Source organism: Ceratotherium simum, chromosome 16 (genome assembly GCF_057802395.1).
Source record: "Ceratotherium simum simum isolate JZ-2026a chromosome 16, ASM5780239v1, whole genome shotgun sequence".
NCBI lineage: Eukaryota > Metazoa > Chordata > Mammalia > Perissodactyla > Rhinocerotidae > Ceratotherium > Ceratotherium simum.
In genome coordinates, this window is record NC_141915.1 from 28,404,067 (window position 1) to 28,548,245 (window position 144,179).

Genomic DNA, 144,179 nt, shown 5'->3' on the forward strand with positions numbered 1-144,179 from the left:
GGGTAGATTGTCCATGCAACATGAAAAATATAGAAAAAAGAGAGCTGCAAAGTAAAGATTACTCTAAGGTCAGAAAAAAATAACACACAGAAATGTTCACCTTACATTTTACCTATAGCTTTAATAATAATCTATTTCACCACTTGGACTTGCACTGGCTTTCTATTGTCTAAAAAATCCCCAAAACAACAACAACAAAGATCAATATTTTTTTCTTTACTTCTAGTACATTCTCAATCATAATCACTAATTTCTACTTCAGTCTTTTGCAGATTTTTCAAAGTCACCTTATCTTATTATCTCATTCCTCACTCTAAGCCTGATTTCAAGCTAAATCCTCTTCTGGAAATGATCTGTCAATTGCATTGATCTCACTAGACTGCCCCAATCCATTACAGAATAGTGGTTAAGGGCTTGAAGCTCTGGAATCCAACAGAACCAGTTCCACCTCTGCTGGGCCGCCTGAGGGTTAGACGACCTTGGGGAAGTTGCTCTCTGCCTCAATTTCTTCATCTGTTCCTGAAGATATTCACAGTACTTATCTCATAGGTGCAAAGGTTAAGAGAGATAATATTTGTAAACAGGATAGGTCTGCCAAATAAATGAGTCATTACTGTTAAAGATTAGGCAGGCATGCAGTCAGAGGCATCTCTGCTAACTCTTGTCTAAAGAAACTAAATGCAGTGGTGTTCCTGAGCAGGTGAACTGGAGAAGTGCATTTACAGAACACCGTGAGAGACTGGCACACGGTAGACACTGGAGGTCTAAGATAAATAAGACACATCCCCTGCCCTCAAGAGGCCTAAGACTAGAGGAGGCAGCAGACATATAATGTGGTAGGTGATGGAATAAAGGTAGAACAGAGGCCATATTCACCAGGACTGACCGATTGGGGCCACCACAATTCTCCATGTGGCAACAGTTGTTTTGTGCAAGGGCATTTAGAAGGAGCTTGTGGACTCTTCCCCCAGTGCCACAAAGAGGAGCTTCTTTGTAAAGCAGGTTCCTTTCCCAACAATGGCATACAGACATGGCATCTGCTAGCACAGTGGTAGGGATGGTGCCTGCAGTGGTGAATCTTGCAATGGGTAAAATCTGCTAAACTGGGGCCAGCCCGGTGGCGTCGCGGTTAGGTGTGCACGCTCCGCTGCGGTGGCCCAGGGCTCAGATCCCAGGCGCACACCAACGCACCATTTGTCAAGCCATGCTGTGGCGGCGTCCCATATAAAGTGGAGGAAGATGGGCACGGATGTTAGCCCAGGGCCAGTCTTCCTCAGCAAAAACAGGAGGATTGGCAATGGATGTTAGCTCAGGGCTAATCTCCCTCACATACACACAAAAAAAATCTGCTAAACTCACTATAGATTGTATCAAGTGTCTCCTTAGCCTCATTCCAAACTGCGATGGACACATGGATGGTGACAGCCCTGGGCTGGCTAGGAGAGACAAGACCAGGAACACAGCTAAGCAGGAGGGTCTGATGGATGCTAAATAAACAAGGTAGCTGTGTAATGAAGAACTAACCTTACCCAAGCGAGGTCTGGCCTTTGCCCTCAGCTATGGAGAGGGGAATCTCTGGGCCCCTAGAATGTCCTGCCCGACAGGAGTGTTTTTGTTTGCCTAGGGGTTTGGTCACTGGACAGTCTAACAATGCGATTTATGACGGAGGCTTTGGGACATACCATATGAGTTCTGATCTCCAGAAGGGGCTGGAGACCAAAGGTCAGCCATGTGGGCAGTGTGTGATCAAGCCCAATAAAAACTCTGGACACCAAAGGCTGGGGAAGCTCCCCTTGCTGGCAATCCTATGAGCATATTTTCACACATCGTGATCAGGACTCCATGACTCCATGTGAAGAGGTCAGGACTCCATGACTCCATGCGGAGAGGACAATCAGAAGCTCCATGTTTGAAACTCTCCTAGACTCTGCCCTTGCATCTCTTCCCTTGACTCATTTTAATTTTTTTTTATTGAGGTATAATTGACATATAACATTATATTAGTTTCAGGTGTACAACATAATGATTCGATATTTGTATACACTGTGAAATGATCACCACAATAAGTCTAGTTACCATTCATCACCATACAAAGTTACAAAAAAATTTTTTTTTTCTTGTGATGAGAACTTTTAAGATTTAATCCTTTGGCAACTTTCAGATATGCACTACAATATTATTGACTATAGTCACCGTGCTGTACATTACATCTCCATAGCTTATTTATTTTATATCTGGAAGTTTGTACCTCTTGCCCCCTTCATCCATTTCACCCCCCACCCACTCCTCTGGCAACCACCATTGCATTTTCTATATCTATGAGTTTTGTTTGTTCATTTGTTTTGTTTTTAGATTCCACATATAAGTGAAATCATATGGTACTTGTCTTTCCCTGTCTTTCCCTGTCTGACTATTTCCCTTGGCATAATACCATCAAGGTCCATCCATGTTGTCACAAATGGCAAGATTTCATTCTTTTTTATGGCTGAGTAATATTCCATTGTGTATATATACCATATCTTCTTTATCCAACTTAATTTGTATTATTTTGCTATAATAAAACTGTAATCATAAGTACAGCACTTCCTGAGTTCTGTGAGTTGTTCTTGCTAATTATAGATGTTGAGAGTGGTCATGGGAGCCTCTGAATTTGTAGCCAGCTAGTCTGAAGTGAGGGTGGTCCTGGGAACTCACAAACTTGCAGCTGTTGTGTAAAGTGAGGACAGTCTTATGGGGAATGTTCACTCAAAATGTACAGTTAGCTAAACTCATTGCAGTAGCTAAACACTGAGAAATTTCCAGGACAGGAAGGACCACATGGGAACTGAAAGTCCTTATAGGTGAGTATCGGACCCTGCCTAATTCTTGAGGCTGTGCTGTGGCCCTCTCCCCACACCTCTAATCACTGGGTACCCACCTGAGGTTCAGCACCTCTTTCCTGCAGCACCGCGTCTCAGAGACCAATCTTGCCCTTAAATTGCAGGGGTTTAAGGGGCACTGACCCAACACTCTGGGACTCAACACCATCACACTGGCTGGGAATGGGAGAAGCATGACATAGGAGTTAAAGGCAAAGCCTTCAGCAACAGACAGACCTGGTGTAACAGTCAAGGTCTCACTAGAAAGAAGACAATTAAAGGACTTATTATAAAGGGGTTTCCTACAAAAGAGTGGGTGCCAGGCAACCACGGGGGATTGGGTAGTAGCCTGGAATGCAGCCCTAGTCTCAAAGACACAAGGGGAGGAAATGGAAGGAGAGGATTCTGTAGAGGCAGCCGCTTTGTGGCAGACAAAAGCAACCTCTCCTTTCTTCTCTCTTATCTGTCGGGCTGTCCAGTAACAGACCCAACTGGAGCTAGGGAGCAAGGGAGGCTGTTGATGCAGCCCATGGGGTGGAGAAAAGCAAAAAGCAGATCTGGAGGGGTAGATGGAAAATATTCAGCATCTGTGTTCAGATCCTTGCTCTGTACCTACTAGCCGTGTGATCTTCAATAAGTCACATAAGCTCTGTTTATTTTTGATAAAACAGAGGGCTTTAGTAAGTAGGGACCAGAGGAGGTAACGCACATGAAGTGCTTGGCGTAGCGCCTAGTTCATAGTAAGGGCTCGCTGTCTGACAGATAATAGTACTACGTAGGATTGCTGCTCTGCCTCTGCCTTTACGCCCAGCTCTAATAACTGGCTCTGACTTGCTTCTGAGACCCAGTTGCCCCCAATATCCCATTCTGATAGTTGGATCCAGGTTACGTTCATTGTGCCAGAGGCTCTGTCTTATTTGCCTAATCCTGGGGCCTCCTAGCAATGACACCTTGCTGCGTGCTTGTAGGTAACCATGGAAACCTGCTGCCTTTATCAGGTGACTAAAGGCAAGTTGGTAACAGCCTGATGACGATGATGGGGAAAGAGGCTGAGAACAAAGACTTTTAGGAACCAGCTTAAAAAAACAAAATCCATGCTCCAGACTAGGGGTTGAATATTTTGATCCCTCAAGAGAGTTAGCACCCAGCTCTACATTGGGGACCCCCTCCCTTAAGCCACAGTGCATATAGGACAGAGAGTCCTCACAGCACCAGGCAGGGTTGGAGCTCCCCACACCACTCTGCCTGCTGACTTCCAATGAGCTCTGCATACCTTGCAAGCTCTGCAGGAGCCTTTCTGATTGAAAAGCTCTCCACAGCTCCACCTCCTCTGAGGCCTTGGTTCAGGAAACCAGAACAAGAAACAGAACGGAACGGGTCTACAATTTTAGAAAAAAGGAGTCTATTAGTTTATTCCAGGGCTGCTGTAACAAAAGTAACACAAAACGACTGGCTTCAACAACAGAAATTTATTGTCTCTCTGTTCTGGAAGCTAGAAGTTCGAGACCAAGGTGTTGGCGGCATTGGTTCTCTCTGAGGGCTGTGAGGAAGATTCAGTTCCATGCCTCTCCCCTAGCTTCTGGTGGTTTGCTGGCTATCTTTGGTATTCCTTGGCTTGTAGAAGCGTCACCCTGATCTCTGCCTTCATCGTCACATGATATTCTCCCTGCTTATGTGTCTCTGTGTCAAATTATCCCTTTTATAAGGACACCAGGCGTACTGGATTAGGGCCCACCTTAATGACCTTATCTTAACTAATTACATCTGCAAGGACCCTATTTCCAAATAAGATCACATTCTGTGGTACTGGGGCTTAAGATTTCAAGATGAATATTGTGGAGACACAATTCAACCCATAACGGGGGGAATAGATGGGGAAAGGCCTCCCCATGAAACCTGTCGTGGTTCTTAAATATTGACCTTTCTTAAATTTCTCACCACTGGCTACATTCCTCTCAGCAAGCCCCTGATATTCTGGATTGTACCTTTTGCCCTCCAACACCTAGTCTTGCCTGTCTACATGCTCCCCTTCAGCAATCTAGTTCCGTCTCCAGCTCTCACTGCTGTGTAAACATCTCTGTATCCATAATCTGCCAATATTTGTTCTGTCTGCCTGAGCAGACTTCCTCAAAGTTGAGTGTGTTCCTTTTAGAGCCAGCTTCACCTCAGGGGATGCTGCTAATCCAAGTCCCTGCTTCTTTAGCTGTGCCACAACCTCTGCAGGTAGTGGGGCCAAACCCAGCTGCATCCTAAGGGAAGCCAGCGATGTTTCAAGTTCCTGGAAGTGGGGACATTTAGATCCAGACAGGCAATTTAGAGCCAGGTGAAAGAAGGCACAGGTAAGCAGAGTCACAGTGCAACTCAGTAGATCTAAGGGTGTTTACTACTGCCCTTTGCGTAGATGGCCCAGACCCACAAGGCTGGATTATGGCCATATGAAGGTCTGAAGATGAGTCCTGCTCCAGAGTAAAGCAGGAACAGTCTGGCAGTGGATAGGGGCATGAACTTTGCTCATTAAGCCTCAATTTCTGTGTCCGTAAAATGTGAGCTATAAACCAAATTTATCTCATGGGATTTTTGTGGGTATTAAATGAATAATGAATATGTGTCCTTAACCCAGTGCCTGGTTCAAAACATGTAAGTAAGCACCTAATGCATGTTAGCTATGGTGACCATGATGGCCACTTATAGACAACATTGTACTGCTTCCACAAAGTTCCATGATGTTGATGACTAAGTTGTTTCTGGGTATGACAGATTAGAACTGCTGCTCCTTTCTCCTTGAAATTACGCACCCACACAAAATTACACAAACTCTGGGGGCCGGCCCCGTGGCTTAGCTGTTAAGTGCGCGCGCTCTGCTACTGGCGGCCTGGGTTCGGATCCCGGGCGCGCACCGACGCACCACTTCTCCAGCCATGCTGAGGCCGCGTCCCACATACAGCAACTAGAAGGATGTGCAACTATGACATACAACTATCTACTGGGGCTTTGGGGAGAAAAAAAAAGGAGGAGGATTGGCAATAGATGTTAGCTCAGAGCCGGTCTTCCTCAGCAAAAAGAGGAGGATTAGCATGGATGTTAGCTCAGGGCTGATCTTCCTCACAAAAACAAAACAAAACAAAAAAATTACACAAGCTCTTGGGAAAATGCTGGCTATTCTTTGGGGTATTTCTACACAATAGTATAGCTGGGTTATGACCAGTGATTCAGGACAGGAGCTATCACTTTGCAATCTACTCAAATATTTTAAGTAGCTTTCCTGGCATGAGCAGGGTAAGGGTACACATATCTTTTCCTTCCTCCCCAGGGAGAGGAGGAATTCTGTGGGTTCCTGAGATTTCAACACTGGGCTATAACTGGGTCCTCTGAGTGCTAACAATTATCCTACACACTTCCTAACTTAGCTCAAAAATACCCACATTCTTTTGAGCAGGGTCAGGAGCACCTGATCATTTTGAAAAGATAATTTCCTTAGATGAGAAGTGAACCACACAAGTAGTCATTATGTGCATCTTCTCCTGCCCCTCCTCAGAAGCCAGAGTGTGATTTAATGTATTTTAGGAACTAAAGTTCAAAGTGTGAATTTCCTGTGTAGAGAAAAATAATCTGTCAGAAAGCACTTAGGAAAAGGCACAGCAGATAGGTTAAATATGTTCAAAGATCTGCCCTTGGCCCCCTTTTCTGTTTTCCTTGACAATGTCATTCAAACTCCAGCTTGGGATGGAGGTCGCTCCCCTGCCTGTGGCTGCGGCCTGACACAGTCTTTGGAGGGCTTGGTTCTCTGTCCCTAGTGCCCACTGGAAGATCCACTTACAGCGTAATAAAAGCAGAGGGAAGGGATCATCTCTACTCTCTTCCAGCCAACCCTACCCTCTTACTGCCTGCCCTGTGACCCCTTTTTTCTTGAATGCTACTACTGTGCGGCCGGTCATCTAGGTTTGAAACCACTGATTCAGTGATTCTTAGCCTTTTTTGAAGTCTCAGACACCTTTGAGATTGGATGAAAGTTATCAACTCTCTCCCCAGAAAAAGAAACATATGGCTATTCACACAAATATTGACTCAAAATTTCAGGGGGTCTTCAGGCTCCCCTATTTAAGCAATCTTGATTCCTCTCTTTTATTTCCTAATAATACCTACTCAAAAACCTTTAGCGGCTCCCCACTGTTGATAAAATATGTCCATATTCCTTAGCCTGGCACTTAGGGCATATACCATGATCTGACTGCAGCCCATCTTTCTAAAATAAATGGGTAAATACATGTAAAGAACAGTACTTGGCACACAGTGAGCACTATGAAAGTGTTAGCTATTATTATTATTAAAGTCCTTCATTTCAGTCCACCCAATGTCTCACTTGTCCCTTTACCCTTCATGTCCTGTGTTTCACTCTCTCTTTTTATTCTTTCCCTGCCAGTCTTGTACTCCCCATGTCCCTAAGTCCTCCAGCCGTCTCAGATCACAGTTCCTGTAACGTGAGCCCCTGTCCTGTAGGAAATTCAGCCTCTTCCTCAATATATCTGAATCCACCCAGGGCTATTTTACCTTCTCCCAGTTGAGGTTTATCACCTCCCGCCTTGAAATCCTGTCCTGGCTTTTTCTCCGTAGGCTCTGGCTGTTGCGCTCCCCACACCTCATCACCATAAGCATGGATACAGCCCCTCTTCTCCATGTCCCCACTAATACCATGTTAATCGCATATAATCTGGCAGCCAGTCTAATCAAAATTCTTTCCTTTTTTTTTCTTTGTGAGGAAGACCCGCCCTGAGCTAACATCTATTGCCAATCCTCGTCCCTTTTTTTTTTTTCCTTTTTCTCCCCAAAGCCCCAGTAGATAGTTGTATGTCATAGTTGCACATCCTTCTAGTTGCTGTATGTGGGACGCGGCCTCAGCATGGCCGTAGAAGGGTGCGTCAGTGCGCGCCCGGGATCCAAACCCCGGGCGGCCAGCAGCGGAGCGCGTGCACTTAACCGCTAAGCCATGGGGCCGGCCCCTCAAAATTCTTTAATAGTTGCCCATCATACCTAGAAGAAAATCTAAATCCCTCTCTTAGCCAACAAAGCCATACCTGGTTTTCTACTCAGGGGCAGATTTAGGTTTTGTGAAGCCTGAAATTTATACAATTTATTTGGGGGAGAGTAGCTTCTTTTTTTGTTTGTTTATTGCGGTAACATTGGTTTATAACATTGTATAAATTTCAGGTATACGTCATTATACTTCTATTTCTGCGTGGATTACATCAGGTTCTCATGTTCACCACCCAAATACTAATTACAATCCACCACCACACATATGTGCGAGAGCAGCTTTAAGAAAATATATACACCGCTCATCAAGCCATGCTGAGGCAGCATCCCACATAGAAGAGCTACAACTCCACAACTATGATACACAACTATGTACTGAGGCTTTGGGGAGAAAAAAAGAAAAAAAAGAGGAAGATTGGCAACAGATGCAAGCGCAGGGCCAATCTTCCTCAAAAAAAGAAAAAATATAAAATCACAAATAAAATGAGGGGCCAGCCCTGTAGCCTACTGGTTAAGTTCAGCACACTCCTCTTTGGCGGCCTGGGTTCAGTTTCCTGGCGCCAACCTACAGCAGTCAGTGGCAGCCGTGTTGTGGCCACAACTCACATACAAAATAGAGGAAGCACAGATGTTAGCTCAGGGAGAATCTTCCTCAGCAAAAAGAGGAAGATTGGCAACAGATGTTAGCTCAGAGTGAATCTTCCTCAGCAAAAAAAATAAAAATAAAAAAATAAATTGAAAGCACCTGATCAATATGTGCACTCACTCACAATTACTGAAAAATAGTATGCATTTTATCGTGACCCTTATAAAAAACTTATTGGTTTTTTTTTGTGAGGAAGATCAGCCCTGAGCTAACATCCATGCCAATCCTCCTCTTTTTGCTGAGGAAGACCGGCCCTGAGCTAACATCTATTGCCAATCTTCCTCCTTTTTTTCCCTTTTTCTCCCCAAAGCCCCAGTAGATAGTTGTATGTTGTAGTTGCACATCCTGCTAGTTGCTGTATGTGGGACGCCACCTCAGCATGGCCAGACAAGCAGTGTGTCGGCGTACACCCAGGATCCGAACCCAGGCCGCCAGTAGCGGAGCGCGCACTTAACCACTAAGCCATGGGGCCGGCCCCAAAAACTTATTGTTTTAACTATGCTTCATTTTTATAAATTAATTAATGAAAAATAATACATAATTGAATTGTTCTTATATGGTAATAAGTAAATAACTTATGCTAGATCTATTATACCATTTTAATCTGGACTTAAATGTCTTCGTTAATCCATTTCACATAATGCATTCAAAAAGTTATGTTTTTCTTTCAAAAAAGTGAAAATGAAAATGAATATATATTTAGAATCTAAGAAGAAACCACAATAAATTTCAAGCTTACTAAAGTTTACAAATATTACAAATATCACTAAGTTCAGAAAAATAACAGAATATAATATTTTTATGAATTAACTGCTTAATACAACTATAATACTTTCTCCTACATTTTTTGGCTACCAATTCCTTGCCCCTTCCTATGACAACAAATTTTAATATCATCTTATAGTTCATTTTCTAAGGAGAGGATAGAAAGATAATTCAGGGGCCAGCCTGGTGGCATAGTGGTTAAGTTTACATGCTCCACTTTGGTGGCCTGGGGTTCACAGGCTTGGATCCCAGGGGCGGACCTATGCACCACTCATCAAGCCATGCTGTGGCAGGCGTCCCACATATCAAATAGAGGAAGATGGGCACAGATGTTAGCTCAGGGCCAATCTTCCTCACCAAAAAAAAAAAAAAAAAAAAAAGATAATGCATCATTCCTCCAGTATGGTTGCTCAAAATTTGTGTTTTGTGATCATTTAGAAGAGGTTCTTTGGCTTCACAATTCATTATTATGTAAAATTTTAGGACTGTTGTCAAATTTGGCCAAACATCTATCAAGTTTCTATTATAAACAGGCTATAAGATTTCAGGGCAGGCCGGCCCCGTGGCTTGGTGGTTAAGTGAGCGCGCTCCACTGCTGGCGACCCGGGTTCGGATCCCGGGCTCGCACCGACGCGCTGCTTCTCTGGCCATGCTGAGGCCGCGTCCCACATGCAGCAACTGGAAGGATGTGCAGCTATGACACACAACTGTCTACTGGGGCTTTGGGGGGAAAAATAAATAAATAAAATCTTTAAAAAAAAAAAAAAAGATTTCAGGGCATTTCATGTTTTCTTGTTAAAAATTAATCTTGGGCTGGCCTGGTGGTGCAAGCGGTTAAGTGCATGCGCTCCACTTCGGCGGCCCAGGGTTTGCGGGTTCGGATCCTGGGCGCGTACCGACGCACCGCTTGTCAAGCCATGCTGTGGTGGCGTCCCATATAAAATGGAGGAAGATGGGCACAGATGTTAGCCCAGGGCCAGTCTTCCTCAGCAAAAAAAAGAGGAGGATTGGCAGATGTTAGCTTGGGGCTGATCTTCCTCACACACACACAAAAATTAATCTTAAGTATTCTTTGAGTTGACAACCATTTAAAAAGTTTGTTGTTGAAGTCCTTGTTTTAGTGGTAAATTCTGAGTGTTATGTTACTTTCGCTGACATCAATATTTCATGTCAAACCAGCAAGAACTCAAAGTCTTTTTCTGATGGGTTCCTACGATGCCCTCATCTTCATTAACCAGTTTATCAAACAATCTAGGAGTTTATTTACTTCTACTCAAGTTTTGTTTCTTCCTCTTAACACATTAGTACTTTCAATAAGATCTAAAATTTTTGTTGTTGTTTAATTCATTTCTCAATATCAGAGTATTTACTATTGAATTAATCATTATCACTTTTGTTTCATATTCTACTAATTTTTAATCTGAATTTTTTTTTGGTCTCCTACTAATTAAATGTAAAGATTTCAAAAGAAGATGCCCTTCATATCCAAATCAGAAGTCTGTAACTTCTCACTTGTTTATTGAAATGTTGCAAAATGTTATTCCATTGACTTCTCCGTAAATTGACCTCTGATTACGGTGTGTGCTTCTCAGCCTCCCCCTCACTGTGCTTCAGCCACTCTGCCATTTGATTCTTAGAACAAACCAAGCTTTTTTTTTTTTTTTTTTAAAGATTTTATTTATTTTATTTTTCCCCCCAAAGCCCCAGTGGATAGTTGTATGTCGTAGCTGCACATCCTTCTAGTTGCTGCATGCGGGACTCGGCCTCAGGATGAACGGAGAAGTGGTGCCTCGATGCGCACCTGGGATCCGAACCCGGGCCACCAGCATCGCAGCGCGCGCACTTAACCACCAAGCCACAGGGCCGGCCCATATTCTGCCCTCTCTGAGGCTTGAACTCAAGACCTTCAGATTATGAGACTGATGCACTGCCAACTGCGCTAAGAGGGCAGCTTTAGAACAAACCAAGCTTGTTCCAGCCTCAGGGCCTTTGCACCAGCTGAGCTCTCTCTGGAATGTTCTTTCCTTTGATCTCACTTGCCTGTCTCCTGCTTTTCATTCAGACCTCAGCATAAAGTCATACGCTGAGAGAGATCTGCTATGGGCACCCTGCATTAAGTAGCCATCAGCACTCTATCATATCAACTTTAAAGCTTTACAAAGCAATTACTGCCATCTAATCATTTGTTTATTTATTATTTGATTCCCCCACTAGATTGCAAGCCCAGGAGAGCAGAAACCGGTTCAGTCTTATTCACAATAGAAATTTGTTGAATAATCAATAACTTTTACTTATGTTTTTGGGATAATGGAGGTGTTTAATAGGTACTTGCTGAAGGTGGTTGTCTTCTCCTTCCATGGGGAATTTAGTTACTGGCTGTTTTTCATGACCCACAACCCGTTGCCCTATTGCTGACTGCTCTCTTGTCATAGAATCTTATTAGCTCCTTTCCTCTTTAAGTTCTAAGCCCCCAGAACGCCTGTCCTTGGGCCTGCCTAAAGGAAATAAATATCATTTTACACTGGAATAATCTCTCTATCTCAAGGAAGATACCAGTTTATTGGATTCTGCAGGGGAATTTAGCTTCCTCTTGAATTCTACTGTCCCTCTATGCTCTAGGCCTTGCTTTTCATAACCAAAAGGCCCCTCAACCATTTTTTCTGAAACAAAGAGGAAATCTGTAGCATCTCTCATGATGTGGAAACTGTTGCCATCAATTTTTTTTTTAATACTGGTAGTAATTTTCCCTTCCCATGACACTCTCATTTCTGCACATCCAAGTTTTTCCCATCTCTCAAGGCCCAAGTATATGGGCCAGTATGAGGATTACCTTTTCCACAAGGTCTTTCCCAACTTTCTCAGTCAGAAATAAATCTTCTCCTGAACTTCAGTTGTATTTTTTCTGTATTTGTCTTATAATTTTATCTTAGTCCATTCAGGCTGTTATAACAAAAATATCATAGACTGGATGGCTTAAAAAACAGAAATTTATTTCTCACAATTCTGGAGGCCAAGAAGTCCAAGATCAAGGCACCAGCAGATTCTGTATCTAGTAAGAGCCTGCTTCCCAGTTCATAGACAGTTGTCTTCTTGCTGTGTCCTCACATGACAGAAGGGGCAAGAGAGCTCCCTGGGGTTCCTTTTATAAGGTGCTGATCCCATTCATGAGGGCTCCACCCTTATGACCTAATTATCTCCCAAAGCCCCCACTCCCTAATACCAACACTTTGGAGGTTAGGATTTCAACATATGAATTTTAGGGGAACACAAACATTCAATTCATAACAGGCATTTACTGCTCTCCATATTGTTTTATATTTCTATATATACATGTCTTTTTTCCCCTATAAAATGTTAAATTACTTGAGGATAAGATCTGTGTTTGGTCCATTTCTATTGCACAGTGCTTTGCAAAGAATGAGTGTTGGCTTTAGGGTTAATTCTGGCCATATATAAGACCTCAAGGACTTGCCTAAATAACACTATGGCCTTCTTAGCTGACATAGTTTCTACTTATTGGAGAAATGAAACTGGGATGATCTCTGAAAACGGTTTCACTGGTGAACAGGCCAAGCGGTTTGAATCTCTCCACTGTTTACTCAACATCCCTCAGAATTGAGGTCAGCTATAGAAATTTCCTAGTGAACACATGTGTTTTAAATGACACTAAAATTTGTTAACAAAGAGGCCTCACTTCCTCGTCAAATTAGTAGTGGAGTTGGGAACATCAGAAAATGGATATAGGATGAGAATATTATTAAATATTAAGCAAAACATCAATGTGTTGGAAAATAGACTATCCACATGGATTATTAGAAGAGGAATTGGAGAGTGAGAACCCAGTATTTTTTCCTGTGCTCAGACTGGGAAACACAGAATAAATAATAATAATGAGGAAGAGAAGGAAAGGAAGAAGAAGAAATATTGATTTAGCAATTTGTTTGTGCTGGGTACTTCAGGTCCATTATCTCATTAATCCACTGAGGAAGGTAATATTATCTTCATTACACAGGTCATTAAATAGAGGTCACTCAAGACATAAGTCATGAAGCTGGGATTCAAACCCGGTCCTGTCTATTTACAGAGCTCAAGATTTTTTGACTATGTAAACATTATGTCTATACAACAATAAAGATTTAGAGGGCCGGCCCTGTGGCTTAGAAGTTAAGTGTGAGTGCTCTGCTACTGGCAGCCCAGGTTCGGATCCCAGGCACGCACCGACACACCGCTTCTCCGGCCATGCTGAGGCCGCATCCCACATACAGCAACTAGAAGGATGTGCAGCTATGACATACAACTATCTACTGAGGCTTTGGGGGAAAAAATAAATAAATAAATAAAATTATAAAAAAAAGATTTAGAAAGCAAGCAAGCAGAATCTTATAAATGGTAGATATTTTATGGTAGTCTTTGTACTTTTTGTTGATCTGTTTAGAAATTTTTGCTTGAATCAACTCTAAGTTTGGTTAAATACACATAAAACCATAATATGTGCAGTTTTCAATGAATTTTCCCAGATAATCAACCACAAAATTTGGCCGATGGCATGTCTCAGGATTCTCTATCCTCCTCCAACTCATCCCCATTCCAGAACTCCTAGGAATGGCTGAAATTTAGAACAGAAATTCCTACCGTGTAGTTATTGTAATGGATTCTGTGGTATGCTGCCTGCCTAGATTCCCCCTTTCAGGACTGAGGCACCGGTTCCCCACCTGCTGGGAGAGTTGGCTGACAGCTCTCAGATGAGGGTCTCTCCAAGAATTGCCCTCCCTTAACTGGAGAAAGCTGCCTTGCCCAAGGTCATGGCCTTTTCCTTGGTGGCAGTCACTTCTAATGACTGGCCAATGATGAGGGGCAGGGTGGGAAAGAGAGCCCAAGTGTTAGGTGCTCAATGAGCAAACTGTGCTAGGGAGGAGTGGGCTCTAGCTTCCAAAGAAGCTAAAGATGCCAGGACAGGTCAAACCCTGTCCCCTCAGCAGCCCCACCAGCAGCTGCAGGCATTCCAGTCCTCTTGCTTAGCCTTCCCCGCAGAAGACATTGTGTGCTTAGGGATGTGGGAGTCACCACCAAGGCTAAGAGGGAGGAAGAGGACCTCACTCACTTCACAGCGTTAGGGGAGGTTGGCTGGAGTTGTTTGCCTTCACCTCTAGCTGGAAAAACAGCATTGCAGGCAGGTATTGTACAACTGCGGCTGTGTGCCAGGAATAGTACTATTTAGCCATTATGATGCAAAACAGCACAGTTTTACAGGATGTTTTAGGTTTTGTTTTTATTGCGGCTATCTTACTAAGTGCCAGACACTGTGCCAACAATTATGCATGCATTATCTCATTTAACTTGTATAACAGCCCTTTGACACCAGGGTTGTATTAATCGATTAAAAAACTGAAGTTTAAACAAATTAAGGAGGTGCCCCTGGGACTCGCTGCTAGTAAAGAACACATAGCAAGCGGAAGCCAGGTGAATTCCTCTATCAGGAATTTCAGAGTTTTGATTACTGCTCTCTGCTGACTCTCCATGAAGTTGTAGCCCACCATAATCTTTGCCCAAAGAGCTCGTGTAACAAGCTTAAAAAGATCCAGCTACAATCTCCTATCAGCAGTGCCTAGCGTAGCGTTTCATACATAGAAACTGAATTGAATTAAAAGGTGCTGACAGATCTCTTTAGTAATAGATGTCAGTGTGATAGACCACAAGAATACTGAAAATGGCAGAGTCGACTTTTTATTCACATCGTGGAAAAGAACTGAAGTCCCATCCTCATTAGTCAGAGCCTTCTATTTCCTATTACAAAGCAGAACTCACAAAATCAGGATCCCAAGGTGATGTGTTTTTCTCTAACCAAAAGTACAAATGAGTCAAATGCCGTCATTGCTGTTTGAGACGAGTGGTTAGGTGGGCCTGTCTGCCTGTGTGAACAGCCTCCTTCTGAGCAGTTCCCCTGCTGGGAAGGGGGAAGAGAGCCTCAGCTGCCTGCTTTGGCTTCCCACTCTATCCCCAGCTGCTGACACAGTTCCTGGCATATAAGAGGCTCTGGTTGAAGGTCAAATCTGTTTTGACGGTCAATGCACTGTTCTGAGGGAAGTCTCAGGGTACTGTGACTGGGAAAGAGAATGAACCTTTATTGAATACCCACTGAGCATCAGTACTGTGCTCAGCGCTGGGGGTACAAAGGTGAATTGAGGACAGCTACAAAATTTGCAGGGCCCAGTGCAAAATGAAAATGAGGGGCACCTCACCTTGTCCAAAATTTATTAAGAATTTCAAGATGGTGACAGCAGCATATCAAACCAAATGTAGGGCTCTTCTGAGTATGGGGTCTTGTGTGACTGCATAGGTTGCATGCCCAGGAAGCTGGCCCTGGGTATATTAGAAAGTTTCTGTTATCAAAGGGCGCTCAGCTCAGTGGGCAAGACAAAGGCATACACAATGATGATTTGGTGTAATAAATAGTGTGCATTGAGGAGGGGGGCAGGAGGTGTTATGAGAGCAAAGACCCATTTAGATCTCATGCAAGTACTATAATCTCCTTTTTTTAAACCTAAAATATTTTACTATATTACCTGTTTAACAGCTTTATTGAGATATAATTCACATACCCTACAATTCGATTCACCCATTTAAATTATACAATTCAATAGTTTCTAGTATATTGATAAAGATGTGCAACCATCAACACAATCAATTTTAGAACGTTTTCATCACTCCAAAAAGAAACACCATACCCATTAACAGTCACTCCCCATTTTCCTCCATCGCTCCCAGCCCTAGGCAACCACTAATCTGCTTTCTGTTGTTATGGATTTGCCTATTCCTAGGAGTGGAATTGCTGGGTTATATGGTAACTCTATTTTACTGAATTTCTTAAATAACAGCTTTATTGTGATATAATTCATATACCATAAAATTTACCCTCTTAAAATGTACAATTCAGTGGTTTTTAGTGTATTCACAGAGTTGTGCAACCACTATTATCTAATTCTAGGACATTTTCATTACCCCACAAAGAAATCTCATACCCCTTAGCAGTCATTCCCCATTTCCCCCTCCCTCCAGGCCCTGGCAACCACTAATCTGCTTTTTGTCTATAGATTTGTCTATTCTGGAAATTTCATATAAATGGAATCCTATAATATGTGGCTTTGGTGTCTGGCTTCTTCCACTTAGCATAATGTTTTCAAGGTTCATCCACGCTGTAGCATGTAGATAATCTCCTTTTTATAGTTGAGGAAACCAAGACTCTGGGAAGCTAAATGATTTACTCAAGGCACACAGGTGATAAGTAGCAGCATTAGGGTGACAAACCATTCCAGTTTGCCCAGGACTGTCCCTATTTTAGCACTGAACATCCCTTAGTCCCGAAATCTCTTCGTCCTGGGCAAACCAGGACAGTTGGTCACCCTAGATGGGATTCAGCCTAGCCTGCCTGCAATACAACTGAAATGGCTGCGTGTGATAAAGAGGTGTAGTATTCTTCAGGTAAAACTAAACCAGCATATCCCAGAATTGTGTAGAAAATTTGGACATTATCTCAATATCCCTCAAATCAATCTCTGTGCTCCTCTCATTTATTTAAGTCTCCACTTTAATAATCTCCAGCTTGTCCCACCCCAGCCCCACTACTATTTTTTTACAGCATTACACAATTTACTTACTATGTTTATTGTTTCTGTCTGTTTGCCTCCAGTGGAATATGAGTTCCATGGGAACAGAGATCTCTGTTTTGCTCATTTAAATATCCCACTTACCTAAAATAGTGCCCGGCTTGTAGTAGGCGCTCAAAAAATTTTTAGTGAATAATCCTTATGTGACACCTAGACCTTGTGTCAGGATGTCTAGCTAGCAGATCTTAATATCCACCTGAAGGTGATTATGAATATCGGTCACAATAAGACTCTTAAAATTCCAAGGAATAGTATGAAATGTAAGACTCTTTTTTCTTTTTTTATTTGAAAAGTTTTAAACTTCCAAACAAGTTGAAAGAATAGTTCAATAAACATCTTAAATCCTTTACATAGATTTACCAATTATGAATATTTTGCCACATTTGCCTCTACACACACACACACCCCACACACCTTGTTAAAAAGTAGGATGCAAGGGCTGGCCCAGTGGCGTAGTGGTTAAGTTTGTGCATTCTATTTTGGCAGCCCAGGGTTCTCAGGTTCGGACCCCGGGCACAAACCTATGCACCGCTCATCAAGACATGCTGTGGTGGCACCCCATGTACAAAATAGAGGAAGATGGGTGCAGATGTTAGCTCAGGGCTAATCTTCCTCAGCAAACAAAAAAGTAGGATGCAGCTGTCGTGACACTTAACCCTAAATATCTCAATATGGATCTCCTAGAAAAAGAATATTCTACTAAATAACCACAATACCATTACTATTACCCATGAAAATTAACATTAATTCAATAATAAAATTTAATATTCTATTTATATTCAAATTTATCCAATGGTCTTTAAAATGTCTTTTATAGCAGGCCTTTCCCCCCTCTAATCTAGAATCTAATCAAAGTTTACACATTGCATTTGGTTGTTATCTTCTTAGTCTCTCTTAGTCTAGAAAAATCTCCACCTTTTGGTGTTTCCTATGACACTGAACTTTTTTTTTTTTTGTGAGGAAGATCAGCCCTGAGTTAACATCCATGCTAATCCTCCTCTTTTTGCTGAGGAAGACCGGCTCTGAGCTAACATCTATTGCCAACCCTCCTCCTTTTTTTTCCCCAATGCCCCAGTAGATAGTTGTATGTGATAGTTGCACATCCTTCTAGTTGCTGTATGTGGGACACCGCCTCAGCATGGCCAGACAAGCAGTGTGTCGGTGCGCGCCCAGGATCCAAACCCGGGCCGCCAGTAGCGGAGTGAGCCCACTTAATGGCTAAGCCATGGGGCTGGCCCGACATTGAACTTTTTAAGGAATCCAAGCTGGTTGTTTTTCAGATTTTTCCAAATTCTCAATTTGCCTGATTGTTTCCTTATGTTTAGTTTCAGGTTAAATATTGCAGAAAGAATTCTGAATAGGTGGTGTTGTGTACCTCTTAGCACATGAAATCAGAAGCTGCCCATCGTCTTCCCAATGGTGACACCAAGTTTGATCACTTGCTTAAGATATGTCTAACAGATCTCTCCATGGTAAAGATGCATTTTCCCTTTGCAATTATTAATTGATCTGTGGGATTCTACTTTTGTTTTGTTGGTTTTTTTGTGTGTGTGTGTGAGGAAGATCAGCCCTGAACAAACATCCATGCTAATCCTCCTCTTTTTGCTGAGGAAGACCGGCTCTGAGCTAACATCTATTGCCAATCCTCCTCCTTTTTTTCCCCAAAGCCCCAGTAGATAGTTGTATGTCATAGTTGCACATCCTTCTAGTTGCTGTATGTGGGACACCGCCTCAGCATGGCCAGACAAGCAGTGTGTCGGTGCGCGCCCAGGATCCGAACCCGGGCCGCCAGTAGCGGAGTGAGCCCACTTAATGGCTAAGCCATGGGGCTGGCCCGACATTGAACTTTTTAAGGAATCCAAGCTGGTTGTTTTTCAGATTTTTCCAAATTCTCAATTTGCCTGATTGTTTCCTTATGTTTAGTTTCAGGTTAAATATTGCAGAAAGAATTCTGAATAGGTGGTGTTGTGTACCTCTTAGCACATGAAATCAGAAGCTGCCCATCGTCTTCCCAATGGTGACACCAAGTTTGATCACTTGCTTAAGATATGTCTAACAGATCTCTCCATGGTAAAGATGCATTTTCCCTTTGCAATTATTAATTGATCTGTGGGATTCTACTTTTGTTTTGTTGGTTTTTTTGTGTGTGTGTGTGAGGAAGATCAGCCCTGAACAAACATCCATGGAAATCCCCCTCTTTGCTGAGGAAGACCGGCTCTGAGCTAACATCTATTGCCAATCCTCCTCCTTTTTTTCCCCAAAGCCCCAGTAGATAGTTGTATGTCATAGTTGCACATCCTTCTAGTTGCTGTATGTGGGACACCGCCTCAGCATGGCCAGACAAGCAGTGTGTCGGTGCGCGCCCAGGATCCGAACCCGGGCCGCCAGTAGCGGAGTGAGCCCACTTAATGGCTAAGCCATGGGGCTGGCCCGACATTGAACTTTTTAAGGAATCCAAGCTGGTTGTTTTTCAGATTTTTCCAAATTCTCAATTTGCCTGATTGTTTCCTTATGTTTAGTTTCAGGTTAAATATTCCAGAAAGAATTCTGAATAGGTGGTGTTGTGTACCTCTTAGCACATGAAATCAGAAGCTGCCCATCGTCTTCCCAATGGTGACACCAAGTTTGATCACTTGCTTAAGATATGTCTAACAGATCTCTCCATGGTAAAGATGCATTTTCCCTTTGCAATTATTAATTGATCTGTGGGATTCTACTTTTGTTTTGTTGGTTTTTTTGTGTGTGTGTGTGAGGAAGATCAGCCCTGAACAAACATCCATGCTAATCCTCCTCTTTTTGCTGAGGAAGACCGGCTCTGAGCTAACATCTATTGCCAATCCTCCTCCTTTTTTTCCCCAAAGCCCCAGTAGATAGTTGTATGTCATAGTTGCACATCCTTCTAGTTGCTGTATGTGGGTCGCGGCCTCAGCATCGCCGGAGAAGCGGTGCGTTGGTGCGCGCCTGGGATCTGAACCCGGGCCGTCAGTAGCGGAGCGCACGCACTTAACCACTAAGCCACGGGGCGGGCCCTGTGGGATTCTACTTTGAAACCATATGATTATCTCGTTCTCCAACATCCTTTCACTCAATGGCTTTAGATTTTATTTATTTATTTTTTCCCCCCAAAGCCCCAGTAGATAGTTGTATGTCACAGCTGCACCTCCTTCTAGTTGCTGTATGTGGGACGCGGCCTCAGCATGGCCGGAGAAGCAGCGCGCCGGTGCGAGCCCGGGATCCGAACTCGGGTCGCCAGCAGTGGAGCGCGCTCACTTAACCACCAAGCCACGAGGCCGGCCCAGTGGCTTTAGCATCCATTAATGATCCTACCCTGAAGCACTTATTATATTGGCAGTCACAAACTCTAATTCTGTCATTTGTCTACATTTATTAGCTGGCATGCTTGTGAATCACTGAACTCATAGATTTTTTTACATTTTATTTAATGTGTTTTAATCCATTAGCGTCATTAACTTTTTTGATGCTCCAATTGTCCAAAATTTGGCAACTGGGAGCTCTTAAAATCCAAAATTTAAAAGGTCTTTATAATAACCTAGTGTATATGTCACAATATATGATGGTTTTGAGGGCCCTGAAACTCTAAAATGTAAACTACATTCATATAGTTTTAAATATTTTTTGGATAGTTTTTTGACATAAAATGTTTGCTGCCTAAAACAAGTTCAGAAAGAATCTGTTGACAATACTTTGATTTTCTTAGAAGCTATATTGTAGAACATTTTCTTTGAACTTGATGTTGATGTGTTATAACAGAACTTCTTCCTCAGAAAACCAATGAATTGTGATCTTTATATATTATTTGAGTTTGTAACAAAATTTTTTTTTTTTTGGTGAGCAAGATCAGCACTGAGCTAACATCTGCCAATCCTCCTCTTTTTTGCTCAGGAAGACTGGCCCTGAGCTAACATCCATGCCCATCTTCCTCCACTTTATACGGGCTGCCACCACAGCATGGCTTGCCAAGCAGTGTGTTGGTGTGCGCCCGGGATCCGAACCGGCGAACCCCAGGCTGCCGCAGCGGAGCGCGCGCACTTAACCCTTGTGCCACCGGGCCGGCCCCTGTAACAGATTTTAAATGTCTTTAACCGCATTTTTTAAAGCGGCACATGAAGAGTTGGAGAATTAATACAGCTGCATTGAATGCCAGAAATTTCATTTCCTGAGCAATGTTGATGGAGTGTGAGACTAAAAGGAAACTCTCAATAGCCCCAAATAGATAGGATTGGGTTGGGTTGCAAGTAATAGAAAACCAGATAATAATGGCTTCACCTCACGGGGACTGTATTTTCTCTCATGTAACCAGAAACCCAAAGGTGGCCAGTTCAGGGCTGGTGGAGCTGCCCAAGGCATCATCAAGCCTGCCTCTCTCTTTCCACTCCATCCTCCGTCTGTCCCTTTTGTCCGCGTGGTTACAAAATGCTGCTGAAGCTCTAAGTTACTGCATCTGTGTTCTAGGTGAGGAAGAAGAGGGAAGAGATAAGAGGCCAAACTGAATCAGTCCCTATGAGGAAACGTTCTTAGAAGCTCCAAGCAGATACTTGTGCTTATATCTTGTCAGCCAGAATTGGAACACACAGTCCCCTTACCTGCATGTTCCCCTTCTACTTCCTTCTATAGTAGAAGAAAGCAAAGGAGACGGGGGCTACAAATAGCTTTTGGTACCCAACACACAGTATCTCCAGCCATGTAAATAGCTAGGCATCTTTAGTTGATATTTCATAAAAGTTACACCTCAAGAAGTTAACATGGCCATAGTCTGTATGCCTTCCATTCAGAAAGCAAAAATTTTTTGAGCGTCTTGTATGTACTATTACTTTATTGAGACTATAAAGATGAAAGTAATATATTGCTTCCCTTGTTCTCTTAAGAACCTATTTTTAAAGTTCCAAGTAGTAAGTGCTAGAACTCAGGAGACAAACAGGTGTGCTCAGCTCTATGTTGTCTCGTCACAACAGTTTCAAATCCAATCAAAACAGAAATTGAATCACTCCACTGAGATAACCAGTTCAGCCAAATATTCAATGTTCTCCTGTGTACATGGTTCCCTTTGTGAAAAATCATCCTAAATTAAATTCATATTCAGACAGCCTTGCCAAACTAACTTCAGTAGCTAGGTAGAACCAGCATTATTTCCAATGTTTATAGTAACTTTTTTATGTTTACAGGATAGTTATGGTATCTTGTATTAAACTAAATGATAATAGAGAGCTATTTTGGCTATCCAACTTTAAAATCAGAGTGATATCACCCTAATTCCTTGTCCTAATAGGCAAAGCATAAACATGTAGGTTTTCTTACAGAAAAATGTTGCATTAGGCTGTAAACTCTCTCAGATCTTCTAGATCAGGGATTGGCAAACTATGGCCCATGGGCCAAATCTAGACTGCTGCTTGCTGTAAATAAAGTTTATTGGAACACAGCCACATCCGTTTGTTTATGTATTGTCTAAGGCTGCTTTGCAACTACCACCGGCAGAGATAAGTACTTGTAATGGAGACTGTATGGCCCTCAAAGCCTAAAATATTTACTATCTGCCCCTTTACAAAAAAAGTTTTATTTATCATTACTTAGCACATATGAGGTGTTCAGTAAATGCTTCTTGATTTATTGAATGAATACATTCAAGGCTTTCCAGCTGGATATGAAAAATTAACAAACTAACAAATGTAAACACCAAGCATTTTATATATCCCCAATTTATCTAGTATTTGCTGGTTTGATTGTAGTTTTCTGTTGTTGACGGAAGACCACACGCCTCACAAGGATCATGTTAGTACTTTGAGATTCCAGAATGCAAATTGCACTAGATACAAGTTTTCAAAAAGTTCGCCTTTGGGCTAAATATGTCTTATTGACATGTTTTATTTGGCCCACATAATACTGCCGCTATTTGTTTTTAAAGCAGCATTAGCTGCCAACATTTAAAAATAAGGAGACTTCACAAAATAATCTAAATTTCCAGCTTCTTTTGAAAATTTGAAAGATCAGGCAATGTGGGTACACAATTTGGTTAGGGCCATAACCACCTGGGGCTGAGTAGCTATTGTCTCCTTAGATGGTGTAAGTGCTCTCCAATTTACCACAGTCCCCACCACTCCCTACAGTATTACCCCTGGCTGCCCCCAACCAGGTACCTTATCTGCCTGGCCCTTCTGTAGACATTTGTATTTAGGATCCTTACTCAAGAGGAATATCATTTGCTACAAAGGCCCTTAAACACTAGTTGATAGCTATACATTTGCTTCATTTTCCTGGCTTGAAAACAGACTGGTACATCTGAAGACAAAACAGGAAAGAACAACAATGCCATTAAGACCGTTACCTTCATTCCAACTAGAACACAGCTTCATTCTCCCACCCCCTCTTTCCCTTTTCAAATAAGCCTGAGGACTCAGCCCGCTTTCCTTTAGCTATTTAGCTCCTTCCACCCACTCCATCTCCTGGAGTTGTTTACCTTAAACCCTGGAGTCCTGTGTCCCCAGTTCCCTGCTTCCTTGCTGCCCTTGAAAACAAATACCTTGGCCCTTTTTGTTTTCAGAGTTTTACTGCTAATCACTACAGGGAAACAGACAGGAAATAACAATAAGGAGGAAATTACAAAGTTTTAAAATACCCTATAGTTCTTACAGTCATAGTCTCTGATTCCCTTAATGAGGTGGCACCTGGAAATACCCTATTTTTATTCTCTCCTGTTAGATTCTCATAGCTGATGGATTATGTATAAAAGGCCTAAAGAGTGGTGAACATGATGTAATCTATGCAGAAATAGAAGTACAATGATGTACACCTGAAATTTTTACAATGTTATAAACCAATGTTACTGCAATAAACAAAAAATTAAAAAAAAAAAAAAAAAAAGAAAAATAAAAGGCCTAAAGAGTCCACAATACCCAAACGGTGCTGAAGAATCGCCTTGATGGAATAGGAACCATTAGGTGGCAGCACAGGGCATATCTTTTCGAGTCTTTCTACAATAGGCTGGCGGATGTGAGGCACCAAATTGTCTAGGAAGGGATAACTTAGTACCATATCAGGGCAAGCATTTGGGCTGAGACCAGCGAGAGGATAAGAGCCGGCCAAGAGGCTCCCAGTCACACTGTGCTGTCAAGTAGGCAGGTGTGGAATTCTTGTCTCCTTCCGTGCCTTTCCCAGATAAGTTGATTAGAATGACAGGCTGTTAGGGGTGATAAGAATCTTCCAGTCCAACACCTTGATTTTACAGACAAGTAAACCGAGGTCCTGAGAGACTTGACTTGTCCTCCTGTTGGCGCCTTGCCAGGAGTCCAGTCAGATGTCTTTGCAGTTTCAGTAACGCCAGCTTATCCTTCTGGTGTCCTGGTTAAAAAGCATTTACTGAAGTCAGCTTAGTATAGTTAAAGACTAATTTTCCTGGTTTCGAAGGTGAAACTAAGAGGAAGTTCTTTGCCTCTGACAGAGCAGGACTTTACACCAGAAACAGAGACTTACCGGACACAGGTAAACAAAAGTAAGCTCTATTTCTGCCTCCACCTACCTAAGCCACCCTGCAGTAAAGTGAGGGCCCCTAGTCCAGAAGGGGAGTCACGGCCCTCAGCACTCTGGACAGGCCAGCGTGTGCTCCCTTTTACGGGACCAACTAGTATAATTGTGTCTCTTATCAAGAGTGGCCTAGCATGGGGCCAGCCCCGTGGCTTAGCGGTTAAGTGCGCGTGCTCCGCTGCTGGCAGCCCCGGTTCGGATCCCGGGCGCGCACTGACGCACCGCTTCTCCGGCCATGCTGAGGCCGCGTCCCACATACAGCAACTAGAAGGATGTGCAACTATGACATACAACTATCTACTGGGGCTTTGGGGAAAAAAAGGGAGGAGGATTGGCAATAGATGTTAGCTCAGAGTCGGTCTTCCTCGGCAAAAAGAGGAGGATTGGCGTGGATGTTAGCTCAGGGCTGATCTTCCTCACAAAAAAAAGCGTGGCCTAGCATGACAGAGCTGGGCCATGCACACTTGAATAACTCACCAGTCCTCTCAGATTACATTAGTAAAACTACCCATATTCCTAGAATTTAAATACAAATTCAAACAATCATACTATAACAAAATCATGTCCCGGGGCTTTAGTTAGTTTAGAGGACAGTCTAGTGATCAAGGGAGAAAGGCCTCATTGAGAGGTAGCACTTGCCTGAAGGGGTCAGGCCTCAGAAGAGGAATTTTCCCGGGAACCACTACCAATATCAAGTCTCACTTGTTTATGTCAAAGCACCATCCTGGGTGTTATAGGGGCTTGCTACTCCAACTGTGGTCTTCCAACCAGCAGCAAAACCTGGGAGCTGGTTAGAAATGCAGAATCTCGGGCCCAACCCATTCCTGCTGAATCAGCATCTCCCTTTCAGCAAGATCCCCTGTTGATTCCCACGCGCATTAAAGTTTGAGAAGCCCTGCTCTAGGACACCCTAGAGAAAAGGCCCCAACCAACAACAAACAAACAACACCCCCCCCCCCAAAATAGTCCCTACCTCAAGGAGCTTATAGACTGGTTTAGGAGCCCAAACCACACATGAAAAATGTCATGAAAATGATCAGTAAGAAATGTGTCATTAGTGCCATGTGGGCTGCCCAAGGACATATAGAACACACACATTTTGAGAGGTGCACAAGAGTGATTACAGTTAAAATGGATCAGTCTGGACAGTCTTCCCACAGGTGGTAAAATTTTGATAAGCGTGTATTAATGGAGAGGGAAAGGACAGGGAAGGGTACGTCAAATGGACAGATCGGGATAAACCTGGGAGGAGGCAAACTGTAAATTCTAGGCAGTGGCCTACAGATATTTTATTATCTTATGCATGTCCCCAGACTTTCATTGGATCTTTCCAGCACATCATATGTTGCTGTGGTTGCACGTGCATATAACTTCATCATATGTTACATATTTTGGTTTAGTCGGTGGTTCTCATGAGAATTCTTTAAATGTGCTCACCAACATGTAAACTTTTTTTCTTTGGATTCAAACAGGCAGGTCTTCACCCTTTCCTTTCTTGTGCAGTTGGCTGTGATTTCTAGTTCTTCTTTTATAATCGGTTAAAAGGAAATTCCTTACATGTGCACTCTCCTAAATTGCTAGACCCTTTCTAACATGGTGCAAATCTTCTCTGTAAAGCTCTTAATCAGATCTCATCAACGATTAGCCCAAATGTGTTTTCAGTTTCTAGCTAATCATTCTTGAGTGCCAGGAATTAACATGAAAATGGGGAACTTGAGTTGTTCCCCTGTCTTTATGTCTATATTTAGTTTGCAAAGCAAAAGTGATTGCACAGAAGATGAAATCCAGAGTTGCGGTGTTTATTTTCCAAATGAGCTGGTGTGATTAAAACTCTCTCCTCTTCACACATATCCAATAACCCAAAGAGTTGTCCCAGGGATGAAAGAATGGGTATGAAATGGAGAGTGTAAGAGGGCCCACACTAGACGCCTGAGGGAAAGCACATAAGGAGAGCCAGTCCCCCAGCTTCCCAAAGCAGCACAAGTAAACTGGAGACTCCAGAAGAGAAATATGATCATTTGGGGGAGATAATACCCTTTATATAATTCTTTAGAATAGTTCCACCATAAGCTCAGGGACCCTTCCCCTTATCTGAGCCCTGTTGAATATCAGTGAAATCAAGATGGAGCCCTGAGTCTGTCCAGGTGGGTGTCTGCCCCTTGGTTTCAGGGCTGCAAATTTCTTTGCCCAGCAACACTCTGGCAGGGAGGGCCTCAATTGCCCGGAGCAGCTGACTGCTCATCTCTGTCAGAGCCTATCAGCAAACAGCTTGTCACCAGCTGCCAGAGCACCCAGAAAAAATGGTCCCTATATTCACAGAGATAATTTGGGTTGATAGGAATAGCATCAGAGGAAGAGAATGGCGTCACCAAATCAATACTTGAGCTGCGCAAATTAATGTCTTGCTTTGGCTCTGAGTTTATATTCAGGAGGCCATTGCTCCCAGACAGAGACGCTAAATGGAACAGACATTTTGCTCCCAACAACAGCAAATTCCCTTTTCTTAATGAAGAGTCAACTAGAGACTTGATATGTTAAAGAAAATTCATTGAGAACATCCATTAGCAGTGAATTTTATAATGTTTATTGTGACACATCTCTAGGAAATAATATGGATAAGCTGAGAGAGGGCAGCTGCATGCCTGGCATGAATGCTGGTTATAAGAATGAGTCTTTCTGCACCCATGTTCACAGCAGTATCACTCACAGTAGCTAAAACACAGAAGCAACCCAAGTGTCCATTGATGGATGAATGATAAACAAAATGTGGTATAGGCATACAATGGAATATTGTTCAGCCTTCAAACGGAAGGAAATTCCCATACAAGCTACAACATGGATGAACCTTAAAGACGTTATGCTAAGTGAAATAAGCCAGACACAAAAAGACAAATAACGTATGATTTCACTTATATGAAGTACCTAGAGTAATCAAGTTCATAGAGACAGAAAGAAGAGTGGTGGTTGCCAGGGGCTGGGGAGAAGGGGCAATGGAAGGTATTGTTTAATAGATACAGAGTTTCAATTTGAGAAGATGAAAAAGTTCTGAAGATGGATAGTGGTGATGGTTGCACAACAGTGTGAATGTAGTTATTGCTACTGAACTGTACCCTTAAAAATGGTTAAAATGGTAAATTTATGTCATGTACATTTGCCACAATAGGAAGAAAAAAAAGAATGAATCTTTCATCCATTAGGCAGAAAGCATGCCCTTTATTTAAAAGCATCTCAAGATCATTGGCTCGAAAGAGGTTTCTTGGAAATATTCAGTACAGGACAAATGGTTTCACCCCTGATTGAGTTTACTTTTGGACATAAACTCATAATCATAGAGGTTGACAAACTAATTACATATCAATCAGCCATGCAAAACAACATAGATTGCAACATGTGACATAAGGTTTACCAGCTAGGCAGTTTTCCTATCGTGTAGATCCGGGCTTTTCAAACTTGAATATGCATGGGAATCACACAGGCATCTTGTTAAAAATGCAGATTCTGATTCAGGTGGTGCTCGAGATCCTGTTTGTCTAACCAGCTTCCAAGTAATGCTGATTTTGCTGAGCCAGGAACTCCACTTTAAGTAGCAAGAGTGTAGACCTCTCTTCAGTTAAGATTCCTTTCCACACCTTGGAGTAACATCTCATTAAAACTGGGCACAGGTACCCCCAGGTTTGAGTGGAAGGAGAGTCTCTGGGTGATATGAATTATTTCTGGGATCCTCTCACTTTGCTTCTTACTGTCATCAAAAGTCAGGTCTCAGGGATCTACAACTCCTTTTTTCTCCAGCCCAAGCGTGGACAAATCATAAATAAATCCCTTGCCCTTTAGGTATAGGCTAGATCAGTTGCAATTTCCAAAATCATGCTTACAGGAAGGAAGGAAAGAAGGAAGGAGAGAGGGAAGGCAATCAGTCAAAACAGAGAGAGTAACAGAGAGACACGGAGGGAGAATAGAAAATTAGAAAAAAATCAAAAGCAAAAGACTTTCTTTGAAGTCCTCTGTAAGAATCCTTCAATGGCTATCCATTGCTTTCAGGCTCAAAGTTCAGACTCCATATAAGGGCTTATGGAGGCCTGATGAGGTCCCTGTCCACCTTCCCCAGCTCACCTCTTGCCTTTCCCCTCCATGTTTAGCCATAATGAATTCTGCTCTTCCTTGCTTTTATAGCTGCTCTCCCCTTCGTCTGGAACCTCATCCCCTCCTTGTGTCACCTGGCTCAGGCATTGTCTCTTCTGGAAAGACTTCTCTAACCATGTTGCTGCCCTCATTTCCTCCCCTCTATGTTGGGTTGTCCTTCTCTGTCTTCAACTGCACACAGTGCTTACCTCTATCATAGCACTTCACAGTATATTTTGATTGTATTCCTTTGTTTATGTTCCCTAATGGACCGTGAGCTCTTTGAGGGATGGGGAGATGTCTTCTGTCCGTAGCACAATGTCTAGAACTATGAAGTGCTCAAACAATGCTTGTTGAAAGAACGAGCAAACGCAAAAAAAAACTTAACATTGCATAACATTTGAAGAAGACATTGCTTAGTTCCAAAACACCATGAAGTTGCCCTCAGAATGACTTTTCTAAAGGTCAAACACATTGACACCAATTTCTGTGTTCCAGCAAATGTGATTGAACTCCCCTATTCGGATAAACTGTATTTCCCCAGCGTCCTCATTTTATAATTTCTTCTCTAGAAGACCAAATGCAAAGAAATTCACAAGGTGATACCAGTAGTTTTTAATGGAATTTAGCAGAAGGCTAGAATCTCTTTGAATATTAGTATACTATTTGTACTTTTCTTATTGCCAATTTAACCCTAGACTAAGTCTTCAAAATTGCAGTGGCTCCAAATTTGAGGTCTTGAGGCATCTGGCTGTTATTAGTAATCTCCAAATTGGTGTATCTATATGTGTATCTGTAGATTTTTACATAGATACTGCCTGCTTTATGCAAAGTATTGTGCCAGGGGCTGTGGGGATTATCAAACTCCTACTGTTAAAAGCTTTGCCCTTTAATGGTCTGTGCCATTGAATTCCATGGCCTCAGCACCTACCTATCCCCTGGTCAATCTCTAGCCTCCACGTCTCTCATCAACTCTAGACAGATGTTTCTAACAGCCAATGGGGCTTGCCCACCTGAATGTCACGCAGGCATCTTAAACGCAGTGTGTCATTATCTTTCCTCTCAAACCTGTTCTTCTTCTATTACCTGCTGTAGTTAACGGAACCCTCATTTCCCCAGTTGCACAGGCTAGTGATTTCTAAGTCCTTTTTAACTTCTTCCTTTCCCACATCCTCCCATCAATCATCAAGTCTTTTGATTCAATCTCTCAATTCTTCCTTGAACCCATTCTGTTCCCTTTTTCAACTATCAAGGCCTTATGACTTCTCACCTAGATTATTGAAATAACCTTCTTGTTAATTTCTTTGCTTCCAATCACTCCCCGCAATAATTCTTCCTTCTGACTGCTGCCAGAACATCTAAAGTGCAAACTTAATGTTGTCCCTCGTTTAAAGTCCTATCTATAAAGTCCAAAGCGCATAGCAAGATCTATGTATGAAGCTCCGCGCGACTTACCTTTTATCCCACTTACCTTTTCAACCTCCTCTTCTGACACTCTCCCTACATACCTTAAGATCCCTCCATACCAAATTTCTTACCATTTCCTCAGCACACCATGCTGGCTCCTCCTTCAGGGACTTTTCAGATACTCTGGAATTTCAGCCAAGAAAACTCCTGTTCTCTTCAAGATCCACTCAAATGTCACCTCCTTTGTGAAGACCTCACCTCCAAGCACTCAGTGTGTGGAGTGCTATTATAGCACCTCTCATGTTATAGTATAATTACTTTTTATATGCCTCTTTCCCCACCTAGACTGAGCTCCTAGAATGTAGGGACCATGTCTCACTGTGTTTTATCCTGGCCTTTGACACAGATCTTGGTGCATATCAAGCCTGCCCTAACTGTTCAATGAGTGATTGATCAAATAATTGAATGAATAAATAATTGACTGTGATATGTGTCAGAATAAGAACAGTAAGAAAGGTGAAAATAAACTGCTGCTGGAGAGTGTTCAGAGGACTGAGTCATATTTATTTGGGAGACCAAAAAAGACCGTGTAATTGATCACAATCTCTCAACTTAACACTGTATATTTGTCTATGCCTTAATGCAAGATTCCTTCAGATCCGGGGGGACCACTCCTTCTCCAACTTCCTCCCCAAAATGAAACTAGTTTTACCTTCTGTCTCTGGTATCATAGTAGATATTTAGTTCATTTTAGCTTCGCATATAGTAATCTTGTTTCTTATAATAATTTACCTATTTGTAAATGGAGATTCCTTCTCTTTTCTAAAAAGGATATAAGTGTCAGTCTCATAACTGATTATGTGTTCCTACAGTAGCTTCTTGTATAGCAGGTACCCAATAAATGTTTGTTGAATGAAAAGGTAAAGGATTGCTCAGGCCCCACTGGTACTTCTGAGTTGCTTGGCAAGCACTCATACCTCTTGAGAACTAGCTGTAGTACTTAGCTAAAGCACTCTTCCTACCTGGCATGTTTGACTACATTTCTGTTCATTTTCAATTAATTTGAATTATATCTTGTTTCACGCAGATCTTTTGAACTTAGAACACTGAAAGCCTGTGTATCTTCACGGCTCATAGCTCCTAGAGTACTGATCTGCCCCAATGTGGTTAATGTTTAGCCCCTAAACCACTGGCTGAAAGTCCTTAAATCTGAAAGAATAACAAGCACATGCCAATAGATAGCTTGGGTTTATTTAGTGACAGATGCTTTGTGAATATCACCTCAGTTATCCTTTTAGTGTTCCTCTCAGGCACATGTTATCCTCCTTTCCAAAAAGAGAAAAGGGATCACAGAGCAGGAGGCTCCAACCCAAGGGCAGTTCCAGAGAGGTCAGATCAAGGAGCAAAGTCTATTAACCTCCAGAACTTTCCTAAGGGCCTGTTGTGTATAGGGGACCTGCACAGAATTTGGAATCCAAATCTCTGGATTCCCAGGTCTGTGCTTGACTCACCAGGTAATAAGGTACCTGCATTTTCTACAGGCTGAATCATTCCCTTAAAGCAGAATTATCATTTTATTTATTGTCTTTCTATCATGGACAGTTATTGGTTGCTGCCCCCTCTCTCTTCCTAGTAGGTCTCCAATTTCTGAGCCATGTGGAGAGGGCCCAACTTTCCTCCATCCAGCGATGGTCCCCACTGGGCTTAAGCTCGTCAGTGTATCCTATCACAGTGAGCCCGGTCGTTGCTTTCGGAGAGGCCTGTGATCTAAAATGGTCTAATCAGAGTGGACCTCAGGGGTTTGCAGGGAATGTTGGGACTTGAACTCTTCTCAGCCTGGTGAATGGTATGTCTTATTTCTGCTGCAGCCATAGTGGAAAGCTTGAAGCTGCCAGGAGAGAGGAAGGATTGCATCATGTGGTGACAAAAGAATGAATCCCACCCAGAGGAAGCAGAGCCAAGAAATGGATCCCTGTTGTTTGAGTCCTGGATCAAATTGTGCCTGGATCCCCAGTGAGCCAACAAATTTTCTTTATTGCTTAAGCCTGTTTGAGATTGTTTCATTTCACTTGGAACATTAAACTTTCTAATCGATACACCCTAGTTAGGTTATAAACTGTGTGACAGCAGAGACTGTCTATCTTGATCATCATTGTACCCCCTGGCACATAGTAGGCGTTCAATAAATAAGTTTTGAATGGATACATTTCAGCTGGAAGGAACACCTATAAACTCCCCTTTACTCATTTGACAACTAAAGACCCTGGAGTTCTATAGGAAAGTAGTGATGTGGATCTAGAAGCCAGGATCTCACTCCAACACAAGGCTTTTTCTAACCACCAGGAAGTCTCCTAGTAAGTATGTTGGGGTCTTTGAGGAGGCTCCCAAATAGCAGTTGCCCCCTCTACCCTGCTTTGCTGCGAGCTTTGAACTGAATCAGAAGATAGCAGTAAGCTAGATGAGGACTGAAAATAACCTTTATTACTAATAAAGCTGATATTAGAGAATGTGGCTTATATTGTCAGGCAAATAAGCTTCCCAGTACTCAGCCTCAAGATTAGACAGACTTGGCCACTCAGCGATAGGCAGCTGGGCCAAAATGGGCCTCCCCTTCCCACCCTGCGGGAGGAGTGTTGACTCCCAAGAAGAAAGAAAGAGAAGATGGTATGAGGCATAGTTTCTCCTTCCAAATTCACCAGTCATATTAAACCACTCCTCCTTCCTTGGCGGGGCGGGGGTGGGGGGTGGGGGTGGTGGAGAGAAACCAGGAGTGTTATGCTAATTGGGCTCCTTTCACAAGGAAGAAAACAGCAAGAACAGGAAGATGAAGCTTCCCTAACACATGTCCAATGCGATTTGGTCACGTCAAGTGATTCTGCTTTGTTTTCAACCAAAATGGGTTATTTTTCAAAGTGCTGGAATTAGTTTGTTGCCTAAAATATCATTCTCCATGGAACAACTCACACACCACAGTAATATCAAGCTCCTAAAGGAGTCAGAGATCTTCATTTAAAATCATGCAAGACTCAAAGGAAGAAACAAGAATTCATGATAAAATCACAATCAGGGGCACTACATGGCAATAATCCTTGTACTCCCTCACTATGCCCATCAAAGGCATTTCAAGAGCACTGAAATCTCACACACTTCCCACACCGACTGTCAGTTTCTTTCTCGCTGATCTCAGAGCCACACGGTGCCTATTAGTCACCAGGGGAGCAGAGCCAAAGTTTAACTCCTTGGTGGCGCAGGGAAAAATGGCACTTCAAATTGGATTCCAGGAAATCCAGGGAAATACTAGACAGGAAGTCTGTTACCATGTTCCCAATATCCCCAATGTCAAGGCTTGGACTGGGAGCATTTTTCAAAACAAACGGTCAGTCTAGCAATGTGACTGTCTGCCATGGGCTTTCGGTCTTACTCACCAGGGCACTTCTTCCTGCTTCAGTTTATTTTTCTTTTTTAAGGTAAACATTTACCATCCAGGTTTCAAGAGGCTTTCCCAGAAAACCATTGTTGGTAAATTTGAACTTTGGTGGACAAATGAACTACCAGATCAACTGAACAATAATAACCCCTAAACTAGTCAACAGTACATTTAAAATTCAACGGGTTTTACTGAAAACTGTGGTATTGGTCATTTAATGTGACTCTGAGCATAGTGAGAACCAGGAAGCCCTGAATCCAGCACGGATCTCCTCTGGTCTGGCTGCTAAGACAAAGCTCTGCTCTCATCCTGCGCAGCTTGGTGGACTTTTTGCTGGAGGTCACTAAGTAGGCTTTGCTGGCCAGTCCTGGGAGAGAACCCAAGCTAACAATGGAAACCCACGACACAGCAGTTTGAGACAATATGTGTCCATCCTCTCTTCTCAAAGGCAAAGCTATTTTCTCATCTATTACCTGCCCCTATTTTTACCATCAGAAACTCTCCGGTGCCTCTTTAGCTATCGATAATTGGCAGTGAGTTTTGCAATTAACAGCTGCCCAGAATCAATTCCAAGTTGCTGCACAGAAACCACTTTCAAAAAAGCAGATCTGGGGATTGCTCAGCTACTTATCTGTCCTCCAATCCTTTTCTTACCCCACACGTCATCTGCTGGAAGAACATGAAACTTGAACCATGTGCCTAAACGCCCAGTTCTGAGTATGTGGTGGATATTTGAGAAATTCTCTGATTGATTGATGATTGATTGATGTGTACCTAGAGGAAGGGAATGGGCAGTTCCATGAGGGGTTGCTGTGTAATTCATAACGAAGAGTGATTTTCTGCTGATTCCTAACTCCTTCCTAATTTCAGACCAAAGACCCCAGGGAAAGATTTGGGTAAGAAACTTGGCCTCAGAGAAAAGCCACTGAAGTCTGTTTGTTCCCCAGAGGAGAAGCAGTAGGGAATTGCCAACTCAGTCTTTGCTGGTTTATCTCGCTCATCAACAGTACCAACGAGGGCCCCTCTGTGAAACTCAACTTCCCACCTCACCCAGGCCAAGTGGAGACATAACTAACTCAAGGCTTTGGTTAGTCTCTCACAGCTTCTGCTCTTGTGCGGCATGGAGGGAGCCAGTCCTCTCACCGTGACCTCTAAATGACACTTTCCAATGCTGAAGACTGTGGGTCCTCCAATCACTTGAATACTAGGAGGCGCATATTTTTAGAGTCATTCTGTGCTGGGCAGCCTCGAGTGGATGTTTTTTCTGTCTTTCCTCAGCTCCTGATCCGGTGAGTTTGGGACAAGAAATCCTCCAAGGGTAGCAACCTTGGAGGAAGTGCTTGCTAATACACAAGGGAGGGCGAGGGGGACAGCCAGCTGGAGTCCAGAGCTGCTCAAGCTCCTGAAACCCTCAGTGTGCTCAGGCAGAGATTTACGGGCCTGCCTTTTCCTCGTGATTCCACACTGCGCTTCTTTAAATCAGCCTCAGCAGAGCAGCTATCATAGGACCTGGTGTTTACAGCAGACACGGAGATAACAGAACCATGGAGATGCCACCCCTGTTTGTATACTGACCCAGTGGTCAAGGAATCATCCTCTGGGCCTAAAGGCAACCTTTGTTCTGTTTCCTCTGTGCAAAATGCCAGAATGCCTCTGCCTCAAAGAGGTCGACTCTGTTGTCAGCTGTGGGGAAAAAACAGCCAGAGTTGCTATTTACACCCTGAACTGCAAGCTGGGTAAAAATAGCGCTAGCAGCTTGGTCCAGCTTCAAACCCCACTGCAGCAAGAGATTATTTTTGGAAGAGAAGATTTTCCTCCCCACCCACAGATCTGAAAATGGTCACCTCCCGGGAAGAAAAGAGGAGAGACAATCCCACACAAAGGTGAAACATACTTCCTTCTCCATCCCCCTGCCCAGGACAGCACACCAAGACCCAGATTAGTAATGCCCTCCCCTGCAATGTGACTGTCTGCCACAGGTCAGGCCCCAAAACAGACCTGCAGGTGACCTAGTTCAAGGTACAGTGGGAATTAATTAACTTTGACTACAGCAAGAGGAGGCTGCTGTCTGAACCCGGATGCTGCCACCATCCTGTTGACCGTTATTGCCGTTAGACTATTTGTTTGCCTTTCAAAAAAGGAAGAAAAAAGAATTGACCGAAAGAGCACATAAGACCCGAAAACAATAGCTTAGATTATCTACTGCCTGAGGGCTTGGAAATTACCCTCCAGCTCTCTCAGAAGGGGCTATAATATGGCTATAAAATGAACAAATTCCCATACGCCTAGTCTGGTCCCACCTCTGTATTTTGGGCTCCCTGACAGCTGGAGGCTGAAACTCTTCCCTTATGTGTTTGCTAGAGCCTAGGACCTGGTGTTTGGGGTCCCGGGATCTCTTTCAGGTTCAGGAAGTGGCCCATATGGCAATCAGTAGAAGGAAAGTCACTTCTTTCTTTTCTGTGAAAAGATATTTTATAGACACCTGTAGGTGAGGAGATTATGACACTTGTTTAACTCTAAAGACATGTACACATGTGGATAGGTCTAGAATATGTGAGAACAGCAGAGAAAAACACCAGAGCGATAGTGTTGTTAAACTGTTCTATAATCTGAAAGTGCCCAGGCAACCTAGAGCTGAGCCCAATAGGTGCTTAACAAATATTTTTAGGAAGTAAGAGAAAAAAATCTCCCACATCCTGTTTCCACCTGAACCTCCTTCTTCAGAGATCCAGGAACCAAAACGAATCTTTCACTTAGAGGAAACACACCTAGGCATACCCTACCCACTAAAGAAAGGGGAGAAGGCTACACATGTCACTCCCCCAACTTCTCAGCACCTCCTAGCAACACACACACAGACCTTCATCACTCTGACCTCAGTGTGAAGACTAGAGCAGCGACAGAGAGGGGATAACCAGGTCCAGGGAGAAGAAATAGAAAAGAAGGGGACATGCCTCAGCACAAAGCCAGCTTACTGCAGCCTGGCTTTTCCTCTGGCCTCGTACAGACCTAGGTTTCAGTCCTGTCTTTTTTACCTACTAGCTGCGTGACCAAGACACGTTACCTTTTTGGATCTCACTTTTTCCCTCTGAGAAGAGAGGTGATAATACTCACCTGTGGGGGCTGGCGCGGACTAAACATAGCAGCATATAGAGAACATGTGTTCAGTGCCTGGTACAAAGTAAGGGATACTATGACCCCGGCATCCAGGAGCAGTTCTAGTTTTCCTATGGCGTGCCATGGGCCAGATTTTGGGATCTGTCCTGCTTCCAGCTGCCAGATGATGGCAAGTGTACCAAATGGCTAAAATCTTAACTTCCTGAAAAATGCATTGCATTTACAGAAATTACTGAAAACTTTCTGCCCCATTATCAGGCTTTTCTGCACCATGCCCTTCATTCGCTGTGGACCTTCACCTCTCCACTTCCACCTTTCTGTAACACCCACTTCCCCAAGCCTTATCAAGAAGCCAGAAATAGAATCTCCCTACTCAGACGTCTCTGCCCATGGGGAGCTCCGGCCAGCTAAGGGCTGGGTCGCACTGGCTTCTGAGTTGAGGGAGGCCACGAAAATGTAGCCCCAGCGTCCCTTTCCAAGTCGCATCGACTGCTGACATTGTGAGGGGAGAATTGTGCTCTGCTGAGTCATAGCTATCTAAGCCATTTGTTCTCAGGGCCCCGAGACTCCCCAAGGACCCGGGAAGGACGGCTCTATGTCCCTTTGATCAGGACTGCTTCAGGGTTCTATTTCCAAAGTTAAGAAATCCAGATAGCGCTCACTCCGGCCCAGGAACCAAATGAGCTCAGGTCTCTCTCTTGCTGACCTCTTGCAGAGGATTGTAGGCCAGGGTGGCCAGGCTCTCCCCTCCAGCCTAAGCAGCTTCCTCCTGAGTCAGCTTTCTTCACCTCCCTATTAATAGCCACTGCTTTGGCTGGCTCCCCTCACAGTATGATTACAGTTTAATAATACATCTCAAATGAGGAAGCAGCAAACTTCCTGAGCTGGGTTGCTGAGGGCCGGTAGGGCTCATGCTCCATCCCAGAAGGCGGAGTCCGGGGCTTGTTTTCTGCAGAAGGAGCAGCTGGATAGAGGTTGGGGTGACTAAGTCACTGGCCTCCGAGAAAAGTCACTGCTTTGGGATTTCTGACTTGCTGAGCTGCCCTTGGTTTAGGGCAGAAGACAAGCATGCAGGCTAACCTTCATTTTATTGGAGCCTTTATTCCCACAGATATTCCTAGGCAGGGCTGCAAAAGTGTGGCTCTTATCCAATAAGAGTCGTCAGCTACCTTGGATGGAAGTTCTGGTCCAAGCTGGGCTTGGTCCCTAGCGAAATGACCTTTTCTCCAATGTTACAATAACAAGGTGGCCTATTTAGAGAGGCTCAGATTATCTGGATGGGACAGGGTGCCGAGAGCAGACTGAACCCCATGAAAAAGCTTTTTGTCATGCCACCCCACTTCCCCTCCTCTGTCTTTCCCGAGTAAAAGCAGACACGCTAAACAATCTTGAGTGTTAGATTCCTACTGATAAGCAATGTAGTCTGGTCACTCTCTAATTTGTTCCAGTATTCTTGTTCTTTGTGGGCCCTGGATGGGAAGAACACACACGTTTAGGAGCCAGACACCCTGGGTTCAAATTCTGACTCAGCCTCTTAGCTGAGAGGGCTTAGTAAATTTATTCTACTTTTCTGAACCTCTGTCTTCTCATGTATATACAAGGAATAATAATCTATCCCAAAATGGTTTTAATGCAAATAAAATGAAACAACTTTGGAAAATATGCCTAGTGCAGTGCCTGGAATATAGTAGATGATCAACAAACTGTCTTAATTTTCTTTTTTGTGTGTGTGAAGAAGATCAGCCCTGAGCTAACATCCATGCTAATCCTCCTCTTTTTGCTGAGGAAGACTGGCTCTGAGCTAACATCTATTGCCAATCCTCCTCCTCTTTTTCCCCAAAGCCCCAGTAGATAGTTGTATGTCATAGTTGCACATCCTTCTAGTTGCTATATGTGGGACGCGGCCTCAGCATGGCCAGAGAAGCGGTGCATCAGTGCGCGCCAGGGATCTGAGCCTGGGCCGCCAGTAGTGGAGCACTCGCACTTAACCATCAAGCCACAGGGCCGGCCAAGTCTTAATTTTCTTACAATAAATAAGAGGCAGGGAGATGTGAGGATAAACCAAAGTCATCCAAGCCCCTCACACTAGTGGAAAAAAATGATCAGCATCTCTAAATGTGCAGACCCATGACATAAATGTCTCTGATATGAAGGCTCATGCAGACAAGTAGAACTTGGTTTTCCTTCTCTAGGTTCATACCATTTAGAAGTCCCAAAGAGTGGCCCAATCTGGACTGCGATGCCTCTTGCTGAGGCCACAGTGAGGAGTCTCCTGGCTCCATTTCTCTTCCCTAATGACATTTATCAGAGGTCTCGCAGTTCATGAACAAAGGATGGCATCAAGAAGAATGGGTAGGCAAAGGGTAGGGAATGGCATCCATCTGTTCCACCACTGTGTGCTTATCTACATTTCAAGGTTCCCCTTAAAGGTCGACCAGACCTCAGCGTGAACCCTGCTATCAGCAAGGCCAAAGGAGAAACAAAATATCATGCATGCCTTGTTTTTCAACCTGCTGAGAAATAATCTGCCCCCAAAACACCTGCTTATTAGATGGCAAATAATGGTCTCTTTAACCCAGTACCAGCTTGCTTCCCCCAGCTGACTACTTCAAATCTAGGGGGGTGGCAGACTTCGTCCTTGCTACAGCTTGTTTCCTTCTTGCTTGCCAACAACTGGCATATATCTGATGGGAGCCGGCTGGAGCTCCTGGCAGCACAAAGTGGGGCAGGCCCCAGCATGACCTGCCCCACCGTGTTCTGCCCCCAACTGAGCACTGACTGGGGGCTGGTGTGGGTGAGGAGAGAGCCGGGGCGAAATTGACTTAGGCTCATTTCCATAGGAGCAGCCCAGAATTCCCTTCACCTCAGCAGGCAAAGGAGCAGCACGTCCCCTGGCACCTCCTGGGGCGTGGTCCTTATTTCCCCTTTGGACCTCTCCTTGGTATTAACTCTAACCTGATTTCATCTATATGCAAATGTTGAGGAGGATGAGCACACGGTAAATTATTTACATGCCACAAAGCATCCAATTTAAGGATCAGCCACCTGGACACCATTTATTTACATGCCACAAAGCATCCAATTTAAGGATCAGCCACCTGGACACCATTCATTCGTTTGGTCACCCAACAAACAGTTTTTGAACATTTACCTCACACCAGCACTGTTCTAGGTTCTGAATACCCATTGGTGAATAAAACAAAGATGGTCTCTGCCCTAGGCAGAGAGCCAGACAATGAACAGGAAAATTAATAAATATGTAATTACAAATTGTGAGAAATGCTACTGAGAGAATTCTCAGGTATAGTAACAGAGAATAATGGTGTGTAGGGGGTTCTGATTTATATGATAAGGTCAGGGAAGGCCTCTCTGAAGAGGGGACATTTAAGGACTCAGTGGGATTTTGGTGGCAGTTGCCCATGAAGGTCTCCCCTCACTGCTCCACTAAGTTCCCTTCTCTCATAATGAAAGGCTCTGAGAAGAATGAAAGGGTACTTCAGCCAGGTATGCAGTGAAGAACATTCTGGGAGAAGCCAGGGGGCTACACAACTCTTCTTCCAAGTCTCCTGCTGTGGACACATTTACTTCTCTTCCCTTTCTCCACCCCCCAACCATGAACCCATCTGTCCTCTGTCCAGGGACTTTCTGGCACACTTGTTTCCCTACAAGCTCTTCCTTGTTCCTGTCCCCCAGAATGTTCTCATCACTGTGAGGACATTGCCCTCCCTGGCACAACCCAGAGAAGCCCTTCATGGGCTCATTGTCTTTGAAAACAGTTTTCTTCAAGGTCCCCACAGTCCTGCTCCTGAATCTCCAGCGGCCAAATAGCTCTGATCAGCAGTAGATGAAACTCGCCATTCCTGCTGGGCCAGCAGGCTAATCACAGAGTCTTCTTTTCACTGTATAACTCTTTATTTCAGGATTGTTTTCCTAAATTAGCATTAGGTAAGTTGATATCTATGTCACCTACCCCCTGCATTAAGGAGCTGGCCCTCTATAGACTGTTGTGGAACCAGCCCAGACATCAGAGCCAGATAGACCTGGGTTGGAATCCCAGCTCCCTCCTTTTCCAGCTTTGCGACCTTGGGCACGTCAGGAATCTTCTCTGGGCCTCAGTTCCATATATGCAAGATGAGGAGGAGGATAATACCTACTCTTCAGAGCTGGTGTAAGAACCAGCCAAGAGGTACGCAGGATGAATGGAATGTAGAAGGTACACTACAAATGGGAGTCTTTGTTATTACATCAGCTATGAAATAACCTGAGTAGAATTTTGGCAGTGTCTCTTTTAGGAAGGTGATTGATTGTTCTGTTAAGAATGGTGGCCAGGCCTCCATTTCACCAACCATTTGGCCACAGTAGCTCTTTAATCTGAACATTGCTAAGAACCAGGTGCAAGGAGGACACTTCAGGACACAGTAAGGGGCACGGATCCCAGAATCTCAGATTGGAAGGAATCCTGAGAAAATTCCAGCCCAAGTTCTTGCTATCAGGCAGGACTGAATTTAAATTTCAGACAGATGGAAATCTTTTCTAATACATAGTTGAGCAGCCGTCATCACACTGCCCTAGCAGTACTCTACTGTGATCACACACACTTTATTGGAATTATTGAAGTCATTTAATCATTAATTCAAAAAATATTTACAGAGCACCTACTATGTGCCAAGTAATATTCAAGGCACATGGGATATGGAAGCAAGAAGACAGACAAAGTCCTGCCCCTCATGGAGCCCAGCTATATGTAGAGGTTAAAAAAGAAAGAAAGAGAGAGACAGAGAGAAGTGATACGAAGAAAATAAAACAAGGTAACAGGATAGAATGATGGGGGGGTGGTAATGAGATGGGGTGGCCAGAGAAGTCCTCTCTGAGGAGAAGACATCTGAGCAGAAACCTGATGGGTGAGAAAAAGCCAGGCATGGGAGGATCGGGGGAAGAGCATCCAAAGCTGAGGAGACCTTGGTGCAAAGTCCCCGAACAGAAACTAGCTTGATACATTCAAGGCACGGAAAGAATGTCCATGTGGCTGGGGATGGTGAGGCTGTAGGTGCCAGAGTATGTAGGGCCTTGAAGGTTGAATTTTATTCTAATTGCAGGGTTTTAAGCAAAGGACCAGCAGGCTGTGATTTATGCTTTGAGAAGTTCCCTGTGCCTATTCTTGGAAATGTGCTATAAGGGGCATGAATGAAAGTCAGGAGACGAGTTAAAGAGGTTGTTGCAGGAGTCCAGACAAGGGGAGATGGTGGCTTGAACCAGACTGTAACATTGCAGATGGTGAAAACTGGCCAGATTTGAGATATATTTTGGGGTAGAGCTAACAGGACTTACCTGTGGGTTAGATATGGGGGGGCAGTGATAGAAAGAGAGGAATCAAAGATGACTTCTAGATTTTGAGCTAATAATAATAATAAACTGGGAGGATAGTAGTGCTGATAAACTGGGAGGATAGTAGTGCTGTTTAACGAGATGGGATTCTTTGGGAGAAATTACTTATTCCATGTCTTTCTTCTCCTCTAGATCGTAAGTTCCAGAAGGCAGAGCCCCTAACTCTCTTGTTCACTGCATAATGCTCAGTGTCTGCCACAATGCCTGGTTTGCAGAATAATAAGAGCAACCACCAATAATTGAGTGTTTAGTACATGCTCAGCTCCATACTTTATATTCATTCTCATTTAATCCTCACAAGAGAAATGTGAGAAGATACTTTTTTGAATCCTCATTTTACAAACAAGGATTTGGTTCAGGGAGTTTACATGACAGCCTCGAGGTCTCACAGCTATTAAGTGCTAAAGCTTAATGGTGGTATGTCTGGCTCCCACGTAGTCAAATAGTCTGTATGGGTAGATGGGTGGGTGGATGGGTGGATGGGTGGATGGATGGATCTGAGGATGGATGAATGGATGGATGGGTAGAAGGCAACATCGCATGCTGAAAATCATTTGTACCAATGTGTATCTCTGAAAGTGACAAAGATTCAAACTGAAAGGATCTACTCCTGAAAGGAAAAAATAGAAGAGCCAACCATAAATTCCCACTAGGGTTATTCCCAGGCATTCAGAGGAGATAGAATTCACTTGGGGAAAAAATATAGAAAGTTCTAGAAAGCTTTCTTAAAGTAAAAAAAAAAATGGGCCGGCCCCGTGGCTTGGTGGTTGAGTGAGCGCGCTCCACTGCTGGCGACCCGAGTTCGGATCCCGGGCTCCCACCGGCGCGCTGCTTCTCCGGCCATGCTGAGGCCGCGTCCCACATACAGCAACTAGAAGGATGTGCAGCTATGACACACAACTATCTACTGGGGCTTTGGGGGAAAAAATAAATAAATAAAATCTTTAAAAAAAAAAAAAAAAAAGTAAAAAAAAAATGGAAATCTGAAGAAATTATCTTTTCAGGGAGCATTTCCTAATACTGTTTTTCAATGACCTGGGATTACTTTAAGAGTATTAGGATTACATGAAACATTTTTGATGTTTGAAAAATATCTTCTGAGAACCTTGATTAGAACAAAGGCAGAAAGGGCCGGCCCTGTGGCTTGGTGGTTAAGTGCGCGTGCTGCAATGCTGGTGGCCCGGGTTCGGATCCCGGGTGCGCATCGAGGCACCACTTCTCCATTCATCCTGGGGCCGGGTCCCACATACAGCAACTAGAAGGATGTGCAGCTATGACATACAACTATCTGCTGGGGCTTTGGGGGGAAAAAAATAAAATAAATAAAATCTTAAAAAAAAAAAAAAAAGAACAAAGGCAGAAAATATTACTGTGAGTCAGGCAGCCCAGAACCTGGAGCAACTCTGGAGTGTCACGTATTACTTCCACCGCTAAACAAGTACATCAAATCTTAGTCATGGCCCATTAGGATCAGTTTCACAATGTTTCTAGTAGGTGCTCTATTAAACTGCAGCCTTCTCAAGGAGAGTACCCTGCACGTAGTTCATGCTGACACAGTGACTCAGGTCAGGAACCTGGGATAAAGCCCAGATCCCTCCCCGTCTCTCAGTAAAATGACATAAATAGAAAATTTGTTGAGCGCTTACTACGCCAGACACTGTTCTAGGCACGTGGCTCTCATTCGATCTTTATCACAACCCTATGCTGTAACTACTATTACTATCCTCATTTTAAGATGAGGAGACTGATGGGGCCGGCCCCGTGGCTTGGTGGTTAAGTGAGCGCGCTCCACTGCTGGCGACCCGGGTTCGGATCCCGGGTGCGCACCGATGCGCTGCTTCTCCGGCCATGCTGAGGCCGCGTCCCACATACAGCAACTAGAAGGATGTGCAGCTATGACACACAACTATCTACTGGGGCTTTGGGGGGAAAAAATAAATAAATAAAATCTTTAAAAAAAGATGAGGAGACTGAAGCAGATGGCATAAGTAAATTGGCCAAGTCACACTGCCAGGAAATGTATGGAACCAATGAGTCTGGAACCACAGCTTGTGTAGTTAACCACTACGCTACCTCATGGTGAAAAAATCCTCAAAGCCCGTGGATTCTGCCTTCTTAATCATACTCTTACTTGTCTCTTCCTCTCTATCCCCATGGTCACTGCCCTAGGTTAGGCATTTTATCTTTTCTCATCTGCAATATTGCCCCATCCTCCTAAATTATCTCCCTGCCCCCATCTAGCCTCTCTGCCTCTCTCTAATCCTTCCTTCCATAACTGACCAAGTTGGAATTTGATGCCCATCTGATCATGTCATGTGTCTGCTCAAAATCCTTTAATGGCTTCTTGTTGCCTGTGAGTTAAAACCCAAACTCCTGGGCTGGCCCCGTGGCTTAGTGGTTAAGTGTGTATGCTCCGCTGCTGGCGGCCCAGGTTCGGATCCTGGGCGCGCACTGACGCACCGCTTCTCTGGCCATGCTGAAGCCGTGTCCCACATACAGCAACTAGAAGGATGTGCAGCTATGACATACAACTATCTACTGGGGCTCTGGGGGAAAAATAAATAAATAAAAATTATTAAAAAAAAAATAAATAAATAAAACCCAAACTCCTTACAAGGCCCTTCAAGCCCCGGCCCCACCCACTGGTGCAGCCTCATCCTCCTCTCCTGAACCCTCTGTTCCAGTCATTACCAAACATGTGCTCTCTGAGGTTTGAATACTGGTGCTGGGCTATTCCCTCCACACAGAATGCTTCTTCCTTTTCTCGTCTGTGCACCATCACACCCTCCCATATGCACGTGCATGCACCACACACACAAACACACACCTTGTCCATAGGTGATTTCTCTTTATTCTTTGAGACTCAGCTCCTAAGATGCCTCCTCTGTGAAGCCTTTTCTCACTCTCACAATCTGATTTAGGCACCCCCTCCTCCTCTTTGGCATTGCCCTTTCACACCTCTGATGAAATATATCATTTTTGTGATTGTAATTTTCTCTTTAAGATTGTAAGGTCCGTGAGGGCAGGGACCAAGGGACCATAGTTATCTTGCTACTGTTCTATCCCCAGCTTCAGAAATCTTTGTTAAATGAATAAATGAATGACCTGTTGAAATGAATTGATTTTTGAAGTAGATATCAAAATCTGGGAAACATCTTGTCCTCACATTTTCCCATTGTCAGACTTATCCACATGGGGATTTTTGCTGCAGTGGGGCTCTATTTGGTGGTAGAATATACAGTAGTTAAGAATGAAGACTCCAGGGGCCGGCCCCGTGGCTTAGCGGTTAAGTGCACGCGCTCCGCTACTGGTGGCCCGGGTTCGGATCCCAGGCGCGTACCGACGCGCCGCTTCTCCGGCCATGCTGAGGCCGCGTCCCACATACAGCAACTAGCAGGATGTGCAACTATGACGTACAACTATCTACTGGGGCTTTGGGGAAAAAAAAGGAGAAGAATTGGCAATAGATGTTAGCTCAGAGCCAGTCTTCCTCAGCAAAAAGAGGAGGATTAGCATGGATGTTAGCTCAGGGCTGATCTTCCTCACAAAAAAAAAAAAAAAAAAGAATGAAGACCCCAGAGTCACATTACCTGAGTTTAAAACTTGGCTCTACCATCTTGCTAGGTGTGGGCCCTTAGAAAATCACCGTCTCACTAAGCCTCAGTTTTCTTTACCATGAAACTGAGTTAATAATAGGACGTATCTTAGAGGGCTAATGTGAAAGCTAGTGAAAAAAGAACATGTGGAGCATTTGGTGGCTGGCACAGAGCTAGTGCTCAATACGTATGAACTTCTTTTTTTTTTTTTGTGAGGAAGATCAGCCCTGAGCTAACATCCATGCTAATCCTCCTCTTTTTTTTGCTGAGGAAAACCGGCTCTGAGCTAACATCTATTGCCAATCCTCCTCCCTTTTGTTTTTTTTCCCCAAAGCCCCAGTAGATAGTTGTACCCCAGTAGATAGTTGTATGTCATAGTTGCACATCCTTCTAGCTGCTGTATGTGGGACGCGGCCTCAGCATGGCCGGAGAAGCAGTGCGTTGGTGCGCGCCTGGGATCCGAACCCAGGGCCGCCAGTAGTGGAGCGCACGCACTTAACTGCTAGGCCACAGGGCCGGCCCCTCACCATCACTTTTTGAACCAAATGTCTGGATGCTGGTTCTCAAACACGGACACTCAATTTCAGCAGGCTTTGCATTTGTCATAGTATTGGGTCGACCATGGATACAGGGCCTTGAGGAATATGGATCCAGATGGTGGCTGAAACCAGAAGTAGCCTTTTCCTTGTAAGTCATGATTTATCGCCTAGAAACCAGAAGTAAGCATTGCCAACCAGTCAGCAGGTTACCTGATTTCTTCAAAATTCCCACCCCTCTGGCCCCTTGCTCTCACTTGCGTTTGGTAAAAGAGAGGTGATTCGTGTAGGCAGTTTTATTACAAGCAGCAACTTCTCCTTGGAGGGAAGGAGTGGATACTGCCTCTCAGGGTAGGCTGTGGGGTGTTTTGTTCCTTCTGTTGGCTGCACAGAGGTTTGCAAGAAGCGACCCTGGGTACACAGAGCCCCAGTGTGTGCCCCACACACAGCTGGAAGAAATGCCTTCTTTCCAACTCTCATGCATAAGGAGAGGGTGTGGTCTCTATTTCAGATATGAGTTTTCTAGATCTTGATTCAAGCAGTCTCTTTTAGAGGTCACAACAGTCTCACTGGAGCCTTAATCTAAATGGCCAAAATTATAAATTGCAAGATTATCCTGCAAATGTGTGTGCCAATGAAGTGAATGAGGAGTGACAAGGAAAAGAACAAGATGATTCCTCAAAAGGATTCAAAGACTCATGTCAAATCACTTTCTAAAGACCTACCAAACAACATAATTTTGGGTCAAGGGTCAGGTCTTCCTTTGAATGTGCAATCTTTTATAATTATTTTACATGTGGCTATTTTAGCAATGCTATCATTCCAGCCATCTTTCTGCAAGAGCTGGCATTTCTGGTTTATAGGAGATTAGGTTGGAAAATAGGAGTTAACAACAAGCAGTCAGTTTTATAATCTATGCGGACAGCAGAAGTGGACTTTCCCAAATGGATTAATCAGATAATTTGGCCAAAGGGTATATTTCCTACCTAGATGAATGACCAAAGGGAATCATATTGGAAAGATGATGAGATCCCATACCTGTGTCCCTCTTCTTAACACCTGCTCTCTCACTTCTTCATTTTTTCATTCTTATCTTTATGTTTTCTTATGAAGCAAAAGATATTTTTGCTTATTATGTAAAGTCACTCTTTTTTTTTCTTTTTTTTTGTGAGGAAGATCAGCCCTGAGCTAACATCCATGCCAATCCTCCTCTTTTGCTGAGGAAGACTGGCCCTGGGCTAACATCTGTGCCCACGTTCCTCCACTTTATATGGGATGCCACCACAGCATGACCTGACAAGCGGTGCCTTGGTGCGCGCCTGGGATCGAACCCGGGCCGCCAGCAGCAGAGCGCACGCACTTAACCTCTACGCCATGGGCCGGCCCCTAAAGTCACTCTTAAATTTCCTCTTGGCACTTTATTTTGTTTGGTCAGATAGGATTTTCTGTACATTTACCCCAAAGGAGGAATGTGGCAGTAGAAATCAAAAAGAAAAAAATGAGTATCCACATTTGTCAGAATGACTAAAAGAGGGGTTGGTCCAGTGGCATAGTGGTTAAGTTTGTGTGCTCTGCTTCAGCAGCTTGGGGTTCACAGTTTTGGATCCCAGGCGTGGACCTACGCACCAGTCATCAAGCTGTGCTGTGGCGGCGTCCCATATACAAAATAGAGGAAGATGGGCACAGATGTTAGCTCAGGGCTAATCTTCCTCAGCAAAAAGAGGAACATTGGCAACAGATATTAGCTTAGGGCCAACCTTCCTCACCAAAACAAAACAAAAAAAAGAATGACTAAAATGAAAAATAAACAAACAAACAGTTCCAAGTGCTGACAAGGATGTGGAGCAACTGGAACTCTCATGCGCTGCTGGTGGGAATGCAAGATGGCATAACCACTTCGGAAAAACAGTTTGTTAATTTCTCCTAAATTTAAACATCCACTTGCCATATGACCCAGTAAGCTCACTTCTAGGAATTTACCCAGAAGAAGTGCAAATATATATACAATATACACAAAAACTTGTCCACAAATGTTTATAGTAGCTTTTTCATAATAGCCAGAAACTGGAAATAATACAAATGTCTATCAACCGGTGAACATACTGCAGTATATCCATACAATGGAATACTATTCAGCAATAAAAAGAAATGACCTACTGATCCATGCAACAAGGATGAATCTCTAAACCATTATGTTAAAGCATTATGAAAAAAGCCAGACTCAAAAGGCTACATAATGTATGGCATTTTGGAAAAGGCAAAACTACAGGAACAGAAAACAGATCAGAGGTTGTCGAGGACTAGGGTTGGGAGGAGGGGGTTCATTATAAAAGGGACATGAAGGAACTTTTTGAGGTGATGGAAATATTCTATATCTTGATTGTGGTGATGGTTAGTTACATCACTGTATTGTAGGGGAGGAAGACAATTCTTCTACCCTCTAGGTCCTTCTGGCTGGTCTAAGAATTAAATTGACATGAGACAGAACAGGAGAAAAGCAAACAAAGTTGAATAACGTGTATACATGGGAGAAACCCAGGAAAAGTGAGTAACTCAGTTTTGGCCAGAATAGCCAAAGCTGCCACCTTAAATATCATCTTTAGCTATCATCTTTAGCTAAAGACAAAGGAGGATGTTGAGGGTAGTGGTTTGAGACTTCAAAGGAGAGGAAGGCAATTCACATGGAAATGGAAAAGCAAATATTTGGTAGACAGACCTTTGATAAAAATGGGCTTAGCAAGGACAGTCTACCAATACCCAGAGTTATCTATGGTGATGGCCTGTCCTGGGGACAGGTCTTTTTTTTTTTGTGAGGAAGACCAGCCCTGAGCTAACATCTATTGCCAATCCTCCTCCTTTTTTTTCCCAAAGCCCCAGTAGATAGTTGTATGTCATAGCTGCACATCCTTCTAGTTGCTGTATGTGGGACGCGGCCTCAGCATGGCCAGAGAAGCGGTGCGTTGGTGCGCACCCGGGATCCGAACCCGGGCCGTCAGTAGTGGAGCGCGCACACTTAACCACTAAGCCACAGGGCCGGCCCCAGGTCTTCTATCTTAAATTCTTTTAGGCAGTTAGGCGGAAAGTCAAAGTTTCTTTCAGTCTTTTGTCCTTAACCAAACAGACACGTTTTGGAGTGGCCAATTCTGATCCCCCACAGTATACATTTGTCAAAACTCAAAGAACTGTACAACTGTGGATTTTGCTATCTGTAAATTACATCTGACTTGAAAAAATATTTGTATTTCTTTGACTTTGGAGTTTCAAAATCCTAGGCCATCAAGCGTAAGAAAAAAAGGCAAGAACAAAGTATTTGGGAGAAAACACCATAAATGAAAACAAGGTTTCCCTACCTCCATCTCTCACTTGAAAGGGATTCCCTAGACCAAAGAGATTAGGGAAGAGAGAGAAAGGAGAAATGATCAGAGAGATTAGAGGGCCCTGGAGATGATGAGGCTGAACCTAAAGGGACCACACAGAAAGGATTAGAGTCCATGTTCACCAACTGCCCAGCCTACAACTGAGTGAGTCCATACATTGCCCGCATCCAGGCCATACTGGTGAGGTCTTTTCTTGGGCAGCAGTTGGCACATCGCCCTCTGGCCAGTTTGTGCCCCTAAGACTTAACTCGGCTCTCTGTCCAACAAACCCCATGTAGAGAAATCCTCCTCCTTGCTATTACATGAGTGACTGCCAGCCACTCCATGTTCCCTACTACTTGTACTTAGGTTGGACTGAATGAAACTATTTGAGAAATTTCACTCCCACCATGAGATGTAAAACACATGCCTGTTAGTTACTTTTCCTGTCTTCTAAACTCTCATTTACCTTGTTTCCAATGGAATGAAGGTAAAAGCTAAAGCAATCTTTCCTTTCCCCCACACATCTTCAATAAATATCACTAGTTTCCTTATGGGTTGGGGTTGAAAGGAATAATTCCTTTGTTGGATGACCATCCTTACACCCACATGATTATTTATTCATCAAACATTCACTGAGCTGCTAGTCTGGCCAGCTGTGGAGTCTGGGTCCCTGCCCTGGAGGGAATCCTAGGGACAATACAACCTAGTAAGGACCATGCAGAGGCCTGGGTCAAGTGCTATGGACACCCAGTGGAAGACAGGTAGCAAGGGGCCCTTGGGAACCCTTTCTAGAACTGTACTTTTAGTCCCAACTAGTAATTGCTGTGGTAACTGACCTTTTCTTCATTGGGTAACTACCCACTCCCCCTTGTTAAACAAGCTTTCTCTGAAGGGATTGAGAAAATGCCCTGAGGGCAGGGGCCTTTTCTGTTTTTCCCTAGCACAATGCCTGGCTCATAAAGACTTGCTGAAAGTATGCGTAAGTTATTGTTTTGCGGGAATATTTAATGTTTGCCAAATTCCGTGGAAAGAAATATAAAACAAAACATGTTTAGAAAGTGCTTGCAAAGAAAAAGGATAGTTATAAACCATCCTACTAATAATCCGTAGGATTTGTCCAGTGATTCACATACATTTTTCCACTTCGAATAATATACCTCCATGTCTCGCCTTCACGGCTATCATCAACATTTCTCTAGCTCTAGAGCGCCAGGCTCCACCTTGGCACTTGATGTGTATTATCTCATGTAGTCCTCACAACAACCCTCTTTTACAGATGAGTCAATTGAGCCTCAGAAGGTAACCTGCCTATGCAAGGTTACAGAGTTGACTAGAGCCTGGAAGCCCACTTTTTAATCCTCACATGCCTGATAGTCTCCTGCCCAGAGACAGAAAGGATCTTTACAGGCATTCTCCTATTGAGTTCTGCCTGCCTTATCGCACTGCTTTTTCAGGCACGTCTCCCTCAGGCTAAACTAAACCTAGGTCTACCCAAGGCAAGACGAAATATCTGATGCAGTGGACAGAACAGGTCCAAACCAGTTATCTCGGTGGTAATTCTGACCTTCTCTTTGCAAGATGACTACCTACTCCCCCTTGTTAAACAGAAACTCCCCGAGGTCCCTCCTGCAGCTAAGGCCCCAGAAGGTCAGTGGCTCTCCCTTTCCTCAATCCTCCTCCCTCAGATGGCTGGGATTCTATTTCTTTATAATATCATTGAGATATAAAACGAAATGAAACCTGAACCTTGGGTATGTCTCGTCACCATGGAAACAACTTCAAGCCTGAGTGCCTCCAGGAGATGTAGGTGCTGTTCTTCCAATGGCCATGGAAATAAGAGACTGGGAACTGCTCAAAGCTCAAACAAGCTCCTGATGGATCAGCAGCAGTTTTGGTAATAAACACGGCATATTCAACATAGGATTAATATGTCAACAGCAGCAGTATCAACCTATATTCTCAATTTTTGACGCTATGCTAGCTTGATACAGAACATACCGGCCAAATGAAGGACAGCTTAAATTATCCTACTTTTGTGAAGGGACATTTTAAACTCTATTAAGGTGGCTCAAAGAATGTGGTGAGGAAAAAATATAAACAGTAATAAATTTCAAGAACATTCTGTAGATGAATTTTTGCTTCTGGGAATGAGAAACCAAAATTTTCCCAAGAGACTCCATTATTAAAATCATAAATAAAACATCCCTGATTCAACAGCTTGGTTGCTGTGCTTGTGTGGCCTCACTCCGGAGAAGTGGCTCAGAAGTGGAGGCAGGCAGTCCAGCGGAGGCTGGGAATGTGAGGGAGGCTGGGGACGTGAGCAAATATGAGAGCATTCTGCTTCTTCTCCCGCATGCTGCCTGCACAGCAGACCAGGGTGCAAGGATAGTGAGCAAATTTTGCTTTATTGAAGATCACCAAAGATGGTTACTATAAAAATTTTAAACAGGATCCTAAAATTCAAGGACCTTTTTTTAGCTGACTCCCTTCCTTTTTTCTTTCTGTAAACGTACACACTCTCTTCTAGAAGTAAAAGTGAGTAGTGTGGTGTAGGGGCCACTAGCCTGATTGCCTCAGTGCTCTGGGTTCCAGCTCCAGTTCTGCTCCTTACTAGGCCCATGACCAAGCGTTGGTTACCTAACCTCCCTGGGTGTCAGTCTCCTTTGTAGAGGTGGGTTAGAGGGATGAATGTCGGATCCGAAACATCCTACGTGCTCGAAGTGCCCATCATAGTGAGTTCCAATCACTCAGCAAAAAAAAAGACCAGTGACACTTGACAAGGCCTATTTGATCCGGGCAACGTGCTGGGCACTTCATGTGGTGGGCTATTTGATCCTCACAATAACTTACGTGTTGTTGCTGGTATTCCTGATTTACAAATGACGGACACTAGTCCTGAGAATTGCAGTGACTTCTTCAAAGTGATCAGTGTATAAGCATGCAGTCAGGTTTCAAATCCCCATCTGTCCAGCTCCAAAGCCAACCTTCTTTCTACTTGACCCTGCTCATTTCTGAGCTGGGGATAAATCAATAATATGATTTTAATTCAAAATAAATATAACTCAATTGTTCTGTCATAGTTTTCAAATAATTTGCTAGTGCCTTGAAAAATTCAGTTTCTCTAGCTATTCTGTCTCTCATTAAAATGATTCCATATCACTTGGGAATTAGAAGCATCTTCATGCGACATGAACTTTTAATCCTTGGCTTGTTCCAAGCTGGCCTGGAGAGTTACCCTCGAATGGCCTCATAGAGATGTTATCATAAGATACTTTAGTCACTTCCATATGGGTAAGTTTTGGGATTTTTATCTTCTAAATCAGTCTGAACAACTGAAAGCAACACTTTTTCCCCTCAAAAGAAATATAAAATCATAGCGCTGCAATCAACAGGCCTGAAATCCTGTAAATAAAGGTATAACACAATTCAACTCTTCCTCAATTCTAAGTTCTTGGCTTCCAATGGAAAAGCCAGGGTTTCCATTTCATGAAAAAAAAGTAAAACATGAGAGAGCAAAACAGCCATGATATGTTGTGTGTGTGCTTACTCAGATGAGCCAGAAAGTTTCCTATTTGGCAGTTATCCCTGTTTCCTGAATGGCAGGCTGGGTCCACAGAGAGGGTGTGGGCTTCAGAATCAGGACAACAGTTAAAAAATCCCAGCTCTTCCATGGGCATGTTATTTATGCTCTCTGAGCCTCAGTTTCTTCCTCTGTAAAACGGGGATATTCACTTCATAGGATTGTTGCAAAATTAATCAAATAGTGTACATAAAGAGCATATACAATAGTCCTCTTCATCCCACTCCCAATCCAAAATAGACTTGAGCAATCTATAATAATAACAATCATTTTATTATTGACTCTTTACTATGTGCCGGGCACTGGGCTGAGCCCTTTCCATAGATTACCTTTTTACTAAAGGGAACCAGTATTTGAAACCAGGTACTCTTAACTCCAGAGCTTGCCCTGTGCCCTGCTTTAGGACACAAGCCATTTATTGGGTTCAGATCAAAAGATGTATGAGTAATTGCTTCTACAGGAAACAGATGCCTGTGAAGGTCGTGTTTGATGTGGCTGGATATCTGGCCAATAGTGGCGAGGACAGTGCAAAACCCTTTGTTCTCCCACTCTGCAAGATTAGTACCACTGATTTTCTGCTCCCTGGGGTTAATTTCCTGACGACACCGGGCACATAATAGATGTCAAAAAAATGCCTCTTGAATAAATAAATGAAAATAATAAATGGATAGCTCATGATGTAACGATTTACCTTATGCAGGAAATATTTAATACTAACCTCTTCTCCATTCTCCTCTTAGGGATACTAACACGTAAAGCAGATTTTTACAAGGTGTTAATTCTCCACCACCCACATTAATGCAGTGCTCAGTAAGCATTTATTAAGTACCTACCATTAATAGAGGGGCCAAGGATTACATATATAATTCATTACGGACTATTAAAAAACAACAACAAAGCCCAGCTGATATTCATCTATGGAATATGCAGTACTTTTCAGGTAGCATTGACCTTTGCAGCTTTACGTTAATTTTCTAATTTGCATTCCCTGAACCCTTACTTATTAAGCAGTCATGGTAGGCAGACTGACAAAGTGTCTTGTGTAGCCACATTAAAATTAAGAAGGCTAGAGGAAGAGAGAGGATAAAATTTGGAACACAGTATAGAGAACAAACATAGGGCTGTGAAGTCAGACAGGCTATGAGTGCTGACCCCATCACTAGCAATGAAACATTGCAAAACCTCAATTTCATCAACTATAAAATGGAGATAATCAGCATTTGTCATTGCTTTCCCACGGGGTGGTGAGGACTCCTAGGATATGAGGAAGCACCTCATTGAGAGGATCCTAAATGAGGTCACGTAGGCAAAGCACTCAACACAGGGTCTGCTGCAAACCAGGCACTCAATGAACACTAGTGCTCTCCCCTCACTTTCTCCCAGACTGATCTCCTGGCCAGCCACTGTAGGGTATAAGAGTTTGGAAGCATGAGGACCCAAGGATTGCTGGTTTGAGATGAGTTGTGTCCTGCACATGTTATCTTTTCCCTCGATTCTGTCTGCCAAAGGCACACAAGAATGAAATGATAACAGGCACATCCACTGAAGCAAAACAGGTCAGAGGAGGAAGATAATACACTCAAGGACAAATAAAAGTCAGCTGTGGCTGGGCCCTGAATGGGTAAGTGAAAATTCATGGGAAGTAGAGAAGGTATTTCCTATCTTATAGGAAATAGGCTTTCAAATTATCACCCATGTGAAAACACATAAACACACACACTTTTGTGGTTTTAATATCTTTTTCTTTGCTATTTGGGTTGCCTATACAGGGTGGGAACTCTGTAAGTTATGAAGGCAAGCTTTTGAAAAAGTACTTTAAAATTCAGTATAAATTGATGATGACTAGGCAAAAATGTGTGGTCTGTTAAATGAAGGCACCAGAATACAAAACTGTACTTACAGTCATTGTATGTGCATATGGTCAATACTGAAGGAAAGATTCTTGGAAAACAAGAACAGCTGATTATTAGGATGGTTGAATTGCCTCACCCAATGCCTGAACTCTAATGGACGTTTAATAAATATTTGTTCAATGAGTGAGAAGACTTGATTTTCTATATATTATAACTCTGAATATTTATCTCCCTTTGTTAGCCAATTACTCAAAGATAACGCTGCCGGTTTTTGACATAATTTTGTTGTTTTACTTCTTTTTTCCCTTCACCTAACGCAATCCTATCTCCACCAAAGAAATTGGTGTAAACAGAAAAGCTTATAGGGTATAAGAATATGGACTTAGTAGACAGAAATGATAAAGGTCACTCAGCATTTCTGATATCTAAAGCCAGGAGATGCATTTGTAGATAAGCAGGAGGCCTGATTTTTATTCATTAATTGGCTAACTGTCCTAGAAGAAAACAACCCCTCTGGGTTTCAGTTGACAGATCTGTGAACAGGGTTAGAAAGATGACCTCCTGGAGGCCTTTCGGTTCCTTTAAATGCTAAATGTCAAGACAAAACATGCTGGGTAAATTAAGACAGATGAGTCCTCCAAAGAATTAATATTTGAAAACTTTATTTTCTCAAATGAGCACCAACACAGATTGGAAATACGACAGAAACAATGCACTTTTCTCTAATACTGAATCACTATGTACAAATACAGGAAAAGGTGAAGACAAATTATTTGAAAATAATTATCTTTGTTATTGAAGCAAAGTGACCTGAAAAATGCCAACGACAACAACATCAAAAGATAAAGAAAGAAAATAACAAAACCCAAACCCAACAAATACAGTTTGTAAACACAAGCATAAATAGACAGATTCTGTACTTAAAGATAGTCTCTGCAGGTTGGAAAAGGGAACCGACTCTCACTTTCATCAGAATGTTATACAAAAACATACAGGCAGATAGAATTTGGTAATACGAGAATAGCTTGTTTCTTCTTGGCTTTACTTTTCACTGCTGGCAGATTTCATGACTGTACGTTAATTTTAAAAATTAAACATCTCTTTCCTCTACCTAGACCACTAGCATGTTTTCTCATTTAGGCAGACTCTTTTTTAAGATACGTAAGTTGATTGTGTTCAAGACTTGATTTCCCAGCCTCTTCCTGAAACTGAGGCAATCTGACCTTAAAAAAGAAAAAAAAAAAGCTGTTTACCTACAAGGTATGTATATTATTTTATTAATGTTTTCTCAACTCAAATCAGTTAATGTTTAACATGATGTGGCTTCTATAACAACCGGAGCCTGGGATACGTGATGAACACATTCACATCTCAGTTAGAAACACAGACGACTCTGCTTGATCTTCACAAACAATGGATTTCCTTTACGGTCTGTAAAAGTTGAGCACACAAAGAAAGAAAAAGGAGCAAATTGGCTACAGCTCCATGCTCAGGAAAACAAAATCTTTGTGGTTTGTGCTGTTGGTCCACTCAGAAACAAACCACCAGAGAGAAAGAGAAGAAAAATCTTATGTGCCCAAGGTGTAAACTGTAGGTATAGTGTCCCCAGTAAGAAAGAAAACAGGAGGCACAATCCAAAGTGCTTTACACACACGCATACACACACACAATTAAAAACAAGATTCCAACTCGTTGGACATTCTTCCAACAAGAGGAATCACTCTAAGTTGTTACTAAATTTATTTGATTTTATTTATTTTCTTTTCTAGCCAATATTGGTGCAAGAAAATATTTCAACTCTCAACCTGGTAATGTACTGCAGAGTCTGTTCCACTGGGAAGAAATGTAGAGAGGCACTGCTTTACTGCCTCTGTCCAGACTAAAGTGATAGAGCTCTTTTTTAAAAAAGAGTATATTGGTGATCACTGTTTCCCTTAAAATATACTTCAAGAAATGCAGAGGAAACCATAGGATTTAAAAATGAAAATAAAAAGTGCTCTCAGGGGATCTGAGAAAACAGCACCAAATATATTATTTAAAAAATTAAATATTATTTATAAAAGTATATTTCACAAGCAACTGTTTCTTTTATATATATCCACTTGAAAATCTCTTTATAAAGGGGACACCTCTTTTTCACAAACTGATCCACCGCCAGTAAAGATGTACTCTATCCTATCTCCGTGATCTTACTGTCATAGGAGTTGGGGCAGCACTCAGTCAGGCCCAGCTGACACTCTGTGGGCATCAAGTTTGGCTGTATGTGATTCATGTCAAATCAACCCATCAGCAGCCTGAGACGAATATCCTAGGGGCGTTGGATGTAATCCAGGGCCACCAAGGCCACATGACCTAGGGTGGCACAGAGGAAATGGAACTAGAGAGTCTGCCGGCTGGACTTCAGTTGAAAGCGAAGGCAGCTGCTGGCTGAGGTATAGAACTTCATGCCTTTTCCCTTTCTCACTTCTCCCTTTCCCCTTCCCTACTCCCTGCACCCTGCCTAAGCTTTACCACCGAACTCAAATTCCCTGGACCCACCAGGGGCGAATGGATGAGGTCTTTGGTTATGCTCTGAGTCAATAATTTGGTGAGGAAATTAAAGAACGAACTGACTGAGGCCATGAGCTGATGCGTCTTCATCGCCCAGCTGCAGTCTCTCCAATGCTGCTAGATGTTAGATAGACAAGCCATGAATGGAGCTAAAGTTATAAGAAGCACTTTTGGTTTCACTGACACAAAGGGAAAGCCTAATGAGTGGTTGCCTTTTCTCCCCTGTAGTTATGGAAAAACCAACATTCTACTCAGATCTCTCGCACCAAGAATGGTGCCATGCACCCATTGGATGCTCAATGGATAGTAACTGTAAAAAACCAGAACCAGGGTCGAATTGGAGCCTGCTCTGGTCCATGCAACAGTCAGAGGTCCCATCCCCAAGGAAGAACAGTGGCACATCGGTCTCCTCTGCCCTTTGAAAATTCTAGGGCACCCCATGTCCTGTTTCTATGTCACCACACTCCATTTTTAGTTTTAAAGACAAAACACTTACCCAAGTTTAAGTCCTATTTTCTTTTTATGGAAAGGAGTATCAATAGCCAGGACATTCCCTGAACAAAGGGACCAACCAAAATCCATAAATGAAGACCACTACCTTCAGGGGGCATAGAGAGGGGAATCTATGATTTCTGTGCTGGCAAGCCAACTCAGGAATGTGCAAGTTGAAAGTGTATTTTTGGAGATCTTGGGCCTGGGAGCCAGAAGAACTCTTTCTCTGGGAGTGGAAATGAAATACTTCTTCTGAACCTCAGTCTGCTTTTTAGTAATGTGGGGAGAACAACTTAATCTCCCAGAGCTACTAAAGCACCAAAATATGTGGGCAAGAAGCCTTTGGGAACAAAATTTGATTTCTAAGAATCTTTTTGTCTTACAGGCCGTCTACTGCTAAACCTGGAGCTACCCTGCTTCCTGTCAGTCCTGCTGCCCACCAGCGCCAGGGCAGGACCATGCCTGTCTCAGGTCCCCCATGCTGCAATCAGCACACAGAGACACAAAAAGGCATTTCCACCATGGACTCACTCCCTGTGGGAATTTGGTTCAATTCTGAAAATGTTCTACGTTGGCTGCTTGAATCTTGGTTAATCAATTTTACAGATTCTTGTCTCCGTGAACTCACTCTTTTGCGACTTTTAAGGTGAATTTTCCTATAGGATCAGCCTACCTGGAGAATGAGATGCTGAGAATTACCTAACATAACAGACACATATCTTAACAATAATAATATTTTCAGTCTAAGCAATGAAATTAACTCAGTTAAATGAGTCTCGGTCATGCACCGTATACTGGCTAAATTGCTGTAGAACAGACTTCACAGTGTTGATTAAATGTAACAAACTCCTCTGTCTCTCATGAGCTTTACAGGGATTTGTCCTCTACTCCCCTAATACGATGAACTTCCGATGCGGAGGGGTTAGGGGGTAATATTGGAATTTGTAACTTGACGTTTGACCTCAAATCTAAGCCCTACCCACTGCTGGACCACACTGACGGATTTCTCTCCACACAGAACACTCAAGTCCAAGGAGAACAGCTAGGGGCACGAGGAATCTACCAGCCTGGTTATCACTAAGCTCAAAGCCTTGGGACTTTGTTTTCCAAAATCTACAACGATAGAACTGGAGAAAAACACCCAAAACTCTATGTACAAAGAATTGCTGATCTCATTGAAGCCACTGCATACCAAAGAGGAAAGATGACCTAACCTGTAACGGTTCAGATCTAAACTATTCCCAGCATCGCCCCACCCTATCCCCCTTCCTTGCCACAATGCTCTTCTCTTATTAAGGGTCAGAAAAAAAGGTCAGACAGTCAGAATTGCTAACTGGTTCTACTTTTTGTTTTCTCTGGCCCAATACCTGAGCCATTTCTGCAGGAGCTCCCAAACTGCAGCCCCGTTTGTTCCCTGTTCTCCTCAATTACTCATTTTAGTTAGTTGCTGGTCAAAGCCTTTGGGATGTTTGGATCTTGCACCCATTGCAAACGGCAGTCCCCTCTGTCTCACCTACAGTGGCTGAAGAGGCAAAGAAAAAGATTACCCACAGGAGCAGGGAGGCATCCGAGTCATCAAAACCCATCTGGGTTTTCCCAAGTCACTCCTTGCTTCCAGGACGCTCCTCAACTCGGCCCAGGAGAACAAAGCCCCTGCCCCACTAGCTAGAATTAGGGCCACTTCTTGTGCTGATTTGCTAACCTGGCACATTTGGTGTCAGGAACAGAAGCTTCTGATCAGAAAGAATGCAGGCATGAGGTATTGTTTTTCTCTGTCCTTTTAGACAAGTCAATTATTTCAAGCCTAAGTTACCAGGTCTCCAGAAGCAGCACAATTTTGTTTCTACCTCTACCCTCCCATCCCCTGCCCAGCCCCGGGACCTTCAAGGTTCCCCCCTTTCCCTCTTCCTCACACCCCTGTGCTGTGCCACTGCTCTCCTGACAAGCGGCCCTCAGGCAGCTCTTGCATGGGCCCCAAGGCCCTTACCAAGGTGTGCTGCCACCACGCAGTCAGGCATCTGTTCCTTTTGCTGTTTTGTTTTCAGCCAACACTAGAACAGAGAGAGAAGCCAGGATCAACTCACAAACAGATACAAAGCAAAGAGACAGAGAGACAGCGATTTAGAGGCCGGTCACCAGAAAGATGGCGTCAGGGTGGGAGAATGCCCCAGATGGCGAGGCCCCTAAATGGATGGAACCGAGTGTTCAGTCACTCTCTCACGCTCGGGTAGAATGTTCAGGTGGATGGCGTTCACGTGGACACTGGATTGGGTGGATGCTCTCCCATCAGTCCCAGCCATTGTCCTTGATCATGTGTGCTAGCTCAATGATGTATTTGCCTTCTTTATATTTCTGGCTGCTTTCAAAGGCATGTTCCTAGGAAACACAAAGGAAGAGAAACACTGAACGACCAAAGATGAGCACTTTTGTAGCATGGGGCAAAGGTGGGGCCAATGTCAGGCACCAGGACCACTGAATTCTGGTCCCAGCTTCACCCAGACTCACTGAGAGGATTCCCACCACTCAAGGATGCCATGTTCCCTTCACTAACTACAGCACTGAGGCAACACCAGGACTTTCTCAATATTTATGATAGAATTTCAATGTTTTGAAGTTGAAATATTCTATTCACAAAAGAATTTCTTCAGGATCTTTGCTCATTCAAGTCCTTGCCCAAATATCACCATCTCAGTAAGGCCTTTCCCAACTACTCTACTTAAAATCAAAATGTCCACTGCAGCAATCTCTCTCCCCTCTTCTGCTGCTTTATTTTTCTCCACAGCACTTATCACTTGCAAATATACAGCAATGCTTGCATATCTATTTTGTGTATTATCTGTCTCCCATTACTATAATATAAACTTGAAGGAAGGCAGAGATTTTCACTGTTTTGTTCATTGCTGTATCTCCAGTGCCTAGAAGACTGCGTGGCACATAAAAGGTCTTCAATAAATAACTGCTGAATGAATGAGTGCATGTATATATATAGTATCCTATGAGAACTTGGTTTCTGATGCTAATCAGAAATCTGCCCTATGGATGTAGCCGTAAAGTTTTTGTGTCATAATTTTAAACTGTGCTTTGTTAGGCTTAGAGAAAAGATGCTCAGGGAGAGAAACAAAGTATTGTGAGGCCAAACAGGTCTCTTTATTTCTTATCTTGCTGTTTCTATGTCAAATGTGTTAAGTCTGTTTTTCCTGCACTGCTTATCTCCAAGGAGACAGGAGCTGTATGAACTCCAGGCTGAAGAATCTGGCAGCTCTCGCACCCCACCCAGCTGCCAGGCCTCCAGAGGGAAAACCAGCTGGCAGTCACCATCCTAAACTTACAGCACTGTGGGCGCTCCCAGCTAATAAACTCCCCTGAAAGAAGTCCTGCATGAGCGTAGGCTTTAAGGGATATTTTATTTGCAGACACAGATACATAAAAACATCTTGGTGTGTCATCTGAAAAACACTGGTCAGAGTTACTAGATGGCTAAGCTCGATGTGCAGAAGCAGTGGACATCAGCTCTTCCTCCTGAGTCCCCCAAATTAGTAAGTAACTAAATCCTACTGTCAATAGGTTCTGGGCAGCATCTATATGAACTGGATCTTCTGTTCCAGAGCTCAGGGGCTTTGAGTTTCAGAACAAGAGTTCAGACTTGAGTCTCTCATTGAGAGAGGAATCATTCTGAAAAGTGGAGGGGGGAGGGGCACCAAGAGAGAATGTGCAAGCACCATACACATACAAGAGCTGTGGGCTCAGCAGTCATTTCCGTGTGTGTGTGTGTGTGTGTGTGTGTGTGTGTGTGTGTGTGTGTGGGTGCGCACGCACACGTGAGATGTGTACACAACAGAAGAATGTGGTTTGGGAATAAGACCTATTGTTCCATAGTAGTGTGTTCAGAGTAGTGGGGAGGAAAAAACAAAACTAGTAAAGTGAGAGTGTATCCTTATTAAACCAAAAAAAAAAAAAAAAAAAAAGAAAAAAAAATTCAACAGCCTCCAATCATCCAAAGGGCACTTGCAAAATGTCACAACTGGACTCCAGTGGACAGAGCACTAGATCTGGAGTCCTTAGAAGCACCCCAGACTGAACTCCACTTCTGCTTCCTAGCATCAGAAGCATCACTTAACCATTCCACTTCCATTTACAATTTACAAAATTATAAACTTCTCATTTGCAAAAATGGAATGATGACAAGTACTTCACAGGATTATCGTGAGGGTCAGAAGAAATAACAGAATGAAAGCCTGGAGCACTGTGTGTGGCCCATGAGCGGTGATGAATACATACTTGAGGAGATGGAGGTTTCTCTACTGTGCATATCACTATACTTGTCAAGCCGTTTTAGTTTTATCTGTTTACCTATCGCTTCCCTCTCTGGTATCATGACTATAAACACCCTTAGGGCAAGAACTGGATCTCATTCCCTTTTGTATCCAGCACAAAGGCTTTCAGTAAAGCTTTGTCAAAGGAGTGAGTCATTTTACCTGAAGTAAGGAGCTAAACCAACCAGCTCAGATTTATCTTCTGTCTGTAAGACAGCATATCCTCAAAGGAATAAGATAACCAAGAGGGTGGGAAACAGAGAAGGGGCAGAACATTTCTGACAACCAAAACCAGACCTGTGGCCCCCAGATCACCCAGAGGGGGCAGGTGGCCACACAAGGCGGGCAGAGTGGCCAAGTCCAGTTTTTCCCACAAGAAACAACCAAGGCAACCATAGGGAGCTGTGGCTAAACCATCTTGGCATCATGAGAAACACAATGTCTAGGTTTTTTCTTTCTAATCCTGAACACTTCAAGGGACGTGAAAGATGGAATCTAAAGGCGGTGCTGCTCCACTGCAGGCTCCAGCAGCAGCAGGTTTTAAGATTCGTACATTTTTGAACTTTATTTAAACGGAATCGTACTCTTATGTCTGGCTTCTTTTTTGCTCAATGTCTTTTTTTAAATAGACTTCATATTTTTAGAGCAGTTTTAGGTTTGCAGCAAAAAGGAGCAGAAGGCACAGAGATTTCCCCTATACTCCCTGCTCCCATATATGTACAACCTCCCCCACTATCAAAATCCTCCAGAGTGGTACATTTGTTACAATCAACAAACCTACACTGACACATCATTATCACTCTGCAGGCAGTTTTGACTACTTCTTCAGGCTCTTTCCCAAGCTAACAGCAGGTCATAAGAGACCAGCCCCATACTGACTCCATGCAACTTACAGGACAAGGAATTTGAAGCATTTCACATGGAATAAATTGCCCTCCCAGAGACAGGAAGACTCATTTTTCAACATCCCCACAATGACAGAAAGGCCAGAGAAAAGCATTGTGAAAAGATCTGCAAATAATAATAACACAACAACAATTCAAGTTTATTTTCATTGAACATGTATACCTTCTCTCACCCTGGCAAAGAACTGCTCACTCTCCTAGGTACCAAGAAGACGTTAAAAATATTTGTTGAGTTAAATAACGAAGGAACAAATGTCCAGTTGAGAACGTCCAGTCATCACTATATCTGATAGTGGACATTAATTAACATAATGCTTGATGATACCTGGCACAAGGCCTAAGACCTAGATATTCTGGGAACATTTATTGAAGCATCAAAGAGCACGGGTTCTGCAGTCAGACCACTACCTGGACTCCTATCCTGGTTTGGCCACATAATGGATAGATAACAGTGAACATACTATTAACCTCCCTAAGCCTCAGTTTCCTCATCCATAAAATAGGGATTAAAATATGACCTACCCTCTAGGGATGCTGTAAAGAATAAATAAAATAATGTATGCCTGGAACATAGTCAGCTGTCAGGAAATGTTGTGTGCTATGATTGTTATTATTTATTAAATTGAAAGGTAAGGATGTAGGAGTGTGTGTGTGTATCTCAGGGCAGGTGAGAAGGAATGAACAGGAGGAGACGACCATCGGTGAACAGGGAAAAAGGAGTGTGGCAAACAGAGGAGTGTGTCAGGAACTGCCCATGGAGCTCAGTTTCCTGTCCTGGTCTAAGACAATCACACAAGGCCACAGGAAGCAAGTAGAAGAAAGCCTTCTAGTTTGAGACTCTCAGCTATTCCTCTCACGGCCCTCTCCCCATCAACCAGATTCCTCATACTTACATATTTCCAGCCCAGAGTGGTTTTGCAGTTTTCACAGTAAATGTCTGCGACTGCATGCAGTCCCGTTAGCAAGACTCGCTCCTCTGCAGGCCCGCAGCCCACATTAACTCTATGCCAAGGGACAGAAAGAGAGAGCGGGCGGGTAGTTAGTCACATGTTCATCATCAGTCGTTCAAACTGAGCTTCCAGGAAAAAATTAACTGAGCATGGCTGCCTCAAGGGAAGCCAACACCGAGAAGGGCATCATCTGTAACTGAAATCAATAACGACCCCCAAAAGGTAGCCACATGGAAACATCACCACTGAAATGAATTTGGGATCTGCAAGTTCTGATTCAATGAGTCTACTACAAGTAGTCTTTATGGTTGAGACTCTGGAATTTTTCTGACAGGTGCTTTTGGGGGGGGGGCGGTGTGTGTGAAGAGATCAGCCCTGTGCTAACATCTGCCGATCCTCCTCTCTCTTTTTTTTTTTTTTGGCTGAGGAAGACTGGCCCTAAGCTAACATCCATGCCCATCTTCCTCCACTTTATATGCGACGCTGCCACAGCATGGCTTGCCAAGCAGTGCATCGGTGCGCACCCGGGATCTGAACCGGTGAACCCAGGGCCACCGCAGCAGAGCACGCGCACTTAACCGCTTGCGCCACCGGGCCGGCCCCATGACAGGTGCTTTTAGTCTTGTGATTTAAGGGGACAAACTGACAACCACAATATGAAATCCATAGCCATGAGCACAGGAACTCAGAGCTTACAGAGGACTAAATGCAGTTGAAGAAGTCAAACATGATGGCACAGTCTTGTCCTGATCACAAGGATGAGTGAGCTCTAGGTATCAAATACTCTCCTTCACAGAGCAAGTATTATCTCAAGCTGAACACACTAGATTTCCATTTTCACAGTTCATCGGGCTTATATGAGCTTCACCTTCCTTTCCCAGGAAGAGGCTGTAAATGATGTGCCCAGCAAGAACTGAGGGCTGTGGTAGACTGTGCATCTGCAGGAGGGTATGGAGATTCTTCACTAACTGAGCCTTCCCTCCAGCCTTAAGTCCTTCAGCAGACCTTAGAGTCTTCTGTTCACCCTCTCTCTCTTCTCTAATGACAAATCTCAGATCCGGTGATGAGACCTCCACGCTGAGGCTCTCTCAACAGCACGTCAGCTTCTTCCCTATGAGACTACAGCACTCTGATGTGCCTACTGGGCGTAGTGAATATATTATTTTTAGCCAAAGATGCTGCCAAAAAAATTACCCAAATATAACTGGCTACCAATTGTGGAGAATAATGCTCCACGGATTTTTTATTGTGGCAGAGAGGGCAAGGTCCATCACTTAATTATCACTGAGTGTTGCTTTTCCCCACCCCTCAAAATCTGCACCAAGCAATGGATGTACCGTTCAGAGACACTCACACTGAGTTAAAGAGGTATGCTCGTCCTTGACTTCCTTGGAACGACTGAAATGCAAGAAAACAAATGGAAGTTAGATATCCATTTCACCCACCCATTTGGGAAATCAGCCCCAAATCACAACAATCATGACCTTGCAGATTGACACAGCAAAAAGGGAGCAGTGAGTCAGTTAACAGTCCAGCTGGCAGATGGCATGGTGGGAGGAGGAGAAGACAGAATGAACAGAGCTACAGAGCCCAGGCCAGCCCACACTTGGACTCACCAGCCCAGGTGAGAAGATATAAAAAACCCAAACTCCACAATATCATCACAAACTGACATTGTCTGATGTAATTAATTCACCTGAGATCATTAATCCATATTGGCCTTTCCTGGACCCACTTGATTTCAGTAATCTGTGCTGGCCACAGCTTTCGAGTTGGCTAGGGCATGGAAACCACTACAAGCACCTTTGTTTGCCCTCTTGGTCCAACCCTGCAGAAGACAGTGAAGAATCCCCAGGGCAAGAATAAACCACCAAACCCACACTTCTCACTCATCTTGTGTTCTTGTAGATCCTAACTGCCATGACAGTTACAATCCTCCTGAATAGGAGCATGGGAACTCTCCTTTTGAGATGTAAGCAAACTGATCTCTAGATCACAGGAATGCTCATTAAGCAGCAATCCCATTAAAACTTCTAGCTTAAATACAAGCTTCCTTCTTCTGGCTGGAGAATGGCAGGGAACAGGAGAAACAGGAGCCAGAGCCTGCCATGCAATTTGGCATCTACTTCCATTAACACAGGCCTTATCCGTGTTTTCCTCCTCTGGTTACGCTGAAACTTCTGGCTGACATGGGCCAGCCACGTTCTGCACTGCTGCCTGCATTTTTAATGTGGCCTGACAATTGTACCCTGAATTAAACATCCTAGTCTGCTCTGAAAACCACTCTAAAAATAAATAAACAAAAAAAAAAATAATAAGAGACTCTCCCATGACCTGTTACTCAGTGGCTGGAGAAATTCAAGGGTGACTTGTTAACAGATGACCAGAGGGTAGGAGAGAACCAGACAGGACACAGATCACTGCACACGAGATAGTCACTGTCAGAAGCACAGAAGTTTAGGGATCGGTGCCACCAGCCAGACAAAGGCAAAATTCTTGACTTGTGGAAAAACTGCCTTTGGGGCAGCTGGATTGTTGGTTGCCTCCAACCTACAAATGCAGCAGAAGCCTTTGCTCCCAAGCATAGCTCCAAGGACCAAGCAGATGTTACCCAGCTGCTGCTCAGACCTAAACCAGCTCTCTCTTTCCTTTGGGACTTGAAACATCCCTGGGGAACGTAGGAGCTCCCAGACTAGAATTGAGCATGAATATGAGTATCACAGCCTTGAAACCTGGAACCTGGAACTCCATCCAGTGTTTGGATGAGACAATGTCCCAGTGACACAGACCACAGATTTAGCCAACCTGTTAGTTCAACCTTGGAGCACAAAGACACCCAAGCTTTGCTTCACCATCTGGCCCCACTAACCTCTGCAGCCTCTTCTCTTGCTACTTTCCCACCGTGTCCTTTACTCCACTCAGGCCGAAGCACATGCAGTTCCTGGAACTTGCATTTCACCAATTTTGCCCATGATGTTCTCTCACTTGGGGAGGCTCTTCCACCCGACCAATCCTAAGCCTCAGCTCAGCTTCCTCTCTTTCGTAAGGCTTCCCCTGACCTCCCCAGGAAGAGGCACTTGTTGGCACCCATGTTCTGGACTCCTCTTGTTCCCTGTCTGTTCCTTGTTCTTAGCACTTAGCATACTGGATTTAAAGTCTATTTATTTGTCTAACTCACTCGCTAGGATTGCGAGCCTTCTGAAGGCACGAGCTATGTCTTCAATCTCTCTCTGAACCCCCAGCACATAGCACATGAATCTAGCACACAGTAGGGATTTGTTAAATATTTATTCCACGAGTGAATTACCTCTAATTTCCTTTTTGTTATTAAATGGCTTCATTGATGTATAACTGACATATAATAAACCGTACATATTTAAAGTGTACTATTTGATGAGTTTTGATATCTGTATACACCTGTGAAACCATCACCACAATGAAGATTACGGACTATCTATCAAATCCAAAAGTTTCCTCATGCCCCTCTTAATCCAGCCTTCCCTTCCCTCCTCACCCTCTTCCCACTCATCCACAGGCAGCCACTGCTTACTGGCACTATAGTTTGTATTTTCTATAATTTTTTTTAAATGAAATCATACAGTATGTAATATTTTTTGTCTGGCTTCCTTCACGCAGCATACTTTTTTTAAGATTCATCTGTTGTTGCATATATCAACAGTTCATTCTCCTCTTATTGCTGAATTGTATTCCATTCTCTGGATTTACCACAGTTCATTTACTTTTGGTTTGATTTTAATAAGGGATTTGGCTTAGATGATTTCCGAGTCCCATTCCAGATCCAGAACTATATTCTCTCATAAATCCATGGTTCTACATTATGGGTAATCAGGAGTGTCATTTTCAAAGAAACATTTGTTAAGACCTTCAAGTTCAGAGCTTAGAAGAAGGTGGCTATGGAAAAACAAATTCTAGAAGAAAGCCGGCAGGAAAATAACAACTTGAATCAGCAAAGCTTCACCATTTATTACAGGAAAGACCCTTATTTCTCAAACATTCACAGATCATCTACTATCTGCTAGGCATACTTGGGAATGCATGGAGAGGGGCGGCATTGTAAGACTCTTCAGGGCAGCAGTATTCCCAAAAGGTACACAAGACAATCCTCCAGGGCAAGGAAAAAACATTAGAAATTTTATCTGTTTATTTTTATCTTTAAAAAAAGTTTCACTAAACTGTCATAATATATAGATTTCCACTGGGATCTTCCCTAGGCTAGTATGTGTCATGTGTATACCGGTATCTAGAAGGAAGTGTGGGGCTCTCACTGTGTGTGTGTGGGGGGGCAGTGGTACCCTTCTTCTGCCGTTGCTTTCAGCATATCACGAATACTGTTGTTTCTGTGCTCTAGGATGTCAATAATGATAGTGAATTTATAAAAACAGGATCTTTAGAGTACCACAAAGAGGCTCACTTACATCAAAGTACTCAAAATAGTAAAGATAAGTTATGTATTTTTTTCTTCTGCAAAAAGATGAGCATTCCAAACTAGCCAGCCTTTGTGGTAAAAAGCAGCTGACAGTAATATGCTACTTTGCAATATTTTCCAATAAACAAACACTAAATCTGTCCCTTCAAAGTAAAGGTGACATTTTAACAGGGAATGGGGCAGGGGCCAGCCCTGTGGCTTAGCGGTTAAGCGCGCGCGCTCTCCTGTTGGCGGCCCGGGTTCGGATCCCAGGCGCACACCGACGCACTGTTCGTCTGGCCATGCTGAGGCCGCGTCCCACATACAGCAACTAGAAGGATGTGCAGCTATGACATACAACTATCTACTGGGGCTTTGGGGAGAAAAAGGAGAAGGACTAGCAGTAGATGTTAGCTCAGGGCCGGTCTTCCTCAGCAAAAAGAAGAAGAGTGGCATGGATGTTAGCTCAGGGCTGATCTTCCTCAAAAAAAAAAAACAGGGAATGGGAATGTAACTCCTTTTCAAAAGAAACTTATGCTATGCTGAGAATTGGTATTTGGCAATGTTTTCATTTTATATGATCTTTATAGTTTAAAATTGATATGCCTGTACAAAAATTAATTCAAAATGGAAAAAATCTTTGTGACCTTGTGTTAGGAAAGATTTCTTAGATACTACCCCAGAAATACAATTTATAAAAGAAAAAAACTGCTAAATTGAACTTCATCAAAATTTTAAACTTTTATTCTGAAAAAGACACTGTTAAGAGAATGAAAAGATAAGTCATAGACAGGGAGAAAATATCTGCAAATCACATATCTGACAAAGGACTTGTATCTAAAATATATAAATAACTCTCAAAACTCAACAATAAGAAAACAAAAAACCCAATTTTAAAATGGGCAAAAGATGTGAACAGACTTCACCAAAGATAAACAGATGGCAAATAGGCACATGAAAAGATGCTCAATATCACTAGTCATTAGGGGAAATGCAAATCAAAAACACAACAAGATTATTACAACACATCTATTAGAATGGTTTTTTTTTTTTTTTTTGTAACTGACAAAACCAAGTGCTGTCAAGAATGTGTAGCAACTAGAACTCGCAAATGTTGCAAAACGGCATAGCCACTTTGGACAGTTTGGCAGTTTCATTTACACAAGCGAAATGAAAACCTATGTTCACACAAAAACCTGTATGAGAATGTTTTTAGTAGCTTTATTCAGATCGTCCAAAACTGAAAACAACTTAAACGTCTCTCAGTCGGTGAATGGATAAACAAACTGGTACCACCATATAACAGTACTCTGTAATAAAAAGGAATAACTATTGATACACATACCAACGTGGATGAATCGGAAATGCATCAGGCAAAGAAAATCAGTGGTTACCAAAGGTTATGGATAAAGGCAGAGTTTGACTATAAAAGGGTAAAAGGGGGAGACGGAATTGTTTTGTTATCTTGATTGTGGAAGTGGTTACAAGACTGTGTATTTGCCAAAACTCATAGGACTGTATACCAAAAAGTGAATTTTACTATGTAAAATTAAAATATCTTTAAAGATCTAATAAAAATTTTAAAATAATAAGCCACCTCTAAAATAGCCTGTATCTGTACACTGTACTCCTATTTGTACAATTAGGAATTGTAAATAATTTCCTAATCTATTTAAAAGTATTCCAAACAAGGAGTTTCAGGTTTTTTTTTTTTATAATTTTATTTATTTATTTTTCCCCCAAAGCCCCAGTAGATAGTTGTACGTCATAGCTGCACATCCTTCTAGTTGCTGTATGTGAGACACGGCCTCAGCATGGCTGGACAAGTGGTGCATCAGTGCACGCCCGGGATCCGAACCCAGGCCGCCAGTAGCGGAGCGCGCACACTTAACCACTAAGCCACGGGGCCGGCCCTCAGAGGAGTTTGAAGCCTTGTTAAAAAACACTTTTCTGAAAGTTTGCAAAAGCAACTGCAAAGTGCAGCAAAACCTTTTGTGTAATTGGTAGATGGGCTGGAAAATGGGGATCACAATTTTCGGAAGCACAAAGGTGCTTCAAATGTTCCATTTGAATCTACCTTTTGTTGTAAGGACGTTTTCAGCGAGGGATACTGTTAAAATGAAATACTGAAATATTCTCTCCTTAGGACATACCTTTAAATTACTGTATCAGAATGTGATAAACCAAGATTTTTTTTAAAAAGAGCATATTCAATCACATATACCTTCAATAAAATAAGATTCAAAAATAAATTTATAATTGTTTTATCTTTCATTCTTTTACATTATAGAAGTTATTAAATTTTATTTTTATATATGTTTATAATGTACATATTACATAGCAGCACATGTATACCATTTATAAGTAAGTATACATATATTAGGAGTATAAAAAAATGTGTCATTAGGCAATTTCATCATTATGCGAACACCAGAGTGTACTGAAAAGAAAAAAAATTTGCCACCCCAAAAATGTGTCTCTTTAGCATGAAGATTATTTTAGGCTGATTATTATTATTATTATTATGTTTTTTTCCCTCTCCAAAGCCCCAGTACGTAGTTGTATATTCTAGTTGTAATTCCTTCTAGTTCTTCTATGTGAGCCACTGCCATAGCATGGCTACTGACAGACGAGAGGTGTGGTTCCACGCCCAGGAACCGAACCGGGGCTGCCAAAGTGGAGCGCGCCTAACTTTAACCACTAAGCCATCAGAGCTGGCTCGAGCCTGATTATTTTTAAGAAACAAAAGACTCAAAAGTTTTTCTTGTTACCTCCCCCTTAATTTCCTAAAAGAATTCAGATTAAAAAAAACTTGTCTCAGGAAACGAGCTATCACCTTAGCGTAAAATGAACTAGGTGGTAGACTGGGAGGAACCTAGAAAAGCCTGTTTGTTGGGCTCCCCTCTGAGTTCTTCTGCTTCTCTGGGACCAAACACTTGTTTTCCAAACCTTTGCTTCTTTTCACCTACCTGTGAATTGCCTTCCTTCCCTATGAAGTCCCTAACTCTCCCCACTCCCAACATCTTCTTTTGTCTTTAGCTGAGGATGGTATTTAAGGTGAGGGCTTTGGCCATTTTGGTGAGTTAACTCTGTTTTCCTGAGTTTCTCCCATGAATATACATTAAACTTTTGTTTGTTTTTCTCCTGTTAATCTGTCTCATGTCAATTTAATTCTTAGACCAGCCAGAAGAACCTAGAAGGGTAGAGGAAAATTTCTTCCTCCCCTATAGTACTTATACAAACTTAGGTGGTATAGCCTGCTACACACCTAGGCTATATGGTACTAATCTTATGGGACTGAAACGTCCTTATACAGCACATGACTGCACTCAAACATTTTACTGATAGGGGTATGTGATTTTAAAAGCTTGGAGACCACTGCTCTGGGGGTTCCAGTCTGCTTCAGGGCAGGGCCTAAGAGTAACTTTCTCTAGCCTGACACAGATTAGAATTCCTAGAGAGGAGGGGTGTGGGGGGATGCACAGCAGAGAAGAGAAATGCCAGCCAGGCCCAGAGGTGCCTCACAGGGTGCAGAGCCACTACGGTTCCTCCAGGTCTGTTCTATGAGAGTGTGTTGGCACTCTCGTGCTGGCACACAGAGAGGCCCACACTCTACAAAGGGTGCCGAAACCAAACAGGGCTGCCTGGGTGGCAGTATCTACTCAGGTAACTCCTGAGTGACATTGTCTATGAACCTGTTTCCTCAGCCTGGCACTCAAGTCCAGCTGAATTTCTTGGGGCAGAACTCTGGAAGCCCTTCCACCATGGCTTCCACACTGGGCCCCTGCCAAGCCAACATTTATGATAGGAAAAACAGCCACTGAGAACAACAGACATCTTGCAAATAGACACAGACAAGAATAGCCCTGGTTGGGTCACCGTATCCTGTGGGGCCCAGCCCAGCCTGGCGCAACCAGGCACAGCCTGGCACTCCCTTGAGTGAGGGTGGTACTGAAGGTGGGAAGACTGAAAGGAAGTTAAGGAAGCAATTAGAATGAAGCAAACAGAATTTCAGACCAGGAGATCCCAAACAGACTGTCAGACACATTTGTTTGCTGTCATTACTGCCAGGCAACAAGGCAGCTCTTTTCCATGTTGTGTATCAACCAAGGCTGGTGTTGAGGACTCCAGGAAAGGTTTTTTTTGTTTTTTTTAAATTACACAAAACTTTTCTTCTGTCCTTTAAAGGAAAGTAATAGTTCTAGGCCCAGCCCTTCCAGCCAGCTCAAAGGAACCGAAAGGGCTTTGAGTTTCCTGTTCAGTAGCCAAAACCACTGATTTCTGGCCCCATTTGAAAGTCTGGAAGGCAGCAATTCCTTTTAATAGCAGGAGGACCATTGAAAAATGAATAGTTGTCAAGTGAGGTGGCAACAGAGCAAACATGTGGGTTCCTTCCCTTTGGTGACAGGCGCAGGTCCTCACCCGGGAGTCCTGTTCACTTGAACAGACTTAGGCATGAAGCCCTCCTAGCGCGAAGCAGAGCCTCTCCAACTTAGGCCTCCTCCTCTCACTGGAAAGGTGAACCATTATCAGCTAAGCACGCGCACCTCAGGAGATGCGCAGAGAAATGAGGGAAGCAGGTGTCCACCTGCCTACTCAGCGGTAACACCTGGGAGCTAGATGAGCCCTTGCATATCTGAGTACGCTAAGAGGATCTAGTCTTGGCATCAGAAATTCAGGATCAAATCCTGGTTTTACTACTACACAATACAATAAATTAGCTACTTGACCTTGGGAGAATTATTCAGCCTCTCTCAGCTTCCACATCTTTTACATCTGTAGATGGAAACCATGCTATTTCATAGGGTTGTTGAGAACAATAAGTAAAACAAGGTAAATGAAACGCAGAGTAAAAAGAAGGTCAGTTCGGGCCGGCCCCGTGGCTTAGCGGTTAAGTGCGCGCGCTCTGATGCTGGCGGCCCGGGTTCGGATCCCGGGAGCGCCCCGAGGCACCACTTCTCCGTCCAACGCGAGGCCGAGTCCCACGTACAGCAACTAGAAGGATGTGAACCTATGACGTACAACTATCTACTGGGGCTTTGAGGGGAAGAACTGAATAAATAAAATCTTTAAAAAAAAAAAAAAGAAGGTCAGTTCCCTATCTTTCCTCTTGGGCCTTTTCAGGAGCCTGGGGAAAAGAGATGAAAAGGCTTCCTACTTGGTTCTTCAAAATTCTTTTCTTTGGTGACTTTGGTCTCCCCCTTTCTCTACTACTGAGACAAAAGGCAAGTCTTCTACCCTTTGCAACTCAATGTCTCCATAAAAATGAAGGGATGAGACTGAAGCTCCCCATGATCCTTTCCAGCTATATTTTCTTTTTCTTTTTTTTGTGAGGAAGATCAGCCCTGAGCTAACATCCATGCCAATCCTCCACTTTCTGCTGAAGAAGACTGGCCCTGGGCTAACATCCGTGCCCATCTTCCTCCACTTTATATGGGATGCCGCCACAGATGGCCTGACAAGCAGTGAGTTGGTGCACGCCCGAAATCCGAACCCGGGCTGCCAGCAGTGGAGCGCTAGCACTTAACCACGAGGCCACGGGGCCAGCTCCCTCCAGCTATATTTTCTGAATCCTTTAAAGCACCTGGTGCATGCTTCTCCAACCTACCATCCATAGGTAGTGGTAATTACATGGGCCTCAAAGAGGCACATTGCCAGAATTTGAGTCCTGGCTTTGCCATACACTAGGTATGTTACTAATGTGGTCAAGCCAATTAACTTCACTGAGACTCAATTTCCTAATCTGTAAAATGGGCCCAATAAAATAGTATTCACACTCACACCAGATTTGTATAAGAAATAAACGAGATACTATGTTTGAAAGAAAGTGCTTATAAACTTCCAGGCACTACAGTCATGTGTCACTTAATGACAGGGATACATTCTAAGAAATGCATCATTAGGTGATTTCGTTGTTGTGCAAACATCATAAAGTCTACTTGCACAAACCTAGATGCTATAGCCTACTACACACCTAGGCTATATGGTACTAAACATATGGGACTACTGTTATATATATGTTCCGTCGTTGTCCAAAATGTCGTTATGTGGTACATGACTGGGTATATATATTTTTGTGGTTGTTAGAATTTATTTTTATTGTGCAGCTATAAAAGAACTTAGTGGTATAAACATAAAGTTGAGGGTTTTGTTAATTGAAATGTAATTCACATTACCATAAAAGTCACCTTTTTAAACTATACAATTCAGTGGCTCTTGGTATATTCACGAGGTTGTGCAACCATCACCACTATCTAATTCCAGAACATTTTCACACCCCAAAAGGAAATCTCACATCGTTACCAGTCACCTTCCATTTCCCCTGCCCATAGCCCCTGCGTGAGAGGCACAAATCTACTTTCTGTCTCTGTGGATTTGTTCAAGGCACTATATACTATACTACATACCATCTCAGTGAAAAGGTAGCAGAAGTGTTAGGTAGAGATACAAAGGAGGATTAGGAAAACCCCTGCCCTTGGGGTGTTGGCTAAACACCCCACTTCAACAGATCTGACATTCTGCTGGGGAGGGTCAGATCAGTCCTTTTTCCTTTCTCATTCTTTTCTCCATCCATGGTTAGGCTTGGTGGAGTTTCCTATCTAGGGTCAAAGTAAGCCACAGGCTCCATTCCAAAGAGCTGAAACCCAAGCAAAATAATACTGGATCCTGTTTGGATTTCACCCTTGAGGAAGTATATGGAGAAAGTGAGAAGGGTGATAAGAAAGAATAATGAAGGGGCCAGCCTCGTGGCGTAGCGGTTAAGTGTGCGTGCTCCACTGCTGACGGCCTGGGTTCGGATCCCGGGCACGTCAGGGTTCAGATCCCGGGCACACACTGATGCACCGCTTGTCAGGCCATGCTGTGGTGGCGTTCCACATAAAGTGGAGGAAGATTGGCACAGATGTTAGCTCAGGGCCAGTCTTCCTCAGCAAAAAGAGGAGGATTGGCATTTTTTCCTCACAAAAAAAAAAGAACAATGAAAATAATGAAAACTTCCAGAATTAGAACCCAAGTGCAACTTAAAGAAACTGTGAACATTTAGCTAAGAGAAAAGAAGATTAAAGGGGATTTCTTCCATCCTCTCTGCAGTAAGAACAAGAGGAAATGGACTTAGATGGAAATAAGACCGACTTGGGTTAATTATAAGGGAAGAATTTCCTGACTCTGTGACTTCTACACTAGGACACAGGTCACCAGGAAAGACTAGGAAAGAGCAATGTCACTGTATGTGTTTATGGTTTACAAAAAGCTTTCACATATCTGTCTAAAAACTTTGAGATGGGATAAAAAGCCATGTGTGCTGCCTAAGGGCAGAAGCATGGCCTCCTACGGAGCTCCTCCCCTAGCTTTGAGCTTTGTTAGGTCTCAATTCACCCTCATATTCCCTAAACAGATGGAGGGAGGGGCAGGGAAGGGGCTGGCTCTAAAAGAGGAAATATCTGCTGTGTGGAGTCATAAAATTCCAAGGGCATGGGAGCATACACCATGCAATGGATGCAAGGAACGGAACCGCAAAAACAAAAGGTGGTGAGGGGCCTGGGTCCCACATTTTATTGCTGAAAGGGGGAGATTCTGGGATCTAAGTCACTTAATGATCAGACCTTTCAAATTCACCTTCCTGTTGACCTACATGAAACGGGCTGCTTTCAGGGATGGGCCTGGAATAGAGAAATGGAATAGAGAAAGGTCCTGCAAGGTCTGTTCCTCAAGTGTGTCGTGTCTGCCTGATGCTTAGTGGAATGGATGCAGCCTTTGAAGCCAGGGCGGTCTTGGACGCAGCCCTTATTAGCTGTGTAACTTGGGTAAGTCACTTCATCTTTCTGAGCCTCCGGGTCCCATCTACAAAAGGGAAAACCAAAACGCCTATTCCATGACGCCCTATTCCAAAGGGATGTTGTGAGTGTTAAATGAATGCCTGTACTTAAAGCACATTGCCTGGCTCATAAAAAGCATTTAATGAATGTTTGTTTCTTTCACACTAGCACAGGCTTTCAGGATTTAAAATGGGAGCTGCATGACTAGTCTGGAAGGGCTGCGCTGTCTTACCAGAGCTTCCCCAGACTCTTTTCCACTCACCCCCTTACAGCTACAGACCCCCACAGCTTCTCTCCCACACCTCTCCCAGCTGTCCTAAGGGCCTCAGATGTGGCTTGGGGCCGTGCCGTTGGTTGTTCTCTGCTGAACCCACAGCAGATAAGACTCTTTAGTCTGTGGCAAAGGGTTAGGACAGTAGATGCCAATGTAAACACACAGCCAGTGGGAAAACAGATGCTGTCAGCTCTCAACATCCTGCATTCCCTCCTCGTTCTCCATAGAAAAGGCATGGAAAACATGCATTCTCCAGAAGGAGCAAGAGCAGGGGATTCCCATAATCATATAAGCCCCATCCCCTACAGAAGAAAGCCTGACATGTCATCCTCACTAGGTCTGTTCAGGGAGACTGGCTTCTGAGTTAGAGAGCAGAAGTGGTGGAATCAGGAGGTAATGGCAGCCCGTCATTAACAGTTTGGCCCTTTGCAGTTCAATTCAAACATAAAACTAAAACTTTAAGGGGGCTGAAAAAATGGAGCTTAAATTTCTCTCAAAACCATCAGGTCTTTGAAAACAATTCACTATGAGCTGCTGAAGTTAAAAAGATAATGCAAGTTAATAGACCTAGGAAGGACAAATACCAATTCCTTGGAATTAAGTTTCAATCTACACTTCTGTTCCCAAAGCCAACTGGATACTGGCAAATGAAAATGTCCTTACACTACAAAGGAGGTCTATGAAGTCAGTAGGCAAAACCTACAGACTCTCAAGGTGAGTCTTCCCCTACAACCAATCCAGGCAAAAAGGCGAGAAAACGCCTCCCTCCAGGAGTGAAGCCACACGCTATGGAGAGGATTGCTTTTGAAATATTTTCTAACAAGCAACCACTATAATGAAATTGGAGAGAGTTTATCGCTGAGATTGAGGTGGCTCATTAAATTGGAAATTGTGAAATAACAACAGGAATGGCTCACATTTAAATAGTGCTTACTATATGCCATGCAGAATTCAAATTGTTTTACATAAACCAAGTATTTAATCCTTTCAGCAACCAGATGAGGTAAGTAAGATCATCGTCCCCATTTTACAGATGAGAAAAGTAAGGCAAAGAGAGGTTAAGACATATGCCTAGGGTCAAACAATCAATACTACATGACAGAAACCCAGGCAGTCTGGCTGCAAAGTCTAGGGGAGAATGAACAAGGGTGTTGTCCACCTGACTTCCTAAAAGAAAGGCGCCTAACAGAATTAGACTAATACTGACATGTATATAGGACTTCAGAATGTTCAAACACTGTCACATACATTAACTGATTCAACCTCCAAAACAGAGGTGGAAACTGAAGCACAGAGCTGTTCAAGTGGACTTACCCATTTTCACAAAGCTTCTGAGTCAAGGTCAGAACTTAAATCCATGGCTTTTGACTCCAAGTCCCAAGATTTTTCTAGAGCGTGTTCACTTGGAAAATCTGTCTCTTTGATGAAGAAGGATGGATCAAGATGTCAGAACTGATGAAAATCTCTTAGGCTATTCAACTTCCTCTGCTCTGATTCCACATTTACTTAGCAACTGCCTAAATTTAATTCTCTCACTCAAGTGGGTTTACCGTCAAGAAAGATAACACACAGTCCAAGCTTTCAGGATTACCTGTTTCACTGCAAATTAATGAATTAGAATCTTGGTCTACCAATTAGCTTCCTGTGAGTTGTGTTAGGGCGAATCACTTCACCAGAGCTTGGTCATTCTTGAGTGAATGGATGAAACTAAATTTGTAAACCTACAATGCTTGAGGCTGACTGAAGACCATCAAGGGAATGTTCTCTGCAACTCAGCCAGAAAACAGCCTTCCCAGCTCACTACTGAATAAATGATTCTCATTTCACAACCTGTAGAGAAAAATAATTAAAAGCAAAGAAGCTCCTTAAAATTCCTTCTTTCTTTGGCACCTGGACTTCATGGCAAAGAATGAGCAAAGAACCCAGAAAAATGCTTGGGGAATTTGTAAAAAGAGAAATACTTAACTAATTGCAGTCTGCAGGAATCTCACGCAGTGGACTGCAGTTTCAGTATAACGGAGGATCTCAAAACAAAACATACATATGACTCTATCCACTTTTAATTTCATAGACCATTGGGATTTGAAGGCGCCCCAAAGGTCAACCACTCCCCTGACGCATGGCTCTTGTTCACGTTTCTGCCAAACCTCTACTTAAATACTTTCAGGAACAGTGAACTCACTACCCACCGAGGAAGCCCATTCTATTGCCAGTCACTCTGGCAATACCAAAATTCCTTATAAACGCTGAACTCTTGTCTCCTGAGAGCTCCCTGAATCCTCCATCTTTATATCCTTTGGCGCCAAATAACACTTCAAGTTATAGCTTGAAAGCTGTTATCTTGCCCACATCAAGGTTTCCTTCTATGGGCTAAACTTCTCCCAGTTTAGTAGCTTGGTACAATGAAAGAATTGTGTAGTTGGACGAACTTGCCTCACTTCTCAGTTCTGGCACTTCCTCTACCGTGTGCTCTTGGATATGTTCACCTCTCTGGCCTCAAGTTCCTCGTCTGCCAAATGGGATAATAATAATCTCACAGAAAGTAAAGTGTCTGGCATATAACAGGTCCTCAATAAATGATAGCATGTTCCTTCCACCAGTTCCTTCAAAATTCCCGTATGTAGCATGGTTTTACCCTCACCAAGTTTACCACTGTCTTCTACACCTGATTTTCCATTTCATACTAGGTGTTCCCTAAATACTTTCAACACTTTCCTCCCCTGGAAATGCTACTCAAAGCACAAAGCCTTACGTAAACAATTAGGCTTCAGGTTGTACGTACAAACTAAAGTAGGTGGATTAACGTGTTCTTCCCCACTGTGGCAGTGGTCCAGCATTAGGCTTTCCTCCCGTGAGCATATTAGCATATATCTACATTTAACTTCTGTATTCATATACCTCCAGGGACTGGGTTTAGGAGTGGAGTTATATGAAATACTTATGAAGGAAGAGACGATGTTACTTAAAAGGGTCATGGTGGGGTGTGAAGAAATCACAGCCAAAGAGCTTTTATGAAAGAGACATGGGCATGTAAGTGTTAGAAAGATTTCAGCATAAGGCGCTTGCCAAAGTGCAAAAGCTAGGCACTGCTGATTCTCGGTATTCCCTCTAGAAACAGAACACAACTGGGTCAGAATACCCGCTCCCACCCTTGCCAGGCAAGGCTGGATCATCTGCCTCCAATTAGCATGATGTCCTTGGGCAGATCCCTGCTCCTCTGAACTGAGAGTTGCATCATCTGTGAAATGAGGGGGTTGAGTAAGGTCTCTTACAAGGGTGAACATTCCATGAGTCCATATTCTCAGGAGAGTAGACACCTCACACATTACACAAACATTTCTGACTCAGAGTTAGGCCTCTTCTCTCATGTTTTTCAACTTCCTGTTTATCTGCATAAAAGGTCTTCTCTGCTCATCAGCTGACCTATCTCATCTGATAATTTCTCACTTAAGACTCGCATCCTCAAGACATGAAGACTTAAATCCCTTTCATATATTCTGGTGATCAACCTTCTTTCCTGGCCAACATTAAGAGCCTCAGGCACATTGTGAAATATCACCTCCCAGGCAAAACCATCTCCCAGGCAAAAAAGTTTTGTCACACGAAAGTAGTCTAAAAAATTGGGGAGAGAGGTGGTATCTAAATGTCCAATACTAAGGGTATGGCTCATATGAAGGATGTGGTATGGTCATATGGAGGAATACTGTGCCTCCACAACTATAAATCAGCAAATATTTAACCAGCAGCTATGTCCTAGACCTTGCTGGGCACCACAGAGAACATATTGAGCCAGCTGTGTCCTGAAGGTGTTTACAATCTAACTAATCAGAAAATAGAACTCGGGGCCAGCCTGGTGGCGTAGCAGTTAAGTTCGCACGTTCCGCTTCGGTGGCCCGGGGTTCGCCAGTTCAGATCCTGGGTATGGACCTACTCATCGCTCATCAAGCCATGCTGAGGTGGTGTCCCAGAGAAGAGCTACAACTCTACAACTATGATACACAACTATGTACTGGGGCTTTGGGGAGAAAAAAGAAAAAAAGAGGAAGATTGGCAACAGATGTTAGCCCACGACCAATCTTCCTCAAAAAAAAAAAAAAAAGAAAATAGGACTAAAATACATAAAATATGTACAAAATAATGTATATCACTGTAATACATTATGGATGTTAAAGGAGTTTTGAGAACAGGGACGAGACTGAAGAGGATGAGAGGATTCTAGGTGAGCTGATTACAGCAGAGGGCTTGCCTTAGAGAGGAAGTAAGGTTGAAGAGACCGTGAGGACTTAGCACAGCCTCAGCACAGGCTGTCTATATCCCCACCTCTTCCCTAGTGGAGAAGTCAGCAGTGGTCCCTAAATATTTGTGACATATAATAATAAAATCAATGATATCTTGTATCTCCCATAGTTTGATACGGCCTCAAGGCATTGTCAAGTATTATCTGTGTTTTAAGTAAGGAAAGACAACAGCCTATGGGGATAGAGCCACTCCTGGAAGCCAAATCTCAAGAAGCCCCTGCCTCTCTTTTGGGCACCTACTGCATTTTGAAGTGAGTGTGAGCACTGCCTATTGTGCACACATCTAAATACAGGGCATTCTCATCACTCCCCTAATCTTTCCTTATTGATGGGGGTGGTGGAGAGGGTGTGGGATCCTTAACAGCACTGGGCAGCAAATTTGAAAGCAGAACTTGTTAGTTTTTAAACAAGGACCAGCCAGTTAGACCACAGAGTGGGTGTTTCCATGCAAATTCCAGCACTTTCAAGTTGCTCCACGAACTGAGCCCAGCCAGGACAGCAAGCCGTGGTTTTTGTTTTTTGTTTTTTGTGTTTTTTTGCAGCCAGCTCTTTGATTAGGTCTAGAGAGGGACTCAATTAGCATCATGGAAACAGAGAGCAGATTTCAGAAAGTAAAGGTCAGCTGCAAGCCCTAGCATTTGCTATCAGCCATCTGCCAAGCAGGAAGTGCTACTCAGATCTATTTTTAATCATCTTCCCCAGGCGAGGGCTCCTGCGAGAATGCAGAGGCCAGGCTTATTCCAATACAAACATTTAATTGCTACCTTTTTGTACATATTTTTAAGTAGCCTCTGGATACTCTGGACATTATTTTAAATATGGATACCAACCTATACAGAAAGGCCCAGCTCTTGGGTTCTGTCACTCTGGCACCTATCTACCAGGTTATCTTTGGAAGTCATGGTTGGGGATCTCTTCTTGGGGAAATCACCTGAGACGGTTTGGAATACTGACTAACTCCACATAACATAATAATCCCTATAACCAGGGTCCAGGTATTTGTGTTGGTTGCAAGTGACAGGGAAGACAGGAGAAGAGATGGGAGTTTCAGTCCAGGGTACATGTTCATTCCCCAAAGCAGTGAGACTGGCAAAGCTAACTGTGCAGACTTCCCAGTAACTCTTTTTTATTTTAGGTGCATCTATCAGCTCAGAAAGGTAAATTAAAGCCAGTTCATCCAGCAGTAACTCATTTATTACTGAGAATATGGATTGGCTAAAGGAGAAAGGTTTCATCTCAATTCCCAGGGACCTAGCCTATGCTGTGGCTAGTCCATCCAGGCACAGGAACATTTTGTCCACTGGCTTTTCCCCCTCCCGTTTCGCAGCAGCACTCATGTCTCAGTTTCATCCAGCCCAAGGAATGAAATATCTCTGCGAGGTCTGGACAATGAGTCTGGCACGGCCATGGCAGATTATGCAGAAACAGAGCCTGGCTCAGGAGCCCCTGCATTCTCCCAGCCCACACACTGAACACAGAGTTTCCTTGTCTCTTGACACTTACAAACTTTCAGCCTCCAATTTCCACCCTAAGGTAAAGCCTAAGCATATGTACAACTGTGCCTCAGCCAAGTCAAGTTCCATCTGCCAATAAAGGACTGGGGCCAGGCAGCTAGCCACCACCCAGGGCCTCCCTGTCACACACAACACTGGGGAGCTGAAGGACCCACTATGCCCCATGACAAAGGGACAAAGGGGTCTGCTCCGGGTTTTACCCACCTCTCCACCCTCTCCCTTCCCTCCTCTTAGGAGCTTATCTGTCATTGAGCAGCCGATGGGAAAGCTAAGCTGAAAGGGCACCTTGGCTGTGGGATCTCTGCCTAAGGATGTGAAATAAGAGACTGGGTATTTGGGGCAACTTAACACCAGCAGGAGCCCAGCCAGAAGCCAGGGAGGAAGGGACTGAATAGGCAGACATGACAGGAGATCTAAGGGTGGGGGGGGGGTGGAGAGGGAGCCTGGAATCCCCCCACCCCTCAGTGCCATGGAACTCTGCTCTAGTGAGCTGGGGCACAGATGTCCCCGAAAAAAAGAAAAGGCCATTGCACAGGGTCACAGCCCCTGACCCAGTTGGATCACAAATTAATAAGGGCTTCTGAGCCTTGCTGACTCTTGAGTTCCTCCTCTTTCTGGTTTCAGGAGCAAAGGGAGTTAATTAGTAAACAGCTTAAGAAAGAATAACTCTTCTGCCCCTGCTGAGGATCCCCTGTGCTCTTTCTCTATCCCTTCCCCTGTTTGCCATGGTTCTGTGGGTCAGAAAACCCTATTTTCAAAAAAACCCAGAGGAGACCATGGCGTGTCATGTTTGGTCCAAGTGCAAGACCCCAGGAACAGGTGGTTACCTGGAGATTTCAAAGCCAGGCACACCACATGGGAAGGACCAAGAGCGTAGACTGGGCTGGGTTCCTCTGCTAATTCACAGCAAGAAATAGCCGGGTGGTAGAGCCCTTAAGGGCATATAGTGGGGACCACGCCTGAATTCCAATTCTGGTTCTACCATTTCCTAGCTGGGTCCCCTTGATCAGTTCAATTTGTCTACGGCTCACTTTCTCCATCTGAAATGGGAACAATAGTAGTACATCTCTCTCTAGGTTGGTATGAGACAAAAGATGTGAGTCATATAAAAAGTACCCAGCACAGTGCCTGGCATTTAGTAAACACTCAGTAAAATAATGACTATTGTCATCATTATTAGAAGAAGGCCTCCAAAGAGCTCTTTCCTTTTTCAAACAAATGTTTGTCCAAACCACACTTTGGGCCTTCAGGGGGTAGCAAGTGCTGGATGGTAGACAGTGGACAGTAGGGACAGCATGTGTAGCTACTTTCAAAGTAGTGAGAACACTTGTCCTAGAGCAGCGGCTCCCAAATATTAGTACTAGCTACATCAGAATCTCATGGGGGTCGAGGGGTGCTTGTTAAAAATACAGATCCCCAGTAGGGCTGGGACTAGGGTGAGGCAAGCCAGAAAGCTGGAACAAAACACTTAAGGAGGAACTCACTCTGAGGTGCTGCCCTGCACTTATACAACAGGGAAAGTGAGTGCCTCCTTAAATCTTATGTCCTAGGTGACTTGGTCCTTCCCCTAGTCAGGGCTCTAATTCCCAGTCACATTCAGACCCACACAATAGGAATCTCTGGAGGTGGGACCTGGAGATCAGCCTTTTCATCCCAGATTATTCTGATGTGCTGTCAGAATTGGGATCACTGCCCAAGAATCCTCATTTTCGAATGCCAGTTTCAACTACTTTCAGGTAAGCCCTAAAATACATGAAGACTGCAGAAGCCACTTACATGCCCCCTTCACTTTGCCCTGTCCCAAACTCCACAGTCACATCAAAAAACATCTGAATTCTGCAACTCAGTTCTCCCTTTAAAGTAATAGAAAAATTCATAAATGTGGGGTTGCAGTTGCCAGCTTATGATGACTCAGTGAACCTCAAGCAGCCAAGGGGGTCATGCGTGAGGGAATACCTGGCCCAGCAAACCAGGGAACCCAGGTCCCAGGGAACTCTGAAAGGCCTTCTTCTCAGAGTTATGGGTGTTTGGTGTTTGCCAATGATTTATCTGGTTTCTGTTTAGCTGAAGGCATCAGCAGGGAGGGACTGGTTCTGGTTATTAATTACAGCCACTGATTTAATTATCAGTGCTTATTAATTTTATATATATACCAATGTTCCTGTTCACACAAAGCTCATAGTTATAAGGTTTACAGAAGCTGGAGAGAAGTTGATTTTCCAAAATAGGCCATGTTATAATATTCTAGTCCAATCTCAATCAAATGCTAACACTCCCTTGCTTAAAACCTTTTAGTGGCTCCCCACAGTATACAGAATTCAGTCTAAACTCCTTAGCTGGGCCTTCCAGGCCCTATGTGATCCGCCCCTGCTGACCTCCTGCTTCCCTCTCACACAACCCTCCCCTCCATCTCTCACCTGTGGTACCCTAGGCTTGATCTCTTCTAGAATGTTTCTCCGCCTCTGCTCAGAAAGGACGACTCCTTTTTTGTTCACTTAGTAAACACTCATCCTGCTCTTTGCCCCCACAGCATCCTGAACAATCACCTACTCAAAGCCTGTGTTTCCCTACATCTTATAATAATTTACCTGTTTGTCTTCCCCACTAGATCATAAGCTGCTTAAGGGCAAGAATTTTGTTGTGTCCATTTCTGTGTCCCCAGTGCCTCACACAGTAGTACTCAATATATGCTGAATGGTCAGAGAGGTTACGTGACTAATGCCACACTGAACAGTCAGTGGCAGAGTCAGGCCTAGAGCAGAGGCGGCTTGACCCTTCATTCAGGGCTTTTAAAATCGCACCACTGACTCTCCATCCACACGGCCCCAAACTATTTTCTCATTAGAGTGATGAGACCATACGAAACTATGCGCACTGTCTGGCTTGGTCACTTTGTAACTTTTGGTGGCAACCTGTGGGTGCTAGACAGCTAAGGCTGAAGTTTGGCCTGTGCCGTGGAACTTTCTGTGCAGCTAACCGAATATCAATGAGCATAGGCTATCCATACCAAATGTAGCCACCGTGTTGATTTGGGATTCCTCCTGAAATCACTTAAATCCGTTTCTCCAACACTCATTTCACAACATTCTTTCCAAGTATCTAGCCTAGGGGTCAGCAAATAATGCACAAGGGCCAAATTGGGCCTCTCCTCTGTTTTGCAAATAAAGTTTTACTGGAACACAGCCATGCTCATTTGTTTATGTATTTTCTATGGCTGCAGAGGTGAGTGGTTGAGGTCATATGGCCAGCAAAGCCTAAAATATGTACTATCTGGCCTTCACAGACAAGTTTTGCCGACCCCTGATCTAGCTGAAGGAACAGGGAATGAAGACTCCAAACAGCCCCTTCCTTCTACCAAGAGACTGGCTGCCTCCACTCTGGAAGTTAGTGGACCAACTGGCTTCTGCATGATGTCATTTCTTTTTTTAGCACTGGTTATAGGCCTGGGATCCAGCAGGAGATTTTGCCTGACAGAGACACACAAGGGCCTGAAACACCTAGCACATGGCCTGGCATATAATGGTGTTCAAAAAATGTTTATTGAATAAACAAACAAACAAAGGCATGAGAAGCCAGCCATTCTGTACCCTGAACAAAAGTCCATTCTCCCTCCTGTCTGCTTCAAGGTGACCAGTCACACAGGTGCCTGGCAGCAGCCTGGTGACCTAGATTTGTCAGACCTTATCTTATCGGCTTTCCTTCCTCATGTATTTACCCAGCACCTGCCCCCACAGTGCCCAGGGCAGACTGGTCTGTTGTTTTTACAGAGAAGGAAACAGACAGGGAGGACCTCTCCTCCCCCACAGACGCACTTTGGTTTTTTTCTTTCTCCCGCTGAGAAGAGGATCAAGAAATATGGGGACTTAGAGCTAAAGGAGCTCCAAGAAGTCTGGTTTCTCTTGCTTCCTCTCTCCTTAGGTTTCCGGGTGAACTTGTCTGGGGTGAACCTTAGCCCTACCTGGTGCTTGGAACATTCAGCATCTAAAGGGGAGGGGCCAGCTGAGGGTCAAGTCTAGCAGCTTTCAGAAGTAAAACAAAGCAGCCACCACCCAATGGTGAGAATGCCTGGTCTGAGAACAGACATCCCTCCAAAGACACACCAGAGAACAGTGAGTCTTATTTACTGGCCACCTGCAGCTATAAGAGCCAAGCTGGCAGTTTTACTAGGCGAGCCTAGCCTAAGGCTGGCACTGCAGGGGAAGACAGGGACAGTCAGGGAAAAAGCTATATACATTTGGGCATCTCATGAAAATCAGGCAAATTGGATGGAAAGCAATATGGAAATGTTGGCTTCTCTGCCGCCCCAAACAACCCTGGGTACCAGGCTCAGGATGGAGATCTCCACTTGTACTGCCACAAGCTGCCCCTGCAGATGATGGGCTTTCCAGTAACCAAAGGGTACTGAGTTCAAGCTGTGTGAGGGCAAGGCATACAACTGCTATTGTATCCCCAATATCTAACATGTAAGAGGAGCTCACTAAATGTGGAACACATGACTGGGCTTGGTGCATGAGGTTTCATTCTGGGATCTTTTGTCTTGGCAAGGAAATGCTTTTCTGTTCATTTATCTGTAAGAGAGTTGAAGTTACCACGAATGCTCCTGGTGGAACCAGACCTAAGGGAGAAAAAGGAGTTCCTGGGCCCCCAAAGATAGATAATTTTCCTTTTGACAATCATAAGTTGCTCCTTCAAAGACCCAAAGGTATTGAGGGCAAAGGGGAGAAGAGAGCCAGTGCCACCTGCTCTGCCTCTTGACATCACTGTGGTCTGGAGGGGAGGGAGTTTATGGACTGACTAGATGTTGTTGTTGTTTTTAGCAGCAGCTGGCGGAGCCATCGCCTCCTCTCTTCCTCTCCTCCCCCTCCTCCCCTGAGTCACTGTCCAGCCAGGCGAGGGATGGGTAGGGAAGCAGAGAGCTAAAGCTCTCCTTGGCTTGGCAGCCCTGACCCCAGAGACAACACTCTGGGTCACCAGGTCAAACCTTCCCCTCAAGAGCTAGCTGAGTGCTTTAGAAACAAAGGTATCAGACACCCTTTTTTGGTTTTGTTAAGGATAAGGAAAATGGCTTCTTTCAAGAGAACATCGCCCCACCCCCACGGTGAAGCATCACAGGATGAACCAAACTGACAAGCAATTCTGGCCCAGAATTCTCTTCCAGCCGCCTGGGCTGCTGTTGTCACAGTAGTTTGAGGTCTCTGTAACTGGCTGACATGTGGGTCGGAGGCAAAATAACCACATGACAGACTAGAAGGGAAGGAGGCAAGAGCAGATTTTTCCTTTTAAATTCTAGAGAGGCCTCACAGCGGCTGGCAGGAAAGACCCCGAGAGCAGGGCGGAGGCTGCTGCTGCTGCTATTTAGTTACCCCCAGAGACCTGCTGGCCTCTTTGGAATTATAAGGAACAAGAGACTCAATGATTACAGAGGTCTCAGAAGACCACTGACGACAGCTGTATAGCTAAATGGCAATAGCTGAGACTCAAAAAAAGGAGGGAGCAAACCAGGACCGTTACGGGTGCTATAACCTGGTTATGTTTGAGTGCCACTTTCTGTTTGGTTTGCTTAATGAATATTCATAGACAACAACTACCAACATTTACTGAGCATTTACTGTATGTCAGGCAGTGTGAAAAGTACTTTACATTGACTTAATTTCCACAAAAATCTTATAGGTATCTAATATTAATATTATTCGCATTTTCCCCTCGAGGGCATTAAGACACAGAGAGGTTACTTAACTTGCATAACTACTAAGTGAAGAAGCCAGGACTTGAACCAGGTAGCATCTGGCTCAGAGGTTATACTGTTAACCACTAAGTTATGTTGCCTCATATCATCGTTTTTTTGTGTGTGTGTGTGAGGAAGATCAGCCCTGAGCTAACATCCACACCAATCCTCCTCTTTTTGCTGAGGAAGACTGGCCCTGAGTTAACATCTATTGCCAATCCTCCCCCTTTTTTTCCCTTTTTCTCCCCAAAGCCCCAGTAGATAGTTGTATGTCATAGTTGCACATCCTTCTAGTTGCTGTATGTGGGACGCCACCTCAGCATGGCCGGACAAGCGGTGCGTCGGTGCGCGCCAGGGATCCGAACCTGGGCCGCCAATAGCAGAGCGCGCGCACTTAACCGCTAAGCCACGGGGCCGGCCCCCTCACATCGTCTTTTGCTGCTACATTAGAATCAGGATACGGGGGAGGTGGAAGGAAACTTTAATAACAGTCTATCCAATCTAATGCCTTATTTGCATGGATGAAGAAAAGGGAGAGCCAGAGAGAACACTCTTGCCTGGGATCATACAGCTTAATACTTTCATTTCCCCAGCTGCCAGCCCTCTCCTCCAGGGCTGCCTCCAGCGTTTACAAGCACCCCGTATGTGCAAGGGAGTGGGCGGTACAGCAGGGAGGAGGTGGCAAAGTACAAAGTCAAGAGGCACTCAGTTTCTCTGGGCCTTGGTTTCCTAATCTGTAAAATGAAGATTTGAACCAGAAAACTCAGGTTCAAAGGCCCTTCTAGTGCTAACGTTCTGAGAGTCTATGACTCCAGGTCATTCAGAATCTTATTAGGAAACAAGACAATTATACATGAAAAGTGCCCGTAACCACAATAACACCCACCATATTATTACAAGACAGTCATTATTAATTGCCAAATGAACAATCAGGCAGTGAGTTATACAGACGTTCATTGGAGGGAAAGAATCCTACAGTCCAGGAAGACATGCTAGAAAATACTTAAGCTGGTCTTCAAGAATGGGTAGAAACTGACTAGACAGAAAGAAAGGATTCTCCAGGCAAGCGAGATGATAGGAGGGAAGACAGGGTAGAATTTACCACCAATATTACCGAGAGAGACGAGAAAATAGTCGATGCCAAAAGAAGCTACCCAGGTCTCGTCTGTCGAGCTATGTTAAAGAGGGCATAGACTTATCTAGATCTGCATCCCATATGGCTTCCTGGTAACCTATGGCTTAGGCAAATCACTTCATCCCTACCTTGAAGGGATGTTGTAAAGTGAGGGAGTAAGGAGCATGTCTGAAGAAGTCCCTAGCATACAGTCAATGTTCAATAAATAGTTAATAGCAGCAATGTAGACTTTTCATCCTGTGTTTTTTACGGCTCAACACCTCATCTGTAACATTCTTCTGCCCTCCTTGGTGGGCCTTGCATTTCCATGTACCCCAAGAGATCACAGGCTGAGTGCAGAAATCATTTGGCTTCATCTCCCTATCCCTAGCACCCAGCCTAGGGCCTGGCATGTTGTTTGAAACACAAAAATATTATTGAACTGAACAATGGTGGATTCTGGTCAGGCCCCCAAATACAAACAGTTAAACCAGCAACGGTGCAGTGTTACCATTCCAGAGACCGAGGGAGTGCAGTGATCAAACAAAAACAGGAGGAGGGGTCCTGCACCTACTTCTTGCTTCCCAGGAAGACCATCCTGTTGAAAAGAGTTTCTTTGGATTTTTGACTAAGAACACAAGCTTGCAATCACCAGCGTCCTTACTGAGTGCCGAGACGCTAATGTACAAACCAATCTTATGATTGCAACATTACAGGCATTTGCAAACCACGGAGTTAATTTTCAGGGTACGCCTCATAGCTCAAGTCAACATTTCCTTTTGGTATTTAAAGCAACCACATAGAAAGAATCACATTTGAGCAGATTCGTGCTCCAGCTGCCTGCAGCAAAAAAAACACAGATGATTCACCACACTTGGTCCCTAGCAGCTCCTTTGATAATAAATTGGTGAGCAATTCTACTTGTGCCCAGATCATTAATTTTCACAGGGAGCAGGGATGACTGTGAGACAGGTCTGCCTCCCATCCAAAGAGTGTGACTTCCTGAACTCAATTCCTCTTATTCATGGCTATAAATGATAGAATTTTTTTAAACCTTAGAATGCTTGTATTTCTTTCCCAAACAGTGGTCAGTATTTACTGAATAATCACCATGTGCCCAGAACACCTCCAGACCACTGCAACGTATATATACTAGTTTCTCCATTTCCAGTGTCTTCCTCAGTAGTTCACCTGCCACACCATGACAACATTCACCATCTCAGAGCAAAGCTCTGGTCATGTCATTACTTGCTGAAAACTCTTCAAGGACACCCAACTGCCAGCAGGATAAAGTCTGAACTTCCATTCTCCCAACAATCTGGCTTCAACCCACTCTTTCAATCTGTTTTCACACAGTTCCTCAATATCTAACCCAAAAGAACGGCTGCTCTCTGCACGCTTCCTGCCTCCACTACTTTGTTCATGCTGCTCTTTTCACTGGCCCCTCCCCATCCATTTCCATTTGTCTAAGTTCTTGCTTCAAGGCACATTTCAATGTCACTTCTTCTACCAAGTCTTCCCAGAACTTCAGTTTCTAGAAAGATGGATCTTAAGGGTTTTTCTGATCAACAACCCCTTTGAGAACCTGATGAAAGCTATGGAACCCTCCCTAGAAAAATATACATGCAAACAGAATTAAACATACAATTTCAGGGATCCCTTGAAGCCAGTCCGGACCCCAGATTAAGACCTCCCCTGTTTGAGCCAGCCCAGTGGCACAAGCAGTTAAGTGCGTGCGCTCTGATTCGGCGGGCTGGGAGTTCGTTGGCCCAGATCCCGGGCATGCACGGACGCTCCGCTTGTCATGCCATGCTGTGGCAGCGGCCTATATAAAGCAGAGGAAGATGGGCACAGATGTTAGCTCGGGGCCAATCTTCCTCGGCAAAAAAAAAAAAAGAGGAGGATCAGCATCGGATGTTAGCTTGGGGCTGATCTCCCTCACAAAAAAAAAAAAAAAAAAAAAGACCTCCCCTGATGTCTGTCTCTATCTTAGAGTACTAATGGTCATTTGCCCAGATATTCACTGAAAATCTACCAGTATTTAGGAGCTATACTGGTGCTAGAGACACAAAGATGACATCAATCATCTCCTCAAGTAGTTCACAGGCTAATAAGAGACATGCATGATACTGTGATAACTACTTTAAGATAAACATAAGGTGAAGTACAAACTTCAAGAAGGGAGACGTATGAACCTATTATCTCCCCAACTAGAGTCAAAGTCACCTTAGTCACTAGAGTCAAAACACCTTATCTTGAGGATAAAATCCTTGAGGGTAATTTCATATTATCTAGTACAGTCTACACACACAGAGTACACATTTAATATTTACGTAATGATAGAACAGAGCCAAGACAAGAACTATTACCCACGTATACCAAAGCCCTCTGACATCCAGTTAACGTGGTCCCATTTTGGAACAATTACACTTACAAATTGTTCCAGCCTAATTTATGGCTCATCTCACCTTGAACTGATTCAATCTCTGTCCCTATGGGGGGAAGATACCCTAAGATATTATATTTTATAAGCTCCAAATTATTTCTTTTCACCAAGAAACACTGTAATCTCACCACATCCCTTTGGCAACTTTTTTTTTTTTGTGAGGAAGATCAGCCTTGAGCTAACATCCATGCCAATCCTCCTCTTTTTGCTGAGGAAGACTGGCCCTGAGCTAACATCCGTGCTGATCTTCCTCTACTTTATGTGGGATGCCGCCACAGCATGGCCTGACAAGCGGTGCATCGGTGCGCGCCTGGGATCCGAACCCGGGCCGCCCGCAGCCGAGCGCGCACTTCACCGCTATGCCACGGGGCCAGCCCCTGGAGACTTTCTGTATGGACTTGGTTCACCTGTCACCCTTCCCGGGTGGTCAACAGCACACCTTCAGAACTAACATTTCATTAATAGGAGACAGGGCTTTCAAAGGTCAAATAGTTGAGAAAAAGAAGTAATTTTACGTTGGATATGTGATTTTCTCTACAAAAGCTAAATTGGTTGAATGTGTTTTGAAACCTGGCTTATTGGGTTACGGAACTCTTCTACAATTTATCACTTCTGCCTTTGCTCTACCTCAGAAATGCTCTTTAGGGAACTCTGACAAACATTCAACAATGTTTTGCAAACACTGCAAAGGAAACAAAGGCATCCACTAATGCCTGCAAAGAAGCAAAGACACCCACTATGACGTGGGTCATACAGTGTGGTTGTTCTCTCAACCTTTTGTTTCTTAAAGCCCATCAATTAATCACTCTGGTAAAGAGCCTGAGTCCCACTATTTTAGAAACAGAAAGTTCACTTTTAGTGACACAGACATTTACAGGTTTACATGCAATCTGGTTTTTTTCCCCCTCCTGCTAGAATAAAAATACTAATTTTATTGAATTATGGTTTTTGTAAAAATCGTCATACATCCACTGTATATCAAAATCTCTCAATAAATAAAATTAGAATTCAACATATATTTTTCAAGTTAGATAAGCTCACAGAATCATTTACAAGAGCCACATCTTATTTTCCATGCTCTTTATGAATTGTGTTGCTTGATGTGACACAGCAGTCATTAACACTACTAATACAATCTGATGCTCACTATAACATTTTCCAGAGCACAGAGAGAAAAAGAAATGAATTGATTTTTAGAAATTCTGTTCCTCTTTTTATTTTTACATGAAGTTTTCAGGATATAAACAATTGCACTAATATTTTAGAGTTAGTTTTATTGTATATTAAAGACAAGCTGGTAGGCAGTGGGAATTAAGAGAAACAAATCCCTGAAGGCGGGACAGACCTCTGTACCGCCTTCCCAGCATCCCCTCCATGTCCACTACCTCTAAGTCACTCTGTTGGAAGTACAGTCTTTTTGAGAATCACTGGTGTAGAACACTAGTGCTCAGAAGCAGAGATGGGAACCAAGGGCAGAGTAGGTCTGTCAGCAGTCACTAGATCAATACAAGGCTTCAAAACATCTTATTCCCTGCCACTTTATTCAAAGCAATGCTACATCTAATGTCTAGGTAGGAAGGGGAAACCAAAATGCCACCACTATAAGCCCAATGGAACCCCACAGGAAACAAAAAGAACCCGCCTCCTAAAAGCTCCCAGCCTTAAAAGGAAGCCCAGCACTTGAAAACAAGTCAAGTCAGAGTTCCTTACACAGAGCGCGGTTGAGAAGTGCGAGGTAGAGATGCCTGGCTCTGAGGCTGTGTAACCTCAGGCTGGTCACCGAGTCGCCCGTGGCCTGTTTCCTCATGAAGAGGGGCTTAGCTAGATGATCTGCAATTCTGGGAATTCTGTATTTGTCACCAGAAGATAATCTGACCTGAAGATTTGACATAGTAATAACAAGTAGTTTTGGAGGGTGAGCAAAAGATTTCTTCCTGCACTGGACACCCACTCCACAGCCTCCTACAACACCTTCCCTCCAAGGATCCAGTGCAGTAGAGCAACCTGTGTCTTGGAATGAAGCCACCAACCCCAAAGTGGATTCGTGACAGATTAAGCCAATGCACCATTCCTAAATAGTCTTCTGCACAATGCCATTGAAGTGTTAGCAAGGAGGAGGCCAGGGAAGGACTAAGAACATAAATTTTTCATGGAAAAGCTTTGTGAAGATCGAGGTTTCCGTAATAGATAGTATCTACTGAAACGAGCATTAGAATTGCTCTCACTCGGGGCAACTAACTGTTCCAATTGAAACTATTATTACTTTATAGCCAAAGTATATTTTTATACTGGGGCTTACACCATTAAGTGAGAAACAACAGCATGAGCAATTCCTCGTGCCAACTCAAAATACCTCGGCGTGCAAACACTCCAGCATTTAGATCACAACACCCCCTAAGAAAGAACTTGTAGGATGCCTCAGCACATTCCCTAGATAGTTCTGTCATCAATTCAAAAAGCACCCCCCCGCCCCAGAGCAAATGCTGTTACCTTTCTGCAGACACACACAAAACTTTGCTGTCGTTTTCTTCTATCACCTTTTCCTCTTAAATCCAATTCTTGTGCTCGAGGTTCTAAAGTGAAACTATCTTGGCTAAACTAAATTTGCTTGGTGTCAGGCAGGATCAATCCCCTCCACCCCACTCCCTTGCTTTTTTTTCTTTTTTTTTTTTTTTTTGGACAGCAAAGCCAGGAGAAGCAAAGGGACTGCTTTATATTTGCATAGAGCTTTGTGACTTGCAAACCACCCACACATCCATGATCTCATCTAGCCTCGGAACAACTCACTGAGGTAAACCTGCTTCCCCACCCTCTAATAATGTATGCCTACCTCACAGGACTGTTATGGGGATGGCACATAGCAGGCAGACACTAAGTACTAGCTACCAGCCATTAGACACAGCAAATGTTATTTTACCCATTTTAATAGTGAGAAACTGAGACTCAGAGGTTGGACAGTTGATTCCAGGCAACGAGGCCTCCAGGGATCTGCAGCAAGCTGTGAAGATGGAAAGCCTAGGACAGGACTCTTTCCACCACATCAATACACAGTCATGCTTCGCTTAACGACCGGGATGCATTCTGAAAAATGCGTCATTAGGCAATTTCATCATTGTACAAACATCACAGAGTGTACTTACACAAACCTAGATGGTAGAGCCTACTACACACCTAGGGTATATGTTACTAATCTTAGAAGACCACCCTCGTGTATCCAGTCAGTCATTGACCGAAACGTCATTATGTAGCGCATGACTGAAGACCCTAATTGTTCAAAAGTTTACAACTACACATTTCCACGTAGCCACACTGATAGGAAGGGAGTCCAAAGTCCTGATTCTGTTCCCAGTCACCACCAGCCACATATTCAGAGCTTTAGTTCTCTGGACCTTTGTGTCGCCTTCTCTGTAATGAAGGCAGACTCACTTTTTTTTTTTTAAACCAAACAATGGAATGTCAAGCTTCCAGATGAAAGGCTCTATTACAAGTACAAAGTATCATTTAATTACACTGCTGCTCCAGTTATCTGCTTCCCAGCTCCTAACTCCCACTGGGCGGATTCTGAAACCACATAGGAGATTATGTCAAGAGGGGAGAACAGGAGAAACATTCTCTCCCTGAACTTTCTTAAATGGAAGAGAGAAACAAAATGAAAAGAAAGGCCCATTTTCCAAGGAGGGGGCTGGGGCAATGATCTTTCCGTTAAGCGGACCTGCGTAAGAATCTATAGATTATTTAATGCCGGGGGTGGCTGTGGAGTAAAATAAAGGAATCTTTGTGCAATGCCAGCCACAGTTCCCTCACTCTTTCCCCAGTCAGGCATTTAACCTAACTCTTTAAATCAAGCTCTAATGCACCCCATCTGTGCACTGGTTGTAGCTAATGAAACTGAAGCCTGTGCTCACTTTGGCCTGGACTTGTGAATGAAACTTTCTGCCCCAAAAAGGGCAGCAAGGAGGACATAAGGCCAACAAAGTCTTTTTTGCTCATCCCTTGTCTTCTCCCAAGACTCAAGCTCCATCCATCCGTTTATTTGATCATTTACTGAGCTCTTGCCATGGGTCAGGTTCTGACCCAGAGATACAAAGCTAGTAGGACATGGCCCCAGGTGGAGAAGGCTATGTAAGAGCTCCTGGGAGAAAGGAAGGAGGTGAAGAAAATGGGCTGCACTTGACTCAGGCACAGAGGCCTGAAATACCCTTCTTTGCATAGTCAGGGAATGTTGCTTAGTTCCAAGTAGTTGGAACATAAAGCAAGGAATTGGCAGGAGACCTAACTGAAAAGTTAGGCTTTGCCAGATCATCCGAGGCTCTGTGCTACAGGCCAAAGAGATAAGACATCGAATTTGAAGGCCATTACCATCTCTACATATTCACTTTTGCGCATCTTACAAGGCCTAGCTCAAATACCACCTTTTCCAAAAATGCTTCTTGAACACCCTCAAAGTAATTGCTCTCTCTTCTTTGAGCTTCCAATTTGAGTTCTTTGACAACTTGTATGAGTCTCAACTTTTCCTTCCATACAAAATATGACTAACATCACGTACTTTTAAGGCTTCTTATGAGGGTTAAGTGAGACAACATTTATAAAGTGTCAAGCAGCAGTTTTTAGTACATAGAAGGTGCTAAAATACATTTTATTGTTACCTCAATTTCTTAGGATACATAGCACTTCTTCCTAGTATTAAAAAGATCTTCGGCTTCCACTTTCTCTGGAGATTTCCAGCAATAGGACAACTCACATTTTCCCTCCAAGCTTGCAGGCCCCCTTCCAAAGCAAAAAGGATGGGCTCCTCTCTTTCCTCACTGACACAGCCTCCTCACATCCAAACTTCCCGAGTCAAGGGATTCTCAAAAGATTCAAGAGGAATCTGAGACAAGATGAGTTAGTTGACAGAGAAGGATGCTATAGGCTGACTGGAACATAAATAGCATAAAGGAGAGTAATTAGCAGAAACCCAGAGAGGGAAAGTGAGCCAGAGGCCAGGACTCTGAGGGCTCCAGGGTTCAAGCTCTGTAGTAACCCTAGACCCTGGAATAGGCCTAGAAGGAGGAGTTCTGTCCTCAGTCCTGATTTGAGAATCCCCACTACCACAGACGTGGCTGTTCAAGCAGCCTTCTTCACTCCCTGTCAAATCAGCCAGCTGGATAGGACTGTTCGACATAACAGTTGATCCTTCAGTCCTCTCTGGCTGGGGCTACCAAGCCAGAGGCAAGGAAAGTGATGCCTCCTTTTCTAACGGTTCTTGTAAGCAGATCAAGAATATTAACTTTTTTTTAACTTAGTCTGAGTCTTCATGAAAATGTTTCTTTTTTTTTTTACTTTAACAGCATGAAGACCAGGTTCTGAGGAATGATGCTTTTTAAAGGGAAAAGTCCCCCATAATCTCTTTCTCCTTTTTATTCAGCCTAGTAAAACCTGTTTCTCTCCCCCTGGGAATTTAGGGCCGGGAGGGAGGTAGCTCCCTTGAAAATGCTGCCTGAAGGAGACAGTTTCTGGATTGTACAACTGGGATGTTGGGTTTATTTATTTAATAATAACCACCCCCAACGCTACGAAGCAGTTGCCAAGGCTCCTCAGGGAAAATAGGGTTCCATTCTTTCTTCGGATTGTGATCAAATGTCATGCCATATTACCTCATGTAGAAGCCCTAAAGGTCCCCACAGGCCAGTGGGTCAGCTCTTCACCAAGCCACTTTTGGCCTTCCCCAAAGGCCACCCATTTTAGTAATTCAACAGTCTGATAACCTTCCCCGGGGCTTGGAAGGCAATATCCTCTCTCATCTCAGCTAATAACCACCCCCCCAACACACACACACGTGATATCCTGCCCTCCCTCCCACACCCACCTTTCTTAGAACTCACTTGCCAGCTAGGCAGTCCCCTCTTGGTGTTCATGTGCCAACCTAAGCCAAGCAAGCTGAGTGAAAGGCTCCCATCACTCCTCAGCCCCTCTCCCCACAGCCTGTGAGCCACAAGCCCCCACAGCTTCCAACAGGGATGACGTCTAATTTCCAAAATTACAAATTAAACCAGTATACTCTCCCTCCAACTCTATATCCCAGTTGAGTGAGACAGCCATGTGGGTCAGCCCTCCCTGCACAAAAGATGGAGTACAAATATCCCCGGCTCTGGGAGAGCTTGTAAACTTCTGCAACCTTAGGAGCCAGAAGTGCCCTCCCCGGGGTAGGCAAGGAAGGCCGGCAGGGAACATGTACCTTGGAAATGAGTTCGTCATGATTGGCCAAGTGGGCTCTGCAGTGAATGCAGCTGTAGGTCCGGTGGCAGGAGGGTAGATATGCTTGGAAAGTCTTGGATCTTGTCATCTTCACCATTGGCGCTGCTGAGCGTGGGGTGAACTCCGGGGCAGCCCACGACGCACTCCCACAGGATGGGTCGCACGGGAAACACCGGAAGACACAGGTAAAGGCCGTGGTTTGGCAGGGGGTGGGTGTGGGGCAGGCTCCACACACTGGTGATGTCTCCAGAGGAAGGACCCTCAAGCAGAGGTCTAGGGCTGGTTCTCAGCAGCCTGCAGTACCAAGATAAGGCAAACATCATTAACTGATGGAGCTGGGCTTCCTGCAAAGCAAGTCGAATCCAACTGCCACCTAGAGAGAGGGCAACACTTCCAGGATGAAATGACCCCCTTCCCAGTTTCTTGCACTATGCCAAGATGTCTGACGAATGAGAAAGAAACCACTGGAGACCCCAGTATTGCTGCTTTTCTAGAGTTGGAGGATCAGTATCACCTCAGGGTTCTCAGCAGTTACGGTAGGTATCCACCACCAACATCCAGCAAACTGGCATGAGCACCACTCCTAGGGAGCCCTAGAAAAGGCCAGGCTTAAAGATGTGCTACCTACAGCCCCAGGGAGAGGACTCCTAAGAGCCCCCCGCTCCTGAGCCAACCAAGATAAATGGCTAAAGGAAAAGGAGAAGTTCAGCCTCTAGAGATTCACGACATCAACAATCACATATGGATTTCTCATCCACTTCCAGACGCTGGGAGTCTTCCAACACTTGAAACTACCACCTGCAGAGGCAACAAACCCCATACCACCCTTTGCTTATGGACTAAGCGTGGGATATAAAGGATCAAGTTCCCAACCAGCAGCAGGGTCCCTCATGGCTAGCCAGCTCTTTTTTGGAAGAAGTGATTCCCTTTGCAATACTTTCCCCAGAAGTAGATGCTCAGTGTGTGTGTGTGTGTGTGTGTGTGTGTGTGTGTGTGTATTTTTTTTTTTTTTTTTTTGGAAAAAGCAGGTGAATGAATGAAACAATGGCATAATGGCATAATCAGACTCCTGCATCTAAAATTCACGACAGTGAATTTTACCAGAATTTCTTCTCAACCCCTCAAACTTTCATTACTTATCTCACAGTACCAAACATCTCTCCTACCATAGCCTCAGCTCTTTTACTCTACCGAGGACCAAGGACACTAAGAAACTGGGGCAGCTCCCAGGGTACGTCCAAGTAAAGGTCTGAGGACAAAGCCTCAAGGTCTAAGACTCACTCTGCTTCTCTGTGGCTCACCCACCTGAGGCTTCCGCACCTGCCTATTCCCTGGGCTTCACTAACGGGGGTGGTGTTCCCACTTGCCTACCTCCCAGGAGAACCAGAGTGTTAATTAACGCCTGCATCATGCTTTGAAGATAAAATTATTTAGAGAGACGGGGGAGGAAGACAAACAAAATCAGATCTTCCGTGCTGGATTATGTCTGGGATCCATCTGGATGTTTAGAGAAAGCCCGCAAATCATAGTCCTCTTTTTCCTCTAAACCTCACTGGAACCAAATCTTCCAAAGGGAAGTTGCCCTCCTCCCTGACGTCCTTCCCACCACAGCAGTCACTGAAAGCTACTCTGCCCCTGGGACTCTGTATATCTTCCCGGGTGGCCAAGACCACTGGCCAGCACTAGGCTGAAGGAAGACAGTGGTTTCTACCCCTTACCCTGCGGGTCCTTTGTGCAGCCCTGAGCCAAGCACACTCCACATCCAGGGTGACCAGTTATACATGAGATGCCCAACTGTTGAAGGGATTCAGACCTACAGCAGCCCAGGCATAATATCTTCCCTGCTCAGTCTTCCACCACTATTTTTAAAGATGTGAAATCAGGTTAAACTGAACATCACAGAAACGCTTGAAGGATATGGAGGTGAGAATTAATTTCCCCAGCTTTGCCTCAGAGTTAGGCCTGGCCATAACAGGAGATAAGGAAGGAAGATACATGACCCCTTGGATCCAGAGCCCCTTTGTCTCACCCTGGGCATACTCTGGTAGTGGGCAAAGTGAGTGGTCAAAACAAAAGCCCATGGTAGACCACTGCTGTTGGGTGTTAAAGTGTTACAGGCGGTAGATAGAGCCAAGTACCCCACTTGGGATTTCCTGAAACACCCTCAAACTTTCCAATACTCCTGTTTCACTCTCAGGAAGGAGCGTATTTCCAGGAAAAGAAGAGGTGATAGGCCAGGGTAAGGAACAGGAAAGAGACGGGCAGCGGGAGCGAGCAGAAGGCTTGCCCCAGGCTAGATGATGACGGCTGTGGACTTAGCTGCCCAGTGGGGAGCATTGGGAGCACTGGCCCCATCCGTCTTATACAAACACTGAGGGAAGAAAAGAAAACAATGAGCCCTGGCTGCCAGTCTGGGTTTATAGAGCAGCCACAGAGTCTGTTTTCTTATACATGCAGACGGCTTGTAAATTATGCATTTCCCCAGAGTAGAATTATTTCTTCCCTCACTTCTCTTCTGTAGGAAACCCAAAAAAAGCTCACAGGCAGGGGTTTCTGGTTATGCTCAGCTTCAGATCTGAATCCCAAAACTTACTCAAAGCTACCTTCTGAGGAATAAGCATTTATAGTCTGTATTAAATGAGTGTGTCACAGAAACATACCCATGCACACACATTCATTGCACACCATAGCTCTGAACTTCAAGAGACAAGAGGAAAATCGACCACGTAAGCAATACCGCAGGCTGCCTGGTGCTAGAAAAACCCCAGAGAGCCTAGACAGCAGGCATTAGACTCTGCTGCTCCACAGCCACTCTGCTTCTCTCATTCTTTCACAGGAAGTCACAGGCATCAGAAGGTGACTGCTTCCCTGAGAAGAAAGGAAAGAAAAAGCGCCTTGCTGAAAGATGAATCTTGTTCAACTGGTACAGAGCTAACTAGAAGGAATGAGAAGGGATAAGTGAAAGCAAGGTAAAGCAGGATCAAGAGAGGGCCCGTGTACCTGAGAAGAAAGGAGAGAGCAGGCGGAGTGGAAGAAAAAAGATGAGAGCTAGGGACCGAAAAATCATCACCTATTACTGTCTTCTTCCCTCTTCAAGGAAAATTTTAAAGCTGCTTCTTTGAGTCGATTCTTAGGAAGGAAGATAAAACAGATGGATTTTTCTTTTAAAGGAAGAAACTAAAAGTATGGGGCTGCAGAACTCACCACATTTTAATTTTTGGACTTTGGTGCCTGTTAATGGGGCCACAGGCTCCACGGGGCGTCATGAGTCCAACTCATTGAACATATTGTGGAGTCCAAATTGATTTCCAACAATAATCAAATGAGCTCGATATTTAAAAGCCTCAGGGCACATGTACAAATTAAACACCATTTTAAGTGAAGTAATAATCCATCACAGTGGAAATTAAAGGAAGATTTGCTACCACCCCCAGCTGGCTCCTGCTGATCAGCATGGAAAGAAAAGATGTGAACTATTATGATTAAAAACAAAGACCTTAGATACACCACTTTGGGAGCCAAATGCATAGGGAGCACACACCAAACCCGGCTGGCCCACCTGACAGACAGGCCTTTTCCATGAGAAGCCACAATTGCAGCTGGAACTCAAAACACAACCTTCTGAATGTCTTCAGGATGGAGGGGTAGGAGGTACGGATTCTTCAGGTAAGCCATGACGGAACCCGATGAATAATGTGGGGAACAAGGCTGTACTGCCACACACACAGAGACACAGAAACTGAGAGGTTAGAACCCACTAGGGTAGGTAACACCTCCAGCCACGGGACGGACTACCCCTAGGTGTGCCTTTGTGTTGTCATTTTTGTAGGGTGTTTTGGTGGAGGGCAAAGACTGCCTGGAAAAGAAGTGGACTCTGCAATCACAAACCAGTTCTACTCCTTTGTAGCTGAGTGACTTTTGGCAAGTTATTCAACCACTCTGACCCTCAGCTTCCCCAGCTCTAATAATATCAACCTACATAGGATTACAAGGATTAAATGAGATGATGTAAGTATATACACAGTGCTGCCACACAATACACACCAAAACTGTAGCTACTATTATTTTTAGCAGTCAATGAAAAAAAAAAATGCTGCTGCTTAAAAAAAGAAAAGAAAAAGGAGGCCTGAGAGCTCAAAGACAGACAGAGAGCTTGCCTGCCATTTCCATTAGGACCCTCTAACTTGTCTTCAAGCATTGCAGGAGATGGTACCGTTGGGATGACATCTCTTGAAACCTAGAATTCTCTTCTCAAGGTGAGACGAGATGGTGACGACACTGGAGGAACCTTGGGAGTGTTCCCCTAATTGGTAGTAAAGTCCTTCTAAGCAGTGGCTTCCCCAGTGGCCATGCTCCCACAGGCCCTAAAGCACTGCCGGGAACACAGCACCTCTGATTTAACAGTCCTGGCAGGCCTCTGAGCCTCTTTTCCCCCTTAAATCTGCCCTCTGCATTTTAGCCAATGTTATCTACTAAAAAGCAGATTTGACCATGTCATCACTCTCATGGCCTTCAGAAAGTCAATACGGGGCAGTGGTTAAGACAGGTTCTGAAACCAGACTCAGGGGGGTTTCAAATCCCGGTTCTGTCATTTATTAGCTTTGTGACCTTGAACAAGTTACTTACCTCTCTAGACCTTGCTTTCCTCATCAAAAAATAGGAACAATATCTTCCTCTTAAGGCTCTTGTGAGGATTAACTAAGTTAATGCATATAAAGTACTCGGCATATGCACCTGGCATGTAGTAAATATACAATAAATTCTAAGTGTGTATTACCGCTGACAACTGTCTACCACTGACACCCATAAATGGCTTCAGACTCATCTCTACCACCCTATACTCTATACTCCATTTATTGTACTCACATTTAAGGGTCTACCATGTGTCAGGAACTCTCTTAAGTGCTCAGATTTGACAGCCAAACCCTTTGTAGTTCCCCCTAATACACCACACTTGCATTTCACCCTTCCACAGTTTTGTTGATGCCATTCTCCAGCCTGACACATCCTTCTCACTGCCCCTCACCAGGCCCTTACTACTCCACTAAGACTCAGCTCTAATGTCACCTCAGCATTAGCTTATTGGCCCCTCCTCTATGCTCACCTCTGCCTTAACACTTACCCTACTGAAACTGAAATTATCCTTTTCTGCCTCTGTATCCTCTACCAGAGGTAAGCTCCAAGAGCAGGAACCACATTTTAATCATTTTTGTACCCTCTGAACTCAGCAGCACAAGGTACACAGTAGAGGCCATCATTGAACTGAACTCCCTCTCCTTCGCCTTGGGCTACTGACTAGATCAGTCCATCCACCTGTGTGGGTAGCAGACATGATTGAGGCCCCCTCCTTCCCTCTCCAAGTACTGAGGCAGGAGGCAAAGTTACTCTAGGTCCCCAAGCCCCATGAAACCCTATTCTTCCCCAAGAGCCCCCACTCAGATCCTGTACTGCGATGCCCAGAACTATGGTTCTTCTATGCTATAGAGGAATTAAGTCCTGGGTGTTAATCAAAGGCCTGTCATTGGCATCCATGCCCATTCTTTGCATTTGCGGAGTCTAGGTTAAATATGTATATATTGGGCTGTTAGAGTTACAGCTTAACCATATTCCAGCTTTTCCATCTCCTATTTATTGTAGAAACTCTTAGCAAGCCTGAAGAGGGCTTTATGCTAGCTTTAAGGACAGGAAGGTGGGAGCATGACTGAGTAGTCATGTTTGTTCCACCATGGGCAAGGAAAGAGAAGCCCTGATTGGAGGCAATAAATAGGTGGTGGCAGTGGAAAGGAATAGGTAAGCCATTTCGGGGACTGGGAGACAGAAAAAAAGAAAAAGAGATAGAATGGGTATGGAAAGCCTTCACCCCAAGAGGACTGTCCTCCCTCCTCATTCCTAATCTCACCAGAATCCTGAACCCAGGCCAGGGAGCAGACACTCAGTTTCCCTGGGCTGCCAAATAAGAGAAGTAGGTGGCAGTGTAGTCCACTGGCAAGGAGTACAGGATCTAAAGGCAGATGGACCTGGATTCATTCTTGGTTCTTCTCATTAGCTGCATCACCATTGGGCAAGTTGCCTGAAAGGGAATAACAACAGTGCCTACCTCATGGAGGAGACAAAAGAATCCTAGGAGATAATGCAAGTGAAGCATTCAGCACAGCATCTGGCACATGGATGGTACTCAATAAACTTGATTACCAGCAAGAGAGAAAAAGCACGAGAATTGTTCCTACTCACAAGACCCCAAAGAGTAGTGCTCCTATCTCCCAGGTTGACTCATGGCAGTTAGGGGGTTAGAGCCTAAATTAATCCACTTAAAGGTACACTATGGTTTAAGGTTTTTGTGGCTTAGCTGGGGATCTGACATTATTGCTATGTCATTCCAAACAACAGACCACCCCATCACTTAGTGCAGTGGCAAAGCTACCTCTGCAGTCTACACTGACTCTACTAATCCAGGATGGGGCCACTACTGAAAACTTTACTGAAATGCCCCTATTAAAACTGCCAGAGAGCTGATGTGCAAGACACACAGGAAAATCAATGCCATCATTTCATAGTTATCTAGTGTATAGCACTGGGCCCAGGGAGTACTTCAAATCCACCCAGTTAATAATAAAAACTAGCTTGGATATCCAAGAAACCCCTCTCTTTCATAAACAAAACCAACCATTCATCTCTACCCTGGATATAAGGCCTACTCTTGATTTCAGGGGGATTATCTGTCAGATGATAATTCTACATGATCTCTAGGATTCCTTCAACTCTACAAGTCCTGATTCCACGTTGTAATGATGTCTCTGCCAGCCAAATCCTGCCCCAGAGCAGAGTATCCATCCACCAACCTTCACTCTGTTAAGACCTTGATTTCAGTGAGGTCACAGAACACACCAGTCTCACTGAGTCCACTCAGAGATGGCTGCTGGACAATGCCTTTGCAACATCTGTTAGCACAGCAATGTATTTACCACATGGCCCTTAGCTCAGCACTTTGCCTGGGGAGGCCCCCAGATGAAGCTTGCATCTGTTACAGCAACTGCATCGAGAAGAGGCAGTTCCCCTTGAATATCCTGAAACTTGCATGTAATTTACTAGATATTAGAAAGAAGTAGCTGTTGCTAGCTGGCTATGAAGAGATAAGATATTCCTTTGGGTTGTTTCTACGACGTTAATTAAAAATAATGTAAAAAGCCCAGACTATCTGTCTGAAGATAGGTTAACAAGGACACCTGGCTAAAGTTCATCAATGACTTCCTTCTTTTTCTTCTACAACTCCCAGCTCCAAAAAGCACATGGTGGTGGCTTACAAAAATATAAATAATACTATTAAAATATACTAAGAAATTAAGGCAGGAGGAATAAAAGAAGAAAAAGAGAGTTAGGACATAGAAATGCATGCTGTTTAAGTTGCTAAATATTTACTGAATTTCAATTGCAAATTTGGCTTTGAGCTCCCCAGTAACCAAAGCAGAAAAGAAAATATCAGCAGTTTTAAGGTTTATATTTCCTATAAAATAAAAGCATCTTGGTTGTCCAGGAAACAGATTCTTCTGAGAGACATTTCTCCTACGAGTGATAGTAGAGGAGACAATGAGAAACCCGGTGGACAAGATCCCCAGCACACTCCAAGGGTTCCTACCACATACAAGACTGTTTCTGAGAGGTCCCTCCATGAAAAGGGACAGCATAACTAACACCAAAGGGCAATTCGGTAAAAGGGATTCTACATGGGGTCAAATCAGGGCAGCCCAAGAACATGGCTTTCTGATGGTCCGGCCAGATCCAGAGCTACAGACTCTCCAGAGGAATGGAAGAGCTACAGGGCCTTCTGGCAATACTCCATGAATATCATTTATCACAACCAGGCTTGTTGAGTAACAAAAATATGGGCAGCCTCCAACATGCCAAGCCCAAACACTAATACTTTGAATGCTAACACTATTTGGCCCTGGTGCTGCATTCAGCTCTCTCGTGGGCTGCTTTCCCCTGAAACTCTCCCTTATGGGCCTCATGCCTCTCTCAGCTCTTCTCCTATCTCTCCGAGCCTCAATCTCCCTGGCTGCTCTTCTTCCATCTTTGTCCACCTTGGAGGTGCTCCCACCATGTGCCTGTCTGTCTGCTCCCCCTGGGCATTCTCATCCACACCCTCAAGTCTTCTAAACCTCTGTCTCCCACTCCTGAACCCTGGGTCCCTTTCAAAAGGATGCTTCCATCTGGCTCCTAGGAAGGCACCTCAAACTAAACTCATCCAAAGCCAACACTATCTTTCCCCTTTCCCCTGGCTCCTATCATCTTCACCCCAATTCTGTTTCATCCTCCTGAAGGCCCAGTTGTCCAAGCAGGAAACACCCATTATTGTCTCTCCATTCTATGTCATACTTCATCTGTCCCCTTGACAGTTGCTTCTGCCTCTGAAATGCACCCTCCCATTGCCATCCTCACAGTCACAGCCAGCAGCACTGTGTGAGCCCTATCCTCTCTCATCCTGAACTACCGTGGTAGCTTCCTACTAGTCTCCCTGACTCAGCTCTCACCTCTCCAGCCCATTCTAGAATTCTATTTATACAACACAATCTGATCACATCTCTCTCATGTTTCAAAACCTCCAGTGGTTTCCTAGCAGCCTAAAGGACAAGGTCCAACCACTCAGGTGGCACCAAGAACCTGGGCCAGATTCTCCTTATGTTTCTCACCACCTTCCCACCTCACTCCAAACTGTTTCCCCAGCAGACCAAGCTCGCTCACTACCTTTTCTCAAATTGTTTCAGCCTCCTGCAACGCCTTAACCTATCTTCCTTACCTGGTAAACGCCTGCTCATCCCTTAATACCCAGCTCAAATAAGACCCTAAACAGAGCTGGTGGGCCCCTTCTTCCAGCATGCACAAAAAACGTTTTTTCTCTGGAATGGCCTTTATCACACTGTTCGTGTGTCTGCCTCCCCACCGGACTGGGAACTTTCTGCAGTCAGAAGTCCAGTTTTTATACCTCCTTGCTTCCCCAGGACTCCTAGTGTCCGGAACATTGGAGATTCTTGATAAATGTTAATTGAGTGAGATGAGTGACCATCAGTGAAACCGTGCTGCCCTATAAAGCTGATATTTTTTTAATCTCCTTACTTACTTTGCTACTATCCAGTATATTTAAAATATCTAATCCTGAGCATTACATGAGACTTGCACACCATTAATGTTCCACAAAGTTAAAAAGACAGCAAATTCTTGTGACCTCAACTCACTTGGGCTGGCAGAAGGAGTCTAAAACTAGTACTGTGGGGCCATATCTCCCATGAGCCATACTGCACAAACCTCTGATGGTTTTACCCGCCTGCTGTCTGATGGAATAAACATTTCCCATTCCACCTCCCCTAGCCCTTCACACCATCTCTGTGTGCTACCTAGGGCAGCTTCCCAAGAGACCCTCCCCAGGCTGGCATTGACTTATGGACACCTAGAGAAACCCTCAGACTGCCAACGCAGGAACCTTCTTTCTCTCAGGGTGGTCCCCACAAAACCCCCAGGGTAGGCCGAGCTACTGCTCTAGGCCAGATTGAGTCAGAGACAAATGAAGTGTCAGACTTGGTTCAGGCCAAGAAGGAAAGGGGTCTCTTGACGCTGCCTCTACTCCACATGCAAAAGAGGGCCAGATCTGCCTTCTCCTCTAGCCCCAGAGACTGCCGCCCTCAGCATCAGCCCTTTGTTTTCTATTTGGCCATGCTCAGAGATGATAATCCTGGTTAAAACAAAACGAATACATTTTTCCCATGATCTGGGACTCAGAGAGGGATGGGGTCCATTCCTCTGCCCCCAGACAGGACTACACTCGAACTACAATGTAAAACAACCATTTAGAAGATCTATCAAGAAGAAAATGTCTTGGAAAGCAGGGTAAGAGATGTGGCCAACCTTCAGAAGTTACTTCACCAGGGAACCCTCTCCTTCACCTCCTCCAAGCCCCACTAAGTCAGGTCCCCTATTCCACATGCCTAATACTTTTCACAGTTGTAGTTTTACTATTATTGAGGTGATTATTTGTCATCTGTGTCTCACACACTCAAATATTAGTTACGTAATAAATGAATGTCTTTTGGACTATAGGCACTGTGTGACCTTGATTTCTCTTTAACTGCTGCTCCCCCAGGGCACAGCTGGGGCCCCAATTAGTTACAAACCATTCATCCCAAATCTGTCAATACAATTCCATTGTTCAGCTGTCAGCATGCTTTTGGCTTTCTCACTTTAATCTCCCAATTCAAATAAATCCAAAACTCTAGACTCTGACATCTGTGGCTGGGCTCCCTGCCTGTCCACAATTGGAATTTGGAAACTGAACTTAAAATTCAAAAGCAAAAGACAGGAGAGGCACTGTCAAAAGGATGCCTGTATGTCGCAAGTCCCAGCCATCACCAGCCCAAAGATGGATGTATTTTGTTCTAAGAATTATTAAACTGTTATCTAGTGTTGCCATTTATTGAAGGAGAGGAAAAGGAGTAGGGTGGGAAAGAGAGACTGATTCTAGAGAAAATTTCTGGATTTCTCCTGTTACGGGAATGGCAGATAGATTTTAATAAGAATTACAGCCTTTTTTCCTTTCAGGCCTGGCACATCAAGGGGAGCCATGCACCCTGCCAGTGCAGCTTTTTCATATAATTTAAGAAACCTCCACAAAGCTAGTTGTTTATGGATCCGTCTCTCCCCCCTAGATTGTGAGCCATTCCCGGCCAGAGACCATGTCTGGTTAATCAGCCCTCATACCTAGCCCAAAGCCTGGCTCGCGGTAAGAGCTCAGAGAGTATTGGCTGAGGGATGGTGGGAAGTGAGGGGAGGGGGTAGGGAGAAGTCATCTGAGGCCCTGCAGCAACTGTCAGTAAGTCTCCAGGCCTTTACAATTTATTAATTTCCTACTATGGGTCCACGAGAGGCGAGGTACTTGATATGCATTATCTCAATTAATCTTCACAACAACCCAGGGAGGCAGGCATTATTATGATCACCCCTGTTTTAAAGAAGAGGAAGAAGCTCAAGAGAAGTTAAGCAATTTGTCTGAGGTCACTGAGCTAGAAAGTACCAGAATCAGGATTTGCATCCTGGGACATCCCCCCCGTCAACAGCTCCTTCAACCCAGACAAGTCAGAGTGGGGTCTGAAGATGTGCATCCTTGGTCCTTGAGCCCTCCAGAGCAACAAGCAGAATATCTCCCAGAGAGAGAGTCTAAGTCAACTAATTATAATGCAAAACAAAGATGTCAAGTTCTCTTAGAACATCTTCAGACTCTCAGGGTTGTCTCCGTGCTTCAACTTTTAATCGCTGAAACCTGAGAAAACAAATGAGGGAAGGGAATAACCTGAACCAGAAGGTGGGACAACGGATTAGACACAAGAAAAAGCTTTATTGGTTCTTGTCATATCTTCCTGCTAATGGGATATTCAGCTTTAAGGCTGCAGTCATGTGTAAGGACAATTTTTCCCTCAAATCCTAAAGGAAACACACTAAGAATCATGTAAGCAAAACTAACCAAAAGCCCTATTTAATTTATGTTTACATAATATACATGTTTATACCATTAACACAGTAAATACTGAAAGAGAATTCATTTTTACTTCTGGTCCATTTGGCGGTGGGTTGATTTGAGGAAGGAACCCTCAACATACAAAGACCAAAGTGGTAAAAGAAGAGATAAAGGAGGGGCAAATATAATGGATGACACGCACAGGAGTAATACAAATAAAAAGAAAAGCAAAGGAAGTGGCGAAAATAGAGAAAGCAAAGGAAAGGAGGCCAAAGGTCAAGGGTGCTCAGCAGTTGGTTGCTGCCAGGGAGATCTACCTCAGTGATTTCTGGACCTCAGGCATGTGTGGGGTGGGCTGCCTTAGAAAACCCTGGGAAATATTTTGGGGGGTTGTTACTGTTTGCTTGCTTTTATTAGATACCTCATCTGAAAATTCTGATTTTGTAGGCCTTTGGTGGAGCTAAGGAATTCTTACAGCAGTCAGGTTTGAGAAGCTCGTTTTGAGGACACCTATTATCTATATCAATTAGCCATTGTTCACAGCTCTTCCTCCTCAAGAGGTCTACTGTGAACGGAAGTCACAGTCTACTTCCATGGAGTTGCTCGAAACTGTAGCAACGGTAGCCCAAGCAATATCCCAGTGTTCTCCTTCCCACTACTGAAGTACTGAACATTCCCCATATATTCCCTCTTATGTTCATACCTCTGTGCCTTTGCACATACGGTTCCCCCTGGAGTGTTCCTGCATGTTTAAACTCTCCTCGTTCTTCACAGTCCCTTTGAAAAAGCTCAGCCTTCTTTCTGTATCTCTGTAATGACTTTAAACTCTTTCTAAGAGCATATGCTCTTAGGGGCAGGGTCCATATCTTAACTCATCTTTATCTTCCAAAGGTCTATAAGACCTAATGTATCTGTTGAATGATTATCACCCAGGAAAATAAAACAAAACCAAGGTTGAGTTTCACCCCCAGGCCAGAGGTTCCTCTTCTCTAGCTCAAAATAGGAATCAAAATTTTCCTGATCCAGGCAGGATGTGTTCCAAGCCTATGCTCTCTGGCCCCAGGTACTTCCAGCCAGAACACCATTGGAAAACAAAGCAAAACAAATCATTAGGAAGGTTAATATTTTCTATAAATAAATTTCATACTAGATAAAATAAAACCACTTTCTCCAGTCCAACCAAACTCAGCCACTGCCCACACCCAGAAGACCCTGCTGGAGCCTCAGGGGCACCCATCTGCCATCTGGATATTGAGCCTTCCTTTCCTGGCAAGAAATAGGCAAGGGAACTTCAGACACTAGAGGTTAACTTTATTCTGAGCTGGCCATCTAGTTTCAGATCAAAGCCACTAAGTCTGGACACACCACTTCTCTCAAGATCACCAGAGAGAGCTGGCTGCCCTGAAGCTCAGGAGACAGGAGAACACAGTGCTGCTGACCCAACCAGGATACAGGAATGCGAGGCAATTTCACACCTCACTGGCAGAATGCCCTCTGCCCCATCACAGACAGGAGGTAGGCTTTGCCTAGTATTGAGACATTATACATTATTTTGAGTTTTGGTCTGGAGTTGGTATTCTTCCAGAATGTACAGGAGTAGAAAGAGCCCTGAGCCTGAGAAATAAAAGATACAGTTTACAGTCCGTGCTTTGCCCTAATTAGCTCTGTGTCTTAAGCAAGTCCTTTTTGCCTGTTTGAGCCTCAGTGTTTTGTATCTCTAAAATGTAACATCAAAAATAGATTCTAATATCCAATCCAGCATATACCTAATTAATTGAGTTATAAATCTTGAATTAGAGAAAATAAAAATTACAAGGTTAACACTGGAAAAAATTAGGATGCAGGACCCTACAGTTACTAAAGTCAAGCCACAGATTTGGCTCTGTGCTTCCTGGCAGCCAAAGCAAAAAGAGAAACCTGATCAGTTATAAATTTCCAATTGTCCACCAAGAAAAATCATACCAGTTCCTCGGGAGAGGCAAAGCTTTTCCTGGCTCTCTGTTCTGAAAGAAATTTCTCCAGTTTACTTCTTAAAGGGGACATTAAGTGAAGTTGTAGATAAAGTCTTCAATAATATAAACCCTTATAAGAAATACAGTAGCAAATTATATGAAGCTATTTCAGACACTGTCCCTCCATGAAAGCAAAGGGCAGGAGGGCACTGAAGTTCATCTTAGTAAAAACAGTTCTGAAGGGGCTGACCATGACATGGCCCAGGTATGCGGTTTTCACTCGGCCCAGCTTAATCCCAGGATAAAACTAAGACTGGCCAGAGGAACAGGTAGACAACATGTCCTTCCAAAAACTTCTATAAATATTACTTCTCCTACATGAGTGTTTATTAAGAGTTGAGCAGCAGTTTGCACTTAGGTGATTTCTAAATTCCATTCCAGTTCTGAGAGATCTAAGTGACATTTTGGTCTTCATTTACTTACACTAATTTAAGATTTGGTAGTTCTTCCCCTCTTACTGCCCACTCCCAAATCAATGAAATGGGAATTCCTGCCAGTCAGAGAGAGGGGGAATCTAACTATTAATATTAGTGTCATTATTAACAGCTTATGTGCCAGGCTGTGCTGGGTTTCTCCTTGCATTCTCTCATTTAATCCTCCCATCAATCCTGTGTGATAGTAACTATCATTAGTCCCATTTTACAAATAAGGAAGAGATTTAGAGAATTTTAACAAATTGTCCAAGGTCACAGAGCTAATTATCCAGATCTTTCTGGTTCCAAAGCCCAGGCTCTCAGCCCTACTTATAGTGCCTCCTAGTATTAATGAAATGTGATTACTGGTAGAAATGCTTATGGTTGTCAGAACAGTGAGGCCTAGAATAAGGCTACTAGAGGAGGCAGGAGTTGTTTACTAACAACAAAATAACAATGGAGCCTTTAGAGACGCTGGTGAACTATAAAAAGAATAAAAGGATGAAAAATACTGTGAAAAGCAGAAATCCCAAAAGAAAGTAATTCCAAGGGAACACTATCCCATCCCAGGAAAAGGGAGAGAAAAATTCTTTTCCTCTTCTTCTCTTGAAAATAAAGTATTATTTCCTACTCTTAGAGACTCTAAATCTTGGCTCTCTGTATTCATTCATTCATTCATTCAACCGACAGACATTTACCCAGTGCTACCCCATGCCCGGTACTGTCAGCAGTGAGTAAGACACAGAGGACCTCCAGCTTCCAATCTAGACACCAAGTAAGTAGACAATGTATTTCAAGATGTGTTTTGAGGGGCTGGCCCAGTGGTGTAGTGGTTAAGTGCTTGCGCTCCACTTCGGTGGCCCGGGGTTCGCAGGTTCGGATCCTGGGCACACACCAACGCAGCACTTGTCAAGCCATGCTGTGGTGGCGTCCCATATAAAGTAGAGGAAGATGGGCACGGATGTTAGGCCACGGCCAATCTTCCTCAGCAAAAAAAGAGGAGGATTGGCAGGAGATGTTAGCTCAGAGCTAATCTTCCTCACACACACAAAAAAAGCGTTTTGAAAAAAAATAAAGTTAACAAGATTAAGAGAGGCTGAGGGGCAGAGAAGGGAAGAGCTGTTCTAGATAACTGGCCAGGGAGGGACTCTGAGACCCAAAGGAGAGAAACCAATCATGCAAGAATTTGGAGAAAAGACATTCGGGAAAGAGGGACTACCAGCAGAAAGGCCCAATGACATAACCCAACCTTCTACCCTTTAGAAACCTCAGGAAAGCTGGTGCAGTTGGAGCCAACTGAAGCAGAGTGGACCAGGGGATGAGTTGCAGGAGATGAGGTGGGAGAAGTTGGGGGAGGGGGGTCGCCTGTGCAATGCCTACAGGGAAAGAAGTTGGATTATGTCTGAAGGGCAATGAGAAGCCACTGGAAAATTGTAAACAGGGAAGTAGCCTAATCCGATTTACTTTTAAACCCTCCAGGGCTATATTCACAGCTCCCAGGGAAATTCAGGTAGGTGTGATCCTTTAAAGACGCAAGTATGTATCACCTTTTGCTAAGGTTAATATCACTGAAAAAATGATCAACTCTAACAAAATACCTTTAGCCTGCAGGCCCTGGGGTTCTATCACTGAAGGCTAAAGTTCAACAAGATGTTTTCTTTTCCAGAGCTTTATACCTCTTCATGCTCAAGGAACACAATAGTCGGAGCACCTAGTGGTTTGGTTGACAGACCCTCGGGAAATGCCAAGAAAATTTACGAAGGAAATTGATCCTAATCCTCCATTTGAATCCCACCTGAACATTTCTTCCCTCTGCTTTTCCTATCCCAGGATATCCTTTCCTTTGCCATCCTTTTGCTGTTTTCCTTTTTCCATAGGCTCAAAACTAAACATTCTAAATGTGAGCTCCTTGACCAAACTGAACATTATTAAAGTTAATTTCAACAATCCTACAGTTAGCGTTCCCGTATAAGGCATACCTTTGGCAGGAAGTTGAATTTGCATTTGGATAATTTAGAGTTCTTCCTGAAGCTAAACTGCAGCTTTGATTAGTTCAAGGAAATTTCTTTTACCAATACGTTGGAACACAATTACTAAGATAGAAACATCTGACATGTGGATGCATCAGGTATGTGTGTATGTTTGGCCTGAAGGTAGAGATAGAGGTAACAGCATCAGAAACTGGATGACTAACAAGATCCACCTGCATACAGGAGCCGAGATGTCAGCACAGGAAAGAACCAGGGTGAGGTAGGCAAGGAGGTGGCAGAACTTGTGCCTCTTCTTATTAACAACTGTTGCCAGATAAGCCCCTGACTCCCCTACCCTCCCCAAACAAAAATAAAATCACCAGCCTGCCCTTCCCCCAGACTACACAGCCTGGAATACCCAGATACTAAACGAAATCAACCTTTTCTGCCAGCCAATTGTTAATATCCCACGCACAAGGGCTGTGTCGCTGCCTCAAAACCATTAAAATCATTAAAACAGTGAAAATTCACATAATCTGTGAATAGTACAGCAAACTCATCAGCACTACTCATGACCCCAATCCCACGCACCCAGAAATTAGAAACATCCAGCAGTACAGAACAGTGAACAGCAGCCGTCAAATGGGCTGGGGCTGGGACAAGGTGGCGTGGGGAGGGAGGGCGGCCTGTCTCTTATGGCCAAGGCTTCATGGCAGCTGAAAGCAAACAACACTACACCTTTAGACTTTTCAAAGCCTAGCCTTTGAAACTGGCAGATGAGTGAGCTTGGGTTTACATAGACTGACTAAGGCTTTGCACTTCATGTCCAAGTTGATGCCTTTCATTTTTCATTGCCCCCAGTTCCCACAAGATCAGGGTTTCTTATCAGCCACCTGCATCACAATCTCATGGCCCACTTAATAAAAATGTGCACCACTGAGCATAAACATTTCCAGAGTGGACTGACAAACTGCATTTTTAAAAACTACCAGGCCATCTTTACGCACATTTAAGTTAAGGACTTCTGCCCTAGAGCAGTGTTTCTTAAACTGTGGGCCATGACCTGTTTGGTCAAGAAATCAAATTAATGGGTCATGACCAGCAGTTGATTTTTTTTTAAGTAGAAAAAAATTATAAACAGAGCACACTGCAGGTAGTAAGGGCAATTGTTGTCTCCTGGAACTTATCGCAGTTGTGGGCCTCTGCACAGTGATGTAAAATGTATTCCTTATCGTGGATGCCACTCCAAGTTTGAACACCACTCTCTCAAAGGTAAGAAGGAAAACAGTATTCTTGTGCATGGTGTTTATTTTCCGTTTTCCACCCCTAACTCCAAGCTTCTGGGTTTTAGTTCAAGCACAGGATATCAAGACAGATGCCAGAAATGCTGTTATCAAATCTTAAACCGATAAGGCAAAGCCAAACTGAGGAGTGGGATGAGCCCAAGGCCTCCACTCAACTCCTGCCTGAGACCCTTATCACAGGAGCTGGGGATAAGGGACAGTGCCAAAGGGAAGTTTGCACAACTCTCCTCAGGCCGGACTGGTTCCTCGGTAAAGAACTTGTAGCCATTCATATCACAGTTCAGAAGAATGAAAATGTTCCTCATAGGGGGCAAGACTCAGCCACAGTATTAAGTGCTAAGGAAATGAGGGGAGGGATGGACAGCACTCAGGTTCAGCCGACCTCTGCAGTCCTGTGGCAGTGATTAGGTCCAAGGAAAGCCAGGGAAGGGTGAATCCAACTCCACTGATCACAAGGCCCTGAGTTCTCAGTACCAAGAGAGCTCTGAAGAGCATCAAGCATGTGAGGTCAAGTCCCACCCCAGAGCCAGTGACATGAGTTACCTTGGGCAAGTCACTTAACTTCTCTCAACTCCCTAAGCTCCTTGTGCTGCTAATGTTCTACAAGCAAGTGGTGTACAGGGAAGCAGACAGCTTCCCTTCCAGCCCAATGCTCTAGGACAGGGAGCCCTTGCACATCTTGCTGGACGAGAAGAGAGGAAGCCCAAGGAAAAACCGATAAGTAGCTAGCTGCCTCGTTGGCCCTTAGATTCACCAAAAGCAAGGCTCACTGAAACGAGCCTCAAGACTCCAGGAGAACAAACTGACAAGGAGGCCAGACAGCAAAAACCCCAGCAAAGCCCAGGAGCAGTTTCCTGTGCCATTCACAGCGGCCGGACTGTGGGAGGGTGAGCTACATGCAGAACAGAGGAAAACGGAGGAAACTCGCTCACTTGGCTTTTTAAGATCTTGTAAGCTGAGAGTGAAGTCAGAGGTGGCAGTCTCCTGGGCTGAGTCCAAAAGAACAGGTGGTTCCCCCCACCCCCCAACGGGAGAAAAGCCACCACTTGGGTAAAGACACCCAGAGGAGGTCAGCGGCCGAGGAGGGTGAACTTGAAGCAGTGAGAAGTCGGGGCTGCCCCTCAGCGCCAGTTCCTGGGAGGTGCTCGCTGGAGAGGCCCCTACATTCCGTCGGGCAGGAGAGAACTGGCGCCCACCCTCTTGGCAAGGACACTGGGGAGGCGCCGGGAAGCGGCCAGGCAGGAACTCGGCTGCGGTTACTTCGGCCCAGGCCGGCCAAGCGCTCCCGGGAGTGTCGAAGGCAGCCAGGCCCCCATAGGCTGGGGCCCCGAGGGCGGCACCCCTGGACCCAGTGTCTCCAGCGGAGACCCGGCGTCATCGGGGACAGAAAACGTCCGAAGCCCCCCACCCCGGCCCCCACGGAGTCCGAACCCGCGGGAACTATGCTGAGGAAGAAGCAGCGACCGGGTCTCCAGGTCCCCTCGCCAAACCACGCACCCCAGCCTTGCCCGACGCCTCGCACAGGTCCCGGGCCCCGATCCGGGTCCCCGCGCCGCCTCGGCTCCCTCGGCGGGCAGCCTCTGGGGCCCGGCAGTGTTTGTAAACAAACCGGTCACGTGGCCCCGGCGGCCCGCTCCCCGCCCCCCGCGCCCGCTGCCCCCACGGGGACCTCACGCCAGACCCCGCGTCAGCCGCGCAGGGCAGAGGGCGCCGCGCGCTCCGCGGAGCGGGGCTGAAGGGGCCACGGGACCGGCGCCCAGTGCCCGGCGCCCGGCGCCGGAGCTGACAGTGCGCCCCACGCCCACGCGCGCCCGGCCCGCGCCGCGCGCCCGGCTCGCTTACCCGGCAGCAGGCTGCCCCGTCCGGCCAGCGCAGGGCTGGGCTCCGCGGGGGTGCGCAGCAGCTAAGGACCGCCCGGCTGGATCCCGGGCTCCCGGCGCGCTCTTAAAGCCACAGTCTCCGCCACTGCCGCCGCCGCCACTCCGCATCCCTCCGGGTCGGGGCCGGGGGCTGCCCTGTGACGGACGCGCCCCCGCGCCTATCCCCTCGGCTCAGCACATAGCAACACGCCGCGGGTTGGCTCGGCACGGCCACAGCCCATCCGCACCGAGCCAATCAACGAAGGACGGAACTCCACCCCCCTCTTCCCCTACCTCCCACCCCCCCCACCCCTCTGCCCTGGCCCGGCTTGGGTGCGGGGAGTATAACGAGTCTGGCTCGGGGAGGCTCGGCCAGCGGAGCCTGGCTAAGCAGGGCAACTGGCCGGAGAAACAAGGAAAAAGGGTGATGAGCATGGGTGGGTTCTGAGCTCCTGGGAGGAGACCGCTTATTTGGGTTTGGGGTTTGTCCTCAGGTCAAGGCTGGGATTCCCAGAACCTGGGAGAGGCTTTATAGTGCTTCTACTTGGAGGGCCAAAATAGTAACTCCCTCCTTACACCTTAGCCATCCCTAACCCGGAGCCCAAGTTACCTGAAGAGGCCCTCAGGACCCGGGACAGTTGAATTGAATAAGATAGTGCCAGCCCGACCCAACCCAGCCAGGCCCGACTCAGAAGCAAGGCATTTCCCCTCCTCTCTCTCTTCTGCCAGTAATTTCGGTGAGTTAAAAGCAGGAAGGGGGCCTTAGGGGGATTGGAAGATGCCCAGCCCCCTATTGCTGCTGATTTTCCGAGGCTTTTAGGAGATGAGGATGGTTAGCTCAGGAGAGTAGGATGGTCAGTGACCAGAGGGGAGGAGCCCACGTTCTGGGTCAGTGGGGTGGTGCTTTTCAAGGAAGAGAAGGTTAAAAAATAAGCCCAAGGCAGTCAGGAAATCCATGGAGGCATCAGGTGGGTGGAGTGAGGCTGTCTCCCAGCAGGAAAACAGGTCAGTTTGAGAAAGAATACTGACAGAGTCAGGGGAAGAGAGCAGCCCAGCCTTTTCACTTGGGAGTGAGGTTCTGCAGTTCCTCAGAGAGCAGTAGGAAACCCCATGTTTTATTGAGCAGCTATCAGGATGCCAGATGCTTCTAGAGGCACAGCTGACTTCAACCCCTTTCCATACACTGGTTTGCACATAAACCGAGAATGGTACTGGGATAGATCCCCAGGTGGCTCAAACCTCACCCCCAACTCCACCCAGCTGTCTTTAAAATATATTTGATTCAGTTAACGTACATTGCATTCAAATTGTGTTCAGTTAATATACATTTTATGGTTGGATGTGAATCCAGTCCTAATGTTAGTAAAAACAACAAAAATACCTCAAATACATCAGTATTATACATGTGTGTCAGTCTTAAATTTGCAGTTTCAGTGTAAGCAGGAGCATCATGTCACTGTTTTGTGTGTGTGTGTGTGTGTGTGTGTGTGAGAGAGAGGAAGATCAGCCCTGAGCTAACATCTGATGCCAATCCTCCTCTTTTTTGCCCTTCTTCCTCTACTTTATATGGGACATGCCACAGCATGGCTTGACAAGTGGTGTGTTGGTGCGCACCGGGATCTGAACCTGCGAACCCTGGGCCAAGCAGAATGCACGCACTTAACCGCTGCGCCACTGGGCAGGCCCTGTGTCACTGTTCACAATTGACAAACTTGGAAAGTCTAAAACAAAAAAAAAAATGCTTTTCAGGTAAGAAAGAATCATGAACAAGAAAGGCTTAACACTTAATCCTTAATCTAAGAAGATGTGATGGATTCCTTAGATTATCAAGAGCTTAATTTCTAGCCCTGATCTGCTTCTTGGGCAAATTTCTTTGTCTCTCTAGGCGTTGGTTTCCACATTTTAAAACAAAAGAAGATTGAAATAAGATGATCTCTAGGGCCGGCCCTGTGGCTTGGTGGTTAAGTGCGCGCGCTGCGATGCTGGCGGCCCGGGTTCGGATCCCGGGTGCGCATCGAGGCACCACTTCTCCGTTCATCCTGAGGCCGAGTCCCACATGCAGCAACTAGAAGGATGTGCAGCTACGACACACAACTATCCACTGGGGCTTTGGGGGGAAAAAAAAAATAAAAAATAAAAAGAAATAAGATGATCTCTAAAGTCCCTTCCAGCTCCAAAATTCTAAGTAGAGCCAGAAAATCAAAATTGTTACAACATTTTAGCAATATTCTCCTAGTGAATATTTGTGCTGCCAGATCACCACTCCCAAACAGTAGATGCCGTGTTAGTTTAACACCCTAGGATATCGGTATGTTATGTAACAAGATTGGTGGCTACTGTTTCTGTTTAAATAAAAGATAATGTTAGCTGAGGAGGACAAGCCTGGTGTAGTGGTTCAGAGGGAGATCTGAGGACCCCTGCAGGCGTGCTGTGTGTATACAGGGGATTGGAAGAGACAACCTGACCGCAGGACCAGAAGACAATAGAACCAGCCAGCCACCCAACAAAAAAATATTTCATAAACCTGATCAAGCCTCCTCCCAGTTAAAAGAGCCAAGCATTGTGAGTTGCTAAGCGAGGAAGTAGAAGTAAAACAAAGTAATAGGTGAAATAAAGTAGCAGAAGTGACTTCTCTTCCTCTCTGAAAGCAAGCACCTCTAATTGCCCCTCAGTACATATTTACTCAGTGCCTATTATGTGCAGAATTTCCTGCTTGACTTGGATGATAGTACTCAGAAGAATCTACTGAGAGGAGAGAAGCTGAGGCCAATGGAGAGTGTGTGTGAATAGACAGATATTTAACCTGTAGGGCAAAAAAAGAGATGGAGAGATGTAGGGAGAGATGTAAATAAATTTGTTCAGATTTAGCCAGAGGGCTGGGCTCTTTTTCTAAAAACCCTTGGCAGTAAAAGTTTGAGAGGTTCCTGGCCTCAAAAACAGGTGATCAACCTTGCTTTGTCAGTGGCACAGCATCGTTGTCTCCTCTGTGTGAGGCCAAATCCATTCATTCCCAAAGCCTTCACAGCCATTCTTTTCCAGCATCCTCTCTCTCCAATCCCATGTTCCTACTGTTGCCACACTGACATCACTACTACCGGGAACAAGGTCACTTTTACGTGCTCATCTTATTCAACCTCTTGTAGCATTTGATATGATTACATCTTCCTTTCCCTCACCCCCACACCAATCCATGAGCAGCTCCTGTCAGATCTACTTCAAAAATATGTATTTGCTCTGAACACGTCTGTCTCTGCTGCTACAACCCTAGTAGGAAACACCACCATCTCTTGCCTAGAGTAAGCAACAGCCTCGCAGCTGATCTCCCCACTTCCAATCCATTCTCTACACAGCAGCCAGATGGTACTTCTTCAAACAAACTCCTTATGGGAGCCCACAAGTTCCTGCTAACCAGGCCTGCCAACCTCTCTGATCTTCCCCATGGCTCCTTTTCTCATGCTGCTCCAGCCAGGCTGGCTGCCTTTCTGTTTCTCAAATACACTAGGCCTAGTCCTGTTATAGTGTTTGTATTTATTGTTCCCTCCACCTGGAACACTTTGCCCCCAGAAGGCTGCCTCCTCGTCACTTGGTTCTCAGGTCAAATGCCTCCTCCAAAGAGGCCCCCCTGACTACCCAATCTTACATGCTACCCCAGGGTACTCTCTATTATACCTTCTCCCAACTTATTTTCATCATAACACATATCACTCTCTGAAATTACCTTGTTCATTTATTTATTTGTTTTCTGTCCCATCCAGCTCTAAAGTGTCAACTCCAGGAGAGAACCAGGGACCTTGTCTGTCTTACTTCCTGTTGTATCCCCAGTGCCAAGAACAGTGGCTGGCACTCAACAAATATTTGTTTGTGGAATAAATAACGGAACAAATGAATGAATATGCTGACCACCTCCCACCCTTGTCCTTGTAGTTTCTTTCACTTAGAATGTTATTCTCTCCTTCATCCCCCTTTCCTCCCCCTCTGTTCTTTCCTCTTCTCTTTCCAACTCAAAGCCATTTGCTTGATGACTCAGTCCAAAGATCAGATCAAATGTCACTCCTTTGGAGGAGTTTCCCCTAACCTCCCTTAAAAAAAATTAAATTTTCTCTTCTCAGTACCCTCAGTAACACTTTATTCATAGCTCTACTGTATCTCTCAACACTCTGCACTCCCTATTAAGCGCTATCAGTTACCACCCCCTCTGCCAGTTCCTCCTGTGCTGGAACCTTATCAGATCGTCTTTGTATTTTCAGCACCTGGCACATGGTGGCCCTCCCCCAAGGTTTATATCTGAGTTGAATCCAGTAGGGATCCAAGCAGGAATGGACAGGTTCTGTCCTCAGAGTACACTGATCAACAGATAGCAGTCTTACTTTGTAGCATGACAACATTAAACCTGAAACTTCAGGATATTCTATAATAAAAGGGGAAACCTACATTTTAAAATCACAATGCAATGGAAACTTCCTGAAGGCTAAAGGCTACGTACAGGCTCTCACACTCCCATACCACCTGAGAAGACATTGCCCTCTGCCTGTGTGGGGAGGGGAGTTGCTCCTCCCAGGTGTGACTGTAGCCCCTCCTCCTGCCTTCCCCCACAAGTAAAGTCCCATGACATTACATCACAGAGGAGGGCCTGGTCCCATCTTGCTGTGGACAGATCACAGTAACAATACTTTCTGTATGTACAATAAATGCTTTCTCTGATCCCTGTCCAAGTCCCTCATTTTCAGTCATGAAAGTGGCTGATTTATGTCCTTTTCAGACTGTAAATGGGTAAGGGTTGTGCCTCAGCCCTCCTGAACATATCCTAACAAAACAGCTGCTGTCATTTATTGAGTATATATTGTGTATAGAGCAGTTTCTATTCTACCTAGGTATATTTAATCCTCAAAGCAACCTGCTAGATAGGTATTTTCCCCCATTTTTTAAAGAATCTGATGCTATGGAATTTGAACTCTAATCTATCTGGCTTCATAGCACATTCATTCTCTTTCTTCTACATCATCAAAGAGTAAAAATGCTTCTCTCCTCTTCTCTTCAAATATCTCAATCATCTTTACAAGGAAACTCACCCAAACATCAAACAAACCCACAAAGCAAAACCCTATGCCAAGCTAAAGAGCCCAGAAACAAGAGTTGTAAGGGCTTAGCACTTGTCTTAAAAACAACAGTAATGATAATATTTATTTGGTGCTTCCTATGCTCTAGAAGCTGGTATAAACATTTTACATGCATTGTTTAATTTAATCCAATCTTCACGACAACCTTATGAGGAAGATACCACAGGTCCACATACCTTAACCACGGTTCCAAAATCCAAAAAGCTCTGAAAATCAAAAGTAATTTTAATGCAGCTCGTATGGAACAATAACAGGGCAGTAGTATTCAATAATTAAAATCTGTAGGGTGAAAAAATATCTGACAGGATACAAGCAATTTTATTTTCACAATCTACTAATAGTACTCTCATTGAGTATCCTTTCATTTCCAATCCTTCCCATGTGGGCTAGTCTCAATATTTGTCTAATTAATAGGTTATATCTCACGATCGGTTACAATACCATTGAGGATGTCTCTCTTCTGCACAATTTTTAACTTTCAACAAATGATGTAATAAACCATAGAAGATTTTCCTATGCTCCACTTTCAAAAAAAAAGTTTGATACAGCTCATTTGATGGCAAACTTCAACTGACATGAGGTCATTCATAGGCTTTATTAATCCCATCTAGTATATTCATGTGTTTCTTATAGGAATATTAACGCTTGAAAGAGCTCATACTCCTTAGGGTTTTATGTAATATACAGTATATGCACTGAAAGATTCTAGAATCTAAAACACATCTATCCCAGGGTTTCAAATATAGGATTGAGGACTATATTATTATCCCTATTTTACAGACAAGCGAACTTAGGCTACGAGAGGTTAAGTAATTTGCTGAGGGTCACACAGCTAGGAAATAGTAGAGCTAGGATTAGAAATATGTCTGGAACTGTGAAAAAAAAATATTTGGAACACATATGACAGACTAAAGCCTAATTTTTCAGAAGGCACAGGATATGAAGTGACAATTCATGGTAGAGGAAAAAGAAATAACTTGTAAAGATATGAAAAAATATTCAACCATACTTATAACAAGAAAAATTAAAATTACAATGAGGTCTATTTTTATCTTATCAGATTGGCAAGTAGTGAAAAGTTCAATAAAATTGTATTGGAGAAGATGTAAAGAAATAGCCACTCATATGTTGTTCACAGTAAGGTAAATTGGTACAATTTCTATGAAGGGCAATTTGGTAAGTTTCTCAAGATTAGAAATTAATATACTCAAAAATTTCACTTCTTGGAATTTATCCTTAAGATACACTCACATGTGCACTGGTTTAGCCTGTAGGACATTAACCAGTTTTGTATCAAAATTAGCAATTTTATTTCAGAATTTCTTTTAATCCACTGACTTTACAATTTTCAACTTTCATATTCCCTTTTGAACCAACTTTGTCATCCTGGTGGTTTCTTCATTAATGAGTTAAATAAAACCTTAATATGTGCTTTCTATGCCTTTATACTAGAAATATGCTTTTTTTGGTGGGGGGGGGCCGGCCCCCTGGCTTAGCAGTTAAGTGCACGCACTCCGCTACTGGCAGCCCAGGTTCGGATCCCAGGCGCGCACCGACGTACCGCTTCTCCAGCCATGCTGAGGCCGTGTCCCATATACAGCAACTAGAAGGATGTGCAACTGTGACATACAACTATCTACTGGGGCTTTGGGGGAAAAGAAAAAAAAAAAAAAAAAAGGAGGAGGATTGGCAATAGATGTTAGCTCAGACCTGGTCTTCCTCAGCAAAAAGGGGAGGATTAGCATGGATGTTAGCTCAGGACTGATCTTCCTCACACGAAAAAAAAAAAGAAATATGCTTTTCATCTTTAGAGACTAATGCTTTGAAATAACTTAAATCTGTCAATAAAGGATTAGTTGAATAAATCACAATGACTCTATACAAAGGAATACTATGCAGCCATTAAAAAGAGGCAGGTTGATACATAGATGCTCCATGAGGACAAGAATCTTTGTTTGGTTCCCAAAGGAACCTAAGCACCTAGAATAGTGCGTGAACACATAGTAGTCATAGTTTGCTTCTGGCTGTGGTAACAAACAACCCCAAAATATCAATGGATTATGCAAAAAACATTTAGTTTTCTATGGTGACACTGCCCCAGGCTGAGGGTCACAAGTTGGGTTTAGGTTGGCTACTAGTATCTTCTCATTTAGGGACCACTGTTGTAAAAGAAGTACATGAAAACATACGATGCCTCATAAAGCCTCTACTTAGAATGACACACTGTCACTTCCACCTACAATCCACTGGTCAAAGAAAATCTTATGGCCAAGTCCAAAGCCAAGAGGGAAGAAAAGTATACTATACCTTCGTTTTGGAAGAGTCTCCAAAGTCACATGGCAGAGAGAAGGATGTATAATCCTATTACGAGGAGCAGAGAACAATATTTCAGTCTATCACAGTGTTCAATAAATACATGTTGAATGAATGAATGAATGAAGAGTGAACAAACTCAAAGAATTAAGTGAAAAAAAAAGCATGGTGCAGAACAATTGTATCAAGTATGCCACCATTTATTTTAAAAATTTATTTATATGTAGTATGTACACAAGTACGCCTGAATATGCCTTTATTATCTCTAAGAGAATACCCAGGAAGCTGGTATCTGTGGTTGCTGCTGGGGAGAACTGGGAAAGGAGAGTTAGGAATAGGAGGGAGTTTTCATATTTAGTATTGTGCGTATGTATTACTTATTAAAAAATAAAATAAAATTTTCTATGGAAAAAATAAAAAGAACAACCCAACACTGTCTATAGATTTCAAACTATAGATTTCAGACTATAGATTTCAAACTCTAAACTCTATGCTATAATACCTTTGGGGTAAGACATGGATCAGAATACTTCCTTTTGTTCTTAATTCATTGCAGACAAGCGGTACATGGGATCTCCTTTGTCTCTAGTTCCTGTAGACTTACTTACAGCACAACACAAGTTCCATCTCATCCTATTTTTAAATGTTCTAGAGCCATAATTTGCAAACTCAGTGGAAGGCTTCCCATTTCTGGGACGCCCTGTAGCTGAAGTCTCTGAAGAGAGAGGAGTGAAACTGGTTCATCCCGATCCCTTCAACGAAATTAGCTCTGCTTTTAGGTTTTTGCTTGAGTTTAAATAAAACCATTCTCCTAATAGTAAAATGTGATGATGACTATGGCTCCCTCATACTCACTTTGTGGTTCTATATGGAGCAGTGTCGTCCTTAGGCACCCTCAAAAATTCAGATACAGTTCCCCTCAAGGAGTAACAATAAGGAGAATTAGAATGTGATGGAAGAGATCGAACTCGTCAGCATGGGTAGAGATTTAGGACTGGCCATATCCAGTTAAGGATTAGGGCATAATCTCTAAGCAAGAACTATTTATATTGCCATTGTAACCAAGGCTGTAAAATATTCTAGTCTGAGTGAATGCATTGTATTATATTGCCCGAAGAATAGCCTCATTCATTACTGAGGTATCCCAGCAAAGAATGGGAATTCCACAACTGGAGGGTTGACAGTGGCACCTCACTCACTGGTTTCCTCTCAGCATAGAGTGTGGCACCTTGCAGTTTACTGTGCCCTGTTTAATGGATTTACAAATTGTATTATATTACAGTATTCAGTTTTCACTAAGTTAACCCTCATAAAATGGACAAGGGTTTAACAAGTTTCCTGCAAAGAAACCATGAATTAAAGATAATACTTATAATTAAAGCAGAAGCAAACAAGAAAATGGTGGGGTTGACACTTCTCTTACCTTTAACATAAGCTGTCAGCCACATTACTCAGTAAAAGCAATAACCTTCTTGTCAGATCTGACAAGAAGATGATACCAAAAAATTTCAAAATTATCCACAGATGATTTGAAAAATGAATTTACAACTTTTTGCTGTTAGGAACGCACGCTTGAAAAAGTGACCCCTAAAGAGCAAGAATTTGTCAGTGACTCTCCAACGTGGTCCAGACAGAAGGTGCCCAGCCAGAGTCTGGGGTGTTTCATTCTGCTTAACTGGTCACCCCTACAGAGAGACCGAATGAATCCAGCTACTATAGTTTGGTTGTACCATCTTTTAAGATCACCCAACATATTTCTTAGTTGTATTCTTGATTTTCGAGTATAATTTATGATTCTACTTTGGCTCCCCATGTTGTCTTTCTTACAAGTAGAGACTGTACCACCCAGTGTTAACGTCCAGTCCTTGCATAATTCAGTAGTGGACTCTTATGAGCTTGGTTAGTGTGGATCCATCTGCCAGAGACTGCTCACTTCTGAGTGTTATGACAAAACGTGTTCCTGGATTTGTCAAGATTTTCCTAGAGGACAGGGACCCTCAGTTTCCCCAAATGACTTCTCCATCTCAGTACTCTCTCTTGGCAATACTGTAACCTAAATTCTTCCACTGAGGACCTTGAGAAGCAATATATATATAGGAACCTGGGCCTTGTTTCTAAAAGAAGGGAGTTTTAGGTCTGAATTGTATTAATTCTGTAGCACACCTAATGTTATTCTTGCTCAACAGCTTTTTCTTCAGTTTTTGAACGGTGTTAATTCACTAATTTGTAAGCTGATTGTTGCTTTGGTCTGCCAGGCACCGAGGCCCAGGCTCCCAACAAAGGCTCTTGGACAACACGATAGCCAAGATAAACTGACAGGCAGAGCTGAGCAGAGTTTACAAAGGCTCAGAGTAGTCTCTCTGCTATCCCGGCTTACTACTGTGGCAGAGTGCTAAATAATTGCATAGCCAGCCTCTGTAGCATTCTCCCTCCCATGACTGGACTCTTCCTTCTTTGAATAAAACTGAAATAGATCCATTTCCTTTAGTCCAATGACAATATCATCAGCTGTCCTAGCAGGTTGGCTGACCAGACTTTTATTTTAGCTTCACTGCCTGATGGTAATATTCCAACTACAGCAATTTCTAGGAGTGAGGAGCGGCCTCAAGGAAGGGTATGTTGGGCTCTATGGAACTGGACTGACTTTAGATCAATTAGGACCACAGTTCTCTGCCTTGGTTGCATATTAGAATCACCTGGAGAGCTTTTTAAACATAGCAGTGCCGGTGCCAGCTCCTAGCAATTGTGATTTAATTGGTCTGAGGCGGAACCTGAGCATGGATGCCTTTAAAAGCTCCCCAGGTGATAAGTGCAGTCAGTGATGAAGACCACAGACTTGGGATCTTACATTCAAAGGGAGGATTTGAAGCTGACAAAATTCTCTTCTAAGCCTTCTGGTCTGAAGCTCGCCTCAATCCTCTCCACACGTTCCATTTTGCAATTAGCTCACAGACATATTTGCAAAAAACTGCAGAAGTAAAAATGTGTTAATGATACAATGCCACGCTTTACAGGTTGCAGGACGTTTTCTCATATATCCTTTCATTTACCCTTAAAATAACTCGGTGAGGTAAGCAGGGCAAGTACTATTATCCACCATTTTCTGGTAAAAAAAATTGATATCCTGAGCCAGCTGAGGATCCAGACTCCTAGTTTTGTTCAGCACTCTTTTAATTATATAATACATACTCTACAGTGACAGCGAATAACCTCAGCTGTCACACATGGGGAGGAAATTTTGCACAAGAGCTAAAAGCAAAGATTTTTAAATCAGACATAAAAATTTGAATTTTAGTTTTGCCACTTATTAGCTCTATGATCTTGGGCAGATATCCAGTCTCTTTGAGACTCAATTTTCCTCATCTGAATATAGTACGGGAAAATAGTACCAACTTCAAAGGGGCATCAGCAAGATATAATACTTGATATTAACGTTATATGATCATGCCGCATTTACCTACTTGTTAGTATAGAAATAATCTCTAAGAATTATTTAAAGTAGTTGGGCTCATTTCCTCTATTAAAAGTTTTCTTCAGTATTAATCTTTGCCTTTCTTACCTAATACTGCTGCATAAAGTGAGGGGCTTGATTGGTTCATGATGGTGGCATTTCTCATTACAGTCACCAAATGATTCCTTTTAGATCAGAAATCAGAATCCTAGCAAATCCACCATTTTAAAATCTTCTTTGGGGTCGGCCCCGTGGCTTAGTGGTTAAGTGCACGCGCTCCGCTGCTGGCGGCCCAGGTTCGGATCCTGGGCGTGCACAGACGCACCGCTTCTCTGGCCATGCTGAGGCCATGTCCCACACACAGCAACTGGAAGGCTGTGCAACTATGACATACAACTATTTACTGGGGCTTTGGGGGAAAAAAATTAAAAAATAAATAAAAAATAAAATCTTCTTTATTTTACCATGGCAGCGCTTGATCAGATGCTTTTAAAAAAATTAATAGACAATTTCTTAGAGCAGTTTTAGATTTATAGAAAAAAATTAAGCAGACTACAGAGTTCCCATATAACCCTGCCCCTGCACAGTTTCCCCTGTCGTTAACATTTTATATTAATATGGTACATTTGTTATAAAATTATAATTAATGAACCAATATTGATACTTTATTATTAATTTAAGTTCATAGTTATTTATATTTCCTTATTTTTTACCTAATATCTTTTTTTCTGGTCCAGAATCTCATCCAGGATACCACCTCATGTTTAGTTGTCTTGTCTCCAAGTTCCTTTGGCTGTGACAGCTTCTCAGACTTTCCTTATTTTTAATGACCTTGACAGTTTTTGAGGAGTTCTGTTCAGGTGTTTGTAGGATACCTCTGTATTGGAGTTTTCCTGATGTTTTTCTCATGATTAGACTCAGGTTATGAGGTTTGGGGAGGAGGATCACAGAGGTAAATTGCCATTTTCATTGCACCATATCAAGGGCACACACAATCAATATGATTTATCAGTGTTGATGTTGACCTTGATCAGCTGGCTGAGGTCACATTTGTCAGGTTTCTCCACTGTAGTTAACACCCCACTCCCCCTTCCAGACTATCCTCTTTGGCAGGAAGTCACCACCTACAGCCCGCACTGTGGGGAGTTATGCTCCCCTCCGTTAGGGTGGAATACCTACATAATTTATTTGGAATTCTTGTGTGTGGGAGATTGATCAGGTACTTTTGTTTTTAAGCCTTTTGCTGTCACCACCCACCAAGTCATGACAATTAACCTATTTGGTGGTGGCCATAGCCCCGTATTTTCCAGATTAGAACCATAATGGGGTCTAGGGAGACCTCTCGTGGTTAAATAAGGGCATAACCAGCTAGCTACAGGTTCTCACCTTATGCCACTGACATTCCTGCAGTCCACTGGTTCTCAACCAGGATTGATTTTGCCCCCAGCTCCAGGGAACATTTGGCAATATCTGAAGACGTCTTTTTCTGTCACACTTTTTGGCGGCGATGCTACTGACATCTAATAAGAAGAGGCCAGGGATGCTGCTAAACATCCTACAATGCACAGAAGACACACAACAAAGAATTATCTGAGCCGATATGTCAATAATGCTGAGGTTGAGAAGCCCCATGGCCAACAGCTGTACACAGGTATATAAACGTTACAGCTATGCTCAAAGGAATACTGTTATAATGGGGGTGGCGTGGGGAGAACACCCTGTTTTGCAAAAAATGAGAACAAAATCTTCAATAAAATGTGCAGCTCAACACTACTGAACGCAGCAGAAATAGAAGAAACAGGGAAGTGACTTCTGGAAACGTGCAATTTCTAAGTGGGCCAAGCTTGTGCACATGGATATGAGTGGCAAGAGCTCACGCTGTGGAGATAAACAGAAACACGTGGCAAATAGGAAGCTGTTCTGGGCAGAAGCGGTGCAGGTAGAGAAAGCAACTGGACTGGGGCCAGTGTTTGGAGAAGAGAATTATGTGATAAAATTGTTCATTTCAGATATTTTTTTTAAGACTAAGAACAATTTTGAGGGGAAAAATTGCAGCCAGTCCTATTACAACCGCAATCCACAACTACTTTCAATAGCATTCCTATACGTACGTATTTTTCTGTTGTTGCAATCAATGAATGTAAGTACTTCATATTCTGCTTTTTCACTGAATATGTATCTGAAATATTTTTTTCATCTTCCTAGAGTCTCCACTATCTTTTTTAATGTCTATATGATATTTCATAATGTAGGTGAACCATACTCTAGCCATTCTTTTATTGTTAGACAATTACATTGTTTCAAATTTTCCTCTTTTCTAACTAACATTGCAACATAGTGTTTTCCTTTAGTTCAAGTATTTCCTTAGGACATCTTTCTAGGAATCAGATTCTAGGGTCAAAGAGTATGAACAGTATATGGCAACATAGCAGAGTGGGTAGAACACAGAATTTGGAATTAGACAACCTGGGTACAACACTCAGTCCTGCCCATTACTACCTGTGTGACTGGAATGATTTGCTTAAGCTCCCTCATCCTCTGGGGATTGTGGTCATGATTAAAGGAGATCACGGATGCTAAGCACATGGCATAGATCCTGGCAAACAGACAAACTACTGTTGTTGTTCTTATTCTTGTTTTCCTTAAGGCTCTTGATACTTATTGTCATGTCACCTTTCCAAAAGATTGTGCCAGTTTACACCGCCACAGGCAATGCAAAAACTGGCCTTTTTCGGCCCCCAAAACTGGCCTTTTTTTTTTTTATTGAGGTTTTAATAGTTTTTAACATTGTGAAATTTTGGGTTGTACATTTTTGTTTGTCCATCACCATATATATGTCTCCCTTCACCCCTTGAGCCCACCCCCACCCCCACTGCCCCTGGTAACCACGATACAGTTTTCTCTGTCCATGTGTTGGTTTATATTCCACATATGAGTGCGATCATACGGTGTTTGTCTTTCTCCTTCCGGCTTACTTCACTTAACATAGTACCCTCCAGGCCCATCCATGTTGTTGCAAATGGGACGATTTTGTCGTTTTTTATGGCTGAGTAGTATTCCATTGTATATATATACCACATTTTCTTAATCCAATCGTCAGTCGAGGGGCACTTAGGTTGCTTCCACTTCTTGGCTATGGTGAATAATGCTGCAGTGAACATAGGGGTGCATAAGCCTCTTTGGATTGTTGATTTCAGGTTCGTTGGATAGATTCCCAGTAGTGGGATGGCTGGGTCATAGGGCATCTCTATTTTTAATTCTTTGAGGAATCTCCATACCGTTTTCCATAGAGGCTACACCAATTGCATTCCCACCAGCTGTGTATGAGGGTTCCTGTTTCTCCACATCCTCTCCAACATTTGTTGTTTTTTGTCTTGTTGATTATAGCCATTCTAACAAGCGTGAGGTGATATCTTAGTGTTGTTTTGATTTGCATTTCCCTGATGATTAATGATGTTGAACATCTTTTCATGTGCCTATTGGCCATCTGTATATCTTCCTTGGAGAAGTGTCTGTTCATTTCCTCTGCCCATTTTTTGATCGGGTTGTTTATTTTTTTGTTGTTCAGTTGTGTGAGTTCTTTATATATTATGGAGATCAACCCCTTGTCAGATGTATGTTTTGCAAATATTCTCTCCCAGCTGGTGGGTTGTCTGTTCATCTTGATTCTGGTTTCGTTTGTCTTGTAGAAGCTCTTTAATCTGATAAAGTCCCACTTGTTTATTTTTTCTTTAGTTTCCCTAGTCTGGGTAGGCATGTCATCCGAAAAGATTCCTTTATGACCAATGTCAAATAGTGTGTTGCCTATATTTTCTTCTATGAGTTTTATAGTTTCAGGCCTCACCTTCAGGTCTTTGATCCATTTTGAGTTAATTTTTGTGAATGGCGATAGCAGATGGTCCACTTTCATTCTTTTGCACGTGGCTGTCCAGTTTTCCCAACACCATTTATTGAAGAGACTTTCCTTTCTCCATTGTATGTGCTTAGCTCCTTTGTCGAAAATTAGCTGTCCGTATATGTGTGGTTTTATTTCTGGGCTTTCAATTCTGTTCCATTGATCTGTGTGTCTGCTTTTGTACCAGTCCCATGCTGTTTTGATTACTATTGCTTTGTAGTATGTTTTGAAGTCAGAGATTGTGATGCCTCCAGCTTTGTTCGTTTTTCTTAGGATTGCTTTAGCTATTCGGGGTCTTTTGTTGCCCCATATAAATTTTAGTATTCTTTTTTCTATTTCCGTGAAGAATGTCATTGGGATTCTGATTGGGATTGCATTGAATCTGTAGATTGCTTTAGGTAATATAGACATTTTAACTATGTTTATTCTTCCAATCCATGTGCATGGGATATCTTTCCATTTCTTTATGTCATCATCGATTTCTTTCAATAATGTCTTGTAGTTCTCATTGTATAGGTCATTCACCTCCTTGGTAAGATTTATTCCTAGGTATTTTATTCTTTTTGTAATTTTAGTTATTTATTTTTCCCCCCAAAGCCCCAGTAGACAGTTGTATGTCATAGCTGCACATCCTTCTAGTTGCTGTATGTGGGACGGCCTCAGCATGGCCAGAGAAGTGGTGTGTCGGTGCTCACCTGGGATCCAAACCCTGGCCACCAGCAGTGGAGCGTGTGCACTTAACTGCTAAGCCACGGGGCGGCCCTCCAGTACTATGTTGAACAGGAGTGGTGAGAGTGGGCAGCCCTGCCTTGTTCCTGTTCTCAGAGGAATGGCTTTCAGTCTTTCCTTGTTGAGTATGATGTTGGCTCTGGGTTTGTCATAAATAGCCTTTATTATGTTGAGGTACTTTCCTTCTATTTCCACTTTGTTGAGAGTTTTTATCATAAATGGATGTTGTATCTTGTCAAATGCCTTCTCTGCATCTATTGAGATGACCATGTGGTTTTTATTCTTTGTTTTGTTGATGTGATATATCACGTTGATTGATTTGCGGATGATGAACTATCCCTGCGTCCCTGGTATAAATCCCACTTGATCATGGTGTATGATCTTTTTAATGTATTGCTGTATTCGGTTTGCCAAAATTTTGTTGAGAATTTCTGCATCTATGTTCATCAGCGATATTGGCCTGTAATTTTCTTTCTTTGTATCGTCTTTGTCTGGCTTTGGTATCAGTGTGATGTTGGCCTCGTAGAATGATTTAGGAAGTGTTCCATCTTCCTCTATTTTTTGGAATAGTTTGAGAAGGATGGGTATTAAATCTTCCTTGAATGTTTGGTAAAATTCAGCAGAGAAGCCATCTGGTCCTGGACTTTTATTTTTTGGGAGATTTTTGATTACTATTTCAATCTCTTTACTTGTGATTGGTCTATTCAGATTCTCCATTTCTTCTTGGTTCAGTTTTGGGAGGTTGTATGCGTCTAAGAATTTATCCATTTCTTCTAGATTGTCCAATTTATTGGCATATAATTTCTCATAGTATTCTCTTATAATCCTCTGTATTTCCGTGGTATCCGTTGTAATTTCTCCTCTTTCATTTCTAATTTTATTTACTTGAGTCTTTTCTCTTTTTTTCTTAGTAAGCCTGGCTAAGGGTTTGTCGATTTTGTTTATCTTCTCAAAGAACCAATTCTTTGTTTCATTAATCCTTTCTACTGTTGTTTTGGTCTCAATTTCACTTATTTCTGCTCTGATTTTTATTATTTCTCTCCTTCTGCTGATGTTGGGCTTTGTTTGTTCTTCTTTTTCTAGTTCTGTTAGGTGTAATTTAAGGTTGCTTATTTGGGCTTTTTCTTGTTTGTTAAGGTGGGCTTGTATCGCTATGAGTTTCCCTCTCAGGACCGCTTTTGCTGCATCCCATATGGTTTGGTATGGCATATTTTCATTTTTGTTTGTTTCCAGATAGTTTTTGATTTCTCCTTTAATTTCATCAGTGATCCATTGGTTGTTCAGTAGCATGTTGGTTAATCTCCACGTTTTTATCACTTTCCCAGTTTTTTTTCATGGTTCATTTCCAGTTTCATAGCATTATGGTCTGAAAAGATGCTTGTTATGATTTCAATCTTCTTAAATTTATTGAGGCTTGCTTTGTTTCCCAACATATGGTCTATCCTAGAGAATGTTCCATGTGCACTTGAGAAGAATGTATAGTCAGCTGTTTTTTGATGAAGTGCTCTGTATATGTCTACTAGGTCCATCTCGTCCAGTTTTTCATTTAAGTCTACTATTTCTTTATTGACTTTTTGTCTGGATGATCTATCCATTGATGTAAGTGGGGTATTAAGATCCCCTACTATTATTGTGTTGTTGTTAATGTCTCCTTTTAGGTTTGTTAATAGTTGCTTTATGTACATTGGTGCTCCTATGTTGGGTGCATATATATTTAAAAGTGATATGTCTTCTTGGTGGAGTGTCCCTTTTGTCATTATATATTTCCCTTCTTTGTCTTTCTTCACCTGTTTTATCTTGAAGTCTACTTTGTCTGATATGAGTATGGCAACACCTGCTTTCTTTTGTTTGCCATTAGCTTGGAGTATTGTCTTCCATCCTTTCACTCTGAGCCTCTGCTTGTCTTTAGAGCTGAGATGTGTTTCCTGGAGGCAGCATATTGTTGGGTCTTGCTTTTTAATCCATCCTGCCACTCAGTATCTTTTGATTGGAGAGTTCAATCCATTTACATTTAGGGTAATTACTGATATATGAGTGCTTAATGTTGCTGTTTTGTCACTTATTTTCTGGTTCTTTTGCGTTTCCTTTGTTTCTTGTCCCATTTGTTTCGGACTGCCAATTCAGTTTCGTTGTTCTGTCTTATGTCTCTTCTAGTTTTCTCTTTGTTTATCATATGTGATTTTGCAAAACTGGCCTTTTTTAGTAGAACTCCACAAATTGTTTTAAAGTTATCTTAATTATTAGGAATAAGTTTTTATTAGTGTATGTTGCTTTCATGGACAAATTATCTTCCTAAAAGTGCAAATCTATAGGTAAAGAATATTTTGAGATCACTTTAACCAGGAAAAGGGCGATAGAGTGGGGCCTTGGGGTTCATCACTCCTCAGAGAAGGTGCAGTGAAGTGAAGGGATGTACCTGACATTTATGGCTTCTACAGGGCCTTCAGCTGCGTGATGTTGGCTTCGGATTAGCAAGGTTTCCCTGCTAGTGCCCCTGGCACATGCAGGTATGGCGCCTCGTCGCTCCTCCTGTAAACGTCTCTGATGTGACCCTTCCTGTCTCTCCTGTAGGTCTGTGAGGCTTCACTCCTTGCTGGGCACCTGGAGTCACACGAGGACTGGTAATCCTTAAGTATAATTGATCATTTCCAGCGAGAAGAATATCCTCTGGCTTTCATTAGAGTCTTCTAAGTGCTTTCTCTTCAGCTGTGTATAATACAAAGAAAATAAAACACAAGAGTCAAATTGATAGCTTCTACCTTTGGTTCTGCATTAAGGGACATAGGCTTGGGAGACCAGAAGTTTGAAATGAAGGTATCAGCAGGGCCATGCTCTCCTCTGAAAGCTGTAGGGGGAAAGTCTTCCTTGTCTCTTTTGTTTTATCTTCTGTTGTTGGCTGGCAATCCTTGACTTACAGATACATCGCTCCAATCTCTGCCTCCATAGCCACACAGCCGTCTTTTTTTTTTTTTTTAAAGATTTTATTTATTTATCTTTTCCCCCCAAAGCCCCACTAGATAGTTGTATGTCATAGCTGCACAACCTTCTAGTTGCTGTATGTGGAATGCGGCCTCAGCATGGCCAGAGAAGCGGTGCATCAGTGCGCGCCCAGGATCCGAACCTGGGCCGCCAGCAGTGGAGCACGAGCACTTAACCGCTAAGCCACGGGGCCGGCCCACCACACAGCCGTCTTCTCTGTGTGTGTGTCTGTCTTCACATGGTGTACTCCTTTCCTATAAGGACACTAATCATATTGAATTAATAACCCTCCCCATTCCAGTATGACTTCATCTTAACTAATTACATCTACTTAACCTATTTCCAAGTAAGATTACATTCTGAGGTACAGGGGGTTAGGATTTCAATATATCTCTTGGATGGAAACAATTCAACTCATAACAAATAGAATCACAGGATCAATATATATGAACATTCTCAAGACTCAGTATATTTTGCCAAAATGCTCTTCAGAAAATTATACCGGGGCCGGCCTGGTGGCACAAGCAGTTAAGTGTGCATGCTCCGCTGTGGCAGCCCCAGCTTCGCCAGTTTGGATCCCTGGTGCACACCAAGGCACCGCTTGTCAGGCCATGCTATGGCAGGCGTCCCATATAAAGTGGAGGAAGATGGGCACGGATGTTAGCCCAGGGCCAGTCTTCCTCAGCAAAAAAAAAAAAAAAAAAAAAAAGGAGGATTGGCAGATGTTAGCTCAGGGCAGATCTTCCTCACAAAAAAAAAAAAGATCATACCAAATTTATTCTGTACGTGAGTGCCTGTCTTATGATACATTTGTCAGCACTAAACGTTCTATTTTTTAATCCTAACCAATTTATTAGTTAAAAATGTTAGCTCATTGGTTAGTTGACCTGCATATGATCAGTGAGATTGGACATTTTTTCCAGATGCTTGTAGCCATTAGGCTATTTGTATTTGTCTTCTGTAAACTGTTTATGTGTTTTGCCTTTTTTTTTTTTTTTCGGTGAGGAGGATTGGCCCTGAGCTAACATCTGTTACCAGTCTTCCTCTTTTGGCTGAGGAAGATTGGCTCTGAGCCACATCTGTGCCCATTTCATCTTCCTCCACCTTGTATGTGGGACACCACCACAGCATAGCTTGATGAGAGATGTGTTGGTCCATGCCCAGGAATCGCACCTGTGAACCCCGGGCCACCGAAGCAGAGTGCGAGAACTCAACCACTATGCCAGTGTGCCTGCCATATGTGTTTTGCCTTTTTTGTAATGTTTTTCTGATTTATAAAAGTTGATGTAAAAGTATATTCACCTGTCATTTATCCATTTATTTTATCTATTTCCAAAATTTTTCCTTTTCTTTTTAATTTTCAGTATTTGTTGGTATATTAAAGTTTATTATTTCTTTCTCCCTTTATACTTGAAAGTCATACCTTTTTAGAATTAAATATCCATATATGTTTTTCTTCTAAGTATTTAATGCTTTTATTTTTTAGATATACTTCTTTAAATTCTGGAATTTACTTTCAGTCTATGGTATGAAGTAAAGCTCCAACTAGATATTTTTATCCAATTTTCTTCACACAATTGATGATATCATTTCTTATCTATTGTGATGTATCCTTATAAAATATTAACTTAATCTCTTAAAAACCCTATAACTGTTATTATTCACATTTTATACCTAAGGATTCAGGCACAGACTTGTCCAAGGTCACATAGCTAGTACATGGCAGAGAGAGAATCTGAACACAGGCAGTCTGGCTCCAGAGGCCCATTCATAATTAAATTAGCTAAATTATAAATGAGTTAATATTTGTAAAGAATTTAGAACAGTGCTTGGCACACAGTAAGCTCTGTGGTTTGCTTAATAAATACAGTGAAAATGTCATGGACTTATCTATCCTAGGATCAAGGATACCCGTTTAGGGGCTGGCCCGGTGGTACAGGCGGTTAAGTGCGCGCTCTGCTGCAGCAGCCTGGGGTTTGCCGGTTCCGATCCCGGGCGCGCACAGACGCACTGCTTGGCAAGCCATGTTGTGGCGGCGTCCCATATAAAGTCGAGGAAGATGGGCACGGATGTTAGCCCAGGGCCAGTCTTCCTCAGCAAAAAAAGAGGAGAATTGGCAGATGTTAGCTCAGGGCCAATCTTCCTCACAAAAAATAATAATAATAAAATAAAAGATACCTGTTTGTATTCCATTGTTCTGTCTTAGTTTCTGTTCTAGTTTTGATTATTGAAATAGCATTTTAAAATTTGATAGGGCAAGCCCATACCCACACCCACCATTCTTTTGTAACACTTTTGTTGCTGGTCTTGTCTGCTCATTCTTCCAAATAGACTTTTTACCCATAATTAATTATGAAAAATTTCAAATATAAATAAAATTTGAAAGAATTAGGGCCAGCCCCGTGGCTTAGCAGTTAAGTGCGTGCGCTCCGCTGCTGGGGGCCCGGGTTCGGACCCCGGGCGGGCACGGACGCACCGCTTCTCCGGCCATGCTGAGGCCGCGTCCCACATACAGCAACTAGAAGGATGTAGAGCTATGACATACAACCATCTACTGGGGCTTTGGGGGGAAAATAAATAAATAAATAAAATCTTTAAAAAAAAAAGTTGAAAGAATTATACAGTGAATACCACAGATAAATTTTTAAATAATCTGTTTCAAAACTCAAAAACAAAAACAAAACAAAAAATCTCCTTTGAGGATTTGATGGAAGGTAATCCACATTAAGTGTTAATTTGATAATATCAATATTTTTATACTAATTAGTATTCTCCTTCAGAAGTATGGTTTATTTCTCCACTTATTCAGGTATTTCTTTGTGCTTCTTAGTAATATATGGTTGTTTTGTCACTCAAATATCTTGCTAATATTAATGAGTGATATTTTTCTTTCTATTGTCTTGGTGGGAACAGTGAAGAGGAAGGTCTTTTTCTTATGACATTTTCACTGGTTATTGTCAGGCATTGGGGATATAAATTAATGCAAAAAGGATATAATCTAGTGGAGGGATGTACTAGCCTCGTGGAAGACTGTTAATTAATTTACTCATCACAACATCTATTGAGCATATGTTGTATGCCAGGCTCTGAAGACACATGGATGAATGGGTCCATTTCTTTGCCCTTTGGGAGCTAATAGACCCTTGGGAAAGATAAATATGTGGTCAAAGCACAGGTCAAGCAAAGATTTTGAAGCAGGAGTTTTGATCAGAATTAGTTTTTGACAAAAATCATTCTGACACCAAGGATGGCTTGGCATGGGAAGAGAGAAGGGAGGAAAGATGGTGGGAGTCAGATTGTGAAGGGCATTACATGCACCCATAGGGAGCTAAATCTGCCATTTGGGCCTTAACCTGCAGGCAATGGTGTGATGAGATCAAATAAATAACAAAGTAGTGAAATGAGCTGTGGCAATGAATGGCACAGACAGCAGTAACTGTAGGCAATCAGGGGAGGGACTTCTCACCACATTGGGAGATAATCTTGTCCTTGAAGTCAGACCTGGATAGGAATCCCAGTTCTTCCTCTCATCATCTGTGAACAAATTTTGTAGCTCTTTGAGCCTCAGTTTTCTGACCTCTAATAAAATAACAAGGCTAATAATGCCTACCTACGTACCTGTTGTGAGGACTAAATGAAATAGACCTACTAAATACCAAATACATAGTAAGTACTCAATAAACGTTATTTCCATGCCAGCTCCTACCTTGAGTTTATAGTTGAAAAATTTGCATTTGTACTTATCACTGTTTTTCGTGCTCCTGTACTTCTCAAAATCCTCTACCAACTTCATTTTTCATGTCTACATTCTTGCACTTTAATTCCACCTTAAGAAAAATGTCTTTTTGTAGTATATTCCCTATCCTCTCTCTGCATTTTACCTTTCAAATCAAGAGCATTTTAGAACTGGAGGGACCACCTCCTCTACTCTGTCCATTTCACTATATCACATTTCCAAAGATTTGCTTTGCTAATTCTTTCTACCTGATCCAAGGGTCAAAGATCTTGACTACAGCACAAGCAATTTAGCTTAGGGATGGCTAATTTATTTATTTTCCTTATTTATTTTCCTCTTCCAGCTTCTGGAAAAATAATACTGAACAACTCAACAATCTTGGGAGAGTGAGAAATATGAACTGATATCCCCCACTGTTCTGCCTTTTAGCTTTGGGCCCAGAAGTCAACCAACTAATATCTTTGTCAATAAAATCTCAGTGCCTGCAACTCAACCCAAAGATTGACATCATTGTCCCAAAATCTATTTTGCAATCTGTAATCGGTTTGTAAATTAGTCATAGTGCTGATTATCAGGAAAGAGGAGTATCTCATGTTCCAGACAAAAATTGATTTGTAAATAGATCCAGAGCTGAAGTTGCAATATAGTAACTCACTTATTTAACAAATCTTTATTGGGATCTCCTATGTGCCAAGCATTGTTCTAAGATCCAGCAGTAAAAAAAACAAAGTCCTTGCTCTCATGGAGCTTATGTCCTAGTGGGACACAGATAATAAATAAATACATTAATATATAAAAAATATGTCAGCTGGTGGTATGTGCTATGGATAAAAATAGAATAAGAGGAAAAGGTGATGAGAAGGTAGAAAGGACTATTTTAAATAAGTGAATTTTTCTTTCTTTTATTTTTCTTTTCTTAATTATCAAGGTATAACATACATGCTGTAAAGTATGTTAAATGTACAGCTATGTACAACTTGCTAAATTTTTACATACATACCCTCATGTAACCACTGCCCAGGTCAAGAAACAGAACATTTACAGTGTCCCAAAAGGTTCCCTTGTGCCCCTTCCCAATCAGTGCTCTTCAAGTGCAAACTGCTATTCTGACTTCTATCACCATTGATGAGTTTTACCTGTTCTTGAACTTCAAATAAATGGAGTCTTAAAGTATTTATCCATTTGTGTCTGGCTTCTTCCACTCAGCATAATGTCTGTGAGATTAATCCATACTGTTGCGTAAAGGTAGTTCTCTTTATTGCTATGTAGTATTCCATTTCATGACTATATCACAATTTATCCATTCTCTTGTTGATGACATTTGGATTATTTCCAATTTGGGGCTATTATGAATAAAGCTGCTATGAATGTTCTTGTATGTGTCTTCTGGTGGGCAGATGCACTCATTTCTCTTGGGTATATGCCTCGGACTGGAATTACTGGGTCCTGGAGCAGGTATATGTTTAGTTTTAGTAACCAATGACGAAGAGTGATTGAACCAATTTACACTCCCACCAGCAAAGTATGAGAGTCCAAATTCCTCCACATCTATGCTAACACTTGATTGCATCAGTCTTTTTCATTTTCGTCATTCTATGTGTTTGTAAAGTGACTCTTAAGCAGAGACCTGAAGGAAGTTTGCTTTGCTTGGAAATGCCTCTGGAAGAGAAGTACAAAGGCCTCAAGGCAGAAGTGTACTATTTGAGAAGCAGAGGCCAGTGTGGCTGGAACTGAGTGAGCAATGGAGAGAGTAAGAGGAGATGAGGTAAGACAAGTGGGGGCTGGGGCGAAGGATGAAGTAAGCCATTGTAAGGCCTTTGGCTTTTACGCTGAGATAGAGAAGAAATCATTGGAGAGTTTTGAGCAGAGGACAGACATGATCGGACTTAAGTTTTTAACTGGACCACTTTCGTTGAAGAAGAGCAAGGGAAGAAGCAGAGCAGGGAAGAAGCAGGGAGAGCTTTTGCAGGAATCCAGGAGAGAGATGGTTTGGACTTGGGTCAAGGTTATGGCATTGTAGGAAAAAGTAAGAAGGGATCTGATTCTGGGATACATTTTGAAGGGAGACCTGACAAGGTTCTTTGATGGGATTGAGGTATAAGAAAAAGAAAGTATCGGGCAGGCCCCGTGGCTTAGCGGTTAAGAGCGCGCGCTCCGCTACTGGCGGCCCAGGTTCGGATCCTGGGCGTGCACCGATGCACTGCTTCTCCAGCCATGCTGAGGCTGCATCCCACATACAGCAACTAGAAGGAAGTGCAGCTATGACATACAACTATCTACTGGGGCTTTGGGGGAAAAAATAAATAAAATCATATAAAAAAAAAAAGAAAAGAAAAAGAAAGTATCAAGCATGATTCCAGTTTTTTGTTTTTTTTTTTTAAATTTTATTTATTTTATTTTTTCCCCCCAAAGCCCCAGTGGATAGTTGTATGTCGTAGCTGCACATCCTTCTAGTTGCTGTATGCGGGACTCGGCCTCAGGATGAACGGAGAAGTGGTGCCTCGATGCGCACCCGGGATCCGAACCCGGGCCACCAGCATCGCAGCGTGCACACTTAACCACCAAGCCACAGGGCCGGCCCAAGCATGATTCCAGTTTTGCAGACTTGAGCAGGATGGGATTGAACCCAGGTCTGTTGTACAAACTTTTTGGTATAATTGATCACATAAAGAATCCGGCAGGGGTTACTCCTTCAAACTCCAATATGATAACATCAAGTTTAGGAAATATTCCATGTGACAAAGCTCTGCTGGAATAGCCTTGAACTGACTTATACCTGTAACCAAAAAAATATTTCTACTGGAGGAATTTAAGCCAGTTTACAATTATAACTGACAAAGAGTGGCTTTGTTTATAAATCTCCTCCAAGGGCTGTAGACACTTCACAAATCCCCCATGGCCAGGTGCTTCACCTCAAAAACAAAGCCATTTGAAAAGCAGAGAATTAAGAGGTGTGAAAGAGGCAAAAGAATCTAGGTCAGGAAAACTAACACCCTCTCATAAGAAAATAGCACAAAGCTATCTGCAATGCTTAGTTAAGGTCCAGAGAGCTCTGAGTCTTACAAAAGTGCTCAGAAATTGCTGAAACAGGAAACAAAAGTAATCCTCTCATTTCCCAGTGCAAGAGCAAACCTAAGGGAATTGCTTAGGGCATTCATAGAATGAAATGATCCTGGTCAATAAAAAGTTCAAGATTAATATTAAATAGGCACAACACAGCTCTTTTGCTTTCTCAGAGAATTATCCCAATTGCTTACAAGTCAGTTTTCCTACATGACGACAAAAAACCCTGTAGATTTCTGCCTTTACTGCCTGAAAAAAAGCACACTACAGTTTGTGTCACCCTACACCGAAAAAGGGGAATTCAAAAGCTTTCAAGTGACAGAAAAAGTGTGAATAATCACCCATAAGCTATGCTAGAAATGAAAGCATGAGGAAGTGGCATCTTTCACTGGCTTCTCCTGGTGATAACTAATGGCCCATATCTTCAAGTCATCGGCCAGCACTGAGGGTGGAACTTGAGATTGCAACAGGTTCACCAGTGCAAAGCTGATTTCATCATTCAGATGAGGATTAAATCCACAGCCTTGGCTTCATCACCAGGTCCTAATTAACTGAACTAACCAGCCCTTTATATCAGGGATTGGCAAACTATGACTCATGGGCCAAATCTAACCTGTTTTTGTAGGGCCCACAAGCTAAGAATGGTTTTTACATTTTTATATGGCCGAAAAAAATCAATAGAAGAATAATATTTTGTAATATGTGAAAATTATATGAAATGCAAATTTCAATGTCCATAAATAAATTTGTATTGGAACATCGCCCCACTCACCATTTAGGTAAAATCTATGGTTGCTTTTGCATTGTAACAGCAGAAGTGAGTAGTTGTGACAAAGACCCTATAGCCCGCAAAGCCTGAAATATTTACTATCTAGTCCTTTACAGAATAAGTTTGTCAACTCCCTGCTCGATATCACACTGTTGTATAAAAGGCAGAAATTACAGCTGAAGGAATTTATATTCCCAAAATGCAATGGAAGACACATCCTGGAAATGGAAAAGCACAGAAACCAAACTGGCTAATGTTGCATGTATAATAGCTTTTGCACTTGACATTCATTGTTTCCAGGCAATAGAAAAGAGAACGATCACTTTTCCAAGAAAGGAGAAGGATACTAATCCATTTAATCCGCCAGAATCAGATACTATTCATGTTTTCTGCTCTTAGATTGTTCTTTTCCATGGGGAGGTAGTAGAAGAGAAGAAGGAGCTGAGAGTCAGGTAATACACAATAGCGACTTAGTCAACCCACTCAGTTGGATTAAAACTTTCACAATGGATTTTCAGAACAGAGGCCTTGCCTACCTTTTTCACTACTGTCTCCCTGGAACCTCCACATTGTCAGCACTCAAATATTTGTTGAATGAATACATGATAATAAACTCTCTGCACACACTTATAAAGAAAGTTGGCTACTATACGTCACGTTTTCAAAGAACTATAGAGTTGAACAAAATGAACCACTTTGTTCTCAGCTTCTAATTGCTTTGGGGAAACTGAAGCAACACTTGAGGCCTCTGCTCCGCCTCAGAATTAGAGCCCTCAATAACATAGTGGTCTTAGCCCCTCTTTCCCTGCTTATGTCGAAGGGCAAGTACGGTTATTTTTTAGTGAAGGCTCCACAGGAAGATTTATTTCTGATTCCAGCTTACTGGCTTGGCCAACATCAGACAGGCCTCAGGCCAGTATGAGCAGTCATGTTTACAACCTTGCTCAACCTCCATATCTCCTCTTCCTGCAGTCCAAGCTCTTTCTTCCTTCAAGTGCTTTTCAAAGACTGCTGATTAAGTGAGAAGAAAATACTGACCAAAACAAAACCCAAACCAGAATGCTCTTATTTACACAAAGGAAGCTGTTTTATCTTTATCCACTAAATACCAAAAGAAGTTCATAGATCCCTT

At 43.4% G+C, this 144,179-nt stretch overlaps 1 protein-coding gene and 1 non-coding gene across 10 annotated transcripts; both read right to left on the reverse strand.

Moving 5' to 3' along the window:
- Positions 1 to 11,176: 11,176 nt before the first annotated feature.
- TRNAM-CAU (transfer RNA methionine (anticodon CAU)) lies at positions 11,177 to 11,249 on the reverse strand. Its single transcript has one exon. It is a non-coding gene; the product is annotated as a tRNA-Met (tRNA).
- Positions 11,250 to 55,524: 44,275 nt separating this feature from the next.
- On the reverse strand, positions 55,525 to 117,140 carry YPEL2 (yippee like 2). 9 transcript variants are annotated; one of them, XR_015554693.1, is made up of 6 exons: positions 97,918 to 98,142; positions 65,444 to 65,487; positions 64,033 to 64,141; positions 60,058 to 60,297; positions 59,909 to 59,972; positions 55,525 to 56,102 (listed from the first exon to the last, which is right to left on the reverse strand). XR_015554693.1 is itself a non-coding variant. In XM_014790900.2 (4 exons), the coding sequence occupies exons 1-4, from the start codon at positions 98,032 to 98,034 to the stop codon at positions 60,208 to 60,210; spliced, it is 360 nt and encodes a 119-aa protein (XP_014646386.1). In that variant the 5' UTR covers positions 98,035 to 98,221; the 3' UTR covers positions 55,525 to 60,207. The 9 variants fall into 9 exon arrangements, 1 of the variants encoding a protein (XP_014646386.1); XR_015554692.1 differs by having other exon boundaries at positions 55,525 to 59,443; XR_015554694.1 differs by lacking the exon at positions 59,909 to 59,972.
- Positions 117,141 to 144,179: the final 27,039 nt, after the last annotated feature.

Excerpts from the sequence above, each read along its gene's own strand:
- YPEL2 (XM_014790900.2), bottom strand. The coding sequence starts at position 98,034 with ATGGTGAAGATGACAAGATCCAAGACTTTCCAAGCATATCTACCCTCC. Across the intron at positions 65,488-97,917 it reads ATGACGAACTCATTTCCAAG|TCGTTCCAAGGAAGTCAAGG; the intron begins GTACATGTTCCC and ends CTTGCATTTCAG. Across the intron at positions 60,298-64,032 it reads CCACTCTGGGCTGGAAATAT|GAACATGCCTTTGAAAGCAG; the intron begins GTAAGTATGAGG and ends TGTGTTTCCTAG.